This window comes from Vitis riparia, chromosome 1 (genome assembly GCF_004353265.1).
Source record: "Vitis riparia cultivar Riparia Gloire de Montpellier isolate 1030 chromosome 1, EGFV_Vit.rip_1.0, whole genome shotgun sequence".
Lineage (NCBI taxonomy): Eukaryota > Viridiplantae > Streptophyta > Magnoliopsida > Vitales > Vitaceae > Vitis > Vitis riparia.
In genome coordinates, this window is record NC_048431.1 from 20,946,053 (window position 1) to 21,089,800 (window position 143,748).

The 143,748-nt window shown below is 34.4% G+C and overlaps 10 protein-coding genes across 18 annotated transcripts in view; 4 read left to right on the forward strand and 6 right to left on the reverse strand.

The window, feature by feature from the left end:
* The first annotated feature begins 22,988 nt into the window (after positions 1–22,988).
* Positions 22,989–68,019, forward strand: LOC117933288 (protein ACCUMULATION AND REPLICATION OF CHLOROPLASTS 3). Of its 4 annotated transcripts, XR_004654289.1 has the most exons (18): positions 22,990–23,136; positions 23,317–23,720; positions 37,095–37,153; positions 38,715–38,779; positions 42,638–42,772; positions 47,281–47,329; positions 55,579–55,691; positions 55,783–55,854; positions 56,134–56,244; positions 56,554–56,735; positions 62,324–62,608; positions 62,712–62,800; positions 62,951–63,351; positions 65,130–65,234; positions 65,348–65,485; positions 66,195–66,361; positions 66,942–67,092; positions 67,590–68,019. XR_004654289.1 is itself a non-coding variant. In XM_034854824.1 (17 exons), exons 2-17 carry the CDS (start codon positions 23,380–23,382, stop codon positions 66,974–66,976), a joined length of 2,355 nt encoding a protein of 784 aa, XP_034710715.1. In that variant the 5' UTR covers positions 22,989–23,136; positions 23,317–23,379; the 3' UTR covers positions 66,977–67,319. The 4 variants fall into 4 exon arrangements, 3 of the variants coding, with proteins under 3 accessions (XP_034710715.1, XP_034710578.1, XP_034710630.1); XM_034854824.1 differs by lacking the exon at positions 67,590–68,019 and having other exon boundaries at positions 22,989–23,136; positions 62,951–63,359; positions 66,942–67,319; XM_034854687.1 differs by lacking the exon at positions 67,590–68,019 and having other exon boundaries at positions 66,942–67,298.
* Positions 67,962–78,464, reverse strand: LOC117933511 (uncharacterized protein At4g15970-like). The gene is made up of 4 exons (XM_034854934.1): positions 78,049–78,464; positions 74,759–75,124; positions 68,413–68,894; positions 67,962–68,289 (listed from the first exon to the last, which is right to left on the reverse strand). The coding sequence occupies exons 1-4, from the start codon at positions 78,382–78,384 to the stop codon at positions 68,223–68,225; spliced, it is 1,251 nt and encodes a 416-aa protein (XP_034710825.1). The 5' UTR covers positions 78,385–78,464; the 3' UTR covers positions 67,962–68,222.
* Positions 78,465–79,006: 542 nt separating this feature from the next.
* On the reverse strand, positions 79,007–86,147 carry LOC117915911 (regulator of G-protein signaling 1). 2 transcript variants are annotated; one of them, XM_034831690.1, is made up of 11 exons: positions 85,905–86,147; positions 84,912–85,032; positions 84,719–84,782; positions 84,510–84,594; positions 83,928–84,001; positions 82,482–82,673; positions 80,946–81,034; positions 80,564–80,802; positions 80,112–80,236; positions 79,493–79,614; positions 79,007–79,391 (listed from the first exon to the last, which is right to left on the reverse strand). In XM_034831690.1, the coding sequence occupies exons 1-11, from the start codon at positions 85,979–85,981 to the stop codon at positions 79,179–79,181; spliced, it is 1,401 nt and encodes a 466-aa protein (XP_034687581.1). In that variant the 5' UTR covers positions 85,982–86,147; the 3' UTR covers positions 79,007–79,178. The 2 variants fall into 2 exon arrangements, with proteins under 2 accessions (XP_034687581.1, XP_034687655.1); XM_034831764.1 differs by lacking the exon at positions 85,905–86,147 and having other exon boundaries at positions 84,719–84,804; positions 84,912–85,001.
* Positions 86,148–89,107: 2,960 nt separating this feature from the next.
* LOC117929625 lies at positions 89,108–94,691 on the reverse strand. Its single transcript, XM_034850012.1, is given in 9 exon segments — positions 89,108–89,494; positions 89,497–89,543; positions 90,055–90,179; positions 90,283–90,345; positions 90,634–90,758; positions 91,887–91,947; positions 92,951–93,250; positions 93,530–93,588; positions 94,578–94,691. Coding segments are annotated over 9 exon segments (942 nt in total). The 5' UTR covers positions 94,654–94,691; the 3' UTR covers positions 89,108–89,408.
* Positions 94,692–95,952: 1,261 nt separating this feature from the next.
* LOC117912561 (nucleoprotein TPR) lies at positions 95,953–104,601 on the reverse strand. Its single transcript, XM_034827203.1, has 9 exons — positions 104,493–104,601; positions 104,144–104,342; positions 103,721–103,987; positions 100,308–103,646; positions 98,931–99,786; positions 98,206–98,837; positions 96,901–97,045; positions 96,741–96,822; positions 95,953–96,408 (listed from the first exon to the last, which is right to left on the reverse strand). The coding sequence occupies exons 2-9, from the start codon at positions 104,312–104,314 to the stop codon at positions 96,306–96,308; spliced, it is 5,595 nt and encodes a 1,864-aa protein (XP_034683094.1). The 5' UTR covers positions 104,315–104,342; positions 104,493–104,601; the 3' UTR covers positions 95,953–96,305.
* A 5,932-nt stretch (positions 104,602–110,533) lies between these two features.
* On the forward strand, positions 110,534–112,454 carry LOC117917276 (GDSL esterase/lipase At3g48460-like). Its single transcript, XM_034833500.1, has 2 exons — positions 110,534–111,502; positions 111,860–112,454. The coding sequence occupies exons 1-2, from the start codon at positions 110,771–110,773 to the stop codon at positions 112,370–112,372; spliced, it is 1,245 nt and encodes a 414-aa protein (XP_034689391.1). The 5' UTR covers positions 110,534–110,770; the 3' UTR covers positions 112,373–112,454.
* A 1,426-nt stretch (positions 112,455–113,880) lies between these two features.
* Positions 113,881–116,474, reverse strand: LOC117917284 (E3 ubiquitin-protein ligase AIRP2). 3 transcript variants are annotated; one of them, XM_034833507.1, is made up of 6 exons: positions 116,247–116,329; positions 115,597–115,693; positions 114,982–115,144; positions 114,745–114,811; positions 114,414–114,648; positions 113,881–114,289 (listed from the first exon to the last, which is right to left on the reverse strand). In XM_034833507.1, the coding sequence occupies exons 1-6, from the start codon at positions 116,266–116,268 to the stop codon at positions 114,079–114,081; spliced, it is 795 nt and encodes a 264-aa protein (XP_034689398.1). In that variant the 5' UTR covers positions 116,269–116,329; the 3' UTR covers positions 113,881–114,078. The 3 variants fall into 3 exon arrangements, with proteins under 3 accessions (XP_034689398.1, XP_034689406.1, XP_034689414.1); XM_034833515.1 differs by having other exon boundaries at positions 115,597–115,690; positions 116,247–116,274; XM_034833523.1 differs by lacking the exon at positions 115,597–115,693 and having other exon boundaries at positions 116,247–116,474.
* Positions 116,475–117,658: 1,184 nt separating this feature from the next.
* LOC117917265 (probable LRR receptor-like serine/threonine-protein kinase At1g67720) lies at positions 117,659–123,138 on the reverse strand. The gene is made up of 15 exons (XM_034833491.1): positions 122,799–123,138; positions 122,037–122,571; positions 121,423–121,934; positions 121,169–121,301; positions 120,942–121,013; positions 120,782–120,850; positions 120,626–120,697; positions 120,367–120,435; positions 119,836–120,005; positions 119,491–119,744; positions 119,087–119,213; positions 118,913–118,978; positions 118,639–118,825; positions 118,411–118,543; positions 117,659–118,174 (listed from the first exon to the last, which is right to left on the reverse strand). Exons 1-15 carry the CDS (start codon positions 122,866–122,868, stop codon positions 117,851–117,853), a joined length of 2,793 nt encoding a protein of 930 aa, XP_034689382.1. The 5' UTR covers positions 122,869–123,138; the 3' UTR covers positions 117,659–117,850.
* Positions 123,139–129,588: 6,450 nt separating this feature from the next.
* Positions 129,589–131,983, forward strand: LOC117907586 (E3 ubiquitin-protein ligase AIRP2-like). Its single transcript, XM_034821215.1, has 5 exons — positions 129,589–129,886; positions 130,412–130,583; positions 130,733–130,799; positions 130,913–131,147; positions 131,252–131,983. Exons 1-5 carry the CDS (start codon positions 129,801–129,803, stop codon positions 131,457–131,459), a joined length of 768 nt encoding a protein of 255 aa, XP_034677106.1. The 5' UTR covers positions 129,589–129,800; the 3' UTR covers positions 131,460–131,983.
* A 5,668-nt stretch (positions 131,984–137,651) lies between these two features.
* The window catches only part of LOC117917206 (two-component response regulator ORR26-like), an 8,323-nt gene continuing 2,226 nt past the window's right edge, over positions 137,652–143,748 (forward strand). The window contains exons 1-3 of one of the 3 annotated variants that reach the window (XM_034833419.1): positions 137,652–137,897; positions 143,328–143,480; positions 143,604–143,748. The exon at positions 143,604–143,748 is cut by the window's right edge and continues 239 nt beyond it. In XM_034833419.1, coding sequence (XP_034689310.1) covers positions 137,771–137,897; positions 143,328–143,480; positions 143,604–143,748 — 425 coding nt within the window. In that variant the 5' untranslated portion in view covers positions 137,652–137,770. The other 2 variants (XM_034833421.1, XM_034833429.1) reach the window with 2 other exon arrangements.

A 143,748-nucleotide genomic window follows, 5' to 3' on the forward strand; every position in this document is an offset into this window, starting at 1 on the left:
GTTAATTTTTAAGTTTTGTAAATTATTTGATTGTAATTTTGGTCTTAAATTATGTTAATTGTAACTAACTTTTTGAATGATTAAAATCAGGAGGAATTACAAGAAAATTGAAAGAAGCTACTCCCAGCTCATCAGAGCCATCGCAGGCCCCTCTTTTTGTTAATCAGCCTTTGCCTCATCCGGAGCCTCCTACAGAAGAGACAACTGAGCCATCATTTCCACAGCATCACTTCATGTCTCTAAGGAGGTACCACTTCCTCCCTATTTTTCAATCGCTTTTGTCACATTAAGGACAATGTTCAGCTTGGTTGGGGAGAGAGTTGAGGAAGGAAGTTTTTGTTATTAATGCTAAGTTATTTTGGTAATTTAGTTGCTTTTTGCTTAATTTTAAATTTTTTTTAAGTTTTTATTCTGCTCTCCATGGTTATTAAGGAAAAATTTTCAAAAATTGAAATGGGAGAAATTGAATTTTTGTTTTTCACTTGAATTAGAGTTTGTATTATGCTTACTAAAGTTGATGAATTGTTGAAACTTCTATTGAATTCAACCTTAGTTCTTCCACTTTAAGCTATTCACACACTGTGCACAATAGGTTCCGATTATAAGATGAAAAACTATTTCCCTCTTGACTTAGGAAAATTTTAGACTTGGTACCTTTGACCTCATTTAATAGTGTTGGGACACCTTATAAAAGGCCAATGAGCCTTTGAAAAAAGAAAAAAAAATGTTTGCTTTCCTTGAAACCCGAGCAAGGTCCGAGGGGTATATGGTGAAAATCTTTAAAACCTAGTGCCCTAAGCCTTCATGGGTTGGGAGTCACCGACCTCAAGGCTCGTTACAAGGGTGAATAGGTGGAGTTTAACATGTTGTAGATGCTTGGGTATTAAAATATATTCTCAAAAGTTCAGGGTAAAATTCGAGGAGTTAGTGGTTGAAAGATCCTTAAAACTTGATGCCCTAAACCTTAATTGGTTGGGAGTCATCGATGGACCCCCATTACATGGACAATTTAGAAAATAATACCTTTAGCCTTGTACTCCTACAATGAAAAAAATTGTGAAACAAGAGGTGCGTTCTTAGCCTATTGGAGGTTGATCAGCTTGCTAAGCTTTGAAAAAGAACTAGGTTGGGAGGAGAGATTAGTTCAACATACTATATTCGGAAGCTAATAAATAACACTTAGATTTTTGTGGAAGAGTAAGGTTTGACCCTTTGGGAGTGGAAACTCTTTTAAAGCTTAAATTTGCATAATGCCTTCTCTTTAAGAATTGTGATTAGACAAGTTATTTGATAACTCTTGTTGAAGTTTGAGTTTTATTTCTTTAATGTTCCATGTGAGAGTTAAATCATCATGTCACTTGAAAATTGGTTTTTTGATCAGCATGATGTTGTAAATTATAGTACTGTTTATTTTTATTTTTCTCTCCTTCATTGCTAAGGGACTAGCAATATGTCGGTTGGGGGGAGTGATTACTACTCAAAAAGTACTATTTCATAGCTTGTAATTAACTCTTATAAACACTTTTGAGTAGTAGTTATCACATTTTAACCCAATTGACATATTAAGGACCCTTGCAATCAATTCTAATCAAATTGTGTTAAGTTTTGGTGTTTTGATAGCTTTTTTATCACCAAAGCAATATGAGATTAAGGAGAGTTCTTTAGGAATCCATGGCAAAAGATGTCCGGACAGGGCGTCCGGACACACCATCGGAGGGCGGCGGAACGTGGGTTGTAGTAAGGCTCGCTCACTCACTTTAGTCAATGTTTTCCATCCGGACAACATATCCAGATAGTATATGCTATCATCCGAATGGAGCTGCGCTGGATAGCATTGCCCCGTCTTTTCCTCTTAGGGAGTCCGGATAGCATTGCGGCGCATGTCCTCTTGGGAAATCCAGATGGAGTTGATCCGGATAGCCTTGCACGCTCCGTGTCATCCGAGAGAGAGGTCCCTACACCTTGCACACGCAGACGATCCCCCTTTGCGTAGCATAGCTCAGTCCACCTGGGGAAGAATTCCATGCATCGACATTTTCACATCCGGAATTCCGTGCGTCGACATTTTACATCCGGATATCTCACAGCCGGATGGGAGAGGAGGACGTTTCAACTTCTCCGGTCAGACTTATCCGGATCCTCTGATAGCGCTTACCAGGAGAGTTTTTCTCTCAGTATACAGTGCAGCGGTGTTCTCCTGAAGCTTCCTGATATTTCCGACCGACATGTTGAGATATTTTGGGATATTTTGCTTTAAATATTTGTTGTCTAAATCCCCAAACTCTCCTTGTAATCCACCTATCATAGGATTCCTTAGTCTTTAAGCAAGGAAAATGGTGAATAACCTCATATATATAGTTTGTAATTTTCTTTACAAAGATATCAATTATGTAATCGGTGGAAAAAAGAAATATATTTCACAGAGCACTTGCTCTGTTTTTCCTTGATATATTTGTTTTCTCGTTAGTTTTCCTACTAGCCAAACAAGCTCTGAGGAAGTTTCCTTAGAGAATGAGTGGCTAGACTTCTAGTTCCTTGGAGTTAAGGTTGCCGGGAAAGGTTCCAAGTGCATGAATTAGTAGCTTTGTGGTTTCAATCATTAATGAAGATAAAGTATGATCCTTTACTGATTTCTATGTTTTTAGTTAACTTAAAACACCTTCAAGTCACTTGAGCCAACACTTGGTAAGGCACGTGATCTCCGTCCATGGAGATGCACTTGTTTATCTCTTGGGAGCTTTTGGGAAGTGACTTGGAGGTAGGATTTTCTAGAATTGCCAACACTTGGTAAGCTTTTGGACTCCAAGGAGACATTCATTAGTTATCTCTTGCGAGCTTGAGAAAGGAAGTCCAAAGTTAAAGATCACCTTGAATGGAAAATGCTAGGTGAGAGGCACGAGCCATTGCAAGTTGCATCAGTGAGAGAGAATTAGAGTTGAAATCCATTTAAAGGATACATCTGTACAACACCGGTTAGAGAATTGACTATATGTTAATTCTCTAATGCGAGGAAACGAACCAAATGACCGGAACTCTGTTTTTGCATAAGGAACCTCCCCTGTGAACCTAAACCTCCAAGGAATGTTTTTCTTCATAAGTAATTTCCATTACTTTCTTTTTAGTTAGTTTTAAACAAAACCTCATTTAAACAAAGTTTGTGTTTTATTTCTTAAGCTAACCTTGAAATGAAAAAGCACCAATTTACTTTGAATTGGTATCAGTTGAGAGTTGAAAACCCTTCCTAGTGAACGATCCTAGAGCCACTATGCTATATTAGCTAAGCTATCCTAAGGCATGGTGATATAAGTTATAAATTTTGTTGATTACTCTCTCAATCAAAGAGCACCAGCTAGACATGAATCAGCTGGGACACCAATTGGGAACGAATTAATAACTTCATTATTAAATAAGAATCATTCTAGTTACATAAGCAACATTTCAAAATTCTCATCATAAATATCATTTCATCCAATCAAATACCCAACCATATTTCAAATACATAATAGAAGATCTATAAGTGTTGTTGGTTAAGGTCATCTTATGTCTTTCTATTCCCACATCGTCCTTATAACCATGGTTTAGTTTCTATCCTCTTTTCTATGTTGATGTAAAAACAAATAAATTGTTGATTGTTATTTATTAAAGATGCTTAGACAAGTTCTTCAAATGTATATAAGATATCAGTGACTACCTATGATAGATATAGATGTAAATTATCTTAACAATCTTGAGATGAAAACATCTATCCTACTAGTTGAATAAATAACGAATGTAGACCCTTCATTTTTTCCTTGTAAGGCATCTCTTTGATCATATTTGTCACCCCTTGCTCTGTGTTTTTGTGCAGTATGCACATAGAATCTCCTTCTTCTTAGCCATTCATCATGCTCCTTGGTGGTTCACCTGTTACTTAACTTTAGCACTGACTCTTAGATCACTTTTAGAGATGTTTTGGAAGGATTTTTTAGATTTGTTGCATGACTTTAGTGGCACCCTAGGCTTTTCCAAAGTTTTGGTGTGATTGGAACCCATTCAAGACCCTTTTGCGTAACTTAATATCCTTTTGGTGTCAAATTGGTCAAGGTGAGCTAGTTTAATTGGTTGAAGGAATTAGTTCAACTGATTAAGACAACCAATTCAACCAATTTGATCGGTTGAGGCAACTAGTTCAACCGGTTAAGGCAACCAATTAACTAGTTGAGGTAACCAATTGACCGATTAAGGCAAACGATTGACCAATTAAGGCAACCAATTGACTAGTTGAGGTAACCAATTGATTGATTGCAACTGGCTCAACTGGTTCCTTCAACTAATTGATCAAGTTTTATGTTTTTTCCCCCCGTTTTGAGCCATTTTCGAGTTTTTTTTTTTTTTTTTTTTTTAGTATTTGTGAGTTCCCAAGGGTGTTTTAAGCTAGCTTTTGTGAGCTTTTGGGAGGTCATTTGGGTTTAATTTTTATTTTTAGGAGATTTGAGCTTTGAAGGAGATGAGGGCAAGCATTCAAATCTCCACCATCCTTTACCTTATAAAAAGGGGTCTTAAGAGTTCAATTTGGGGATTCTCTAAGTTTTTTGGAAGGGAAGACTACCAATTTTAAGAGAATGAGAAAAAAAAAAAAAAAGCTTGATTGAAGGCTTTGCTTAGACGAAAATTTGTAAAGCTAGAAGGCAAGTGTTCACTTATGTGGAGAATTCTTGGTAAGTTCATTTGGATTTTGTTTTCTCTGTCTTATTCTTAGTTTATTTTCATTTTTTATTGATTCTTGAGGTAAATTGTATGTTGGGTGTGGATATTTGAAGTTACATGTTTGATTGTTGATTATATTGTTCTTGATCCATGGATTTCTTTTTTTATTATTATTATTCAGTTTGATCATCTTGATCATCCAAGAAATTGTTTAAGATGTTGCATAGTGGTTATTAGAGCTTTGATTTTGATTTGTTTTGAGGATTTTACTTTTTTTCAAGCTCATTGATCAATTCATAAAATGAGGCTTTGATTGGATTTAAAATCCTTGTTTTTCCTTTGATTTTTCTTTTGGGGATTTCATTTTTTTCTCTCTTCATTTTAATGATTTTTAAAGCTTTTTTTGATTGATTTTGAAATAAATTTAGAGATCCATTAGTGTTTGTTTATTTGCTAAAACGATTCAATAGAAAATATCTTTTGATGCATTTTTTTTTCGCTCTTTTTGATTTCTTTTCAAATCTGGTCCTAAACCCATTTGCAAATGCTCTTTAATATATTTTTCAAGCATCATTTAATGGTCTTTTTCATGGCCAAGGATCAAATCTCTCATCATAGGCTTTGATCTTACCTTTATGCTTGATAAAATTGATAATTGCTCTCATGGTTTTTGTAATTTTTGGAAAGTTTTTCAAATTGATTTTTAATGGACCTTTTTCATCCATTTTGAATCTCTGTTCATAGTCAATTGGGGATTGAAATTATGGTCATTTTGTGGTCATAAATGGTTGTCATGTTCATTGGTACACAATGCATAATTTCATACTAGAACATTCTCATCTATGGGTATTTCTTTATGCATTCTAGTTCTTTTTTCATGTTTGAGTATTAATTTGGTCATTCATGCCTCTTACAAGCTTAAATCCGTACTTATTTGAGGGTTGAGAATGAGTGTTAGCTTTGTGGTCAATCCATGGCTCATTCATTTGGCCTACATCACTCATTTTTTCAAACTTATATATGATTTTCATATATTCTTGATTTTAGAAACATGGATAAATCTCGCAAATCTAAATTTAATTGGATTATTTCCAACCCTTTTGAGCTTCTTTCCATGATCATTAGAAGGCTGGGATGTGAGTCAATTCATGGAAATTAATTTGGCTTTATGGCAAAGTTGACATTCTTTGATTTTCAAAATTCACTTAGATTCTACCATGTTTTTTACCTCTGAAACGTTTTTGCAAATTAGTCCTTACTCATGGGTTTTTAATTATTTTTATATTTTTTTTCTGCATTATAGACTTCTTAAATGAGGTTTTGGGCTTTGATTTTATTCAAAAGTCATTTTCCAACCTTGAGAATTGATTTCATCTTTCCTTGATTATTGTTAACCTAAATTTGGAGGAATGAAATGTTCTTTGAAATCTAGAATAGTTAGTACATGTCTAAGCTTCATACAATTTTTTATATGTTCTAAACACCTTAAATATATTTTTGTAATTTTTGTTTTGATTTTATTTCACTCCTATGCTTGCAAAATAATTTAATCTTTGCATGACTTTCTATGTTACCATTTTTTTAGAAATAAAATGTTTAGTTAAATATGGGGTAATTGGTATATGATTAGTCATTTTGGGCTTTAGGATTATATTCTAGAAACTTTGAGTATGTTGTAGAATTTTTGTTTATGTTTTATATCATTTGTAACTATTTAATTTGGATTTATTTTGTGAGTGTCTACTTGTTGTCCAACTTGTATATATCTTATATAAACTTGCTAATTCAATCTCTTTTTGAATGTTTTTGACTTTTTTTTACTTTTGATTTGTATTATAGACATCTTTCATAGATTACAAATAAACCTTATTTTGTATCATGTCTCTTTTTATCTATTTTATTTTGATTTATTTTGTGATTACATGTTTGCTAGTTTATTCTGATCTCTTAGCATGTTTAGTATATATTAGTTCACTTTAATGCTAATTTAGTTATTCTTTTACTCTTAATTTTGATTGTGTACTTGTTGTATATATTGGGTGGCTCATCCTTTGATATTATATCTCATATTTTGCTTGTGAACTAACCATATTTTTCTTCTATAAGCCCCACCCTATTTTGGGCATTATTGAGGTACACTTTCTTCCCTTCTTGGTTTATTTGTATGACATGCATATTATACTATATGTGTTATCTTTTGCTCTTCATCACCATTACCTTATCGTATATTATTTTTTTTGTATCTTGGTATTCATTAATTAATTAGTCAATTGTCTTAGCCCTCCACTCATTTAATAAAGTCCTTTTTAGGGCTTAAAGTAGTGTTACCCTATAGTACCTTTCCTAATAAGTAACTTGACCCTCAAATCTAGACTCAATTTTTTGCAAACATGTTTTTCCTTTAAAAAATAATCACTTAGGGTTTTATTTCTTATTTTGTTTTCTCTTTTAAAAATAAATAAAAATAAATGGTAACTCCAACTTTTTCAAAAATCAGTTTTTCAATAAATAAATAAAAATGCGTATTGTCGTTGAGTAAGGACGCACATAAAAAATGCAAGTCCACAACAAGGCTCCTCCTACACATTTAAGGTAGGTAATGAGAGATTTGAACCCCTTAAAATGCAAGTAATGTGTAAGGTACTATCACTAAACCAAACATTGTTACTAGATTATAAATAAATTAATCTAAAATTGTTAAATTATTGGGCTCGAAATTAGGCTGAAGTTAGAAATTAAATTTCCAACCCAAAGGATTGCATGAGTCAAACCAAGAGTGACTTAATCCTAACAAGAACTTCCAAAAGGACCCCAACCTTGCTTGATCCATTCACTAGTCTACCTATAACCTACCTATTGTTATCATGTCACTCCATAAGGTTGTCAAGTGTAAATGCTCTTTATCTTCTTTTTATGGAAAGCTGATATTATTTTTCTTTTTCTATTTTTCCTAAAAAAAAATGTTATTTTATATGGCTCAATAGGGATTCACTGGTAATCTCAGGTATATATTCACCCTAGGTGGTAGGCATTGAGAACTTGTGCAAGCTACTTACCCCTTAAGCATCATCCCATCTCAAAGTGGAACTATTAGGATGGAGCTCTTAAAAAAAATGACATGATATAAAAATAAAAAGTTTCATTAATATTTATATTGTAATTTTGGTTTTCATTTACTAATCACTAGAACAAATATGATGTCTAACCACAAATATTTTTCGTGGTAAAAACATATTTTCCACAAAAAAATTTTGTGGTGTAGTAGTCGCAACAGGTCCGATATTAATTCATTTTAATCACAAATAAAAAAATCACTAAAAGATATTTGTGACAAAAATAAACTATCATAGCAAAAAAAAAAAAAATACACACCTTATGTTTTTTGTGACAAAAAGTTAGGTTTTTGTGGCAAAAATATATTTCTCAAAAAAATTTTGTGGTCCAATTATCGCAACAAGTCCATGACTAATTAATTTTACCTATAAATAAAAAAAAAAATTGTCGCTAAAACTTACTTTTAAAAATGAATAATATTTGTGGCAAAAATAAACTATCATAGCAAAAAATACTTATGTCTTAAGACAAGTTTCAAAACAAGTCTGTGACTAATTGATTTTACTTACAAATAAAAAAATTTGTCACTAAAAGTTATTTTTAAGAAGGAATAATATTGGTGACAAAAATAAACTATCATAACAAAAACTATTTTTATCTTAAAATAAATGTTGTGTTTTATAATATTTATATATTATCTAGAATTTCTATATTAAATTGTAATTCTCGTGACTCAAACCTATGACCCCTCTTCACTTTATCACCACTTTTTAAAGAGATTTTTAGTTAAGTCCAATATTATTTTTATCTTTATAATAATCTCAAACTACAATTGTTTTCCATATTTTTGTCAATGAACAAGTCAAACTTGAAAAGAAAAAAAAAATCTAAAGATTTCAAAATAAAGCTTATAAAATTTTCAACACTTATTTGCATAATTCTTCTTTGGAAAATATTCCAAGATAGAAAAAATTTTAAAGCTTAAAAGAAAAAAAAATAAAAAATAAAAAATAAAAACTTTAGAAAAATAGAACAATTATTTGAATTGAAATATATGGGAAGCCAAAAATTTTAGTAAAGGAATCTTTGAAAAAAAATATAATAATTATGTAAGTTAGAAGAAAAAAAATTAAAGTAAAAAAATCATTTATGTCAATAATAAGAAGCAATTTTTTAATTAGTTTTCTTTATATCGATATATATATATATATATATATCTATATATAATTTTTTGTTACATATTAATTTTTATAAATTTCATTTATATTTTCAAAATTAGAATTAAATAGCTATTTTTTCTTTTTCATTTTTTATCAATATCAAACTTTTTTATACCTTAACAAAAAAACTATTTTATAATTAATGACTATTTTGTATAATTTTTTTATAAATTATCAAATATGTAAGTATTATTTATTTAATAGTTTTATTTATTTTATTTTATTTTATTATAGAAAAAGTAGTGCATATATAATTAAAATAAAAATTAATTTTCTACCGCAAATAAGATTATGAAAAAAAATTGAACACAAATTGAAATTTATGTTTTTTTATCATAAATAATTTTATACTAAAAAATAAATTTTGTAGTAAAATTTTACATATTATGTAAGAATAATTTCTACCATAGTTTTAAGGACAAAGAGTAAATTCATTGATAAAAGTAATATTTGGCCACGAATAACTTTGTGGCAAAAAGTGGAGGTCATGGTAGAATGTCATATATTGCATCATAATTATTCATGTTATATTATTTGCTACAAGAAGTATATTCTTGGCTAAAGAGAACATTTTTTAACAAATAATTTTGTAGTCAAAAGTGAAGCTCATAGCACATTGTCCTATATTGCAAAAAAAAAAAAAAAAAAAAAAAAATCGGTTAAAATTTTTAGCAACAAAAAGTAACTTCAGAGTAAAAGGTAATATTTTACTATGACTAATTTTGTGGCAAAAAATGGAGTTCATGGTAAAATATCATATATTGCGCAAGAATTATTTTCATCATATTTTTATTAATGAAATGTAACTTCAAGGTGGATGTAACATTTTACTACAAATAATTTTGTAGCGAAAAGTGAAGTTCATGGCAGAATGTTATATATACTATGAGAATTGTTTAAGCTATACGTTATCATGAAATTTAGTTTATTGCAAAAAAAAAAAAACATGGTAAAAAACCGATATTTATGGTAGTAACTATCTTATTTATGCATTATATTTATTTTGAGCATTCAAGTCTATATCAATTGCACTGTATATGACTTGGATGTATTAGAATTTGCATAGAAGATCCAAGTTATAGGTTTCTTACAAGTTGATGAATTGTTCACAACTAGTCCATAGACTTGGGCAATCCATTTGAGGTTGTAGTGCACTATCTCCTAATTTAAGGAATAACTTATCTTGGTCATTGGGATGAGTTTCCCATAGTGAGTGCACTAGTGTATATGATCATACATTAAATAAGAATTATGGTAAATCATTGCATAAGTTATTGGGTAGTTATGACTTCATTAAGTTATTATGTTGCATAAACTCTCAATCTTGAGATAATATTAAGTTACTATTCATGTCATCAATAACTTTGATCTACAGGTGAGACCCTAAAGTTGTCATATATTCTTATAGATTAAGTCACTATTGATTAAGGCATATAGCAACAAACATTCTTAAGACAAATATTATTATATCTCATGGGTTTGAGATAGTGTGTCATCTTGAGTGATTCTCGAACTCGTGATCTTGAAATTTATGCCTGGAATAATTCCTCTAATGGAATTTGACACATTTTCTTGGTGAGTTAGAGTGTGCTAGTTGATCCCATAATAAGAGGATTTGAGAATCAAGGATGATAGAGGATTTGAGAATCAATGGTCATGGACTTGAGAAATTGATTAAATTGGATTTAATCAATTTATTTCTCAATATGATTTTGATAGGATACTAGAGTATTATAGTTGACTCTCTATAATGAGATGTTGAGTCTACTTTAAAATTGAATTATGAGGAAGGTAGTTGTGGACCCGCATTTTTCACGTGCGTCCTACTCAATGGCGAGACTCATTTTTATTGGTGAAAAATTAGTTTTGGAAAAGTTGGAGTCACCACTTTTTTTATTTTTTATTTTAAATGGAAAATAAAACAAGAAAGAAAACTCTAAAGAAGTGACTCCATAGTTTTGGAAAAACATGTCTTCGAAACACCCGAGTCTAGGTCCAAGGATTAGGTTACCTATTGGGAAGGTACCTATAAAAGGTAACACCCCTCTAAGCCCTATAAAGGTCTCTACTAACTAAGTTGAGGGAAATGTGGCAATTAATTCGGTTTATTATTGATACGCAAGTAAGACTAAGGTGATTTAAAAAAAATAGCATGTTAAACAAGAAAACCAATCACAAATCATAAAGAAGATTTAGAGTGTGTACTTGGACTGCTTCTTAAGTGCTATCACAAGACATCAATGATTAGTTTGGAAAATAAAACACAACATGTATTTTACCCTGGTCTCTTAATCAAACATGGCAAGCTAAACAAACAATCAAAAAGATATGTTGAACAAGTTGACAATCGCATACGAAGCAATACATAACGATCATGTATAAAGCAATACATAATTTATAGAATTAAGATACGAAGGTAAGAAGCATACTTGGATAGCATAGGTAGCTTGTAACGTGTTTCCACAAGACATGAGGGGTTAGATAATAAATAATAAAATAAATAAATCCTAGCATGCTTGTTATCTAATTAGCATAGAAAAAATGATCAAAGTATACGAAATAATCAATTATCACATACATCTTGTATATAATTCCTAATAAAATAGATGGATATGATTACGACAAGTAGCAAAGATAAGTTTTAAAAAAATGATTTTATGTAAGGGTTTCACCAATTCCCCAATTGATATACACAAATCTAGCCAAGAATTATCCCATTTGTTTGGGACCACTAGCTTGGATTCATGTCTTACTCAAAACCATAATTTTTATTGAAAACTGAGAAAGATGCTAACCGATCAAGTCATGATTGCATATTATTTAAGAAAATGAGATTTTGATTCTAAGGACTCTAAATGAGTTTTTGAAATGCACTTTAAAGAGGAACATTTTTTAGAAAAGGTTTCTTTTTAAAAGGAAAGACATTATTCGCAAACTACAATACGCAAAGATCAAACATAGGCAATCCAAAAGAAAACAACATCACAAAGTAAAATTTTTTAGTAATCAACAAAAACTAATAAAGGTGAGGGTAGAAGCCAATCTTCATGATTTTCCAATGGCCTCTGAAAATTAAATTACACAAAGAACTATCAAAGTAATAAACTAAATGACTTTAGATCAAATAAAATTAGAAGATATTGATCAAGAATTAAAAACGGTGAGTCAAACACATAAGTTGAGAAGAATAATCAAGAACTAACATAAGATCAACCAAACACATAAACACATCTAGACTAAAAAAGCTGAACTATATCAGAATTAAAAAACATGAACTTTATCTAACCTAATTAACTAAACTACTGGATTAAAGTAACTAACACACTTGAACTAAAAGATAAATTAAAACTGAACTAATTCGAAATTAAAAAACATGAACTTTATCCAACATAATTATTTTAAACTAATGAATTAAAATTACTGACACACTTGAACTAAAAAATGGGTTAAAACTAAACTAATTCAGAATTAAAAAAACATAAACTTTTTCTTATAGGATCAATTAAACTAATTACCTAAAACTCCGAAAAACACACGAATTGAAATTGGACCAAATTAAATTAGGGCAAACTAAAAACATGAATTCTCAAACATAGAATCAATTTTATTAATGATCTAAAACTACAAAAGTATTCAAACTAAATAGATGAATTAAATTTAATCAAAGTAGACTAAAAACATGATTTATTCACATAAAATTGATTAAACCGAAAAAAATGGAAACTCACAAACACATCATGAAGAAAAATCAACATTAAACTAAATCGGAATGAAAAATAAGAACTTTATCATGTAGAATTAATTAAACTAATTATGAAAAAAAAACATCTAAACTAACGAAATAAATTAAAATTAAACTAAAATAAAATTTTAAAAAAGAAATTACCTTCAAGAATGCATGTTGTTGTGTCTTGTTGGAGAATGGTGCGACCTATGTGCTTTCCTTGATAAATCATTCAGATGGTCGCCCTTCTCTTCAAAGTGTGTGCTTTTCCTTCCACTAATGGAGTGACCTGGTGTTTTTTTTTTTTTTTTTTATCCCCTTGCTAAATGGAAGCCCCTCTTAAAATTTTGGTAGTGGTACCCTTGAAGGCAAAAGCCCATGGAAATCTATTGAGCGTGTGATCTCATGCACATAGAAAGTGGACGGTGTGTTCCTTTAATAGAATAGTGGGCTACTGCTAGTATCCCTCTAAAGTGGCACCTTGTGGAGAATATTAGAAGAGTAGGAAACAAATTAAGAAATCCAAATCCAAGAATTCCACATCCGGTCAGCTTTGTGTTGCTCTCCCACTCTTCTTCAAACTCTTAGTGGTGGACTTCCACAATTTGCTCATTTAATCACCCTCTCATTGACCAATGAAGATATAAAGGAAGATCCCAATGGTATAAATTTATATAAGGCTCAATACCTAAACATCCGTTAGCAGTTTGCACTCTACTAGAAAATTTAATTTATGACCAAAATTAGGGCAATGATCATAAAGATACCAATCATCAAGAATAACATCTTCATATGGTAATCTGCTTATTGCCCTTGAGTTGGTGGATGTTGAGGGAATCCATGAGCATATCCACCATGAAATGAATTAGAAAATCCATATGGGAAACCAGCAACTGGCCCATATATGGTAGCATCAGGGAATCCATGCACTTGAAGGTTAGAAAGCCATGTGAAAAACCCACCAAAAGTCGCAGACAACGTGAAGTTCCCAGATCTTTCAGTTTTCATTGGTGCAAATCCCCCTAATCTTCCCATGAACCCAAACCCATGTTGTAGAAAAAGATTTGCATCTGGTGGAAGAGCCGTTTTAGGTCGTTGTCCTATTGGACAATTTGGAATGTTAATACTTGGAATGGACTTTGATCTTGGATCTATTGATGCAATTACTCATAAAGACATCAATAAGCCTATGACGACCTCCAATTGGAACAACTGGTTTCGCTCTTCTACTGGTAAGAGGAAATAATCGAGTCTCAACACCTCCACCCAATATGATTGCAGCCACGCTATTTGGGTCAACATGTTGTTTCTCAAAAACTGGTCCTTCAAATATCAAATTCCCTTGGTCAACATCTGGTGTAAGAACATCGTGATTAATCGTTTTGGCCTTTCATTTCTTTCTCAAACTCTTCCATTGTCGATTGCTAAAACTACTGCTCTAGAAACTGGCCCCAATCCTCTGCCTGAAACTTCTTCAAGTGCCTATAGAGATGAGAATCCTTGCACTTAATAATCTTGGACACGATGCTCAATTGTCTTTGAATCCTCACTTCATCAAGCCGGAAGTTATACCGAGCTTCCTTGTTTAGTCGTGATCTCCTCTCCTTAATGGCTCCCAGTCCCATGCAAAATTCCAAAATAAATTTGAAATAAGAAATCATGTAATTGGAAATCAAGATCAAAATGGAATAGAATAAAAGATTAAAAAAATGTCAAATCATATAGCCACAAAATCCAAGATATCAATTCATGGAATTAAGGAATGAATAAATAAGTAAATAGACCAATAAATTGATAAAGGTATAAAAATAAATATTAGACGCATGCAATTAGAAAAAAAATCAAGAAATTAAATTAGTGCAACGGATTATAATAATTTAAACGTCAAACTCAAACCATAAAAAAAAAAAAAAAATCATTTCATGCAATAAAAAGTCAAGCCAATACTCATCTTATCTCGAAAAAAATAAGTAACCAAAATCAAGAACATGCCTAAGTGAACTATGCCAAAAGAAGTGTCCAAGTGACCTATTCTGAAAAAGTGCCTAAGTAACCTAGGGTGAATGTGTGCAAGTTGGAAGGTGTCTAGGTGAATCTAAGCGGGTCAAGGTGAACCTAAGTGGACCTAAGGTGGTGCCTAATGGGCCAAGCGCACCTAAATGGGTCTAGGGTGCCTAAGTGGTCCTAAGGTACCTAAGTGGGCCTAAGTCTAAATTAGGGCTGCCAAGAGTCACAATGGGGTTAGATAAATCCCTCAACCAAAGTCCCCAAGATGGCTCAGAAAAGATAGGCTACACGAGTAGTAATAGGCCACCAGGGAATTGTTGTAAAGTACCGAACAAATATCTAATAGGACATGTGCTAGGAGGACAAAATGGAGGGTTTACAATAGTATTTTCTTATGGATCCTAATGGTCCCTACTCAAGCTCTCACTCCTTAATGGCATGTTATTTCTAAGGATTTATAGGCTTTTATTTATATATGTGCATAAATTTTTTTTTTTATTATTTTTGTAAAAACACAAAACTACATAGGAGCTAGCTTATGAATGGTTTTTTTTTATATTGGGACAATTAATTAATAGGAACTCAATAGAGTCAATTAATCAATAAGGACCTAGTGGGCTAGATTAAGTAACCCTAGCCCAAGATGGGTTTAAGTCACTTAAACCCACAAGGAAATCTATATAAACCCCTTAAGCGTTTAAAATTTGACACATAAGTTCATTATTGTCTTCCAAAAAGAGAGTCCTAGCCTTCATCTCTGATTCGTCCCCATTACAATTGTGTCATTTGATTCTGGCCCAGACGGGTGTTATCAACAAAATTTATAAAACCTAAATCACCTTACACTAGGGTAGCATAGCTAACATAGTATAGTGGCTCTAGGATCGTCCACAGGGATGGGTTTTCATTGTACAGTTGACATTAGTGAAAAAAATAAAAAGATGTTTTCCTTATGAAAATTAGCTTTTAAAGAAAATGGAATTGTGGTTGCAAAGATTGATTTTAAGTTAAGCAAAAATAATAAGTGAAGTTAACTATAAATAAAAGGTCTCTTAGAGCTTTAGGTCACTAGGATCAGGTTTCTTAGCAAAGAGGGAGATTTCAGATCTTCTCCTCGTGTTGGGGACAATAACATAAAGGATGGTTATCTCCCGAACCGGTTTTATTCTAAGCAATTAAGATTTTATCCAAATGGTTCATGGAAAATGATAGTTGCTTCCCATTAATGGCTTCAAACACTAAATACTCTCACCCTGAACCACCTTCCAATGGCTCGTAAATGATAACTAATAGGTATCCATGGATCTAGCAATAAGCATCCATAGAATCCGAAAAGCTTACCAAGTATTTGAACCACCTTCCAATGGCTCGTAAATGATTACTAATAGACATCCATGGATCTAGCAATAAGCATCCATAGAATCCGAAAAGATTACCAAGTATTGGTCATTCAAGGTGATTCTAAGGGATTTAAAGCTAAACTTGAAATAAAGACCATTAATGGTTAACAATTACTTTCATTTAAAGCAAGGACAACTCTTACCTCTGCATTCAGTTCCTTCACCTAACTTCCATTACTCCAAGAAGCATAAAACCTAGCCACTCTTCCCCTGAGAAATCATCCTCAGAGGTTTTTTGGTTGAAAAGAAAAGTGAAAACAAAATGAGAAGGAAAAGCAGAGCAAAAGCTCTATATATTTCTTACTACGGGAATTTACAAGTGTTTAATGAAAAAACATTCATAATATTCTCATTCTATCTCTCCTGTTTATATATCAGCTACATAAAAGATATATAAAAAGATATAAAAGAAAATATCTATATTGGTTACAAGGAGAAACTAGGAAATTACACAAAATATCTTAAGATAAAAATCTAACGGAGTCGGTGCACAGGAAAATTTTGTATACCATGCGAAATTTGGCATGGTGTGTGAAATCCTTTAGCCGCCTCAAGTGATTTCGCATGGTGTGCGAAATTTCGCACAACCATGTGAAAATGCTTGTTGTTGGATTTCTTCCTCTAGTTTTCTTCCTTGCATCTCTAATTGGCTTGGCAAAGGGCTATGACATGCTCCAAAGTTTGGATTATTCATGTATTTGAGCTTTAACTTGCATTGCCATTGATTTCACAAGATTCTCTCTCTTCTTGGCTTGTTTCAATGATAAAAAAGCTACCAAAAACACCAAAACTTGCCAAAAACTGATTAGTAACCCTTACTAGGTTCCTTAATGTGCCAATTGAGTTAAAAGGTATTAACTACTACTCAAAAGTGTTTAAAATAGTTAGTTTCAAGCTATAAAAGAGTACTTTTTAAGTAGTAATCAATCTCTATAAGAAGAGAAGTTCACCCTTCTCAAGTGCCAAGTTTTAGGAAAGAGCTATCGAGCATAAGATCTTTGGTTTTCGAGATTCTCTTCACCAATTGGAATTGATTTGGGAATATTTAGATAAAAAGTAATATTTTTAAACCCCCTAGATCTAAGGTTGTTCATATAAATGCTTTAGAAAATCATACACATGCACCTTTGTGATCCAAGGCTTGGATTGAGTTTATCCAAGGTATTCCTACAAGAATAAGGTCGAATTTCTTAAGTATGAATTTCCAAAAAAAAAAAAAAAATTCACAAACCTAAATTTATCTTGTGTAGTGAATTTCTTAAGTTCCAATTGGTTTTGCGAATTACAGTTTGCAGACGCAAGGTCATTACCTTTTGGATAATTGCTCAAACTTCTATCAATCATGTATCCTTAATTCTCAAAGTTTCTTTTTTTTTTTTTGGGATTATTTCCCTTATAAGTGTTTCATCCTTGTTTCACTTAAGAAAAATCCTTTTCAACTAAGAAAATCTATCTCAACTTGGTTACCATATGGGTATACTATGCTTTGTGTGTGCTTTGAATCTTAAGCAACAAATAACCAACAAAAGAAAAATCTAAATACTAAGTTATCAACCTAACTATATATCTTTATGATCCTAGGTATAAAAAGACAAAGTAAATGTACTACTACTCTTAACTATCTAAGTTTTATCTCAAATTATAAAGAAAAACATCAAACTTAAAAGGATTTTATGTAAAAAAAATTATGAGTCACTATAGAAAAATAGGAATCTCATTAACTTACCAAAAGCATATTATAAACTCTCCATCTTGTCCCTATAGTACATAATTTTGATCATATTTGGTGTTCCTCGCTTCATTCCCTTGCATAGTACGCGCATAGGATCCTCTTTGACTTTTCTATTCTTCTCACTCCTTGGTGGTATGCTTGTTACTCGACTTTGACATTGATTCTTGAGTCACTTTTGGAGACCTTTTAGAGGGGTTTTTTTTTTTTTTTTTTTTTTTTTTTTTTTTTTATCTATTACGTAACTTTAAAGGTACCCAAGGTTCCCATAAAGTTTTAGCACAATCGAAGCTTATTTTGACACTTTTTGATTATCGAAACCTTTTTTTGGTGTGTTGTCAAGTCCACCGGTAGACTTTTAGAGGTCAACTGGTTGCAATCAGGTCAACCAATAGACTTTTAAAGCTCAATTGGTTGAGTCTAATTTTTTTTATTTTTGGCCATTTTTGGAGCCCCATTTTTTTTTCCATTTTTTAGGGGTTCCTAAGGGTGTTTAATAGAGTTTTTAAGACTTTTAACTCTGGGATAGTGTATCTTTGGGTTTAGGTTTAATTTAAAAAGGTTCTAGATGTTTTCTTAATCTTTAGGTAGATGATGATAGCATTCAAATCTCCACCCTTCTTTGCCTTATAAGAAAAGGCCTTGGAAGCTCAATTTTAGGGAGGATTTTATAAGCTTTAGAGATGAGACACTCTGCCAAAATTGTAAGAGGAGGAAGAAGAAGAGCTCTCTTAGAAGGATTCTTGGCATTGAAGCTTGCTTGAAAAATAGGTTTGGTTACTTGTGATGAGAAAACTTTGTAAGCATGATTTAATTTCATTTTTATCTTTCATTTATAATTCATTCTTCTTCTCTTTTGATTCTTTAAGGATATATACTTGTTGGATGTGGATATTAGAGGTCACACATTGGATTGTTGGTTATTTATGATCTATGATTGTTTTTCTTCTCTTTTTCTTTTAATTCTCCTTGATTGCTTGAGGGATAACTTTGATTTATCTTATTGTACAGTGGTTTTGAAGTTTGATTTAATTTGATTTTGGTCTCTTTTGGGTATTTTACCTATTTTCAACCTCATTAATGATTCATGAAATGATGATTTGCTTGATATTGAAATTTTTGTTTTTCTTTTGTTTTTCTCTTTAGAGATTTTGGTTTATCCATCATTTTTAACGATTTTTGAAAATCATTTTTTTTATTGATTTTGAAATAAATTTGAGAGTCATATAAGTGTTTGTTTATTTGTCAAAATGAATTTTTTATATAACAAAAGTACTTTTTGAACCCTATTTTGTTCCTTTGCTTATTTTCTTTTCAAATTTGGTTGTAAAAGTTCTTTTTCAACTCTCTTTAGTTGAGTTTTTAGACATTTTTTTGTGGTTATTTTGTGGTCAAGGATCAAGTCTCTCACCATAGGTTTTGATCTAACCTTTATGCTTGAGAAAAATCAATGGTTGCTTTTTTGGTTTTTATAGGTTTTTTAAAAGGTTTGTCGAACTGATTTTTAATGAACCACTCTCAACTCTTTTGATCCCCTTTCATGGCCATTTATGGATTGAGATTACAATTGTTTTTATGGTCATTAATGGTTGTCATGATTTATGGTACATTTTTCATTCATATGAGAATATTCTTACTTATGGGTATTTCTTTTTTCATTTCAACCTTTTTTTTTTTTAATTGTGAGTGTCCATTGGCCCTCCATGACTCTTTTGATTTTAATTCCATACTCATTTGAGGGTTAAAAGGATTGAATGCCATGTGGATTGATTCATGACTCTTTCCTTCGACCTACATCATTCATTTTTAAAACTTACACTTTTCAAAATTTCTTAATTTTGAAAACCTGGATAAATTTCACAAAACTCAATCTAATGGGATTATCTTTAACCCTCATGAACTTCCTTTCATAATCATTAAATGGTTGAGGATGTGGATTAGTCCATGAAAATTAATTTGGTCATTGGTAAAGCCCACATTCTTTAATTTTTCAAGACTCGCTCACTTATTGAATAAAAATACCCTCAAAACGTGTGCCACCCCATAGGAAAAATAATGACTCCCTCATAATCCAATTCTGAAGTTGACTCAACACTATACTAAAGAAAGTTAAGTGCACTCCGGTATCTTATAAAATTACAATAAAACAAAGTTTAAGTGAATGACTTACCATCTATTGTATGTAGATTTCCTATGAACTAATGTTTGTAATCTAACAAGAAAGTATTATCAACCCATCAAGATGACCTCTTCAATCCTTGAGTTATAGATCCTTCTATTATATGGTCAATTGTCATACTCTACCTCTAACGACCATATGTCAAATTCCATTAAAGGAATTATTGCGATCATAAATTTCATGATCACATGCCCTTTGGATCATCTAAGGGGGCACATTGTCTCAATCCTATAAGATGTCATGATGCCCTTATAAAGAATACTTATTACCACCAAACTCCATCAATAATGACCCAATTCGTAGAGGTATATGACCACATTAGGGTCTCACCTATAGGTAAAAGTCTCATATTGATTTCAGTATAAACTTCGTATCCTCTCAAGATTGAAAGTTCATGCAATATAATAGCTTAGTAAATCGTGACAACCCGATAGTCTTACATTATGATTCACTATAAATTTTGTCTAATATATAACCATACATACTAATGTGCTCACCATAGGAAACCTATCCTGATAACTAAGATAAGCTATCCATCCGATTATGATATAGTGCATTACAGTTTCTATTGAATTGCTCAAATTTATGAACTAATTGTGAACAACTTATCATTTTGCAAAGAACTTATAACTTGTATCTTATGTGCAACTCCTAATATACCTAAGTCGTGTACAATGCAAGTGATATGAGTCTGAATACTTAAATCAATATCAATATATACAAAGAATAGTGAGTGGAAACTCAAGTCTAACTTTATCACATCACATCTTGTTTTTAAGGGTTCTGTGCCAACAATGAAGTCTATGAAACAATATTTATAGATATTGGTTTTTTGACATCTACCACAATTGGAGCAAAGAGGGATTTACAACATACTCAAAGATTTAAATCCTAGATGCAATATTATATAAGGTTTGGGATTTTGACCCTAATAAGTCAAATTATCTTAGAGCCTATTTGAGAATTATTTTACAAAATAATATTTTATTCTTAAAAATAAATATTTTTTTCTAGATTAAAAGACCTATTTGGTTACTTTTTGATTAAAATAGTTTTTTGAAAACTTGTTCTAAAAATAGAGTGTTTTCTAATAATACATTTTAATTGTGTATGGTTGTTTACACTTATTTTCTATTTTAAAATATAATTGTTCAAATATGAAGAATGATTAAGACTAAAGTATTATATATATAATTTTTTTTAAGAGATATTTGAAAACATAAAAAACAGGTTAAGAATATTCTAAGTTTCTAAACAAATTTATATTCTAACATTAAACAACTAGTTTTAAAAATTGTTCTCAAAATCTGTTTTTTGAAAATGTTCCAAATTAAGCCCTTGGATTTTCTAATATATGTTTTATGCTATCAAAATGAGCAAGTTTCTCATAATTGGTAAATCCAATATAAACCTTAAACCTAAAAGATACAACAAATTAATTTGTTTAAGTATTGGTTGAATTTTTGGAGACCAATTCAAGATACATTGCCACAATGATTAAAAGAATTTCTAGATAAATTTAAATCTACCAAAAAGTGGGTGGCTAATAATCCATTATTCCTTTGGCTCTTTGCCTTATATAAGGTATCATGGATTCTAAAATTACTCTGGATGATGAGGGGGTTAGAGACTTATGTCCCTTACCTTGAGTGACATACCTAATTAGTATTCAATTTCTCAGTATTGTGTTCATATCCTTCCTTCTACCTCAATAGGCTTGCCAGTGGACAATCAAACAAATGTACCATCCTTATCAATCCAAATTAAGCAAATTTGTGCTTAGCAACAATCCTTCTCTAAGAAGAATTGGAAAGAAAATTTTGATGGTCAAGGATTTAAATTATTGTTAAAACATAGAAAAGTGCTAGGATAGTTATTCGATACCCATCCAACTTGTAATTTTAAATATTGAAAATGTATGATAAAATCTACGTCATTGGTTAATGATTTTAATATATGGGATCACAATATTAATAAATGAGACTAAATAATACATGTGACACATTGTGATTGTTCCTATTTTTTTTTAATAGATATTGATTCGACGCAATAATGAGATCTTAAAAATTAAATTAATTAATGGAACGATTTCAAATTTGATATAATGTTTTTTTTTATAATAAAATTAGATTTATTTTATTTTATTAATAATGTATTTTTTATTTCAATAAGAAAAAAAAGAAGAAAATAAGTCCTTGTTTATTCTTTAAAATATAAAAATAATAAAAAATGATTTTGTTTTTTTAAAAATAGAAACACATGATGTTATCATATAACATCTATATGTTATTTTAAATAGTTTTTACTTGTCTTTTTAATAGTTGTTTTTAAAAAATGATCATGTAAATCTAGAAAATGATTAAAAATAATGTACTATTTTAAAATATATTTCAAAAATATAAAAAACAAGTTAAAAGTATTTTAAGTTTTTAAATAAATTTTTGTTTTATAACATATTAAAATTAAAATTGCTTTTAATAATTTTTTCAAAATACTTTCTAAACAAATTGTAGGATCTATTTAAAAACTATTTTTTAGAATAATTTTCTATCATCCAAAATAAAAAAATATAAGAAACACGTTTAGTAAATCAAACTATTTTTCGTTTTTTTTGTTTTTAAAAACAAAAAATAAGTTGTTTTCATAAAAACAAGTTTTAATTATTTTATGGTGTCTTTAATTGTTTTATATAAGTTGTTTTAAAAAATAATTATACAAATATATAAATAATTAAAAATAAAATACTAAATATAAAATTATTTTTAAAAATATTAAAAACATTTTAGATTTCTAAACAAGATTTTGTTTTATAAAAAGTTAGAAATAATTTTTAAAAATAGTTTTTAAAAATTATTTTTCAGAATTATTTCGAAGATAATTTACAATAACCTATTAAACCTTTTTAACGTCATTGATATCAAACTATGATCGACGAAGGAAAAACTGTCTTATGTTCAACGAGCGAAAACACAACAACAACATTGTTTGATGTTCGACCGGACCTGAACCGACCCGAACCCATTATCAATATCAACGAGCAAGCCAAGCCCCACTACGCCAGCCACGAATCCTCCACGACAATTGGCCTCTCTCAGTCCGCTCATATATTTTTCTGGTTTCGGCTATCTCAACGACTGGTAAGATACTTTCACACCTCAGTTTGAAAATAAGCACAAAACAAAAAAGAGAAAGGTGTTAATTTTTTTTTAATGTGTATATTTTTTGAATCATAACTTTATTCAAATTCAAAATAACTGCAGACCCAGAAGGCATTTCACATATTCACAAATGGGTCTGGTTTTGATTCCTCTTTACAGGTCTCTGCTATTGAAAATTTAGGGTTCAGAAGCTGGGGATATGGCTGTTAATTGAAAATAGCCATGAAGTCCATTTCCCTGGATCTTCCTCTTTTTACGAGGTTTTGCAGTTCGTCTAGTGGCTCAAGGTCGAAATGGGTCTTTTATGGTGGCTTCTCTGGCTGCCCAATGTTCTGTAGAAGATGGAATTGTTATCCGAAGCCTCCCAGACTTTTTTCGAGTTGGGAGAAGGATTGTTCGCTGAACTTGAATAGGTGTAGTGCTATGGGAACTCTAGAGGAGGATTGTGGGAGTGTGTGGGGGGACTCTGAGTTTGTGGAAGTGATTGGCATTGGCAGCAGGAAGGATGCGGTCATCGATTTCTGTTTGAATTCGCCTTTGCAGTCCTCATCTGTGAGGTTCTGGTATGATCTCAAACACCCTCTTAATTTGGTGCATATACTTCTCTCTCTCTCTCTGTATATATACTTGTGTATGCGCATGCCTATTCATATATATTTGTGCGAGTATGTGTTTATGTGTGCGTTGTCCGCATAAGTATATGTGTGTGTGTGTCCGTGCAAGTGTGTCTTTTTATGTGTGTCTATATGTTTGTGTATTATACACATGTTGAACTTGCTTAGCACCCACTTCAATCCAATTTGTTGCTAACTCGTAGCAAAGAAATCTGCAAGTTGACCTTGGTTTTTGCAAATGAAATGCTATCCAGCTTCTCTGTATTTTTCTTAACCAAATTGCCAATGCACCTCATTACGCTTAGTTTTTTCATGACAAACCGAAGTATATATATTGGTCATTTAGCCTCTAAATTGAGTTCTTTAAGAAAAACCCGCAATTGTACTTCATAAGTATCATAGGCTATCATGTTAAATTCAATCTCTACTCTTTGGCTTGATATTTGATTTTTCCAACTTTATCAAATTATAAAGTTATCATCTAACAAGTAACAATGTTGTGAGATACATCTTCCCTTGATGATAGAACCAGCCCAATCTTCACTTATAGGGGCCTCAACTCTCACATTCTTCTGTTGTTTGCATAAAATCCCCCTACTTGGGTATGTTTTCAACTACTTGAGTATCATACAACTCTATGTGGGCTTGAGATGTTCATTAGTGAGGAAATGCACTTATTGACTGATAACACTCATTACATAAGTAACATGATACACAACCAATCTATCAAAGGAGTTTCACCTGCATTACCTAGTCTACAATTTTGTCAACTTAAGAGTATTTCTTTGTTTTCACATGAGATGATTTTAAAAAAATCATGTAATCTTGAACAAAAGATAATATTTCCTCTTGGAAATCCCAATTTTATCTAGAGTTCTCGTACATAATTGTTGATGAGTTATACCATGACCAAATAAAAAAATTGAACAAGCTTTGATTCATGTATTTTTTTTTTTTTGATAGATAAACACAGAAAATTTTATTAAAAGAAGGGAGCAAGAAGGCAACCCGAAGCATACAGGAAGTATACACGAGAAGCCCCACAATAAAAAACACAAGGAAGCATACACTCACCAACCCTCAATTAGAACCCAACCAATCCACAAAGTTAATTAAGGAGTGGGGTTCTCCATCTAAACAAGACTTAGACCAAGAGAAAAGATTACAAACGAAGGAGATTTTCAATCTTTGGATCGACAAAGCCTCATTATCAAAAACTATCCTATTTCTTTCTTTTCAAATCGTCCAAAATAAACAAAGGGGAGCTGCCCGCCAAGACTTCCCACGCTTCCTGTCCACAAAGGAAGCGGACCAACCAAGGAGAGTGTCTCTAACCGTAAGCGGAAGGACCCAATTAACCCTAAACAACGAAAACACAAGATTCCACAACACCCTCGCCTTGGGGCAATGAATAAGGATGTGGTTTATTGTCTCCTCGTCATCACAACATAAGAAGCACCTATTTGCTAAAATCCAGCCCCTCCTTTTGAGTTGATCTTGGGTTAGCACCTTCCCCCAAGAAGCTTCCCAAGCAAAAAAACCCACCTTAGTAGGCACGCAAGGGCTCCATATGATTCTCCACGGAAACGGGACTGCACCACCAGAATCAAGAGTATTGTAAAGGGATTTTAAAGAGAAAATCTCATTCTTAGAAGCATTCCACAACACTCTATCCTCCATCCCAACATTAAGCCTCTTTCCTTGAAGGAACGAAAGGAGACTCGCCACCGCCTCCAACTCCTAGTCATTAAATGGTCTAGAGAAACAAGGATACCATCCCCCCGCATCCCCAATAGAATCCCAACAATCCGCTACCCACGCATCTTGAGATACCGCAAAGGCAAACAAAGAGAAAAAGCCTCACAAAGGGGAATGTTTCCACACCAAATGTCCTTCCAAAATTTCACCCTTCTACCATCCCCTACAGTGAAGGAAATGTTTTTAAACATTAGAATGCCTTCCTTTCTAATTTCCTTCCACAACCCCACCCCATAGCCTTCCCTAACCTCACGAGAGATCCACCCTCCTCCTTCTTCCCCATACTTCGTGCTAATAATAAGCTTCCAAAAAGACTCTCTTTTAGCCGCAAAGCGCCAGCTCCATTTACACAACAGGGCCCTATTGAGGATAGAAAAATTTCTAATCCCCAAGCCACCCTTCATTTTATGAGAGCGAACCACATCCCACTTTACAAGATGAGGCCTCTTCTCCAACGCACCCCCACCCCAAAGGAAATCCCTTTGGATTTTCTCAAGCCTCAATCTTACAACTCTTGGAATACGCATCAAAGACATAAGATAGATCGGCATGCTAGCCAAAGTGCTTCGAATGAGAGTGATTCTCCCCCCCTTAGAAATGAACTGCCTCTTCCACAAAGCGAGTCTTTTCCTCATCCTTTCTTCCACACCATCCCACACAACCACCGATTTGTGAGGAGCACCTAGAGGCAGCCCCAAATAAGTGGAGGGAAGGGAACCCACTTTGCAACCCAATTCAGAAGCCAAGACCTCAGCATTCTCAACTCTTCCCACCGGCAGAATTTCGCTCTTGTTCAAATTGATGTTCAGACCAGAAATGGCTTCAAACCACATTAAAAGCCAGCTTAGAACAACCATTTGGTCTTGGGAATCCTCACAAAAGACCAACGTATCATCCGCAAACAATAGGTGAGATACTTGAATCCCATTTCCACCCCTACCCCTTAACCTGCAGCCAGTTAGGAAGCCCCCCCTAACCGCTTTGTTAATGAGGCAGCTTAAGGCCTCCATTCCTAAGACAAACAAGTAGGGGGAAATGGGATCCCCTTGCCTTAACCCTCGAGTGCTCTGGAAGAAACCCGCAGGCGAACTGTTAATCAGAACTGAGAAGGAAGCAGTGGAGATGCACCACCTAATCCAACCAGCCCACTTCTCCCCAAAACCCGTTTTTTGCATCACTGACATCAGAAAATCCCAGTTAATATGGCGTAAGCCTTTTCTAGGTCCAGTTTGCATAACACACCAGCTTCATCCCCTTTCAGCAGCGAGTCTATGGCCTCGTTAGCAATTAATGTTGCGTCAAGGATTTGCCTTCCTTCAACAAAGGCATTTTGGGTAGGAGACACCACCTTACTCACTACTTTCTTCAGCCTATTGGCTAGGACCTTGGCGAGAATCTTGTACAGACCACCCAGCAAGCTGATGGGTCTATAGTCACGTAAATCCTTAGCCCCGCCTTTCTTAGGGACTAAAACCAGGAACGTGGAGTCAAGACTTCTAACGAATTTTCCCCTCTCAAAAAAATCCTTAAAGAAGCCCATTATTTCGTCTTTGACAAAATCCCAACAAAACTGTTAGAAAGCAATGGGAAATCCATCCGGTCCAGGAGCCTTGTCCCCATTTAGCTTCGATAAGGCCAAATACACCTCTTCCAAGGAAAACATCTCCTCCAGCCTGGCAGCCTCCTCTCTCCCAATTCTATCAAACTCCATGCTGCTCATACTCGGGTGCCAGCCACTAGGATCCGATAACAGGTCCTGATAGGCCCTCACCACTCCCCTTTGAATTTCTTGATCTTCTGAAAGCCAGTTACCATTGACTTTAATCTTTTTCAAACAATTCCTTCTACTGTTGGAGTTTGCCATCTTATGAAAGAAACTCGTGTTCTTATCTCCTTCCTTCAACCATGTTTGTCTTGATTTTTGCCTCCACGAGATTTCCTCCATAATCGCCCACTTTTTAAACTCCTCCTTGGCCTCTTTTCTAGCCTCTAACTCTTGCTCGTTTAACACTCTCTGCCTCTCCTGATCATCCCAAAAAGAAACTTTGCCCAAAGTCATCCTCAAGTTCACCCCCACTTTACCAAAGACTTCCTTATTCCAATTCTTCAGCTTAACTTTTAAGGCCTTTAGTTTTTCTGAGAGGACAAAGCTATAAGATCCACTGTAATTAAAGCCTTGCCACCAGCCCTTCAGAAGCTCCTTAAATCCCTCCTCCTTCAACCATATATTCTCAAAACGAAAAGGAATAGGACCTCTCCTAACTCCACCCCTATCTAACAGGATTGGGGAATGGTCAGACACAGGCCTTGGGAGTATGCACTGAGACACTCCACTAAAATGGTTTTCCCAGTCCTTCGAAATCAGGAAATGATCCAGTCTTGACCTGGATTGGCCATTCAGCCCCCCACTCCACGTATAAGGACCCCCCTAAAGAGGCAAATCTCTTAAAGCCAGCTCATCTAGCACCTCCGAGAACCTTCTCATAGCACCAGACAATCTTCCTTCTCTACTACGTTCACTGGGAAATCTAATAACATTGAAGTCCCCACCGATGCACCAGGGATCAGACTACAGACCTCGAATTGCACCTAACTCTTCCCAAAAAGGTTCTCTATACCTTTTCAAAGTAGGGTTGTAGACCCCCGTAAAGAACCACATAAACCCATCCTCGCAGTTCTTGAATCGACACGAGATTGAGAAGATTCCCACTTCCAGGCCTACTAACTCCAACACTCTCTTATCCCAGAAAACCACCACCCCTCCAGCTGCCCCTCTTGCAGTCACAACTCCCCAACCTAAGAATCTTCCCACGCCAAGACTGTGAATAACCCCTTTGGACATTTCTTGAATTTTGGTCTCCTGCAAGCACACCACATCCACTTTTTGCGATCTGATTAGGGCCTTGATTACCTTCCTTTTATTTCTGTCATTAGCCCCTCTGACATTCCAAGATAGAATCTTTAGCTTCATCTAACTGTTAAGATTCTAACCCCACCTTCTCTGACTACAGCATTCTCCTTTCTCGCCCCATTATAATTGATAGACCACTCAAGTTTTTTCAACTCCCGATCAAACTTAGTGGTCCCTAACGTGCCCTTCTTCAAATTTTGCTCTCTTCTTCTCTTAGTCCTCAGGAGCAAATTCAGGATTTCGCCTTCAAAACCTTCCGTGGAGAAGCCCAAGAATTTGCTAAACCTCGCCAGGCAACTGTCGTCCCACCAGCACCCATCCAGATCCTGAAGCAACCCCTCAAACTCCCCACCCGGACCTTCTCCAGCCACTGGCTTCTCTCTCTTAGAGGCTAGCACCCCATTGCTACCGTCAACTAGAATGATACTCAACGGAGTCTGCTCCTTTTCGTTGACCTCAGAAACCGAAACACTGAAGGACCCCTCATTCAACGTCGCCTGTCCAAAAGAAGAAGGAGAAGAGAGATCCCGACCCCCCAAAGGAATAAAACAGAGATCGACATACCTAGAAGCCTCTTCGCAAAGTGCTTCGTCAGTCAAGAGCCCCCGATCCATCATCTATGAGGAGAATCGCATCATCGAGTCTTGCGGCAACCCGACGAGGGGATCGGCTTCTCCTCTTGCGTCTTGACTTGCGCCCTTGGATTTGGAAGGCGACTGCAAAATCCGAGCCCTAGGAAGCGAGATTTGGGTCTCGTTTCCATAAAAGCCCCCATCTTCTATTGCAACAGCTTGAACAGACCCACAGGCCTCACCCGACACCCCCTCTCTTAAGGAGCTCTTTAGGGGACTGAGCCTTGGATCCCGCCCAAAACCACCCGGCTTACAAGACTAAAGTCTTGGGCCTCCCCACAGCTTAAAGCTGAAGGACCACAGCTAGGCCCACTGCATGGGCCTGCCAGCCCACTACCACAATTGACCAGATTGATGGGAGAGGAGGACTCCCTACCCCCTCCCACTAGGTCGACTGGACCACCAGCCCATCTCCTCTCAACAGTCCCTTCTGCAAAGGCCTCATCAGAAGGTATGGGTGGTTTTCCTCCATTACGCGCAACGTCTTGTACCTCCGCCTGCAACCACAACTGCTCCACCCCCTTCCTTTGACTCCCACAGCAAGCCACCCGATGAGACCCAACAACTTCTTCGCCTACCCTTAGCCAGCCCTTCTCGGAAAAGCTTCCCGCCGGTACCACCTGCGAGAACCAAGGTGCAGATTCCCACCACAGATGGAGGGAAAAGCACCCCATCCCCAGAACTATATGAGCAGAGTTAGGGACCTCCCAATCCGCACGCTTCACCAAAATCCTCACCCATTGCATCTCAGACATGGATTTGGTTCCTTCATCCACTGCTATAAATCCTCCGCACCCATCTCCAATTCTTTTAAACACCTCAAGACTCCAGAAATGGAGTGGGAGCCCGACCACCCTTACCCATGTCTCTACGGCAATGGAGTTCTTGCAGGAACACCCCACCTCTGGGTTCCATTTGTCCAATATAAGACAATTTTCCTTAATGCTTCTTTTGCCTTTGGCCAAAACACGCTCAGCCTCTTGAGCCAGCTTGAAATTGAACATCATAATACCCCTGCCTAACACGACAATCGACAACTTCCCCTTAACCTCCCAATTTTGACGGGTCCAGAACCTAACGTAATCCAAATCAGGTAATGGAGCTGAGATAGAACCCCACCTCCCTATTAGACAATGTTTTAGTTGCTCTAATCTTCCACACACCTCTTTTTCCCCTACCTCTAACCACATTGACTCACCCGCCCTTCTTGGGGTCGATTTAACAGCTTCTGCAAAAGACTTCATTTCCACCCCCTTTTCCTTCCACTGAACCTTCAGGACTCCCTTCGGCTTCAACGGAGCCTCTGGCACATTGGTGAACTTTAATCCTTCTGACGGTGTCACTCCAAGACCTCTCAACCTCACGGCCAAAGAGTTCCATCCACTAGCCTGACCCTTCCCTTCAGGGAAGATAATGCTATATCTTTTTGCTTCCATATCTCGAACAGAGCATAAGATGAACCTCCCTGCCTTGTTCATCCGTCGCTCCATTCTAAACTTTCTGTTTCCCTCCAACCATTCAATAACCCATCTTTGATCATCCACCTCTCTACAACAGGTTTCAACGCCTTCCAAAAGACAACGAAGGCTAGCCTCCCCAAATCTAATCCAAGAAGCAAAACCCCTACTTCTCTCCCATATACATCCTTTCAACTTTCCACCCGAATCCTCAACCACAATCTCAAACAATTTGGACTCCACCACAAATCAACTTCTTCCTCCCCTAAGGCTCATCTCTTATTATGATTACAAGATACACACTCTTATGACAGAGAGAATTAGCATAAAGGAAATTTAGATACAAAGGGAGACCTAACACCCTCACCTAGACTTCCTTAGCAAACAGCAAACACTTTTGATTCATGTATTCACTCCCATGATTGGGCTAGACAATCTTAATTTTGTCATAAATTTTGAGTTGCTACCATGTTATGAAAAATTTTATTTTTTGAAGGCCTAAGATAGGTAACCCAAGCCTAGTCATCCAAAAATCAGGCCAACTAATGATATTTAGTTAGTAGTGGAGGAGGTATCCAAAAATTAGGATGAAGAAGATAGGTTGGACTAAGGCTTCAAGGGGTTTGAGATATGGTGATCCACTTTCTCAATTTGTTTACTATTATGGCAGATTTTTTGAGTAAACCGACGTTGAGAGTGAAGGAGTGTGATATTTTTTAGGGCTCCTTGGCCGTAGAGTTGGATGAGGGTGACTCACTTACAATTTGCGGATGATACCATATTCTTCTCAAGTTCCAGTTCAAATGACTTACAAAGTCTTAAACTGATCTTCTTAGTGTTTGGCCACTTTTGGGGGTTGAAGATAAATCTAGATAAGAGTACCTTATTGGGGTATCAATGTTAATCTAGACCTAGTCCTTGAATTAGCGAACTCTTCAGAATGTAAGGTTTCCAAGTGACCCTTATTGTATTTAGGTCTTCCTTTGAGGGCAACCTTAGAGCCATATCTTTTTGGGATCCAGGTTTGGATAAGATTTCCTGACGATTAAATGGTCGAAAAGGAGGCTTACTTCAAAAGTAACTCCTCAACTTGCCTTTTAAGCCTACATTGCTCTAATAGATTCATTCAGAATGATAGTAGGTTAGGTAATTGAGAACCTGATAGCAAGCAATGGCATATTGAATACTTTGCATTAGTGGTAATTCATTAGGTAAATTATCTGGTGCGACATAAAAAAAAAAAATTGGATGGTAATGCAAACACTTTTCAAGGTACTTTTTTGAGGTGATGTAGGAGTTAAATAATTATTTTCTTTGGCTAGGACAACATACACAATGCCATCTTTCATCTTCTCTCCTTTGAACTCCTTGGTAAGAATAAATGAAGGCTTATTTTCAGCATTAGCAACATTCTTTGGCTTCTCTTCTCGAAATTTCTTCATTTGCTTCATACACATAGGCTTCATAGTAATGTTTTCTTTGTGGAATATGAAGGACTAACTGTTGGCTCTTCCATTGTGATAACATCTTGATCATGTAACTAAGGTTGACCAAGTAAAATATGCATAATGGTCATAGTGATAATATACACCATATGGACTCATTATAACATAACAAATATAAATCATACATCTTTTTGTTACAAAATTAGAAGTTCTATTGATTTATACAACCTTGTATGGTTGAGGATGTAGCTCCCTTAGCATCTTCAATCTTGCAATGGTTGCTTCAGACACCATATTCATGTTACTTCAGAAATCGATAATCTAACTTACGAGCTTTATTTCCACATTGTACAGTGATTTGAAATATAGAAGTATGCCTCCAACCTTCACTTTCTTGCTTTGGCAAAGCAAGAATATGTCTCACAAGGAACAAAAAAGAAAAATTGTTTCTTGCTTCTTAAGAACATTTAAAAATCCTTCACTGAAACAATTGCATCATTACATTGTTGATCTGCTAATTCCTTTTTAAAACTGTGACTTCTGGTTGTTGTCATAGCGTTGTTCGTATGCTTTGATACCAAATCTGATTTCGGACCAAAAAAATTTAGTACTATAGAAGTTTTCCTTGTTGTATAATGAGATAAGAGATCAAGGAAGACAAAAGAAAAGGGGAGAAGAGAAAAAAAAGAAAGAAAAAGAAAGATAATCCTTGGTAATCTTATCAAGGGTTTAGGCAATGACACCTAAGGTTTCTTAAAAATTCGTACTTAGAAAGAAAACAATCACACCCTAAAGGAAGCAATGATAGATATTAAAAACTTTTTAAGTAAAATGTTGATTCTCTATTTTGAAAGGCTACATATCAATTCTCATGTTACTCTTCTCTAATAGGACAACTTTAACAATTCTTAATCTTTCCTTGCAAGAATAAGTATAAGAAATGAATATTATTCATTATTCAAAGATTAGAAGAAAAAAAACTTCCTAAATATAATATGTAAACTAAAAGAGAAAAAAACCTCAACAAAATGTAAACCTTCAAACCAATTAACATAGAAAATCAACAAACTAAAATAGAAACTCGATAGAAGATTCAACTTAACATAAACTATGGTAAGTTCCTAGATTAGTTGCTGGTAAATCTAAGATTATTGAATCTTAGGAAATCTGTGTATGACTATAAATTCAAACTAGAGTAGTTTCCCATTCAAAATAGAATAATCTCTGATTTATAGGGATTAATAGAATAGTCAAAGTTTCCTAAGTTAGCCCATTTATTCTGTATATAAAGGTTGTACCAATTATTCTCTTTGCATATAAGAATTATCATACAACTTTCATTCCTGAAATTCCTTAGAAAAATTATATGGGCATCATAGCTAACCTTCTTTGCCTTATATCGTTCAAATATCTCCAAGACCTCCAAAGTTAATTTCCTTATTCCAACCACTAAAACTTAGCAGAACAAATCAATGGGAGAACTCTAAAATCTTCAAGCCATGTATCGATTAAATGTAGCACCATGAATAGTGCATAGCAGAGCAGTGCCTGACAACTCATAGGTAGTGGCTTGGTTAAGGGAACCCACTAGAAACATAGCGAAAGCAAGCCTAACTGACTTGCTTTCTTCCTTCCCTTCCCTTACCCCAATATGTTATTACATGGATTGATATTATAAATTATCTAGTGACTGACATGTCGTGAATCCTCTTTCAGTTGGAACTGCCTGTAATGGTCACCATTAGTGAAGATGTTTCTAAAAGGAAAGGGGAAGTTGAATCATTTGATTGGGATTGGACCAAATCTAGATGACCCGAAGTTTAGCATATGGGATGAGGAAGATTCAATGGTCATGTCCTAACTTTGGAATTCTATGTAGCCTGAAATTAGTGGAACCTGCATGTTTCTTACAACTACAGAGGAGATTTGGGAGACAATTCACGAAACCTACTCCAAGGTGCAAGACGTAGCCCAAGTTTAAGAAATTTAGACTAAAATATCAGCCACCAAACAAGGTAACAAGGTACACTCAATTATTGACGATTACAACATTATGAAAGGATCATGACTTACATTGAACTATTATCAAATTTAAAATAAAGTGTAGTGAGGATGATCAAAGTGTTCTCTAAATTTTTCCCTGATTTCAATGTTTTTTGCAAACTTCCTCCTAAGATCTTTGGATGTGTATCATTTGTACATATTTGCACCCATAATCGAAATAAACTTTATCCAAGGGCTTTAAAGTGTCACTTTGTGGCTTATTTGCATCCATGGATGTAACATTTGCTGAAAAACAATCTTTCTTTCAAAATCTTTATCTTCAAGGGAAGCCATCATCATCTATGGAAGATAGGGATCTGTTCCTACTTGACTTTCCAGCAGGTTCTTTTACACCCAAGTTTGAAGCCACTACCATTATTCCAGCAGCTGTTCCAGAAATTCCAGCAACTGTCCATTAATTCCAGCTGTTGTTCTAATTGAATCTTGAGTCTGAAACTGTCATTCCTGCAGCTGCCAAGTCTGGTCCCATTGCTGCCCAGCCACTTGAAGTTTACTCTAGGAGAAAAGTGCCTGATCCTTAACATATGTAGGTTCAAGAATCCAAGCCAACACTAAGTAATGAACTTAACTTTTGTTGTTAATGACCTAGACCTACCCATTGCCAGTAGCAAAGGAACTAGGAAGTGCACTAAATATCCTATATCTCATTTCATATCCTTGGAAAAATTATCCCCAACACACAACTTTTCTCACTCAGTTGAACTCCCTTGATATTCCCGAAACACTACATGAGGCACTTAGAGATAAGAATTGGAAAAAGAACATGAGTGAGGAGATGGAGGCACTAAATGATACCCAACCATAGGAAGTTGTTGATCTTCTAAGAGAAAAAAGATTAGTAGGGTGTCAATGGGTGTTTAAAATTAAATATAAAGTTGATGGGTCCTTGGAGAGATATAAAGCAAGGTTGGTAGCTAATGGCTATACTCAAACCTATGAGATGGATTATCAAGAATTTTTTCGCCCTGTGGCAAAAATGAATACTGTGTGTGTTTTGTTGCCTTTGGCAGTTAACCTTGATTAGTGTTTGTAGCAATTTAATGTTTAGAACCATTTTTGCACTGTGACTTAGAAGGAGAGGTATATATGGAGGCTCCAAAGGCATTATATGGGCCAAAACAATCTCTTAGAGCATAGTTCGGAAGATTTACTAAGGTCATGTTGGAGATGAGGTATAAGCAAAGTCAGGGTAACCATGCCTTGTACATAGAGCACTTAGCCTCAAGGGAAGTTACAGTCTTAATTGTGTGTCATGACATAATTGTGAAAGCAATGATCCAGAAGAAAGAGACTTGCTTTGAAAACAACTAGCTAAGGAATTTGAGATGGAGCTTAGGAATCAAAGTCACACATTTGAAAGAGGGAATTTTTGCATAGCAACAAAAGCATGTGGTTGATCTTCTCAAAGAGATAGGAATGTTTAGATGCTAATCAGTTGATACACTTGTTGAGTTGAACAATAAGTTGAGTGAAGCACATAAGAATGCATCAGTAGACTAAGGAAGGAACTAGTGGTTAGTTGGCAAATTGGTTTATGTATCACATATGTGGTTGGATATAGCCCATGCTGTAAGTATAGTAAGTTTATGCATAATCTGAAAGAAACACATTTTCAAGCAGTTTACAAAATCCTATACTGTCTTAAATCTACCATAGGGAAAGGAATATTGTTCAAAAAGACTGTAGAGCTAAGTATAGAAGCTTATACAAATGTATATTGGGCATGATTTGTTGTGAACAAAAGATTGAACCCAGTTTACTGCACTTTGCTAGGAGTAAACTTAGTGACTTGGAAGAGTAAGAAGCAAACAGTTATGGCAAGATCAAGTGCCAACACTGAACTCCGAGCCATGACACATGGAATTTGTGAATTGCTATGGCTAAAAATCCTTCTCGAAGAGATTAGAATCAAGTGGCAAGGGCCAATGAAACTCCATTGTGATAACAAGTTTGCTTTCAACATTGCTCATAAACTAGATAGTGGACTGATATGCACACCATATGTTTCAACAAACAGACAACTTGTAGACATCTGAACTAAGATACAAAAGTTATGGAGAACTATCTGCCATTCAAATATCTTCTATACCACCACCTTTTGGTTGTAAAAATTGACAGTATACTGGCATACCAGGACTGGGAAATCTCAGTTATGGAACCCAATACGTCAGTAGTCTGTGCAAAACCTCAGTTATTGATCATTCCCCACTTGTAACCAAATATAAATTCATGAAATCATCTGCCAGACTGTTTCTGACATAATACCCTGTCAAAACTCCATCCGAAATTGGATCTAGTAGTAGTTCAATTGCTCTCAAACATTAAACTTTATAGACCATCCTTTTGGTTGTTGTAGATCTCTGCATCTTTTGTAATAGCATAACGGAACAGAAAATTAATTAGGGCCCATCAACATGCCATGAAATTTATGAAAAACATCACTTGATGGGAGATCCTCTAATAGGAACCAGGTCTAATTCTTGAATCATCTGCTAGACTGTAACTGACATAATTATTCTAAAACACCAGCTGCAAGCAGGTAAAGCCTCTTAGGCATCCCTATAAATGGTGGTCTCGTTATTGGGCAGAGCTAAACTTCATAAATGTTGAAAATTCAAACAAAAATCTCTGACTTAAATTCCCAATAAGTGTGTCATTTTAATGGATTTTGAGCAAGGGCGCAAGTTCTTCATTTCTTTTTGTGAAGTAAATAATGTCTGCTGGACTTCTTGGTAGTCATGTCAAGGAATACCCACAACCATGGACCATTGAGTGCATGTTAGATTATTCTCAGTTTTCTGAAGCTCATACCTAAATCATCATTAATCAATTTATTTTACAGTTTTGGATGCAAAGCTTGTACTCAGGCTGCAATATGTATTTCATCCTTTCAAGATATTCTTATAATAAGATATATATATATATATATATAATGAGATACCCATCTATTATGCATTGGACGTTTGTTTTCTCTCATCTATGATGAAAATTGATACCTGTTATACATTTTATATTTCTGTTTTCCCTTATCTATGTGGAAACCAACTGAAATGCAGGAATATTTTCAGGAGAGATTCATTGAAGGTGCATTTACAACAAAGATCCATTGGAAGAGGTTTTTTTTTTTTTTTGGTCCTTGGTACTTTAGTTGATAAGTGGTTGTTATTCCCAATTCTCAAGATTCTATTTACCTTATTCTTTTGGAAATAATTTCTTTGAATTGGTTAACTTCTGAAAATTTGTCTCCATTTTCATGTGAACAAATTTTAAAAAAAAACTGGACTTTATCATCATCACAACTTCATGAGATATGAAGGAATTTTCCATTTCTGTTGGCCACAAACTCTAAAAGTACAAAGGAAAACTGAAAACACTTCTCATGTCTTGTTCTATGAACTTCTTCAAATTTTCATGTCTTGTTCCATGAACTTCTTCCATTTTTCAAAAGCCTTCCCAGCCATGAAATCCTAGGGTTGCCTTTTCTCTTCCATTGATATTCATCCAATTACTGCCATCCCATCCATGACCTTTGGTGGGAAGACTTGAGCACCAAGAACTTGTCTGTTTAGTCGTTTGGAAGTTGTGGGGAAAGTAGTGAAAACTGAAAAGTCGTCAAGTAGCAAAAGTTTGAGAGCAGAAACTCCAAATGGCACCTCTATATGGCATTCCTAAGCTCTCACTGCATTTCATAGACAATAGTAGGTTGTGCATATAAGGAATAACTAAGTCTCCCATCAGTTTATGATATAAAAAAGAATACAACAGAGGGAAAGAACTTTCCATACAAGTGAATGAAACATGAGGGAGACCAAGACTGCAGAGAATTGAAGGAAATCAACAGCAGTCCTCATGATAAACCTTGGAATTGATTTCACTGCCATTGCTACAGATTCCTGGTTCTGTAAGATCCTTCAAATACTTATACATCAATTAGAGCATGTCACATTTGCCTATGTCTTTGTTCTGTTAGTGACCATTCTTTATAGACAAAGTCTGAAACTAAACAACTACTTGGAAGCAATATTTTGCAGTATGGTAGATTCTTCCTGATGACACTTGGAAGATCCTGAAGAAAGTTAAAGATTTTGTTTCTACAATGATATTATGATTTGTGGGCATGGACTGTGTGTTACACTGATCTATATTTTTAGACACTGCAATACTGCAAGATGAAGGTGCATGATTATGACTATGTATGGCCATGTATATAAGCTCATTAATGTTAAGTTCGTGCATGTAGGTGAAGAATCACAGAACAGAACAAGATGAAACTAGTAACTTCATATTTTCTTTACAATGTAGACATATTCTTGAGGATAGGCTCTTTTGTGCATCAAAACAGTTGTCAGACAGGGCTAGGCACATTGTTGTGTCTAGAAGTGTCAGACATGCCAATTATCAGCAACAAGAACTGTCCTATATACCGTAAGGGTCAAATTTGTTAACTTAACTGAAATGAATCCTTCTGAGTATTATTTATAGGATGCTGGTGACTGAAAGATTGCGAATCCTTTTTCTAGCTGTTCCTTCAAAGGAATGAAGCATTAACTACCTGTTTCAAGTCAAAAAATAACTTGATGAGTTCTGTATTTGGCTATATGCAGAAAGTTTTCCCTTTTCATGGAACTTTTCTTAGTGCATAACAGTGAGGTTTGTTCCTTTGTATTCCTTTGCAGATATTACTCCAGTCCTTGTGGAAACCTTTCTATCTGAGCAGCAACATTTGAAGACTATTGTCCTTGTTTGTACATTCCTTGCCTCATATTCTTATATTTTCTTCTAATTTTTTCAGTAGATAATGATTATAATTTATTAAGTACATGAAAATCCTGTAAGATTGTTTGTAAGAATGCTGTAAATATGTCCTTGAACTAGAAAATGAGACCAAAACATTCCCATATCCCCTCATCTGAAAATTTTGATTAAGAAAACAACAAACTAGATGGGCACTGGTACTTATAGGAATGATGGAAGCAGCAGTGAGTTGATCATCAATATCACTATATTTTAGTCATTCTGCATCCTGAAGTTGTGAAAATTAACTGTAGAATGGAGAAAATACCTTTTTGCTATGTCCTGTTTGTAATTTTGCTGGTACTTCCATTGCTTTGGATCCTTAACTTGTAAATCCTTTGTTGATGTTGGTTTGAAGGATAGCTCATCCTTTGTGATTTGTTTCTTTTATTTTTTGTTTTGATAAGAATTGTGAAATACATTATCATACAGAAATAAAGACATAATAGATGATAGATTCTTCCAGCAAAAGGTATGAAAATCAACATGTGAATGGGCTAATGAATAGATCTCCAATCTTGTAAAAGAATGCTAAAAGGAACGCCTGAGAAGTGAGAACTCCTTGATAACACATATCCAGAAAAGGTCAAGAGGAAACAGTCTTTTTCAATGAAATTCTATAATTCCTCTCAAGTCAGATAACACACAACATAGCAAGGATGGCTCCCCTTAACAAATCCAAGGAGATAACCATCATATTCTATGATGCCTCTAGGAACAATCCATGTGAAATTGGCTTGAGAGAAATAACATCCACCATAACTCTAATGCTAAGGGGCAATGAAGGAAGATGTGATCGGCCAGCCATCTACTCATCAAACAAAGAAAGCAACTAGTGGAGCTGATGATTTTATAAGGCCTACCATGTTGAAGCAAATCATTAGTATTGACCTTTTTTTTTTGTTAGGCTACCAATTTGACCAAAAAGTTTAAACTATTAGATAATAGAACACAATGTATATCAAGCTGATTTGGATGAAAGCCTTAACATCCCATCTCACAAGCAGCTTTCTTTTGGCTTGCAAGTGAGCTCAATAAATGGAGGAGATAACATCATTAAGGTTTGAATTCATGACCTGCTGTAAACCAAGGTTTTGATACCATCTATAACTACCAGTTTGACCCAAAAATTTAAGCTATTAGGTACTGGACTGACAATACATATGAAACTGACTTGGGCTAAAGCCCTAACATTTCTATTTGCCAAAACAACTATGCAAAGGCCCTTGGTTAGGGGAAGTATTAACTCCTAGATGAACTTGGCTTGAAGGAACCAAATTGGTGGTTCAGATTTAGAATGAATGTAGAAGAAAAACTTTTTTCCTCACAAAACACCCCTATGTCTAGTTCTCTTTAAGATTTTGGCCTAGAAACCTAACTCTACTTTATTGAACAACCTTTTCTATGTCCAATGGTCTTGACCTTAAAAGTCCCTTAGGATATACTCTAATCTCAATGCTACTCTATATGAATGGTGTTGGTCCCCATTTAATGATTCTTGTAGGCTATGAGAAAAGCTTACTTCCCATTCAGTGGAAATAAGAAAAAAAACCTATCCAAGCTTACTTCCCCAAAGAATTTTTGCTCCCTACTTTCAAGTGGGCCCTAGTTTTTTTTTTTTTTTCAACTTCTGGCTAAATTTACAGCCCTCTCACTCAATGTTAAATAAAGGATGGCTGGTAACAACTGTATAGCCCTTCCACATACCGTGTAGTCAGTGGTACATGCCTTTGAGACCATTGCAGCATTCAAAATTCTGTTCACTTCAAAGTGTGACTCCAATATTCTTCGACTAAATTGAATGCTTGGTTTACACTTTAATCTCTTTTTCTGTTTCATTGCATCAAATGGGAGCTCAATGTTATTCTTCTACAACTTGCACTAATTTGCATTAGCATTTGTGGTTGAGGGGTTATTATTTTAAAGATCATTAATGTTGACTATTAAATTGAAGCTTCTCTTTCCATTTATTGCTACTGAGATATCTCTTGTTATATCAACCTTTTCCCCCAAGTTTTAGGTCATCAAAAGGGAGACTATTATAGAAATTTGCAATCGTGCAGTCATTGGGATCTTTTAGGAAGAGGGGAACAGAAGACATTTTAACAATTAATCCTCTTTCACAAAGCAGATTTAGCGATTGCTCCTCTCTTTCACAAAGTAGATCATTGACAGGATCAGATTTACAGCCCTTTATGTATTTTTGTTTCCCCAGCATTAATTTCCTTAAATATGTGTTTGGTCAATATGCAATTTAAGTCCTGCCTTCGTCAGCATCTAATATTTCCATCCCATGGAAGCTATGTGCTTCCCTTTATTTAAGCTTGATGTCAGTGGTTTCCTTTTGGGTCATCCAGATCTAACAACAATAGGAGGTTTACGCAAAAAAAAGACCAACCGCATTTTGGTTTCCTGTTCCAGGCCAGCTGCATTTGGCCTTTCCTGTCTTACTGAGTTTTTGGCTCTTATATGGGGTGTGAATTAGATGCTGAGAGGGGATTGTAAACCTTCTGTATGGAGACTGACCTATTTGCAGCAGTGCAATTGATTAACCACAAACTTTATAGGTCTATGGACGTGTAAATTGACTAGGAGATTTATGCCTCACTAAAAATTGGGGAAGCATCATTGCTATTTCTGTTTCCTAGATTTCTCAAGTTGATGAATTTTAAGCCTGATTGCTCCCCCAAAATTGAAAGTGAGGAATGCTATAGAAGATATTTTATGCTTGAATAGATTTTTGTGTTAGTTGTTTGTCCTCAATTTTCTTTTTGTGTTCTTATGTTCTGTGTTTAACCTAGGTTAGCTCCCTCTCCCTACCTCTCTCTTCTCCCTTTCAGAAAAAGCTTTATTTTAAAGCTTAAGAAGTACAGGAAAAAGAGCATAAGATCCTTAAAAGAGAAAGAGAAAGCATGATGAACAACAAGAAAATTTGTACCGTACTCAATCCATAAGCCCCTCAAGGCGGATAATAATGCCCCATAAACAGTCCCACAGGTCGAGCCCCCCTTCTTGATCAACTCATAGGCCTCCTGATTAGCCAATCAGGGATTCTAGACAAAGGAGCTAAAACCATATTTCTAGAGAGGTCAAGACTCATTTTCACCAAATGATCACGTATATAAGGACCTTGAGATCCAAGGAAGCCCAACATATTATAACTGAAAGATCCATTTTCACAACAAGACTGCCAAACCCCATAATAAACACCTCTTCTTGAAAAATCCAAAAATAAAAGAAATGGTGAAATAAGGGAAGAAACCATAATAATCTCATGCCAGCACCTCTTATTTCCAATTGGAGTTGTTACTTGCATATTGTAGTTGTGAAAAGAAGCTTGCTATTTAGGGGCAGTAATGGTAGTTCATTTGAATTCATGTATTGTCATCTTAAAGCATCATGACATGATACTGAGAAATATCTAGCTGGTTTTCTTTTCCATGTTTGACTAGAAAAGTATAGTTTTGTACTGTATAATGTGTTAAGTACCGTAAACTTCAATGTCTGTTTCTTTTGCATGGCCCTTTCACGTCTGGCCTTTTAAAACCCTAATACTGCAGAGAAAATTTTACGGGAACATAATTCATGACATGGAATTTTGATAGGTGTAGTTAGAAGGATACAAAAGATTTTTCATTGCATTCATGCACTAAATTTAAATCTTAAAAAAATGCCTACCTATTCAAAAAAGAAGTTATGTTGGATTGTACAAGGAATCTTCAAAATATTGTGACCATAAAATTATATTTGTCCTCTGTGTGAACTTCTGGTGATAAACTCTTCTTTCTTTCATTGTCTTCTCTAGGTGGCCAGTGCAGGATATGGCTCAGATCACATTACAGCAATTGATATTCTTAGAACAACAAGATCTGCAAATGGATTAGCTATTGGTGTTATTTTGAAGCCTTTTAGCTTTGAAGGAAAAAGGCGCCAAAATGAGGTAGGGTCTGCTTGTGAGCTGACTTTACATGCTCTTTTTCTATGAAGAGAATTAGAAATAGAAAAATATGATGCGGCCATTTATGGAAGAAATGCAGTACTGTTTTATATTTGTCATTTGTGCATGATATCAAATTCAGTGGTAGCACAAATTTGGTAGTTGTTTGCAAATGGATCCCCATACTCAAGAATGTTAGTTTATAAAGTTGAAACATTCCATTAATTCTCTTTACTTGACAAAAGATTATTGTAACATTCTCAATGGTTGCACTAGACTTATGTCAAAGGCCTCATGAGGGTGAGCAAAAGGTTCAATTCTATAGTCTGAGTTTTTAGGCTACAATTTGGAGTGAATCTCATAAATGTTTATGAATCTGCTACATGAAGGGTATTTTTGCAATAACAGCAACCATTTGGAGATTGCTGCACTAATCCTTGTGCACAATTCAACACCCTATATAGGGTGGGTTTACGTCTTTGGTCTCTATCTTGACTGAAATTCTTTTGGGTATCCCTTTCATCTTTTTAGCACCTTCTAAAAGAACTTTTTCCTACTAATTGGTCTATTCTTGGTTCTTTGTTGCAAATGTCTGAACAATCTTAAATGATTCTTTCCAACTTGTCCTTGATTAAAAGGGGGCCCTATCTGATTTGAAGCACCTTGTCTAGCTTGCTCATTTATTTTATGTCTTTGCTATGCATCCCAAGGTTAGTTTAGATTGAGGTTTGAGTAGATTTAGAGGGACTTTCTATTGGGTGGTGGGGCTCTCATGTGAAAACCACATCTAGTAAGGTGGGAGATTGTTTGTTTAGACAAAAGGAATGAGGGATTCAGTGTGAAGTGTCTTTCAATGCTCAATAAGCTCTACTTTGCAAATGGAATTGGCATTTGCGAACAAAAAGGGGCCCCCATGGAATCAAGTTATCGATGGGAAATATGGGGAAGGAGGGGGGTGGTGTTCACGAGAGGTGGAGGGGTATGGTGTTGGATTTTGGAAAGCCATAAGAAAGGACTAGGATCTCATGAGTAGTAGGATCTCTTTCTTGGTGGCCAATGGGTGGAGGGTGAAGTTTTGGAAGAACAAGTGGTGTGGGGCAGCACCTTTGTGTAGCTCCTTCCCTTCCTTATTTGCCTAAGCAGTTTCTAAGGAGGCATGGGTTGAGGATGATTGAAATTCTTCTGTTCAAGAGGTAAGGGGAGGGGTGGTGGTGGAGCCCTTATTTCTCTAGACCTTTCAATGATTAGTAGGTGGGTTGTAAGGAGAGGTTTCTATCAAGTTTGCATGAGTTAGGTAGGTGGGCTCTATCAGGTTTGCATGAGGTTTCTATCAGATTTCAATGATTAGTAGGTGGGTTCAAGAGGAAGACAGGGTGCTTTGGGCAAAGACAAAGAGCAACAAGTTTACAGTTTAGTCTCTCTATACCACTTTGGAGTCAAGGACATAAATTTTTTTTCCATTGAGTTTCATATGGAAGGCGTGGGTGCAACCTAAAGTTAGTTTCTTTGCTTGGGAGGCGCCCTAAGGGAAAGTTTTAACCTTAGATCAAGTTCAAAGAAGAGAGAGGTCTTTAGCAAATAGATGTTTTCTATGTCATATTGAGGAAGAATCCACAGACCATCTCCTTATCCACAATGTAAGGGCAAGGGTCTTATGAAAGTTGCTTTTAACCCTTTTTGAGGTGTCTTGGATGCTTCCCTCGCCGGTTAGAGAGACCCTTCTAGGTTAACATGGTTCTTTTGTAGGCCAAAAACGGAAGAAGGTTTGGAGAGCGGACTCCTTATGCATCTTTTGGACAGTTTTGAAGGCAAGCAATAAAATTGGCTTTGTTGGTGATGACCTTTCACTCCAAAAGCTAAAAGATTCTTTTGTTTATCTTCTTTGGTAGACTAAGATGTTTATAGATGATGCTCCTTCAACTCTCGTTATAGCTTCTTGGATTAATTGGGGTCTTGCTAAGGGTGGCGTTGTTTTAGTCATTCCTATTTTGTAGTTATGGCTTTTGGTGTTGCTGCTTAATGGTTGGTGTAAACATTTTGTATACCTTAGGTCGCTCTTTTGGCAGCCCTTTTTAATATATTTACCTTTTTATCTATCAAAAAAAAAAAAAAGGAAACTTGTTCTTGATCAATGTTGCCTCTAGCCAATGGGTGCACTTGTTTCTTACTATATCTTTTTCTTGTTTTTATGCCATCCATCTTGGCATCCTCATTTTTGCTAGTCACATTTTAAACATGTTTCTTGATCATTGAACTTTCTAACTCAATAAAGAAAAGTGTCTCATAGTTCTGGTTATTGCTCGGATTTTAGTTCAAATTAACTTGATAAACGTTATTGGTTTAATATCTAACAATTTAATCTTTCAAGTCAAATTAGTAGCTTAATATAGAATTGAAGTCTTGGCTTACCGGAGGTTATGAGTTTGAAACTTACAAATATTTATTTCCCCCATTTTTGAGCCAATTTACAAGTAATGTTTTCAAAAGCACACTTCAGGCATGCTCCATAGCAAGGAGCTCCTAAGACGCATCAAAGCGGAATAAATTAATCAATAACCCTCAAGGTAAGGCACATGCTTCCTTGGAGGCTGATGTGGATGATAGTGATGAAGAGGACTTAAGTTGATGTGCTTTTGAGTTATATGTGTTTGATTTATTATGTTTGTTACTTTGTGACTTTTAAGACTTAAGTGAAAATATGAAACTATTAGTATGGTCATTTATTTTTTTTATGTATATTTTAAACTACTTTTAATATTTATTAATTATAAAAATTAGAGTCTCAAAATATTTGCACCTCTTTGCCTCAAGACTTAGCCTCACCTCACAAGCACTAAAACACCTCATCTTCTAGTTTCACCTTTAAAAACTGTGTACAAGCGCAAAGGTTGCCTGCTAGATAGGATGTTAAGGTTTAGCCCAAGTTGGCTTGATATACATTGTTAATCCATTACCTAATAGCTTAAGATTTGGGTCAAATTGGTAGCTTAGTAGTTATCTTGTAAAATTTTCCCACCAATTTGATGGACATTCAAGATAACACAACACTTTGCAGGCATGGCTTCAACCATCCTCCAATCTTATGTGCAATGGCTTTTTCAATCTTCCATTATGATGAATACTAACATTGGGCGGGTAAAAGTTAAAAGATGTCACATTAAATATCTCCTTTAACACCATTGTTAATTTTTCCCTTATATTTTTGCTAATATTGTAGACGCTCCATCAAGGTCCTATGTATCCGAAAACCTTTAAATTCTACATCTCTCTGTAATTACTTGATTGGAAACCATAGATTTATTGATATCCATCAAAGAGAGAAGTACAAGGATGAAAAACTCTTCATAATGGTTAGAATGTAAAGTTTTAGTAATTACTGCTTTGAGTCTTTAGGTGGAAGGTTACAAAGTTGCGCTGAAATTTTAGCTTATCAAAGCAAAATTGAAAATATAGAATAAGGAAGGTTTTGGAGATATTAGGGCTAGGGAAGCAACTGTTCTCCAAGACATTCAGTTGGTAGATTCTCTTGAAGGGATAGATAACTTGTTAAATGATTTGCTGACCCTTAGGGTTCGGTATTTAGCAGAAATGAAATTGTGGAATTGGAATCCCAAGTAGCTCATACCAGCATTTGGTTGCTTATTGTAACCATGAAAATGAAATTTTCATTCTTATTCATACTAGCTCCTTGATTTTCATTTCTCCACACCCCCTAGTTATTCTTACCCCCACTCAAGACCCAACAGCCTCCTCTTAAGAAGAATGGATCGTGTGTAACAGCCATGCTGGTAGTATAGTAGTGTTCAACATGGTTTGTGACTTGAATAAACTTGCATGTTATTTCATATATTTATTCATCTTCCAAAGTGATCAAAGTCAATCTGAACTCAAACTTTTACTAGATTTATGATCCAAACTGGACGCATATTAGGGAAAGGAACATCTCAATCAACTCATGGATGGATTAACTTGTAGAGAGAGTAGAACCCAAAGGAATTGTGTTCAATTTTCATGTTGAAATGATTCAAAGACTGGGAAAATGCATGCTCCAGCCCTTTTAGCTTCCACCTTCATTCATTGATATTTCTTATTACAAGAACTATCAAACGATATTTCTTAAGGTCATCTGAAAATGCTCCAACTAATGCTATTTTTTTCCCTACTTTTTTTCCCTTGGCTGTATTTTTTCCTACTAATTTGCCTCTATGCTTAGTTTGCAATTATAACCAAAATTTACATGAGTCACAGTAAACGTAAGATTGCAGACCACCTCCAAAGAGATAATGACTAATGACTCCTTTGTCATGATTAGAATTACTAAATGTTGATATAGATTGTTGAATTTGTTTTATTTTCCCAAACCCCTATTTTTACTTGAAATTAATTTTTTATTATACTTTTTTCAACCTGAGCTTTTTAAGACTACCCTCTTCATTTGTAAATACACTTCTGTGATCTTCTTTAAAGCTTGTATATTACATTCATGTTCTTATTGTTAACCCAATTTGCAGGTCAAGAATTTGGTAGAGAGACTTCAGGAGCATACAAATTTTTGCATCGGTGTGTTATTTGTTATATTTTTTGCTTCTTGAACATTTTATCTACATTTTGTTTTTTGGATGTTGAGTAAGAAGATAATATTGTTAAATTTCATTTTGATTTTTGCAGTCAAGATACTCTTTTAACAAGACAAATTCCTGTTAATTTATTCACAAATTTAGATCTTTATTGCCAACTTTCTATATGGAAAGCAAGGCATGTGTATCTGTTAGTATTTCTTTTACCCTTAAGCCATGTTTAGGAGAGCTTCTCAAACACTATAAGCAACATTTGAAGGTTAAATGTAACTTTTAAGGGTGTTTAGGGTGTTTGGATAAAATTCTTAATCATGGGCCTTATATTTCCCAACATGATTTATCCACATTTTGAAGTAGAGAGACCCATGCTTTTCCTCAAACACGATGTCGGAAGCAAATTTTTGTTTAATTAATTTTTTTTTTTTTTAAATACCATAGTTATGCTTATCATTAATAAAAGCATTTTTAAAATATAGTTACCAAACATAAAACTCAATCGCTTGGTGATAGTGGTTGCTCCTTTTACTTTTTCTGTTGTTAAACAAAATAGTTAAATGCTATCCCACGTCAGGTTTTAATCCTATTGCAAGGATGTGATGTTTGGAATTGTCCCCTACTTCTTTTCACCTTTTTTTGGGATTTCTTGCATCATATTTTAGGGCTAGCCAACTTATTCAAGGAAATGGAATGTGTTTACAAAATACTAATACGAGGCATGTAACTATTTATTTTTCCTTTCTTTAGGGCCTTAGTTATTCCATGCCTAGCCAATACTGAAATTTTCTTTCTTTTCTTTTTCCCAATTTTTATTAGGATGATGAGGATATATGTGCATGTATGATAGGAGATGGCCATCTTTGGTTGTTTTTTTATTTTGGAAATTCAACTTTAGGATAGATGGTGTCCTTTAATATAAAAACATAGAATACCAAAATTCTGAAAAACCTAAGCAGGCCAAGTAGGAACTATAAGAGCTCAATACCAAAAGATACTGTGGAGAAACATGTTTTTTTAGTGGTGCTGACTTGGTATTTTTTGTAAATATGTTCAACGCTAGGAGATAATGTAATCCCTGATTTATAGGGATTTGGTTTGGGGTAGTTTCCATTTTCTATAACATGCCTATAGCTTATCCTTTTGTATATAATTGGATGTGTATTCTTCTTAAGACCTAGTAGTTTCAATTTTTTCCACATGGTATTAGTGCTTTAGGCTCTTAGAATTCACATTTTTTCTATACTCCATCAACCCGGTTTTCTTCTTAAGATCTAGTAGTCTGGTTTTTTCTGCATTGTTTGTTTGTCCTCCATTCCCTTAGTCAAGTTTCTGGTTCTTGCCCCTTATTTAATCTGAGTTTCTAGTTCTTTGCTCCTTATGCAATCCAAAAAAAAATCCACCTTGTTTGAGACATCCAAAGCCACCAACATTTGTGCGGTACAAATGATTGAAGCTCTGCCAAATCAATCTAATGAGGAGCTTCAAAACATTCACACCACTTATCGATTGAATGGGAAGAATTATTGTAGTGGTCATAAGTTGTGAAGACACTCTTGAAGGAGAAAGGAAAACTCGGTCACTTGCTGGGTACCAGCCTGGAGAAAGGAAAACTTGGTCACTTGTTGAATGGGAAGAATTATTGTAGTGGTCATAAGTTGTGAAGACACTCTTGAAGGAGAAAGGAAAACTCGGTCACTTGTTGGGTACCAGCCTGGAGTAGGGTGATCCCAAATTCCAGGTTTAGGATGAGGAATATTTCCATGATTATGTCATGACTTTGGAATTCGATGCTACCTGAGATTAGTATCACTTTCATGTTTTTGTCCATGGCTAAAGAAATCTAGGAGGCAATGAAACAGACTTACTCGAAGGTACGTGATGCAGCACAAATATTTGAGATAAAGATGAAGATTTTGGCCATCAAACAAGGTGAGCGGTCCATGACTGAATATACCAATCTTCTGAAAAATTTGTGGCAAGAGATAGATCATTATCAATGCATTCAAAAGAAGGATGGTGAGGATGCTACCATTTGAAAAGATTTGTTGAGAAAGAAAGAATTCTTGCATTCCTTACTGGTCTAAATCTGGAGGAAGAAGAGGTGTGATGATGAATGGAATACCTGTGGAAGAGAGCTCAGCTATGTTGTCAAATGCTGGAAATATGAAGAATGTTGGTGCAGAAAATCAGCCCAATGCTGCAAACAGACAACCAGATTCGTCCAAGTGGTGCGATTATTGTAAGAAACCAGGGCAGACTAAGGATATGTTCTGGAAGTTGCACAGGAGATCACCAAACTTCAAAAACAATAATACGGGATGGAGACCTAATGGCGGACAGTAGCAAAAAGGTCAAGGATAGGCAAATCTCATTGGCAATAATCCCCCAAACAATGAGAATCAGACCCTGGCACGTGGAGAGTTCAAGGAGGATATTGAGAGGCTGAAAAGTTTGTTGAGATCATTAGAAAAACCTTTTGGTGCTTGCTTATTAGCAGTCTCAAGTAAGTACTCTGTTTCTCATGCATTTTATGTCTTAGTTTCTCCTTTTTCAGATTCCTGGGTCATTGATTCAAGAGCCATGGACCATATGACCAACTCTACTTTGATATTTGATTCCTACACACCTTGCCCAAGTAATAAGAAAATTTCCATAGCAAATGGCTCTTTGACAATAGTAGCTAGTCAAGGAAAAAATCATACAAATACATCTCTTGCCTCAGAGAATGTCCTTCATATTCCAAAGTTTTCAACTAATCTTGTGTCCATACATCATACCACCAAAGATATGAATTTTTGTGTAGTCTTTTACACTTCTTATTGTGTTTTTTAGGACCATGCTTTAGGGAAGATGATTGGACTTGCTAAGGAAAAAACAGGCTCTACCATCTTGATGTACTAGGTGATCAAAATAGGATTAAGAATGAATTTTCTTTGTCATGCCTCACCAAAAGCTCCATCTCAAATAAGGACAAGATTTGGCTTCATCATCTTCGTTTGGGACACCCTTCATTTAATATACTCAAAAGTTATATTTCCTTCATTGTTCAAAGAATTGGATGTAGATAGTTTCATTGTTTGTGAACTTGCAAAACATCGTCGTGCTTCATTTTCAATTAGCAATAAAAAAACCTTTGTTCCTTTTTCTCTTATTTATAGTGGTGATAAGGGACTGATGAGGATGAATCTTCAAGATATATATCAAGAAAGGGAATTTGTATTAGTTGTAATTAAAGTAGGATTATTATTACTTGGAATTAAATTATGACTAATATTTGTTGGAGTCTAATTAGGATTAGCTAGTTGAGTTATAATATAATTAGAATTTGAGTCATGATAGGTTATTAGAGTCCTAGTAGAATAGGTTATTAGAGTCCTAGTAGACTTTGGATTTCTTAGAGAAGCCTATAAATAGGCTAATCAATGTAAATCAAAGGAATGAATTTTTGATGAATAATATTATACTTTCTTTCATTGCAAGGTTGCAACCCTCAATGGTGAGACTCCATTGATTTTCTTCTAGGTGAGACTCCTAGAAGGCCTTAGTGAGACTCTAAGGTTTTCCATCTTTTCTTCATTGTTTCTTCTTTCTCTCTATTTCTTATCTTATAATTTTCTCTACCATAAAGTTTATTCCTTGTTCCTCTCCTTACACCCTAAAAATAAAACCCTAGCCCACCTACCCTTGAGTGTAGGCAACCATCCTAGGGTTGTCCTACATCAATTTTGGTATCAGAGCGAAAATTCTTGGCATGAAGGCATATGTAATTGAGGAGTGGAGCAACGTATGCAAACATGGTTGAAGGCTACAACTTTTTTATGCAGCCATTGGTGAACATACCAAGGCTAAATGAAGAGGAGGATTGGCGACGTACTAGCATCTTCCAAACTCGTGTTGCTTGTCAAGGGAGACTATGTACTTTGATTATTGATGGAGGTAGTTGTTCCAATCTAGCTTCAGAGGAGCTTGTTGAAAAGCTTAATCTAAAGACAGAAGATCATCCAAATCCCTATCAAATAGCATGGGTAAATGACACATCTATTTTGGTGAGTTCTCGTTGTCTAGTGACGTTTAATTTCAGTAATAATTTTGAGTTATCAGCATGGTGTGATGTTTTGCCGATGAAAGTTGCCCATATTATGCTTGGAAGACCATGGCTTTTTGATGAAAGGGTCCAACACGATGGCTATGAAAACACTTACACACTTGTGCGCAATGGGCGAAAGAAGATCCTTCGTCCAATGAAGGAAATTCCACCACATAAGCAACCAGAGGAAAAAGTAGCACCCTTGAAACTAGAAGAGCCATCAAATATTCTTATTAAAAAGCAAGTCGAAGTTACTAGAAAGGAGGAAGAAATCATCAATGATGAATCTAGAAAGCAAGAGGTGATGAAACTAATCTTAGATCAACCAATAGAAGAGCTCAAAGAAGTTGAAGAAGTTTCAGAAGAATCGATGTTTGACTTCCCAAGGCCAAACATTATCGTGAGTGGTGGCAAACATGAAGAATCTGCTGAAATTTCTTTTGAATATAGGGAATTCAAGAATCTTATTCTTCCACAAAACAATTTACAAGAAGAGTGTGGGAAACAACTTCCCACAAGTTTGTTGAAGACACATAAGTATTTCGAGAATTATCAACTTGTTGTACAACATCAAAAAGTTTTTCGAAGTCCAATATTTGTCTTGCATGAAATTGAACAAGTTCAAGAGATCGTGAGATCTTGTCTTACCATGGGAAAGAGACGACGAAGAAAGAAAGGGTGGAAGGCATTGCTCGGAATTTCAATTGATCGTGGAAAATCACTAAAACTCGAGGTCGAGTTTTTTTCAAGTCAGGGGAATTGATGAGGATGAATCTTCAAGATATATATCAAGAAAGGGAATTTGTATTAGTTGTAATTAAAGTAGGATTATTATTACTTGGAATTAAATTATGACTAATATTTGTTGGAGTCTAATTAGGATTAGCTAGTTGAGTTATAATATAATTAGAATTTGAGTCATGATAGGTTATTAGAGTCCTAGTAGAATAGGTTATTAGAGTCCTAGTAGACTTTGGATTTCTTAGAGAAGCCTATAAATAGGCTAATCAATGTAAATCAAAGGAATGAATTTTTGATGAATAATATTATACTTTCTTTCATTGCAAGGTTGCAACCCTCAATGGTGAGACTCCATTGATTTTCTTCTAGGTGAGACTCCTAGAAGGCCTTAGTGAGACTCTAAGGTTTTCCATCTTTTCTTCATTGTTTCTTCTTTCTCTCTATTTCTTATCTTATAATTTTCTCTACCATAAAGTTTATTCCTTGTTCCTCTCCTTACACCCTAAAAATAAAACCCTAGCCCACCTACCCTTGAGTGTAGGCAACCATCCTAGGGTTGTCCTACATCAGGGACTCTCTAAGGTTCCTAATATTTCGGGGCTAGATGGAAATGAGGCCATAGTTAGTCCCAATCTCATTCTAGTTTGCCTATTGCCAAACCATCCTCTTCTAGTCCCATGTCATTGACTAAGGAAAGTCCAATTCGCAATCCTACTCAACCACTACAGGTATACTTACGGAAAAAAAGAGTCCATTGTTAAACCTATGAAAATTCAAGAGTTGGAACTGATCTTTGGAAATGAAGTCAATGCTTTACTTGAATCTTCTTTTGATAATTTTTGTGCTGCCATTGATAATAATGATCTTGATCTTGCCACTGCTCTTAGGAAAGGTACAAGAGAGTGTACCAAACAACTTTTATGCCCACTAGCTTAATTCATGTCCTATAATAGATTGTCACTTTCCTACCAAGCCTTCCTTACCCAAGTAAACATTGTTACTTTTCCTAAAACCTTATCTGAGGCATTAAATAGTGAAAAGTGGTGACAAGCCATGATTGTTGACATGGAAGCATTAGAATAAAATAGAACATGGGAGATATTGAAGTTTCCAAAAGAAAAGAGTCTTGTGCTTTGTAAGTGGGTTTTTCCTGTAAAAGACAAGACAAAATGTATTAATTGAGAGGTATAAAGTAAATCTTGTTGCCAAGGGATATACCCAGACTTATGGAGTAGATTATTTAGAGACCTTCACACCCGTAGCTAAGATGAATACAATTCAAGCGTTTGGGAGATTCTAGAAGGTAGAAGAGTGTGTAAGCTTAAGAAGGCAATCTCCTCATGCTTGGTTTTGGGAGATTTGCTAAGGTGATGATTACCAATGGATACAAGCAAAGTCAAGGTGATAACACTTTATTCATCAAACACTCAGCTTCAAAGGGAGTTACTACCTTATTAGTTTATGTGAATGACATAATTGTGATTGGAAATGATGAAAAGGAAAATGATAGTTTGAGAAAGTGTTTGATAAAAGAGTTCGAGGTTAAAGAACTGGGTCAGTTGAAGTACGTCTAAAGTATTGACGTGGAACGGTCACAATTAGGAATTTTTGTATCCTAATAGAAGTATGTGCTAGATTTGTTGAAAGAAATTGGGAAGTTAGCTTGTAAACCAACAAACACACCTATTGAACCTAATCACAAGATTGGTGATAATAATAGCAATGCTAGTGTGGATCGAGGAAACTATCAAAGATTGGTGGGTTGATTGATCTACTTGTCACACATGAGACTCAATATTGCATATGCTATCAGTGTGGTCAGTCAATTTATGCATAATCCTAAGGAAGCACATCGCCAAGTAATTCACCAAATATTGCACTATCTCAAAGGAGCACCAAGGAAAGGGATTCTATTTAAGAAAGGAACGAGTTTGACACTTGAAGCATATATAGATATTGATTATGTAGGATCAATGGTAAATAGATGCTTAACATCATGTTATTGTACATTCTTGGTGAAAACCAAGTAACATGGAGGAGTAAAAAGCATAATATAGTAGCAAGATCAAGCGCCTAGGCAGAACTCAGAGCAATGGCACTTGGGATTTGTGAATTACTATGGCTGACAATAATCCTACAAGATCTTAAAATTAACTGGGAAGCGCCTATAAGACTCTACCACAACAACAAAAATCAGCGATCAATATTGCATATAATCCTATGCAGTATGACTGAACCAAACATGTGAAGGTAAACAGACACTTTATCAAAGAAAAATTGAATTGTGGCCTCATCTACACATTGTAGGTATCCTCAAGCAATCAACTCCTAGATGTGCTGATCAAGGGTCTGAACAATACTATTTGTCAAGCAATAATTGGCAAGCTAGCAATGCATAATATTCACTCACCAGCTTGAGGGGGAGTGTGGAGAAACGCGTTTTTAGAGGTGTTGACTTTGTATTTTCTGTAAACTAGGTTTAAAGCTAGGAGATATTGTAATCCCTGATTTATAGGAATTTAGTTTACTAATTTATAGGGATTTGGTTAAGGGTAGTTTTTGTTTTCTATAACATGCCTATGGCTTATTCTTTTGTATATAATAGGATATGTATTCTATTCTAAATGAATGAATTTCTTCTCAAATTTTTCCACAGATACATCATGGAACGACTAAAGCTCATATCATATGAGTGGATGGTAGACCAAGTCTGTCTATTGCATCAGCATCTTTAAAAATCCAAGATAATTTTAAGAACTACCATGATTGCAAGACAATCTTGCCCCAAAAAAATATGTTACACTAGTGGATCATAATGAAGGATTCACCCTTCCCAAAACATATAATGAAGCTTCCATGGATTAGGGCAACTTGATTCAACAGAGACATCATGACCCATTTATCACATGGTAATGAGAAGTTAGTAAAGCCATACTACTTGCAAAATCTAGGGCCCATGAGAATCTGTGACCCCATAGGAAAAGATCCAAGAATGATGCATGGACAAACCATTTCCATTCCTAATCCCTAACCCATCTGTTCCACCTCCTGCTTTCCCCAAACTTCAATTATCTGTGTTCAGGTTGTATAACCAAATTTATTGTTTAATCCACCAATAGAACAAGATAGCATTCATACCCATCTCCTTAATGCTAATGATGAGGCCTTGAGGTGATGGTTTGTCCAAAAAGACCACAAAGATCTTTGCCACTTTAGACGCCACGACACTCTCTCTCTCTCTCTCTATCCACCTACTGATCTTTCTATTCTGAACTCAGTGGTTACTCATAGCAGCATCACAGTTCTTTCTTATTTCTCAGAATGAAAGTTCAATATTTCTTATTAATTGTCACTTGTACAATGCCTCCTGATCTTCATTTGGCACATAATGTTCTTCTGCTTGGCAGTGATTGACACTGACACACTACTCAAAAAGGATTTAGTAACCCTAGATGAGGCTCTGAAGACTGCAGATAATGGAGTTCTATTGGCCATAAATGCTATTTCTGTTCTCATATCTGTAAGTTTATCTTCTTTGATTTCTGTCGGGCCCTCATCACCTCATGTTTGTATTATCCTTAGAGCCTCTATTATTTCTATGACATTTACAGGGGATGCACAAAAAGCTTATTGATGCACCACATGATAATATGAAAGAACTCAAGGGTCCGGAAATTATAAAAGTGAGCTCATTCCATCTCCTGTTGCATGAATATCATGTTTGTTGAATTTTTAAATTTCCATACATTGTTTTCCATTATCTGCATTCAAGATTTCTGTTTTATTTCTTCATCTAAATTTCCAGTTTCAGCTAATATTTATACTTATTTGATTGAGCTTACTGGAAGGAACTGAGTCTTTTATGTCTTTCTGTTCCTTTTTAAGGTTATTTGTTACATTCCTTGTCCCTTTTGTTTCTTGCTCTTTTCTGTCTATTCTGAAGCTTATTTAACCATATACAGATTTTAGAAAGCCACAAAGAAGCAAAAATCGGATTTGGGGCTGGCTACAACATTGAAACTTCAATTTTACAAGCTATATATGACTGCCCTTTCCTTAGTGTGTGTTTAAAGGTATGATCAAAGTGAATTTGAGAGCATGGTTATGACTTTTCATCTTTTGGCTAAATTTATTCCTTTATTTAACTTGTTACCACTTTACCTTTGTGTCCTATAAACAATTTGTTTTCATTTTGAGTTCTCTTGGCCATTAAAATTTAACTAATTGTGCTATTCTTTTCTTTGCTTTAAAATATTTTATCTTGCTCTTGTCAAGTTCTACTGCCTTAAACATTTCATTGCAAGAAAACTTCTATTTTGGCTTGTAACAGTGTTCTAAAGTTTTGCTTACTTTTTGTTCTCTCTCTCTCTCTTGGTGCACAGGATTTAAATGGCACAGTTATATGCATTCTTGCAAGTTCAGTCATCATCAACAACAGTGATGTGCTTTCCTTTTTGCATGCTTTCCGGAAAATTACAGAATGCACGAGAGAGATCATAATATCTATAATTCATGAGCCCAATCTTGAGCCCAACCTGATAGTGACAACAGTTATTATTTTAGGGTAAGAATCCATGTCTTCAAGAGAAGAATCTAGCTAATAAGATCCAATTTTTTCCAGGGCCATTGATTTGTTTTTCCTTAACTTGTCAATTGTTGATAATATGAATTAGTTGCATGATGATTAAATTGTTCTCAACTATTTTAATCTATAAAAATTGCAATTCACTAACTTGAGTTTGAAAATGTACTTCACCAGCCATTTCCTCCCTTTTCCTTTTCTCCTACTAGAGCCATTTCTCCTATAATTGTAAAGTAGTTCCTTTCCATTGTAAATAATGCTTAAAATTTCTTCTTGTTTGTCTTCATAATTATTTCATGCTCTTCGTCTTGCTATGAACTTTCTTTTAACGAGTGGCATACAAAGAATATAAACTATAATCTCAACTTTTCAGTCTCACCTTTTATTTGATGATATAAACTCAAGCAAGCTGATTAGAAGTGGCCAAGGTTGGTGGTGATGGTTGAACCTCATTGCATGGTTTTTTTTTTTTTTTTTTTTGATAAATAAGCACAAATTATATTAAGGGGAAAAAAGCCACAAAGCATACAGGTATACATAGCAGCCTAAACCAAAAAACACAAAAAACAAACAACCTCACCAGCCCTTAAGTAGCCACTAGCCACTCCAAAAAGCCTAAGAGCGAAGAGGACTCCTCTCCCATATACACCCTAGCCCAACTCCACAAATTACAAACAAAAGAATTTTTGAGTTTCTGTATAGCTAAAGAACCCCCTAAAAGCTAATCTATTTCTTTCCTTCCATACCGTCCAAAAAATACACAACGGAATGGAATTCCAAATCTTTTTCCTCTTTTTCCCCACAAAAAGGACCCTCCAACTAAGTAACACCTCTTTAACTGTCTCTGGGAACACCCACTGAACCCCAAACAAGGCAAGGACGATCTCCCAGAGGACCCTGACCACTATACAGTGTAAAAGAATGTGATTTACATTTTCCTCTTCACAACCACACAAAAAACAGCGATTAGGGAGCTGCCACCCCCGTTTTTGAAGCCTATCCAAGGTGAGAATCTTCCCCCACGTGCCCTCCCAAGCAAAAAAAGCAGCTTTGGTTGGGACCTTATCCACCCAAATGCACTTTTTCGGGAAGGCGAGGGCGTTGGAAGCAACCAGCAAGTATAAGCATCCCTAACCCCAAAAGTGCCATGACCCCCTCCTTTCCATAACACTGAGTCATCTTCTGAAGAAATCTTGAAGTCCCTCAGCATATTAAGCAAATCTCCAATCAAATCCAGCTCCCAATCATTAAAATCTCTTGAAAATCTGAGATTCCAACCTCCTTGACCAAAGCTTGAGTCCCACACTTCATTGACCGTTGCATTCCTATGGACCGCCAAGGCACATAACTGGGGAAAATTTTGGGACAACGCCGCATGACCACACCAATGATCAGTCCAGAACTTGACTTTAGTCCCCTTACCCACCTTGAACTCTATGTTATCCGGACACCAGTTTGCCTCCTTCAGAATCTCCTTCCAAACCCCCACTCCAAACGTCCCGCGAGCTTCATTAGTCCGCCACCCAAAGCCCTATTGGCCATACTTCACCCCGATCACCTTCTTCCAAAGATTGTCCTTTTCAAAGGCAAATCTCCAGATCCATTTACCCAGCAAGGCCTTGTTCAAGAGATCAATCTTCCGTATGCCTAGACCACCCTTCTCCTTTTGAGTACACACCACCTCCCAATTGATTTAATGGACTTTCCTTTCCAAGCTTCCCCCTCCCCAAAGAAAGTCTCTTTGTACTTTTTCAAGCCTTTTTGCTACAATCTTGGGCATTCGAAAGAGGGACAATTGGTAAATAGGTATGCTGGCCAGTGTGCTCTTAATGAGGGTGATTCTCCCACTCTTAGAAATATATTGTCTTTTCCAAAGGGCTAATCTTCTCCTCATTCTTTCTTCCACCCCATCCCACATAGAAATAGCCTTGTGTTGGGCTCCAAGGGGCAGCCCCAAATAAATAATAGGCAAAGACCCCACTCTACACCCTAGCTCCACTGCCATTTCCTCAATCTCTTCAACCTCCCCAACAGGAATTAATTCGCTTTTAGCTAGGTTTATTCTTAGGCCCAAAGCCGCCTCAAACCAAGCCAAAATCCAACTTAAAGAGGTTAGATGCTCCTTCCTTAGTTCACAGAAAATGATTGTATTGTCAGCAAAAAGCAAGTGGGAGACATTCATCTCCATCCTCCCTCTCCCCCAAAGTCTGCAGCTTGAAATGAAGCCCCCATTAGCAGCCCTTCTTATAAGTGCACTTAGCACTTCCATACCTAAGACAAAAAGATGATGTTTGTGGTTTGTTTGTCTATGGGCCTACGTATCTCTCCACTTGTAAGTATGGAACCGCACATGAGGGAGAGCGTTGGAGAGCATGATATATATATTATGGATCCAAACCTTCAAAGCATAAACTTTTAGGAAAATTGGTAGACTTACAATCTTTATTTACAAGTCTAAAGTCCTTCCTAAAGTAACAACCTTTATTTGGCTTGTTAGTAAGAAGCTATGTTACATGGGTTCGGATACAATTGTTGGGTGTGGGTATGTTTCTAGGCATCAAATCTTTTGCATCACAAAATCTTAGAACATGGGAATTCGACTGAAGAGATCTCAATTATGGGTGTCAGTACTTGAATGCGACATTAATTATCATATTTTTTATTTTAATTGAAGGTTTAAGTGTAATTGAAAATTTTCTATTTATCTCTAGATTTTTAATATATTAAATGTGATATTATTTTTTATCTTTTATTTTATTAATTATTATATTTGTCTTTGATTTTTATATTTATTAATTATCATTATTGAAAATTTTCTTTACTTGTACATGTGAAATATATTTAGGTTTATTTTATTAGGATGTGGAGAGAAGTTTTAGGAAATAAATGGGAACATATTTATTGTTATATATAGTTGATTTTGAGTGAAACTCTATTAGTTGAAAACTTGCAAAATTTATATTTTTAATTATTTGAATTGGATCTAATTTATTTTTAAATTTTATACTAATTAAGTTTTATTATTTTAACATTGATATAGTTCAACTTAACTATAATTTCTATGTAATATATTTTTTAAAACCTCATTATTATTAGTTTAATTTTAATATTTTTTTTAAAAATAAAATAGATAATTGTTATTATCTATTATAATTTTGAAAAATTAAGAAAAAAAGAGATAAGAATCAAATAACTTAATTGGCACTATTAAAAAAAAAGGTTAAGAAATTTAAAAGAAGAAGAAAAAGAAGGTAAAGTCATATCAATTGTAATTCAAGCTGTCAAATACAGATCTCACACCTACACTTGTGTCATATCAAATCAACACAAGTATTTTTGGTTGAAATTGAAGTATCCATGTATCACAGTTAAGAAGATTAATACTAATGATATGCTTCAAAAAGGTGGCCTTTCAGAGTCCACAATGTAGAATAGTGTGTCATGTGCAAGGAGTGGAGAATCAACTAATCATTTGTTCCTTCGTTACTTGATAGCTTTGGTGTCATGGCATAGGTTACTTTGCCCTACTAGGATTATTGAGTTCCACCCAAAAGGGTGATAGAGATGTTAATAATTTCTTTTAGGGTTTTGAGGAACTTTCTAAAGGCAGGGTTCTATGGAGTATTGCTAGTCTTATCCTTATTTGGACTATATGGTGGGAAAGAAATGCAAGGACCTTTTAAAAGTGTGTGAAGGACATCAAAATGCAGTTTGGAACTTGTTCCCTTTAGGCTTTTGTTAGTGAAGCCTTTACAAGGATTCTTTGGGCTTTGTATTATTAATTTGGAACCGTATATGCAGGTCTAAGAGATTAGTTGAGAATATCTTCTCAATATGGTCACCACCTCTAGAGGGTTATGTCAAGTAAATTTCAATTGTTATTCTTTAGGTACCCTAGGACAGTTGTGAATGGAGGAGTGCTTAAAAATCATTCTAGTAGAGTGATAAGAGCATATTTTGAACCTACAAGAAAGAGTTACACTGTTGAGTTTGAAATCCTAGCTTTTCTAGGACTTGTGCAACCCAAAGCTTTTGTCTTTACAATCTCTAGTTGAAGGAGATTCTGTTGTTGTCATTTCTTGGGTAAATAAAAAGAAAAGGCACTAATCAAGGTTTGATGGGTGGCTTTGTCAAGTTTTTAATAGCACTACAAAGTTGGGGGTGTTCTTTTTGTTGGTTCCTCATTTAGTCAATCCAGAGGCAGATTTTTTTAGCTAGAGGAGCAAAATTTTTGGTGTCTTTTTTGGGTGATTTTTTGCCTCCTGAATTGTAATTGGTAAACTTCCGTTTTATCTTAGATTGCTTTTGTTCTTTTCTTAAGCATGCAGCTCATATTGCTTCTCCTTGTAGAGCTTTTCTTGTCTTTTTATCAGGTTTTGTGTACTATGGACAAATATCTCATCCTGCTTGATCATTTTATATGGTAGAAATTAATCAGTTTTTTTTTATTACAAAAATAATATTCCTAGAAATCTTTGTGGAGTTTGTTAAGTAACATGTGCATTATCAATGAGAACCCCTTCTAAGGTTTGCGTCACTTTGATAAATGCATTCTGGGATTGGGCATTAAATCATCGGAAGCTTACTAACTTCAATAAATGATATTAGAAGGACATATAATCATGGTTTAAGATCTCCTCAAGGAGATCAAGATATCTCTTTTACACAAGCCTCTGGATCTCTTCTTCATTTTGGATGTGTCTTCTAATCCCTCTGCAGGATTATGTTTTTGAACCCCTCTAGGAACTTTATGTGGTACTGGTTCGGTTATATTGCCATCTCAAATGTGTAACTATATTTAGAGATCTAAATTATATGGTATTACAGTGACCTGTTTTTGTAATTATGCTCAGAATGATGCTATACTTTATTTTTTTGATAGAAAACGACACAGAGATATATTGATAGATAAAAAGAAGTACAAAAAGAAGGATGAGGAATCCTCCCACCAAAGAAAGCTAAACTACAGTAAATTACACTGAAAAACAAGCGAACACTCTAAAAAGGACCATTCCTTATGGAGCACACACTGCTAACCAATCGAGTTGTAGCACATTAAGGGGAGTCCCCTTAAAAACCTTGGAACAGAAAGCCCAAAGAGAAGCAAGGAAAACAATAGAGTCCCAAAGATACTCTGAATTCCTTACTTTTTCCTCAAAAATCCTTGCGTTTCTTTCCCACCACACAACCCAAATAAGAGCGATGCTTGCAGCTTGCCACAAAACTACCCCCCTCTTAGAAGAACCAAAACCATTAAATTTGATGAACATCATGTCAAAGATGCTCCTCGGGGGTACCCAATCCATCTTAGCTAACTGAAATAACCTGTGCCACAACCCAATCGTCAAGGAACAATGAAGAAAAATATGATCTGCTGATTCCCCATGTTTCATGCATAGAATACAAATATCAGGATGATGCTATACTTTATTAGGATAGTGGTTCCTATTCATGCCTCAAATCTAATTACTAGTATGTGCTAATCCCTCAAGTTCTCTTTTATGTATCAAATTTTGATTAACTTATATCTTAGGTTTTTAAATTCTGATGTTTAAATTTGTAATCACCAGTTCTACTGGGCAACCGGCAACTCAAAAAAGCAGCATATTGTCCCAACTGGCCCAGCATTTCCCTTTTATTTTTAATCTTTTGGGAGGACACCATCTGCAACCAAATGGCACACAAGAAAGCCCTTCTATTGAAGGCCCGGGTCTTCCTAAGTTGATAAATGCAGACGACTCTAGTGAAATGCAAACTGGAATTCCTATGGATGGCATTGCTGATGATATGGATATGTACTCTGAAGAACTCCAGATGTTGTTGGGCAGAAATGACCATGAAATCAATGCTTCAAGGTTCTTATTATTTTTTGTCTTGCTTTATTTCACCTTAAAAAGTCTCGTCTTTTACTGAAATTGTGCATAGCTATAAACATTCTGATTGATATGGTAATTTTAGGGATAGTAATGGAAGATATGAACAAAGTGAGCTTGGATGCTCAGAGGCCACTATCGATTCCCTCAACTTTTATGATCAAAATACTGAAGGTAGCAATAGGGAAGTTTCCTTAGTATATTTATGACTTGCATAAACTGACTTCACGTTGACAAATTATGTTCAGTTATACTATCCTTAAACATTTGGATCACTGCTTGCTGGAATAGTTAACCAATGCATTTGACTACTGCATTATCTAGGGATATCTGCTTTCCAAAGAGAGCCGCTTATTGGCTGGAATTTGGGACCAGGAGATCAGATTGCACAGGAGTGGGCTAAAGAAAGGGCAGCTGATTCTGGAGCTACTACAACGCTTGACAACCTAAGCATCTTCCACCTTCCAGTGGGTGTGAGACCTTTAGAAGAGTTGAATGACAGTCCAAATATCTCAAATACCACACAACACCCAGAGACAAAAATAGGGGATGAGATTAAGGCACAACCACTGGTTACTTCAAGGATGCCTTGGGATGAATTAACTGGTGCAGGTTTTGAAGCAGTAATGGATCTTTACAATTCTGCATCTACAGTACTAAAGGGAAAATATGCAGATATTCCCAAAAAGCAAGGCATGCTTTCTGTTCGTGCTGCATCTATGCTGGTAAAACTGTATTTTCTTAAAATGTATATTAGACAAGAATGTTTGGATACAAAGCATGCTAGTTTCTTAAAAAGCTCTTTTTTTGAATTTTGCACCGTCTGCTGTATAATGCTTTAGTTGTCAAACTTCATGCTTACTTGCAGAAAGTAAAGTTAATACTTTTCATTGATTTTTAGAAAGCATGTCTTTGCTTCCAATTTCTTTGTAATTGATATTTCTTTTATTATTGTCATATCCTAGTACTCATGCCTATTTTCTGGATCCTTTTTAGCCGAGTTCCCATATCCTAAAATTTGAGTTGTGAAGGATTAGACACCTAGACACGTAGCACATCCAACACCCATACCCAAACCCATGCAACATAAGAGTTTAGAATATTGCTATATATATATATATGTTTTAGGTATTTAAGAACACAAATAAGATGAAGCAGAGCTAAAAAGTTTACAGAGATGCGAGGAGACGAAAACTTCCCAGTAGAGCATGAAAACATTAGTTTGTTCCAAGACTTGAATAGAGCATGGAAAATAGGTTTATTTCATAGCCCATGTGAAGCATGAAAATATAGGTTTTTCTAATGCTTGGATTCTCTATTAATATTTTCTATTCTCTATAAAAAAAAAATTTATGTAGTTTTTAGTGGAATCTTTATTTCATTTGTGGAGGCATGCATTATTTTCCCAAACTATGTGAATATCTTGTTCCTTGTATTGAAATAATGCCACTCACACCTCCTCTTCATGAAAAGAACCTCTAAATCTACTCTATCCTCCTCATCCAGCCATTTGAAAAGCACTGCTTCATTGCCAGGAGACCTGGTCCTAAAAGTAATTGCTGAAGATAACCACTTATCCTTATTTTCAACTCTTCCTTTTCCAATAGCCAAGTCCCATCTACCCTCAACCTGTTGATGAAATTTCTCCTCATTTGAGCATTAGACATCCTACAGAAGACCTTGATATTTCTATTCCCGCCTTTAGTTTTCAGAATCTTGGAATTCTGTCGCAAAGTTTCTTTCTTCTCTACCAAGAGCCTATAATCTTAAACGGTGGAATTCCTATCTGCCAACTCATTTGCCAACAACCAACTCATCTTTGTTTAAAATTACACCAACTCATCTGAATAGCAACATTACAAAACACAATTTTTTCCAACCTTTTTAAATGCTCTTTAAGTGACTATTTGCTAGCTAACATGAAGCTTGGTAATCCCAGAAGAGCGTCACTCCACTAACTTGAGATTAAGCTCCCAGTCCTCCTTAAGCCACATTTTTTTGGAGCTGAAAGGAGATTTCTCACTCAGCCTTCTATTATTAAGTAAAATAGCGTAATGATCTGGAGTACTATAAGACATAAGATCCCACTCCATTGACAATCCCTTGGGAAGAGTGCTGCAAGACACATTAGAAAAATGATTTTCCCAATCCATTGACCATCGCAGCCTCCACACTAAGTAAACTCTCTCTCTCTCAAAATAAAATACCCGTCCAGCCTAGACACAATTGACCATTCTGGCTCCACACTAGTCCCTTCCTCCCTCTCCATGCCCTCCCCCAATGCCTCTCCTTCCCATTAGTTAATGGTTTTATCTTTTAAACCTCCATTCAGCTGATAAAGACATTGCCAGGGATAAGCTCCAAGATTGTTGTCTTTATATTTTTCAAGGGATACAGCCTCATCTTATGTTTAAAACTTTTATTCACATATATATATAGTTTTGGGTCTTACATGTTACTTTCAATAAGATAAATTAAGTCTAATTGTTTAGTTTCCCTACAGGAATCTGAACGAGATTCACAAAAAAAATGGAGCCCCATTGTGCAAATGCAGTACAGAGGAGGAATCTACCAGGGGCGTTGCCAAGGGGGTCTTCCTGAAGGAAAGGTACTTGGCTCTAGCATTAGAACACTAAGCAAAAAAAAGAAATTCAGGGGTTGTATCCTGTATAAGGAATTTATTTCCAGTTTATTAATAAATCTAAAACTTTAATTATGCAGGGTCGTCTTTCACTTAGGGATGGAAGCATATATGATGGCATGTGGCGCTATGGTAAGAGATCAGGTCCAGGAACATTCTACTTCTGTAACGGGGATGTGTTCCAAGGATCATGGAGGGACGACGTTATGCATGGAAAGGTATTCCTTTGAGCATAAAGCTTGCATCTATTTCTCACTTGAGGAACTGCCTCCAAGTAAATATAAGATTACAAAAGCTTCTTACTTTAAGTAAATTCAACTCTTCATATATTTCAAACTGTGTTTCAGTTTCTCAACGCTATGCTTGGTTCCAAGAAAGAACTAAGAAAAGAGAAAAAAAAAATATGAAAGAAAGTGATTCTCTCATATTTGGTTTTATTATGGAAAATATGAAAGAAAATCAATTATGATTAAATTAATAGAAACTTATACAAATTTAAATCATTTAATCTTTATATAGAAGAGTAAGAATAAGGGAAATAAGTTTGAAATAGTATATAAAAATAATTTATTGACTTCAAATATTTTTATTTTCCTTTACTTATTCTTTTCTTCTATTTTTTTCTCTTGCATTTTCCCTCAATTCTTTTGGGAATCAAACATAGCCTAAAGGGAATCAAGTCTAAAGTATTTATGTAGGGTGCATTTTGTATTTCTGCTTCTACATTTAGAGCTAATGTATAAATGTTGAACCATGTCTTGTGTTTCTTTCCAGTGAAGATAAAAGAATGTTTTGTTTCCTTGTCCAGATACCTGAAACTAGGGCTTTGAAATAAACAAAAGACTGAATTGTTGTTACCTGAAGATCGAGCCTTAAGTAAACATCGATGTGAATCTGAGTATGGTTAAAATTTCTGTCATTTGGTAGGGTTGGTTTTATTTTCAGAGTGGAGATAGGTGGTTTGCAAACTTTTGGAAGGGAAAGGCAAATGGTGAAGGGCGCTTCTATTCAAAGTTTGGTGATGTCTTCTTCGGCCATTTTAAAGATGGATGGAGACATGGCCACTTCCTGTGTATCAATGTTAATGGAGAAAGGTATGTGCACTGCCTGCTGCCATAAGGCCCTTAACCCCTTTTTTTTTTCACAAATTGTTTATAATATATTTTATCCATTAGGAGTTGCTACCCGCTTCCTTATGCTGCTACTAAGATCTCTCTCTCTCTCTCTCTCTCTCTCTGTGTATATATTAACTTTCTTCCTTGTCCTAATGCAAATATTTAGGTCTAGTACACACTTGTTCCATGGCACTAGGTTGGATCATCCCCCTTTTTTGGGCATTTAATAGCACTGGATCATTTGTTTATTTGTAGCAGCTGCTGCTGATCACAATTTTGAATAAATGCATACACTTAATACAAGAACCTAAAAGCTTGTTATAAATGTATCAAGATGGGTGATTGCCCTTGTCTCAAAGCAGGAAAATATGAAAGCTTTAGTATTTTCATTGTGATATGAGCTTAGAATTGCTAAACCTTGGGTTGGTCCCAAACTAGCATGAAGCCCTCATCAATATACATCCAATCCAGGCATAAATCACCATAGGAACAGCATATCTGCATTTTGTCTTGAATTTGAATTCTCCTTCTTACTGTTGTCCGTTTCCCATATTTGAAGGTGCGTTGAGGTTTGGGATGAAGGTGTCCTTGTAAGTCGCGAACAGCTGGACTCGGATACTGGCACTGGATGAAGATGCTGCCCATCAGACAGCGCCCTAGCATTTTTATCTTATTCTCGGTCTTCTTCACCGACTCCCTACAGTATCCCTGTAAATGAAATCTAGTGCTTCCATATTGAGTAAAATTATAATTTCTTATGTAACCTCCATTGGTAGGATTTTGAATCTAACCCGTCCTCTCTACCTTAACTATGGTTTGTTTTAAGGATAAATTTAAAACCATAGTAATCAACTATGTTTTTTATGTTTAAAAAAATTCAAAACTGTAATTATTAACTACAATTTTGTGATGTGAATTTGAGAATTATTTTTAGAAATGATTAATTTATTCATAAATAATATCATTTTGCATTTACTCTAAATTTTAAATTTCAATAAATCAGATATTGTGGTGATTTAAATCAATTTCATTATTTGTGTAAATATTTAGTATTTTTTGTAGATTGTGAAAATTAGAAAATGATAAGATAAATATCTTCGCTTTTAGAATATGTTACACCGTAACCCCTTGGTGCAAACATCTCTATGTAGTTTAAGGATAAATTGCACTCTGCTCAGTTGATCAATCATTTGGTAACATTTTTCAGGTCCAGCGCCAGTGAGCCACAAATCAAATCGGCAGTAGCAGTAAACAAGTAGACTGGAAAAGGAGAGGAAGCGAGACTCCAACTCAAGACCCCCAGGAATATGGGGTGTGGTTATTTAGTGGAAGAGAGACAACAGCTACTCCCAGACGAAGCCAAAGCTTATATAGCTTGGCTCCAAACTAAATTCAAATTTAAAAGAATGACTGCCACTACACTTTGCATAGGCATCTTTACTACAACATGATATGGCACCGGTGATGGTGGGGTGGGGTGGGGAGGTTGGGGGCTGTGTTGCAAGCCCCAAGTGGATCCACCGTTTTACTGCCTGGAATTCACAGGCATAAAATGAATCCATGCCCAGCTCATAAAGCATTCTCTAAAACTTCAGCATCAATCAAAATTCATTATCAATGGTGCCACATTAGATTTACAGACTGACAAAATTCAAAAGGAGACCTTTATTCAGAGGCATCAGGTATTCTACCTGTGTGTGATATCAGTTTGTTTTGAACTTCTCACGGGTTTGGTAACTCTCTTTATCCCAGTGCATGGCCTTAAACATCCCCACAGAACATGAAACGGTTCCAGGGAGAGAGATCTGACTGCATATGCTCAATTCTAATTTCAATCCTTCTATCCTGTTTGAAGGTACTTGTTGTCCTTTGAATCGTACAGCTGAATTGATTGAAGAGCATCAAGACTGGGAATGAAGTAGCACAAAATAATAGGAGTATTTGTCAGCAGGAAACATAAGAAAAAGTAAACTATATTGGAAACACAATATTTATACAGAAGCATAAATCATGGTGTTGTTGGATCTTACCTGCAGTTTTGAGGAACCCTCCAGGTGGCTTCTGATGACCTCTTTAAGCTTGGTGGCAAAGACATATATTCTTTCCAATCCTGAAGCATAATTCTAAGATCATGAAGCTTGCTTTCCAAACCAAAACAACAATTTGCATGCATGGTCGATACTAGATTCAAGTCTTTGCTTGGTTCACAGAGCCCCCCAAAGTGTGCAGTATCCAAGAATCTCATCTCCAATCCAATATTCATGATAAAAGGATCAAATTTTATGATATTAAGCACATCCTGGTCATGCAGTCCAGGATAGGTTTCTCTTGAAGAATACCAGAACTTATAAAACTCTATGGACCGGTTGTTTGACTTTACATAATTAAAGCCTCCATTAGGTCTGTTATTTACATTGTAAGGGTCGCCTAAGAAATTATCACATGCAATCTGGAAATCAGCATTTGGCAAAAAGTGTGGAAATGGGTCCCTGAACCACATGATATCAGCATCCTGAACAAAGGAAAATCAACAATAAGAAAGATAATGGAAAACAGGGGAACAAAAGGTACATAAACATTAAAAGAAAAAGCGATGTTCTTGGCATTCTAGAAGAATCCCCTCATTCATTTGGTAGAATGATAACTCCTATTCATGCTATCTTTGATTATATCCACATCGATTTTTTTCTCCATTAGCCTCTAAGCAAACAGATACAGTAGTGTCCTTGCTTGAAAAGTATCATAATGTATAGAAGAACAAGTGAATATTGACATCATGATACAAACCCTAATTTAAAGTTTCCCCTTTTGTAACTATATCTTACCATAAAAATAAAAAATAAAAAAATAAAAAAAAGGTTCTTCCAGATACACATAATACTCGAACAGAATAAAAATAAATGTTTATTACTTAGAATCCCCAGAAATGTGCATACTAGCTGCCTCCCCATGTCTAGATTTTGGGGAATTTCTATCTCTAATACATCTCATCCATACTGGAACACAACACTAATGCCCATTTCCACAATGCAGAAGATAACCAAGAAATATTCAGAATTGGAAAATAACACCTGAAGCACAACTTCTTCCAATTCATCAAGTAAAAGTGAGGATGAAGATAAGTGAATCAAGAGGTTGGAATCATAAGTTGTGTGAACTATGAAGGATGAATCCGTGTCAAATTACCGACTTTAATCATCATTTTATGAGTGGTAAATGAAAATTTTACAGCTAATACCTAATGGTGAGGAGTGAAAATAGACAGGGCAATAGATAACAAATTAGAATCAATTAATGGTCAATGCGATGAAGCAACCAAAATAAAAGTACTAATTATTGGTTCACATGATTAAACAAACCGACATTTTTTTCTATAGGCAAAAGAGTAAGTGTGTGTGTGTGTATGTGTAAATATGAGGATAAAGGCCTTGATCAAAAGAGCGAACATGGTACACTGTAATTATACATGTGCAAAAGCAAAAAGAAGCAACGTACAACAATAACCCTAAACAAGAACTAAGTACACAACCCCTCTAAAAAATCTATCAAGGATAATGGACTAATTTGACAATCAACTAAGAGATGCCCACAAGACCACATGTACCAATTAGAAATGACAGAGTCCTTAAGAGCCTAGTTAATGTGTTGCACCCCTTCAAAGGTCTTCAGTTACATTCCTTTCATATTGTCCAAAAAAGGAAAAGAGAAGTTATTCTCCAAGCCTTTCTTCTCTTCTTACCCACAAAGCACCCATTAATTAAGTTCATCACTGAATATAGAAGAGCCAACAACATGTCGAATAAATAGCATAGCAAGTGTCATAGCTCTCTAGTTATCCCACAGTGGACGAAAAGATGGTCTACTGATTCATCTACATTTTTTGCACATACAACAAAAACCTGCCAAAAAGCACCCTCTCCTTTTCAGTTGGTCCGTAGTTCGAATCCTTCCCAAACAACTTCTCATGCCCTCAAAAGATCCTAGCATTTCTCTCTCACCACACCATCCAAATCAAAGTGAAACAAACAATCTTTCGATGTGTCTTACCTCTAGTAGAGTTCCCAAAACTCATAGGAAATAGATGTCATATCACTGAAACTCATAGGCTAAACACACATAAAGCTTGTGCTAGAACCCCAAAGTGAACGGACAATGTAAAAATAAGTGGTCGCTTGTCTCTCCACTCCCCCTACATGGTATACACCACTCCAGCCTAAGGGCTTTGGAAGGTTTTCTCAACTAAAGCAAATAATCGGTATTCACTTTCTTGTGTGCCACTAACCAAGCAAAGGCCTTGACCTTAGATGAGACTTTTGATTTCCAAATAAAATTGGCAGGATGAAAAGGAACTGATAATTTGGACAAAGCAAGGAAGAAAGATTTTACTAAGAATAAGCTTGAAGAGTCCAATGTCCCTGCTCGCACATCTGGGATAGATGTGGATAAGTGTACACGAGTAAGAGAAGTCATTAATTCTTCGAGATCCTCAATCTCCAAACCTGTTAAATTGCGGAGAAAAATTAGATTCCAAGCGAGAGAAGAGGCATTACCATAGATAGCCAAAATGGAGAGGTCTCTAACTGTGACAACAGTATAAAGTCTTGGAAAACTGTGAACACAACAGTTGATCCCCCTACCACAAGTCTTCCCAAAAACGAATTCCGATCTCATCTCCCACCACAAAGTGAGTGTGTACATAAAAAAGTTAGAATATATGTGCAATGACCTTCTAAGGGCCTCGATGTGGCCATCTAACTAAAATATTGGCATCTCATCCATTAAGATGTGTCCCATAGATACTCAAAATAACTTGATGCCAAAGGGTGTGCCTTTTCTTAGAGAACCTCCAGCCACTTCTCTAATAAAGTACGATTCTTCATAGAAAACTTTCCTAAACCTGAACCACCAATCTCCTTAGGCCTACACACTTGATCCCAAACTTATTAGATGGTCCTTTTTTACCTCTCCATACCCTTATTCCCTTTTGCATTTTTTCAATCCTGGAAGCTAAAGACGTAAGAATCTTGAAAAGAGATAAGAAATAACTCGGAATGTGAGACAAACAAGAAAGGATTAGAGTTATTCTACCCCCTAATGACAAAAAAGCCTTTTTCCAACCATCCAATCTCCTAGAGACTCTATCAATCAATGGATCCCAAAACGATATTGATTTCAGATTCCCCCTAAAGGAAGACCTAGGTACGTTAAAGGCCAATCAGAGACTGTACATCCTAGCATCAAAGCTAGATTGGAGATTTGATCATGACTTGTGTTAATGCCAAAGTGAGTGCTCTTGTTTAGATTAATCCTAAGCCCTGAAAAAACCCCAAAAACCAATAGAATGAGCTTCAGATTTTGCAAATCTTCCATAGAAGCCCTAGAGAAGAAAATAGTGTCATTAGAAAACTGTAAATGGGACACTCTAATCCTGTTTCTACCCACTAGAAACCCCTCAAATAAGCCCCTCTCCTCCGCTCTAAGCAACATCCTAGTTAAAATATCAGCAACAATGATAAAAAGAAAAAGGGAAAGAGGATCTCATTACCTTAATCCTCTACATGCCTCAATCCAACCTTTGGCTGCACCATTCACTAACACCACAAAACTTGTCGAGGACAAGCAGCCCTCATCCAAGCCCTCCATTTCGAGCTGAGAACAATTCACTATCAAAGCAGCCCACAAGATCACTGTTGAGGCATTGCTTGCAATCAGAGATTACTAAATCCTCACATTGTGGTTTCATTCAAAATCTCAGCAATGCCTTAATCTCCATCCCAATAGTCCAATCATAACCACATGGTTTTAAATGACCAATGCATCATCCTCTAATTCTTAATAATGCTCCTGAGCACCTATTGGCCCAGATCAACCCAGATCTTCTAAACATCAACCATCAAAGTTAAGCTTTTGTGCATCTTACTTATCCAATTCAATACAAGTTTCACTTCATTTCAAAAAGAAAGAAGGGTGGAAGAAGAAGAACAATCTTTACTCTTCCCTCGTGTGAAGGACATCCACACTGGGAGAACCCTCTCCTGCTACTATCTGCAGACTGAGAAAGCAGCCCAATCTGCCTTTGGAACAGTAAAAGAAATCGCCATAGATTCTCTGTGGTGGAAGCATATAAAGACCATCAAGGAAGTTGACATATCCCACACCTCGTCTCAAGGATTATTCCTTTCATTGCACATTCTAGTGTTTCTCTCCTTCCAAATCACCAAAGTAGCTAAGAGAGTGAAGCTTCACAACTTTTGGATCCTTCTCCTTCAAAAGTCTCAGAAGGCTATAACTAAGGTCCTGATAACATTCTTTTCATACTTGCCAATGATACAAGGAATAAGTGCTAGGGTACTGTATGAACAAGTGACCCACCATCTCCCCACTAATCCTTCCTATCAGACAAATATCTGGAGAGACTCAGCATGGATTCTTCATTTTTAGTCAAGGCCTATCAAATAGGCTTATTTTAATGCAAGCCTATCAAGCCTTTCATTAGCAAGGGCAAGTGAGAATTAGAAGTCACCAGTCACATATCAATTATCACCAATCCAATAACATAATTTCTCTATAACTGGATCTAGTCATTCTATATATACTCTATTATATTGTACTTAAGACTATTAGTTATAATATGCATTGAATGGCAATCATTTGAGGAAAAGAGTACAAATAGCTAATTATCAATTACTTCGAACAAATTCAAGATTACATTCACATATGCCTGATAAATGAGCAAGGAAACTAGGTTTTATATCTACACTAACTCCATTTTCTTTTTTTTTTGTAACTTTGTCTCTGTTACTTTTCTACCTTCACCAACAAATTTTGCTTCCACAGTGTTCCATATCATTATGATGCAAAGCGTGTAAACAGGAAAGGGAAAAAGTGTCTGTTTGGGATGATCATTTTGCATTGAAAAACTTAAAATCTATATGAGAGAGGAGGTAAACTAAGGTACTTTAGATAGTATATAGAGTGAGGGGTAAGCATTAGTAATTATTTAACAACATTTAGCTCATATTGCTGTGTCATAGTAGTGTGGCAACCAGCAAGTTTCTATTCAAATCTGTAGCAGGGGACCATCAGCATTATTGTGGCAATGATGTAAGTCTTCTTTTTTTCCTTTCTTTTTCGGATCCTACTTAAAGCTTAATTTATGCATCTTTTCTTGGGTTGTTAACCACTTCCGTGGCTGCTCTTAGAAACTTTTTCTTTTTTTCAAGAAATTGAAGTCCTACTTTGTTATCTACCACCTAGCCTTGTTCTAAAAGCACTTGTACTTGTCTCACAAACTTTCTGAAGTCCATTCTATCAACAAAGTTTCTTTGCATGAGTTACTTGTCTTGGAAATCCTTGGGATTTTCCAGCTAGTCTCTCATCTCCTGCTCTCTAATATTCCCTCATTCTTTGCTGCTTCTCTCTTGTTGTCTCTCAGCAACCTCCCTCTTATCGTCTTTCTAAACCTCCTCTCATTTCTAAACAAATCCCACCACCTTCTTTTGTAATACAAACCATGGCCTCAAGGTCACAAAGGCCATCCTGCATCACCTTACCTTATTCACGCTAAAATGATGTGTTTCTATACAACTGTGACATCCTTCTTATAATAATAAAGGTAAGTTAAATTACAGTTTCACCTTACAGTGCATGCAGTGCTTCAATACCTATTATCCTTAAAAAATTGTGTGGATGAAATGGAAGAAAACTTAATTCCATATCAAAATCCAAGTGCAGCAGCATAAGGTTCTTTTTAAATCAATAATTGACATAATATAAGCCTGATGAGGTAGTCTCCAGCCCTGGAAGGATTAAACCTCCTATGTACACAACATAACCATAATCAAACTACATGTTATGCTTCTTCGAGCAATGGTTACGGCTGACCAATAGAGAAAAGGATTGACAATGTAGATTAATAGATGGACAAAGTAGAGAAAGAACCCACTACAAACTAGATAAGGCTGTGTTAAAATTCAGCTTTAGTTATCCCTACATCTCAATGATTCCAGATGAAACTGCTACTCAAAACATCTGACATCTAAGTTTGGTTTCTCTGGATGCTCCTAAACAGTTTTTCTGGTGACGGTAATGTGGGTAAGGTTTGAGAAGCAACATTGTTAATCAAAAAAACAAACTAACAGTCACCAAACATTGCAAAAATTTCAGCCATGAGAAGAAATCAAATAATAGCAAGACACCGGACTTTTGGATCAAAGAAAATACATGTCTACACATTCATGTGTGGGTATGTGTATGCACACACAGGCGCATGAGCGTATACATGCACATGTACGTTTGTACTCACAGGTGTGCATGTTCACTGGCACATGTGTGTGTGAGAGAGCGAGAAGAAAGGGGGAGAGAAAAAGAGAGTACCGAGAAAATGAAGTTGTACCCCATCTCAAGAACAGACCGCAGGAAATCAATCCGTCTCCACATCATCTTCAAGTAGTCAGAAGTCATAAAGTATGCCTCCCCAGAGAAATCAACTCCTTCAGTGACAAGGGTAAAGCAATGGGTGTGTAAAATCAAACAACGAGCAAATGCCTTTTGATCCAATGCAATAATTACTAAATGGTTCAGATATCTACGGGTGTGATCTCCAATCCTAAAGCTCTCAAGGAAAAGATCAATAACTGAATCTGGGGCTGCCCACGCTTCATTTAGAGTTGTTAAAATAACAGTGTGATCTTCCATGGCAGCGTCCTTCAAAACTCTTTCAAGCCTAAGTTCCTCATTTTCCTATAATAGCAACAAGAATTAAATACAAAACATATAGTTTAAGATGATAAATCTTGAAGTTGATTCAACAGTATATGAAAGATACTGAAAAGAATTCATTATATAAAAAGATAACAGATGAAGAAGCAGCATAACAGCATCATGACAGATAACAGAAGTGGCATAATCTATGATGATTTTTTTTTTTTAATATATAGCTACCTTAGACAACATGGGTGCATGTGGTATTATTGGTTTTTTTTTTCTTATGTAAAAGCCCTGTTCCAGTTCTCAACAGGATACTCCTTGAGACAGTTGCACTGGTGCAGGCCATAAAAAGGTGACCAAAGGAGTCTTTTGTGTAGTATGGATCATAAATAGTGGAATGGGGGGATGAATTGCTCTCTTAATGAACCAGAATCCCTGATCTTCAACCACCCTGTACCTAAACTCTGAGAGCAGGAACCTCTATTGTCATCCCAGATTCCAAAATGAAACCGGTCACCCTAATTCTATTTATCTCCTCAACAATAGAGCCACTCCTAATTTCCCGTTGATGGAGCCACTACCATTCCTCTTGCTTGGAATTTATTAGTAGAGTGAACCCCAAGTCCATTTAGAGCACACAAGGCTAAGATGCTAAAAAGTAATGTAAGGCAAATGAACACCGGAAAAAAAATTAAAACACAAAATAAATGTGATGTGTGAAGCCCACTTTGAGAAACAACCAGTCAGAAAATATATAACTGTACTGAACATCTCTGACTGGGGCACCTGATGAAAAGGCTTCACCCAGGCAACCTTGGACGGTCACAACTCACATTAATTTAAAATAAGAACTAAAGAAAAAAAAATATGAGCTCCATTATTCACTCATCAGTATCAAACAAAGGAGGAGAATTAAGAATTCCACTAACTAGGATAAATCATAACTGTGTATGTGTAGGGTTTCCAGACTCTGCATGCTCTGCAATACAGAATGTTATATGAAATATTCCAAATATATATGAACTAATCTAACAATTCCCATAAGGATCACCATCATGAGTGCATCAAGAATGATAAAACATATCTATTGTACATATTCAATTGTTTACATTTGAAATTCTTCCATTGCAATTATTATTTTTTAACGCTTCATTTAACTGGAACAGTGTCTACTTTAACAAATGACAGTACAAATTTTTAAAAAATAAAATTAAAAAGTTGTTTCTTTCTGAAATCCAAAGAAGTAAAATTTAAAAAATAAAAACATTATTTGTGTAGAATGACATGGAAAACTGGGAGACTTGCCCCTGTTTTCTTTCTGATGCCAATTTACTCAGTTACTAAAAATATGAAAAATGAATACAAAACAAAAATGTGAGCTCCCAAACTATGAAAACAGAAACTCTCTAGTTTTTCCCTCAATTTTCTTTTTTTCCATTTTTCTTTTTTTTCTTTTTTCTCCAATAGGTAAAGAAAGAATCATGTAAGAAGCACCTAAGAAAAGAAGGTGGAGCACAAGCATTCCAAGTACATGCAGAACAAAGGGGTGACAATAGAGGAGCTCTTTCCCTAGATATCTTACATACCTTTAGACTCTTAAACATCCCAATATTATCAAAAATAAATAAATAAATAAATTCCTTTAAAAAAAAAAAGTGCTAAGCCCATTTTCTATTTCAAACATAGAAAAGATTAAATGATGATTATAAAAAATTTATAAAAAAATTGAAAAAAAAAAAAAAAAAAAAAAGCAAAGAGTTTCCAAATGTGCTTCAAGAAAAGTCAAATTGCGGCTTTTCGAATCTCCAAAAATCCAGGCACCGTAATAACTAAGACCGACCAAGAAAATACAAATTTCAAAATATCAGTTTCGTTTCCACAACCAAGCACAAGTTAACCACCAAGCTGAATATACTCATATTTTTTGTCCCTTAATGATCCCATGCTTCTCGTTCATACTCAACATTTGCAAAGGGAAAACAAAGAAAAAAAAAACAGTTAGCCATTAAATTTTTCCAAAACCACCCACCCCCTCCTTGAAATCAACTAATAAATGAGGTTTTTTTTTTTTTTTTTTTGATGGGTAAAAAGAAATATATTAAAATCAACTAATAAATGAGTTAAATGAACCTTAATGGTCTATTTCCTTATAATGTTGCAAATTCCAGGGCAAGCATAAAAAGTAGCAAATTGAACCAAAGAAAGCTTGAGGATGTGATAGAGAATATTAAAGCATTATCATATCACATTGAATAGTATATAAAGCAGATATGGAAACCAGAGAGATGCATTATAAAATAACTTCAATTAGTGTAGTAAAAAAATGTTGAATAAGCTACAACTATTCCTAATCACAACAAACTAAAAATTTAATATATGAGAAACCCATTGACTATATGATAATAAAACTAACTCTTACATAATATATTCACAGGCGGTCAGGTCCTTTATCAATTAGGAACAAAAACAAAACAAGAACACCATCAGCATCAAGCAATGAGTATTTTACAAAACAGTATATTACAGAGAAAAAAAAAAACTCACTAAGAGACACGATATCTAAAGAGCATTTGCTATCGTGCGCCAACGACTATGCAAAAATGCGCCCGGCACTTGCAGGTTGCAGCTAGCGCGAAATTTATCTAAAAACCCTAACTCGCTGAACAAAGAAAACAAAGAAACTCAGAATCGGTGGAATGAGGCAATCGGACGATGCAAAAAGGAAAATTGTTCCACAGAGAAAGACGCATGGTAGCATGTACCGATTTTGCTAAAATGCGCCGCAGTTGAACACAGAAATGTCCGTAAACCTCACAACGTGGTGATTAAAGAATAAAAATAAAAAACCAGGAAATGCTGAATATCTCACACACATGACGAAACCCCCACTCCCCTCACTGCAGAGACAACAGGAAACAGCGTAAGGAACCCTACCGACAAGCGAAAACCGAACTCACCGGAGGAGAATTGCCGACCTCGGAGGGGTCCGAGGGGAGAATGAGGCCGAAGGTGGCGGGCCAGTTGTTGTTGTTGAAGGAGGAGGGGGCGGCGCGGGGAAAGGGGAGCGGGAGGGGGAAGGGGAGGTAGAGGGAATAGTGGGCGGAACGGAAGAGCACGAACCAGAAGAAGACGCCGGCAGAGATGAAGAAGAGGAATGCGAGGGCGCGGAAGACGAAGGCGCCGGAGTCCGGCAGCATATTTCCGGCACAGAGCTTAAGGACAGCGGAGCGAGTCAAGGCAGCCGTGGATCGCCTCCTCTGGAACGTCACCGGTCGCGAGATTGATTTTTTCATCGACGGTTGAGAAGCTTTTCATGTCCATGAGAGAGAAAAAGCTAAAGAGAGAGAATGCCAGTGAAGTAGTTACGATTCGATTTTCTATTTTGGACTGATTATTTGAAACCATACTTCTCACTCATACTTGGTTTTCACTTTTCATCACTGGTTTACTGCACACTGAATTAACGACCTGCATCGCTCTACTTTTTTGCCACCTGGCCAATTTTGTGCCACATCAGCAACTAAGAAGAAGTCACTTACAAACTTCACCTGGGCTTTCAAGTCATTTTTAGAAATTTTAGGGCTTTACATTTATTCAAACTTAATCATAAACTTGGTTTAATTAAATTGTATACGAAAAATAAATATTTTATTTTCATTTTTATTCACTCTTGATGGGAATGAATTTGATAATTTCAATTCCTATAGTTAAATGCATGAACGATATATTAAGTAAAAATGGGAATGAAAACATATGATTTAAAATATTTTTATTTTTTATTTGGCAAAAAAATCCTTGAGAGTGTTTTTTGGTTAAATAATAAAAAGTTTTTAAAAATTTATACCATTATTTAGTTGATGTTTTTAGAAACAATTTTTAAAAATAAAGTAAAATATTTTTTTATTTTAGAAACAATTAATCAAAGAAACGTCCATATATGGCTGGTTAGCTATAAATTCTGATTGGGTCTAACAATAAACTCTCAACCACCATCTCTTACAAGAGCTGTGTGTTTTTTATAAGAATTTAATTAACATATGATGAATTTTCCACCAAAACTGGGAAATTCAATTGTTGATACTTCAGCTCATTGCTGCTCTACATCCTGGGTATTAGTATCATGGGCAGAGCTTTTTGAAGGATGTTCTTCGTGGAAAGGATCATCTTCACCATGTACACAGCTCAATCTAGGAGAGTAATTCCAGCCCGTCACCACTTCCAGCTCATGCCCATTCGATCCTGAGCCATCTTCTCTCAACTTTTTGAAGAACATGGACGACCAGTAATCCTTTGCCAGGTTCTTCTCCCATGGAAAATAAGAAAGAAATGAATGCATTAGAATATGATAGTATGATAGTATGATACTACTCCTAAGGCAGCGAGAAATCATTCAGAACCCACCATTTTCATCAACTGCAGCAATTCATTCAGGGCATTGTTGAAAAGATCTGGGTGTGCCAGATCAGGAGTTGTCAAGATTTCTTGCCGGTTCCGGTGAGATATGTTTACCTCCATTGTTGCACCTGCACAAATGCAAAAATGTGCATGATGCAAGATTAGAATATGTTCCCACATACTTGGATGCAGTGACTATGAACTTGGTTTAGTGCAGCCAGCCCAGCTCTGAAAAATTTCCCCATAAAAAATATGATTTTTCTCTGAGATGAATGCCAACAATGCATGCCATGTTCAGTTCTCATATATTTACTCACTAGTTTGTCAAGTACCAAGTATTCAAAGAGAGAGAGAGAGAGAGAGAGAGAGAGATTGGGATAATCCCACTTCAAATGGCAATCAAGAAGGAAAAAGACCTGGGCTTTTGTTTTTGCATTTTCAGAAAAGGCCTGCGCATGCTAAAAAATTAAAATAAGGTCCAAGGTACGTTGCCTTTCTCCCACCTAAAACTGTAGAGGGATTGGATGAACTTCTGTCTAGTATGAGAAATAGGTGGCAAATCCTATCCTTCAGAATGATGAACTTTAACTTTTATGGAAAATTTTCATATATAGAACATTCATACCTGCAATTACATACTTCTCAATAATGTGCCGTGCCATGTAGATTCTTCTCACTGGGTCATTGACAGGTATTTTAGCAAGTTCATGCGCTTCATCATAAAAATGCACACTCTCCCCAGCCAAACAACTACAACGATGGAGAATCAAATAAGGCAACTTTGGTATCAGATTACATTGTGTGAGTTTAAATCTTAATTTCTTGTCTTCTTTTTTCTCTTCATAAAATAGTTCCTGGAAGGCTTTCCCGGAAAAAATAAAAATTCCATTTAAGGATCCATTTATCTTAATGCATATTTTACAAAAGATTCATGGGGAAATTCATCGTGTTTCTTCAATTAACTTCAGGAAACTACCCTATTCACAGTTCAAAGATGAAATTTATTATCCTTTTGCACCAGAAAATTTTATTCAGAGATATATCCTCTCGAAATAAAGTTAAGGATGGGAGAGGCACCTGTCAGCAAAGGCCATGAAGGACTGACGGAATCCTTTGTTCAGAAGAAGCTTATCCAGAGGTTCGTTAGGGTCTATGTCTGGTGCTGGTTCCCGTTGTAATAATAGTCCACTATCGGGTATGCCCAGGGCACGGCCCATTGTCTCAAATTCTGTGGCTTCCCTTTTCCTCAAGCTCATTTTTGAGAGCAAAGGTTGTGAACTTGACATGGAAAAGAAAGCCAGTACAAGAATACTTGCCTGTGAGACATAATAACCTGAGTAATATGAGCAAATACATCCAGCATAAGCTTAAGGTTTAAATAACTCTTGTTCCCGATCAATTAACAATGACAGGGATGCACAAAGCTAACAAATAAATAAAGCAATGATTATTATCATACCATAATTAAGAGCAGAAATCTAGAGGTAACTTGAAGCCATTCGATATCATCATGGATTTCATTCAAAATGTAAGCAGCAACCCATAGTCCTGAAGAAAGAAAAACTATGAGTAAAATGTGACGGGAGATAAGTATTTGGGAAGCAGCTTGATAGGGAAACTGAAAAGTTTGATCCTAAGCCCTAACAACTGAAACACCCGGCTTTGTGTTTATCCCTGCTAGAAAGCAAGTTTTTGTATTTTCAAATATCAACCAATAAACATCAGTGATATGCTCAAGATTGGTCTAAAACATGCAAAAGAATTTGCACACTGAAAAATGGAAAACTTAGCAAAATTTTTGAAATAGAAATTATCTTTGACACATTTGAAAATAACTATCGAAATATTTACCAAATATTCAAGGAATATTAACATAGACATCATCATAGGGTTTGCATTAAACATGATGTTACACTGAATCTGATTGACTGTGTAAAACAACACATACTGTTCTAATATAGGAAAATTTTACTGTCTAACATGAATAATCATTGATTAATTGCCCTTTCAATAAATTTTATAAGGAAAAGACAATCTCTACTAGGAGTACTGTACATTCATATGTTGAACACAAGTTGCACCTGAAGCCATAAGACCGAGGGCACGTCTGTCTGGTCATAAAGTAACAAAGAAGTCTATAAAAAGGTAAATTCATAGTGCTAATCCTTTTTTTGATAATAACTATTATTCAAGCTACTTAGTTTATGAAGAAGTCAACTGCCTGACTTAGAGGACTGTGGAAGCAGTCAAAACAGCTTAGATATTGGTGCTTTCATTTTTCAAAAATTCTGAATTCACATAATTTCAAAATGATCAAATGACTGAAGGTTCCATAATCATATCATACACATAAGTTCATAACAATTTTATATATAAGATTACTGAGTAACATACTTTAGGTTCTGTAATAAAGTCATATTGAGGCTAGAGTAATCATTGCCTTCTATATTTATATTGGATTCTTCCTCTGGATTTCAACAACGACTTGTAGAGAAAATAATGTATAACTACATTCAATAATATTCTACACTCTAAAAAATGTCACACAATGAAATGCAAACCTTTTTAGTAAAATCTGGAAAATGGTAATACACCTCCCTATGAAATATTTATGCCACTGCCTAGAAGCATTCAGCCAAAGTGCTATGAAACTACAGAAAACAGAAATCGTGTAAAAAGATACCATGAAGGCCTCTATTTCAGATTGAATCCCACCAAGAGATGTCGGGTTAATTTAGAGCTTGTTTAACAGTGATTCAAAGAAGTGTTTCTAGCATTTTTAGTACTTGAAAACAACCTTTTTGATAAAAAATTTCAAGTGTTAGAAAGGTTAGAAGTGCTTCCTAAAATCACTACCAACCAGATTCTTAGGGTAACCAATGAAGGGCTATAAACTAAACAATCCTTCTCCATTATTAAAAATATAATCCTACAAACATAAATTAAATAAAAAACAAATTACAGAACTTTGTATAGAATCTAGATAAAAGTGTACCAACAGAAGAAGTGGAGACAAGTATTCCCCGCCACAGGTCTTTGAGTTCGTGAAACCTGAACTCTATATGTCGGATGGCCACCGTGAAACCAACCAAAGCAGCAACATATGTTGTGTGGAGGAACACAACTGGAATGATCCATCGAGTCCCCAAGTGACATCGTTCATTTAGAGGCTTCTTCTTATGAAGCACTACAGTACAGACAAACTCTGTTGTTAATTTTTTTGACAAGCAAGCAATAAAGATATATTAGCAATGCCTATCAAGAAGAGTACACCAGAGTACACAGGCCATATACAAGGGCACCAAAAGGCAAGTTCACGAACTCTGTTTATTTTTTATTTTTTATTTTATCAGAGACAAACTCTATTGTTAATGACAACCAATTTTTGCAAAAACAACATATGAAGCAGAAGCAAACTTCAAATTCAATAATCGGTCATAAAGATGACCAGGTTGGCAACAACAAAATGCAGTGAACTGAAAGCCAATCATACAAACAATAGATTTCAACCTAATCTGCATGACTGTTATGGAATGATACTAAAGGGAGCATGCAAATCAGAATAACATGTTAAACCACACAAAATATGAACATGATGAAATGAACGAAAATTAAACAACTTTTTTCCATGACAGGAAAGGATTTCACTTCTCACATGTTATGGACCCATAGTTCATGACAACCCACTAACCAATACTGAGGAAGGAGGATTAACAGGGAAACTTGTTGATTTCTAAGCCAATACAGAGCAAAAGCAGATCAACTAATTAAAAAACAGGCTGAAGGCCCAAGAAAATAACAAAAATGGGTTTCTTGAGCTTCATTATATGATAATATCCTATAAAAAAAAAAACATTAAACTTGATGGTTTTTAAGATCCTTGATTCTGAAACACCATTACCAAATTCAGTTGGGCGGTAACTAAAGCTGGGTGATGATAGGGCTTGATATATGTAATATGAGAGTGTAAACCCTTGATTTTTTTCATGGACTTTTCTGGCCTTACTCTGAAGTTTATTCTATGCTGAGTTCTTCACCAACTCTCATCCTTTATGCCATGATGGAAGGAACTTATCCTTTGAATGTGGAAGTAGCCCCAATTAACATAATGCTAGACACACATTCTTAGATGTAAGTGCATGCTATAAGATATCCACCAGAGTATAGATGAGGAGGCCTGCAGTCTAACCTGTCTAGCCCTTCTGTCACAGAGGGATATTCAATCTGTTTTATACAAACATGAAACTGATTCTAAAGATATTAAAAGAAAAAAAAAACAAAAAAACAAAAAGCATGGGCTTAGAAAATTAAAAAGTCTATTTGGACACACACAGACACCCAGAAGGATGCTCCAACTGCAGCATATTTTTCATCACAACGAATCTACCTAGTCCATCTGGATTTCTAAATCGGAAAAGTGATTTAACTCAGTGATTCTTACATGCAGCCCCAGCAATCCATGGCAAGACAATTGTTGGGAGAAAAACATATGATCTGATAGGTGGTAAACGTCTCCTGAAATATCAATTCACAAATGAGTGAAGCAAAAATTAGTAAGATATTGCACAAACTGGTGAGACCATATCATGTAGTATGATGCAGTAGAATACCAAAAGAGCAAGGCAAAAAACCAACAATTATGTGATGTACCAACTGTGCATTATTGTAAAAGAACCCTGGGCCTCTTACCCTCTGATCAAACTTTTTCAAGCTTTAGGCAACTACCTACAGGAGCATTATGTAATAATTAAACTGACTGCTCATCCGAAAGAATGCGTCTGCTTAATATGTCTTACAATTAAAATTAATGTTCTCCCATCAGTTTATCATTTTCCTCATCCAATTTCAGGCCCTTTGGCCCTCCTCCCTCCTATTTTGTGTTATTTTGGGAGGGTTATGAATGTTTAAGGGGTAACCCACCAGCCAATTGTTGGATCAATGTTTGACGGCTGAGTTGCCACCTGATGGCAAGGTGGATCAAGGTTTAACATTGATGTTCTGAGTTTGAAATATGTCAACTTACTTGACAAATATGTAATATAGTTGAAATGCCTGCACTATACGACAGCTCAGCAGCAAACCGAACCCAAGTGGGCCTTCAACCCAGACTGAAAGAAAACCATACTCAGAAAATATATCCACGATGCACATGAAAATATTACCAATTATGCATTGTGACAAACTAAAGAAATAACTTAAAAGGTTGTATTGATAATATAAGGAGTGAATAACCTGCCCAGAGGTAACAAGACTGCCACCAATGCTTCTTCTTGAATTTCAGGAAATTGATGGACATCTGCATAAATTGCAGGATAACACTGTTGCAATGATCATTGCTAAGAATCTCATAACAAAAACCTTGGTGGATGACTTAATTGAAAACATGCTAAGCTAGACCATGTTATGAAAAACCCTGCAGCCTTACCACAATCGACAACAGAAGGTTGAGGCTGGCAAAAACTTGAATCACTGGAATCCAAAAGCCACTGCCTTTAGGACGAGGAACTTTGTGAACCAGAAAGGGTAATGTAGCTTTTATTAGTAACCTGAAAGAAGTAGCAATAAAAAGGGACATAAGATGTACTATAAAAAAAATAGTCACATTACTTTGGATTTAATGCCAATTGGGGTTCATCAGTAACCAGGGAAGATCAGAGACAACTGATCCTATATCTCAGAGTCGAACATTGTTTAGATCCAATGGAAAGGTTTAAGGGGTTTGCCCAGATTTTGTTTAAGGCTATGGCCTTATGAGATTTAAATTCTTTATATTCCTTTCTTCTTACTAAAATTTTTATCCCAAAAAAAATGAAAAAGTATATTCTCTGAAGAAACACCCTTTCAACAAGAAGTATAAAAGAAAAACAACTTCACTTCGGCGTACATCAAGAACGTAAGAGGTAACCATGGTTCAAAATCTTTTCCTTTCTTCAACCAATTTATTATTGAAAATGATAGGCAAAGAAGAGGAAAAGGAAAAAGCCAATCCATGGATCAATCAGAAAGCCAAGGAATCACAATCAGCATCAATTCTTGCTTTGGCCTTTCGGCAAAAACCCCAAGCCAAAACCCTCAACCCCGTGGCTCTTACTCTCTATAATCACAGAGAAAGTAGCATCAAACACAGACATGAAAATTCTGCACACACAGCTGAATTCAAACAAACCCCATCAATGATTTCATAAGGAACAGAATGAAACAGAGACACCCGCAAGGAAAATCCCCACATACAACTCAAATTAATACAAAACCCATCGATGATCTCATATACAACAGCATCAGACAGACACACCCACATGAAAAGAAACTCCAAACAGACCCCAATTTAGACAAGCCCATCAATAATTTCAGACAAAATCATTTAAACCACAAACCCATATAATAAAATTAAACAATCCACCATATCTTAAATTCTTACAGGATGAAGCAGAGGAGGGATATGGCAACGGCTATGTAATCAGATGGACAACCTCCATCCTTGCCACAGCTGCCCATTGCATGTGGCACCTCTGTACAATCAACCTACAGCTTGTATAATCAATTTATCATCCACCTGTGAACTATGGAAATTTTTTTTATCATTCACAGTTACGATGAGCCTCATTTGTTTGACCAAATGCGTGTGAAATTTGGTGAAGTAGTCCTAGAACACTGCTTTGGTCATGAGGTTAGACCCAGAAATCTATGCTTTGGACCATCTTACTTTTAATTAGGAGCATTTAAAATACTTTTTTGCCCATTGAATTAGGTATAAGTTGTTGGAACCCGAAGGGTAGAATCGACTTTTATGATCATTTTGATTTTTTTAATGGAAGGCCAATATGAATTTGGGATTTGTCAAAGACCCACATTTTTTAAAGTAGTTATTAAAAAATAGATTTTGAAATTAATTGTTTTCATGAACACGTTTTTATTTGTAACTCAAATATTGTTGATTAATTGTTTTCATGAACACATTTTTATTTTCAATACATCAAAGTTATTATATATATATATACATAATGTAATTTTTTTTAAATACTCTCCATATTTTAACCAAGCGTTTTTATCCTAAAAAGTTTTTTTTTTTTAAATTTAGGTGTTTGAAAAACTTTAAGAAACACTTTTTAAAATCTTGAAATTCCTTTAGACTGTGTTTGGTACACAAAAATAAGGAATGAAAATGAATATTTTGATTTCATTTATATTTTGTTACGAATGAAAATGAATTTGATAATTCTATTATTAATGTTTGAATGAACTTAGGAATTAAAGATTAGAATTATTATTTATTTTCATTTTAATGTTTGATAATAATAGGAATGAGAATGAAAAAGAAATAAATTAATAATAATGCCTTTAAATATAGTTTAAAATGATTTTTTTTTTATTTTCATTTAAAAAAATTTGAGATTTTTTTGTTACTAAATAATAAGACTAAAAAAATAGTCATATTAGTGGACGAAGAAGCATTAGGGATTGATGAATGAAATTAAAGGGTAAAATAGTAATTTTAAATTATTTTATATCATCTATTTGTAATGAATTGAAATCTCACTTATATATGGAATTTGATTTATGTCAAAATAAATTTTTATTTTATTCCTACTTTCATAAAATTTATCTAAAAATGGAAATGAGGAAGGGAATGAATGACATGTCTATTCTTAATTATCATTCTCATGTGATGTACCAAACACCCCTTATAGTTTTGGAAAATCACTTTTGTTTTTTTGGAGAATCAATGATAGTCCGTTTAGTAATGATTTTAGAAAACACTTTTAACATTTTTAACACTGCAAAAAATTTATCATTCAAGTATTAAAAGGACTAAAAATGTTGTCATATCACTACCAAGCACTCTTTAGGGTCTGAACACTTGAAAATTTTTATCATTCAAGCGTTAAAAATGTTATAAACGCTTTTTAAAATCATTATCAAATATACTTTTAACTTGCGTTTAGTAGTGATTTTAAAAAGTGTTTTTAGTATTTTTAATACTTAAAAAAAAATATTTCAAGTAGTAGAAAGACTAAAATCACTTATTAAAATCACTATCAAACGCACTCAAAAATGCCTTTAGCATTGATTCTTAGAAGTATTTTTAATTTTTCTAATATTTGAAAGATAAAAATTTTCAAATGTCAAAAAATATAGAAACATTTTCTAAATTTACTGTTAAACGCACTCCTAATAGGTGAATTTTTGAAAAAATATTTTCACTAAATGCACTTCAAGTAAGAATACTTCAAAACGCAACTCTTAACATCGGTTAAAAAATGGGTGGATGTGTTTACAATCACCCTACAAATTTTTCTCTTTTTACATCTACCACTTTTTCCCCTTTTTCTTTTTTTCAACTAAGACAAATATAAAGAATAAAAGATGAATATTGAGTTTATTTTAATTTATTACACATCAAATTTTCAAAAGTTGGGTTGTTTGGAAATAACAAAGGAGGCGTGTAACATTCTTGATAGCATGCTTATCAAAAACCTTTGTACCAAGAGTTTGACTCTTAGAACAAAAAGTAATTTTTAAAAGAAATCAATATCAAGTGCTAATATATATATATATATTTCAATAATTATTTTTTTTTTTTTTAAAAAATATAAAACTTTATCGAATAGCACAAATTTAATTCATTTCACGGCTCAATGTCACAAGATGCTTCAAATGACCCTCCCCATGGGCTTATAGGAGGTGGGAAGCTTCTAGAGACCCTTGGAGACACCTACACTTAGCTACAAAGTGGAAGAGTATGGAAGCTTTTAGAGAGAGCTAGAGATGTCTACACATCTCTACACTTGGCTAAGAGAGCATGGGAATAGTGTGGGGTGTTCTAGAATCTTCCAAAAGTCATCTTGTACATACCCTTGTACATAGACTAGTGTAGAGCTTCTAGATTATTATTGATTTGCAAGGAACGCTTCAAGGTTCTAAAGACTTCCTAAAGTGCCTATAAATAGGGTAAGGTCTCATTTGGTCAAAGCACCACCCAATAACCTAACCAATCAAGTAAGTGAGCTTCCAAGCACTTGTAAAGCTTCTTTTGAGTAATAAAAGTTTTCTATTCTTTAAATGTTGCCTACGATTCTCTTAGCTTCCAAATCGTGTACATCTTAGCCTAGCAAACTAAACATCAAGGGGAAGGCTGACTTAGCAACTTTCGAGCGGGTGAGTTGTTTAAGTGCCGCTCGTGAACTTAGGAAAGGCAAGTCCGTGAAATCAAGCTAATCTATCTGCATGCATATGGCATAAAAATCTGAAAAAATACATGTACTAGAAATTCATAAAAAATTAGAAAACTAGGATAAAAGCTGGGCTTCCCTAGAAGGCTATATTGAAGAATGAGAACTTCAAAAACCTCTTTCGATCAGCATAGTTGTTGTTACCATAGTGCTAATGGTTTTCCAGGAGGCTCCAACAACTTCCCAGTTGGCTCTATCAGCAGCACTGTGTTAGAATGTTACCTGGTAGTCCCACTCTGAGCAAGCTATGGCAGAGGGATCACAGGGAGATAGTGTCAATTGCCTTCCTTGCTGATGATTCAGCCAGTGTAAATTTTTGTGACTTCCAGAAACTCATGGAGTTAAGACTTTGTTTTCCATCTCCTAAAAGAGAAGCATGCATATACAACTATACAAGAAAACATCCAATATCGTTAGTGTAGCAATAAGCAAAACTATGGCGACAAGCCATGAACAGTGTTGACACTGATGGATGGTACTAGAAATTGCTCATCAAGCATGTTCCGAATCTATAGTTGCATATCAGATTTTGGGCAGAAAAATGGTTATACATGTATTAAGTGTAATTGGAGACAAGAATAATGTACATTGTGTATATGGTCCAGGCTAAGCTTTTGTCACCCGTTGTTTTCGAAGGTCAAAGTGGTACAAACTTGGAAGTAGATGAGTAGATTGAAACCATCTGACATCTTCTATTCCAATGATTTTGATGTGTACCGCCATGATATCCCTCCTATCAGATTGTTGATGGCATGAGAAGCCATTGGCACAATGAGGTTGAGGATGCAATTGTTGCATAGCCATACAAAACCCCGACAAATGTTGCCCTGAAAACAAGTCCATTGTTAGATCATGGCTGTGCACCCTTCTAGTAAAACAAATATCAACTGCACCCAGAGGCAGTTCTTGAATAATCTGGAAAGATAGTTTGATTTCTCCTATAGACAATTGATTCAACAGCACACACTTCCTTAAGTTTCTAGTTTATAATGATCCTTCATTACTTGCAATGTGGAATAGATTCAAATGGGACTTTTCAAAAGTTGAAGTCCTTGGTTGGAAACACTGGCTGTAGAAGGATGTGAATGAGAAGGATGTGAATATGCCTAACAATAACCTAAATTAAACATCCAAGCTGACATATCTTCTTCGGTGCTTAGAGAAACAAAACAAAATAATGAAAAACAAAAATGGTTGATATGGTAAATGGGGAAGACAAACCATAATATAGACTCGAACCAAAGTCAACTGTAAAAGTATCTAAATCAACCAAACAATTCATGGGATTCACTTCTATTTTTATTCCCACAAAGATTTCCTGATCAAGAAGATGGCTACCAGATTGCAAAAGAATATTTTCTGCCACCGCCCAAGTGAAGAACACCAAAAATGGCAGCAACCACAAATACGCTCTTCCAATTAACTCCAAAAAGTGGTAGCAATGCACCACGGAAAAGGAGCTCCTGGGCAACCCACACAAAATAAGAATGTAACATGATATCATTCTGAAAAACCAAAAAAACAAAAAGAGAATGAAAATGAAGTAAAAGATTTTGCAATGTATACCTCACTAATCCCTGGAAGAAATGCTACAACCATGTAATCCAAAGGTTGTAGTGAAGAAAGGACCTGCACCAGAAATGGAAATGTAGATCAGGAGTTCAATAAAGCAGCAAAGAACCATAACAGACTTGCAGCTGCAAGGATGGGCAACATGCAACCAGGGGCATATCTTTTATAGCTCTGACTTATTAGGACAAGCAGAAAATGGTCATTTTAATTTGAACCTATAAACATCCCATAGACGCTTTACTGAATATGCATCTACAAGTGAAAAGATAGTTGACAGACACAAAAAAGGAAAGCTTGAACAAGTTGAATTTAAAGATCCACGCCAAAAGAAGTGAGTACAGCTACCTGCTGATTAGCTGCTTCACTAGACTCAGCAAAATCTGGCCATGTTTTCAGTAGTAAGAATCGGCATGATGATACCATTATAACCAATCCTGCTATTAACTCAAGATGCCACATCTCAAAGCCAACTGTAGACAAAACAAAAATACATAAAAAAAAAAAAAAGTGACTTTGTTGAGGTAATGAAACAGCTGATTATAGTCAGCACCATGAGAAGTAAAAAAAAAGAAGAAAAAACGGAGAAAACAGAGAGCCGATTTTACATGAAGATGAAATTATCCAGAATTTTCCATGCAGCATTTGAGATAAATATGTCTCTTCAATATAAACTAGAGAATTCTCCAAAATTTCAAGAAATGAGGCAATTTTGATAATTTAACGAACAGGTTTCTTAAAAAAACCCTTTTTTGTTTATCAAAGAGCAATTCTTTTTTCCCTTTTTTTACCTTAGATTTTAAAATCAGAGATCCACTTTCAATATCTGTAGAACACATAGAAATGTCCAGATCCTTCAACTCAAAATTGAATGCTTTTGTTTCCTCCCAACGAGTCAATGAAGATAATACACGAGTAAAGAACAACACTAATGTTGAGCCAAAAGGCTGCCTCTTAAGTGAAGTTCATCTCCACTCAATTAGGGGTTATCTCAACTATTTGGGACCAGCCATACATCAGTTTTCACCATTAAACAGTGTCTAGGGCAAAATGCATCATGATGATTTATAGGTAGCACCACAACTGAGATCAACATGAGAAAGTGAGATGAGCTGGCTTGGACATATGCAATGTACACCAAGGATTGGATTGATGGCAACATATGTATGAACAATGTTAAAGCTAGGCAAAGAGCTGCCTTCCTAGTCCATGTCATTAAGTAGCAGATATACAATGAGATGGTACCCACTATTCAATATTGTAGTAATGTGGACATTGAGGCCCAGTATCATACTGCTTGAATGGCACTTGGCATCCTATTCATGATATTCTAATGCTTCATCAACTACATTCGGATACCAACATAGGTCATAGGACAACTTTGCACGCCAAATGGCTAGATTTATCATGTCACCTATCTGTTCAGTTTTTCCAACATTTTATATATATATATAATCCTTGACTAATGTGGAAAGTTTCAATCACAGGGTGTCACTACATACATGAAATTGCAGGAAGAATCTTAATTATCATCAAAAAGAGAGAAAAATAGTAATAAAACTTCGATGCAGGAAAAGGTAAATCAGCATGGAGATTCATACATGATACTTCCATAGAGCAATCAAGAATTGGCAATCCTTCAATTGATGCAGTATGAGACACCTGTAAATTATAATTAGGAAAGAGAATTTAAATTCAAATAGTTTACCATGTAAAGAAAAATGCTTTTGATTTTCCTAATATGCCTTGTGGGTTCACATCCTAACAGCTCATGCTTTTAGGAAAGTTGGTAGTTTAACATAATATCATACCTATGATTAATTAGAGGTATCTAGGAAAATTAGTAGTTTAGACCCTATTTGGTAACTATTTTAAAAAATAGTTTTGAAAAACAGTTTTTAAAAATTGTTCTATAATGATTTGTAGAAAAAATATATGTTTGTGAACTTGAAATGTTATTAATTTATTTTCAATGTTTTTAAAAACAAATTTAATATGCAATATTTTAATCACTTTCCATATTTGTATAATTATTTTTAAAACAACCCTCATAAAACAAGTGAAAATAACTTAAACAACTAAAAGATGTTCTCTAAAAACACTTTATTTTCTATTTTTTGTTGTCAAACATGTTTTTCTAATTTTTTTTTGTTCTAGACAACATAAAACTACTTCGAAAACATTTACCAAACAAACCCTTAATTTCTCACCTTTTTTTTTTTTGTCTCATTTAAAATGAATTTGAGAAAATCTTCTCGTTCAATACCAAATCACAAGAAGAAATTAGAACCGCTATACAGGTCAAAGTGTATTTTCACGCTTCAGTTTCATGAGTAAGTCTGGTGGAACAGGAATGATCAACAAATTGAAAAGAGTAACAGACTAAAATAAATGCTGACATATCTGAAAGTAAATACTAGAAACATGGATATATAAAGTGCTTCAAATATAAGTGGAGAAGACATCACGTTCAAAACCAAATGTTCGATCATTCGGCTAAGTGGTAAAGCACAAGGATGTAAATATATTTCATTAACATATTAATTATAAGCACTAGTTAGAACCTAAGGGATGAATTTAACAGTGACTAGTTGGCTTATGGTTCTCCAGTATGACTAAGAAATACAGAACACCAGACCTAGAAATGAACGAAAGGGAATCCTACCTGTCGAATGATTATACCCAAAGCAGCTATCAACCCAGAAGTGACAGTGCAAGCCTGAAGCACAGCACCCCTGGAAGGGATGGTGATTGAGCCTTGTGCAGCCAAATTATCAATAGGGGACACCTTCTTGTTATCTGGAACACTATCATCTTCTGATGGAAACCTATCTTCCAGCCCATTATCTTCATTGGGTGCAATCTTATTAGTTTGTAAAGTTAAATTTTTACGTGCTTGTCTGTCTTTTCTCAATTTCTTCACAGAGTTGCGACTTGCAAAAGCCTTTATTTTACCTCCAAGGCCCTGCAGAACAAAGATAAAAAGACAGGCTCTAAAAGAGGTGAAAGAAAGGCACTGTGCTTTGGTTTTGTAAACTTGTTTTTGGAATTCTAACTCTGTGGAATTAAAAAATCCTGCTTATATTATGGATTTGTTCATATGGATTTCCAGTCAAATTGAATTTAATTCAATTATGCAACCACTAGCCTAGAAAAGCAATTACATAGTGGAAGCGGCTCCCTATTCCAGTTCCAAGGAAAATATTTCTGGAATTTGGAAAAGTGATGAAATTGGGAATCTTACACAGAAAAATGTGGTAGGTAAAATCTTCTGCTTGTCATGGAGGCCAATTAACTTCCTACCTAATCAAATGTGACCAGTTTTCACAATTAGAGCGAGAAGCAAGGTATTAAGTATCTAAATAATTCATATCTAGCAATATCTCCAATATAAATGAATGATCAACAAGAATAACCCCAGATATATATCTCATCAAAATCCTGAAAAACAATTAAGAATATGTCAAAACTTACACATATATTAATCAATATATCCATATCATTTTTTGAACCTCATTATTATTGCCCATATAGTTAGTGCATCCTTGGCAAGAAGCAAGCTACTAAAAAAACCATGTGTAATTGTAGAGAAAAATAAAGTACTGCACAAGTAACAAGAGAGTATTGGATATAGGAAACAAGGACAATTTTAACTCTTGCAGAAACCATATCCAATCTAACATGGACACACAAACCAAAAAGAAAAAGAAAAAGAAAAAAGTATATATATATATATATATATATATATATATATATATATATATATACTGCCATTTCTTGAATTTGGTTACTGGGAGACCAAAAAGAAAGAATGAACAAAAGAAATAATTAGTTAAGAGGACGAAACGATAGAAACTGAGATCAACCCAGAAAGGCTATTAAGAACACAGAGAGCATTGATGGGACTAACATATGAAAATAGAGATTACCCAACGTGGGTGAATTCCAGTTACACTTTTACATAGTTAAGTTTGATGCAGCAACTGTTTGTAGTGAGAAAACCATATCCAGTCTTGCTTAAACACACCCCCAAATCAAGAAACAAGGGTTTATACATTTGTTTAAGCTCAACATCCAAGCAATAACATCTTTTTTTCTGAATTGGTTAATAGGGAATTACTGAAAGGAACCAAAAGAAAATGAAAATAATTGGGGTTAGAGGGTGAAGCAATGGAAACTAAGAGAAACCCACAAAAGATGATAAGAAAGCAGAGAGCATTGAGAGAACTAACTCATGAAAGTAGAAACCCACAAAAGATTATAAGAACGTAGATAGCATCGAGAGGACTAACCCATGAAAGCAGACATTGGCCATGGTGAGTGAGTTCCAATTCCATTTACATGACAGTTTGCAGGGAGCAAACCCATAACTAGAGGACTTTTGGCAAGAACCCAAACGAAATGAATACATGAATGTTTTTTTAAATTAAAATAAAAAAGAAAGAAAAAAGAGCCACATGTTTCTAGGGTATTTTGGGCAATTCTTCTTCCTCCTTCATTTTTATCTGCTTCATTTTAGGCCCCCCCCTTCATGTTTATGATAGTAGCCAATGGGTTGTTTTCTCCATTTTATTGCTTTTCTAAATTATGAAAAACAAAATATTTGGCACCTAAATTGGTTTGTCTTTCTCCTTTTTCTTGCTTTTCTAAATTGGACATCTAATTTGGCGTTTTTAGAACTATTTTCGAAAACAATTTTATATTATTTATAATAAAAATAGAGGAAAATTTGACAACAAAAAACTATTTTTTATTTTTTATTTTTAAAAACAAAAATATGATGTTTTCAAATAACATTTTTTTAGTTGTTATTTATTACTTTTACTTGTTTTTTAAGGATTGTTTTAAAAAATAATTATACAAACATGTAAAATGATTAAAAATAAAATACTAAATATAAAAATTATTTAAAAAATATAATAAAAATTATTAAAAACATTTTAAGTTTTCAAAAAGACTTTTATTTTACAAAATATCGTAAAACAGTTTTTAAAAATTGTTTTCAAAAAGAGTTACTAAACAAGCTCTTTGAAAACTCTTCCTTTTGAATCCACTCGCTTTTTTTATTTATAAAATGAAAAAACAATAATAACTTTTATAGAATTGTATTAAAAAATTATTTAAAATAATTGAGATATTTAAAAGTGATTTTTAAAACTATAAAATAATTTTTTTAATAAAAAAAGTTTATCTATATATATGAAAAAAAAAAAAAATTGTGTTTCCACGCCCTCTTATAAAAATATTTACAAAACATAAGTTTTTTCATTGATCAAAGGTAATAAATAGAATAATCACATGTAGTAATTAAGATAGTCAAATATAATATTTATATCATTAAAAGGTAATACTTAAAGTACTTAAAGGTGGTAACTTTATCCAAAAAATGTATGAAATGTTAAATATATTTAAATAAGTGCATGTAAATTATATTTTCTAAATTTGAGTTCCTATTTTATAATTTTTTTCATTAGAGTGTATGGATGGCTTTTTATCACCTAAAAATCAGTTTGCAACTGTTAAAAGGGCCTTACAAATTTGGAACTGAAATTACTGAATGCTGCAAGGAAGCATGAAGCCTCACATGATAACAACTCCATTATAATCTCTGTAGTCTGCATCATCATATTTGCTTGCCTCCCAACATGTCATCTCTCATACATGGCATTTCTACCAATCTCAATATACCTTCATTTCGAAAATCAAAGAAGACAACAGATCCAGAATACAAAGAAATGAAGGAATAGTATCATTTCAAAGCTGGATTCAGTGTTCAACTATCTTGTATTAATCTATAGTTAAATATTCCAATTGGGAACAAAAAGATGGAAAATATGGAACATTATGGAGGACTGGATTCTCTGAAACCCTAAAACGTTCAGAGAACAAGGGTAACAAATTTATGAATATGGACGGTATTGGACAGAACTATGTAAGCTGGGACAAATGGAGAAAACATGTATCTATGGTACAAGATAAATCGTGTGGGTGTTTTCCAGAGGGAAGATGGTCAGGCTTGGTTACAAAATGGTGCCCAGAAGCCATATGTGCAAGAAGAGCCAATAGGCAATGAGGCCTAGCCTTGCTCTTGGACGACTCATCAGAACTCGGCCACCAGATACCCTGCATAGATTGGAAAATGACTTAGACCTTGACAAGTGCCCATCTGGTGAAATGCAGTCTACGCCCACTTATTTACCCAATAACATTCTTCATTTTTTTTTTCAGATAATTGCCTTAATATGAAACTAAAGCTTATGATCTGAGTCTTACAAGAACAATGGTGAGCATTAGTGGCAAGTGGTAACAATTAAAACCTTGTTCAATCTTCCACCATCTGGTTTTGCTCTCATTAAGTATAATTTTCTGAGTCTATGTTCTTAAAGATGCGATCTGCAGGTTGTTTAACAGAAAAGGAAATGTAGCAGAACTTAAGCAGACAGTTTAGTGGTTACCAAATTCCATCAATTCGATCTGCAATCATCTTTCCTTGTTTCGGGATGAACCCTGATGTGTTAAGAGACTTGAATACATGACCTGCAAAATCAAAGCTTAATGTAAGTCACCTAAGCACTGGTACTGCTTAGGAAATGTGGAAGCTCTTAAACAGCAAACCTTTATCTTCATCTGTTTCTTCCTTGATTAAATGATCAGATTCTGAATCAATATTTAGTGCAAGGTGGTCAGTTGATCCCTTCCGCAGAGTTCTCACGTGAGCAGCTGATGGGACAGGTGATACTGTATTCGTCCCAAGTGGTCCCTGCATAGCATTAGAAGGCTATAGCTTTAAGAATGCAGCTAGAGAACATTAAAATTCACGTGAGAGCAGAATTTGGAAGGGCAAGCATAAGGAACATGTACATAAGCACATGCTTATAAGCAAATCTATCATGTATGGATCACCTCACCTACTTGAGAATCATCTTAACTTTACATGTTGGCATGTATTAATATCAAGGAAAAGCCCCAATCAGCCATCAGACCAGACCATAAATAAACAGTAGAAAGAGTTGTAATATGACAATTGAAAAAGCAATTACCCAGCATATGTCCCATCAAGTGAGGTCTGGGAAGGGTGACATGAAGCATCTGTGGATTTATATTTGTTAAATGAAAGGAACTAGATCTAAGAGCACAGAGGTAAATACATGAGCCACAAGGTTCCCACAATGGGCTTAGCATGAAAATTGGACTCTGTATGGAACAGAAGTGTGTTGCTCTTATCAGGGCAACCTAAAGATAGAGGATTGCATGGCACATGATCAAATCAGACAATCATCCAACATGGTTAATGGAAGTCCATGAGCTGTCAAGCATGGTTGTGAGTTGACAAACGAAATGAAAGACTGATCCAGTCAAGATCCAAACTATCAAAGGAGCTTTAGTAATTTAAGTCATTAATGAAAAATCAATTGCTTGAATAAGAAAGCATCCTGCAACTAATATGATATGCCTAATTTTTGTCTAAAAGACAACCAAGAAAAAGTTCCATTAACTATGAAGGAATACAAAGGTATCACTAGCGTCTACATACCAAGAATATAACATGGATTAAAAAGAGGAAAAGGTCCAAAATCATCGCAACAGTGAAAGAAACAAAATATGGGGAGATAAAGATAAAATGAAATTTGAATAGGCATTCTCAAAATTGGATGCCGATACTCCTTGGAATTCAGCGAAAATTATATATATATATATATACATACATACATACATACATACACACATGCACACAGTAAATGATGCATAAGACAACCGGATCAAATCAACTTTTTACAGGTGCATAACAAAAGAAAGGTGAAAATAAGAGAAAAAAGGTGAGCCAATGAATATGCATCAGATTTCAGAGCAAAAGAATTTGGTGATAAACATCATGTACAAGAAGAAATTATAACAGGGAACATGTAAAACAATATTTACCACATCTTCAATTTCAGATATTTCTGATCCAGACGGCACTGAGGGTGCTTCAAAGATGCCCCTTTCCTGGACTGCCTCTGGTGGAGATGCCCTAGCATGAATTGAATCTTCAAGTAATTTGACCTTGGTTGATAATTCATCCACAACCTTTTGACCCCCAAGCAACTTGGCACCAAGTTCCTGGGCTTTGGATTTTGAATTTTCAGATTCCAGGATTATATCCATAGCCAGCTTTTCTAATACCGTCAATAGTTCCATCACTCCAGCAGATTTCTTGTCTCCAACTAAATCATTACCCCCCAACTTCTGGATGATTTTCTCCAGACTTAATTCCAGTTCATACAAATCATTTTTCAACTTTTCTGAGTCCTGCTTATCATTCCTCAGATGTTCAATTTCAAAAACCTGTGTCGCAAGTGTTGACTGCAGCTCTTCTTTTTCATGAGACAATAAATTCATCTGATGCTGCAACTCAGTAACACAGTCAATTACATGAAACAGCTTCTTTACATGAACTGCATTTGGGGGCTCCAATTCTTCTGCTTCTGACTCTGCAAAAGGGATTTTAATCTCATCTATCTTGTCAAAGAGAGCCTTCACTTGGGATGCTGACAGGAGAGAACCTTCTACCTCTGGAACAACATACATAGACAGAGTATTAAGACTAAAGCGATTAATGAAAAAAACAAAGTAATAGGCTTAACAAGACTAAATGATTGATGTACCTTGTTCTTTCATCAAAACCTGATTGGAGAATGATGAAAATTCTGCTTCTCTTGCCTTCAATTTCTCCTCTATTTCCTGATAATCTTCTAGTCTAAGCTTCATGTCGTTGCATTGGTTTTGTAATGCTTCTGCATCAGCCTCCAACTTGGAAACTCTTTTTTGGTTTATATCCCTCTCTTCTATGGCTTTTTCAGAAGTTGTTCTCATTTCATCCAATTCATTTTGCAAATCTTTAATGGTGGTGGCTGACACATTCCTTGCATTCTCAAACATTTGAATCAGAGTTTGAACTTTTCTAGTAGCAACTGACAACTGTTCTGCTGTCTTTGCATATTTACTGCTATCAATCCTTTGTTGATGCTCTGCTGCATCTCTTTCTCCCATAAATGTGAGCTGGCTCCAATTAGAACTTTCCAACTCAGGGACAGAGCTCAGTTTTGGTAGATTGTTCTCAAATTCAAGCTGTAATTCTTGATTAGCATCAGTACAAGCAGAGAGTAAAATCCCAATATCATTTTCTAACATGGTCACTGTATTCTCTTGGGCCTGTTTTTGCATTTCCATATTCTTCATTTTCTGTTTCAGTGATTCCACGTGGTCAAGCACAACTATTACTTCATCCCTCGTTGCCTGTAACTTCTGCAAAAGAACTGCAATAAATCCATCCATAGAAGTGGAGAAGCCTTCAATCTTATCTGCAAGAATTGTGTTTCTAGAATGGAATGCATCCACTGTCTTTCTAAAATATGAAGAGATATCATTGCCATCCGCAGGATTTGCCTCATCATTAGCCATTCCAACATTCACAATACCATCAAGGCCATCTGAGAAACGCTTTGAAGCAGAGGAATCTTCCTGGCATTTTTAGAGGAAAAAAGGAGCTGGTCAGAGAAAAGTTGCATGAAGATTAGCCCAGAGCTAAATAAGTTGCAATTTTGAAATTTTTTATTATAAGACACATAACCACACATAGGAACAGAGGAGACAGAAATAGAGAGATGCACATAACACAGAGTGAACAGAACCAAAAACTTAACACCAGAAACTAACAGAACCAAAACGTGAAAGTATCAGCTGTTTTCAGGAGAAAAAAAAAAAAACACCATGATCGTTCATGCCCATGTATTCAAAATTTTGTGTCATCAATAATTATGAGTGAAATGATTTTTATCCTTACCAACAAATCTGATTGTTTAATTAGTCATTTAATCACTTTAATACATTCAAAAACAGAACTAAAAAAATTACTGAGAAGAAGAGGTAAAATTTCAGAAGAGCACAAGACAGAATGTAAATGCACACAAATACAGCTCAAACATACAGGCACACACAAACATACAAATATTCAATACTAAACAAGAAAATTTTGATATTACCTCCACAAAAGGATTATTTCCCAATTGTTCAGAAACCTTCTCAATAAGAAGTTCCCTTATGTTCTTGAGAACAGAGTCCATGTCTTTCAGGCTCTCAAATTTTTTCTCAAAGGTTCGTTTCAGTGAGGATAATAGAGTTTCATCCTTCAAAAGCATCTGAAGATCATTAAGGTGACCAAAGAGCTCCACAGACCTGCTTTCTAAGCTGCCATGTGTTCCAGCCAACTCTTCCATACATGCATTTAACCTGGAATTAAGCACTAAATTCTCCTGTTCAACCACCTTTTTCCCATCAACAAGTTCAGCAATACTATTCTCTGCCTTCGATAAGGTGCCTTCCAATGACTTTACAGTGGTATACACATCTGCCAGCTCTATAGCCTGGGAAGCAGCTTCCTCTTTGACCTTTCTTAGCTCATCAACCAAATTGGCTCTATCAACTTGTGCAACATTCATTTCTTCTGCTAGCAAAGCAACATTGGCTTCAGCATGGGCAAGTGCACCTTCAATTGATTTTATAGTTGCATAGGCCTCTTCCACTCTGTTGGACTGAAAAGCAACTTCCTGTTTCACTTTCTCTAGTTCTGTCTCAGCAGCAGCTCTAGTAGCTTGAGCATCCTCTTTCTCATTCATTACAGCAGAAAGATTCTTTTCTGCAATTGCTAACGCATCTTCAAGGGAGGTATGGGCGGAACAAACCTCAGCAAACTTGCTAGCCTGCAAAGCAGCTTCCTCTACTGCTTTCTGTAACTCTTGTTCAACATTCGTCTTACCAACTTCAATTTCCTTCTTGTCTTCAGCAAGCCTAGAAATGTTTTCTTCTGCAACTAACAAAGCATCTTCCTGTGATTTTATAGTTGTGTAGGCTTCAGCTAACTTGCTGGAAAGAGTACTGGTTTCCTCTCTCACTTTATCCAGCTCTTGCTCTGCATGTGTCTTAGCAACTTCACATTCATTAAAGTAAGCTGCAAGCCATTTCACCTTCGCTACAGGTTCTTCAAAAACTAAACCACCAGGCACAACAATACCATCGATAGACTCGATTACTCTCTGTAATATGTTATTGCTCTCCACTAAGAACTGCTCCAATTGATCCCTCTGATCTTTTATAGCCACAACATCAGCCTCCAATCCTGGGATGCGTTCCAGATCAGTGGACAATCTATCAACTTGATCCCTGTGGTCACCAAATGCAGATTCCAGCTGCTGCAAATCAAGCTTTAACTTTTCAATTTCATTATTCTTTTCATCCAAAAGAAATTTCAAGCTTTCCTGCTCTTGTTCCCTTCGGTCTTTTAAAGCAAAAAGATCAGCCTCCAACTTTGGAATGCGTTCCACATCAGCAGATAATTTATCAATCTGACCCCTGTAGTCACCAAATGCAGACTCTTGCTGCTGCAACTCCAGCTTTAACTTCTCAATTTCCTTATTCTTTTCATCCAGAAGTTGTTTCAAGTTTTCCCGTTCTTGAACCAGTCCCTTGCCTTTCTTAACTGCCAAGGATAACTTTTCCCTCAGTAGAGCTAATTTCTCCTCAGATCGATCCAGATCTTTCTGCAAAGAACTCTTTTTAGCTTTGAGTGCTACAAGTTCTTGGGATACCACTCTTAACTTATCCGTCAAATTACTCACTTCCAACCTCATCGGCATCTCTTCTTCTAATATTTCCTTACAAAGCGTCAACTCCTGATCTCTTACATATAAGAGACTTCGAATTCTTTCAAACATTTCTTCATCAGCACGAGCAGATTCAACGGAGGTCTCACTTTGTTCTTTTATCTTCCCCAAGCATCTGTCTATGAGCATGGTCACATCAGAAGAAGGCTCATGGATCCCTTCTTCATTGTCCATTGTAATTCCAGAAGCATCCAGCAATGCCCTCACCATGTGATGTTTCTCTGATGAAATTTGCTGCTCTCGTTCAGTAATTTTTTCATGACTGAATGTTAGATCTTCCAATTCCTTTTGAAGATAATCTTTTTCCTGTATCTCTGCCAAAAGAGATGTGGTCAACCGGTCAACCTCATTTTGTGCTGCTTCCCTAGTCCTAGAAATTTCGTCTTGTAATTTATTTATTTCATCTCTGGCCTGGTAAAACGATTCCCCAAGCCAACGGACTTGAGATTCCAAGTCTGAAGATGAAATAGTTTCTGGTAGATCAATCAAAGATAAGGCATCCCTCAATTTGTGGAATTCCAAGGAAACAGTCTTCAGTACATTTCTCTCATCCATGAGCCATCCAAGTTTCTCTAAGATATCCGTTGATTGAAGCTCCTCATTTCTACTGGTCCCAGACAGGACTTCTTCAAACTTCTCCACAATTGCATTCTTCCATGAAAGTTCTTGCTGAAGAGAAGATGCCAGACTTTCACTTTTGGCCAACTCCTCCTTGCTCAGTTCAGCAGCCTCTAAGGCACTTGACTTATTTTGCAAATCAACTAAACATTTCTCAAGCTCACTAGTTTTATCAGCAAGAGACTGTCTCAGTGCATCACGTTGCTGAACCAATGCCTTCCCTTTTGTCACAGCCAAGCTAAGCTTCTCTTTGGCATTAGCACATTTATTCTTTTCCTGCTCAAGCTCCATTTTTGTTTTTCCAAGTTCTGCACTCAGCATCTCTGCTGTCACTTTGTCATTCTCAAGCTGTCCAACCAGTTTTCTATTTTCCCCCTCTAAGTGGTTTAGTTTCTCAACAAAGTCTGCTTCCTTTCTTTTGAGCTCTAGCAACTCAGCCCGGACAGCAAAAAAAATTGTCCCAGAACCCTCTTGCACCCTGATATCAGAGCCAGTCTCAGTCAAAAGCTGCCTAAGTAGATCAATTTCAGAAAGGAACTGGCTATATTTCTCAATTAGTTGGGTGGTACTTTTCTCAACATGAGTTATTTTTCCACTAACTGAATCATCCCACAATTCTTCTTGATCAACAACTGAGCCAAGAGACGCAAACATCCTGTTTGTGGCACCCTCAATGTGCTGGTTCTTTTCAAGTTCAACCTGAGAAGCAACATCATGTGATACAGAAAGTTCATTGACCTTTCTGTTGAGATCCTCAATCTCTTGATCCTTCATAACTAGAATTGCATGGAGTTCTCTAATTGTGCCTTCTGTCTGTAACCGTTCTTCCAAAGCACCTCTAACAAACATAGAGCACTCATTTATCATCTCACTTAAGGGGGTATCAAACACTGGTTTATTATCCTCACTTCCTCCCCTTTCTGATGTATGAAGAAAATCAACCAACCCACCATCATTTCCACCCGGCAATTGCAGCTGAACTGTCAGAGCCTTGAGCTGGTGGTGAAGACTAGCAAGTTCTTTCCCCAACATCTCTCTTTCTTCCTGCATAACATTTACAATCAACACCAATCCTGAACTTATTCATTAAAACAAACAAAGTTCCATAGATATTTAACCTCATATTCTCGTGGAACACTTCCTGTCTCATCCACAGTTTTCCCCAAATTGCCCAGTTCAAGAAGCCGACCATCCTGTGCAATGTGCTCTTCATCGGAATACTCTTGGACTGATCTCCCTCCATCAACATTCCTCCCATCATAAGCGGTTAACTCCTCAGGAGCATCAACAAACATATCCTCCTTTCCCGCATCATCTAATTTCACCAACACCCCGTCATCATCATCTTGGTCAACGTAATCCACCCGCACCGGAGATTCGGATCCCTGCATTCAGTGTTACTTAGCACATACACATACACAACAACATACAAATACAAATGAAAAATATGCATATACATGCACACGACAATCAATATACTTCAATACCTCATGCAACCAAAAAAAAAAACTTCACAAAAAGCTAAATTTGATTGTGGGTACCTCATTAGCTGAATCACCCATGTCAGCGGGGACTTGGGCCGCCGAATCATGCTGTGATTCAGAATATTGTACGGACATCCCATCTAAATCAACACCCACCGCGTCTGAGCTTCCAATATCCACTGAATCCAACGCTACAGTCGGTTGCTCTGAATCATATTCTCCAGACATCTCAATTGATCATAACCCACATCCAGATCTGCAAAAACAACAACATATGCACTTCAGAATAGTGAATTCGTTCAATTCAACACCAAAACAGTATTCAATCAAATGTATTGAAAAATGAAAAACCCCAAGAAATTGAGCGGAGAAGTGTGAGGGAAACGAGTGGAATTGAAGGACTAACCCCTTGGAGGAAATGGAGGAATCGATGGTGTTTGGATCTGGTGTTGGTTAGGGTTGTTGAATTGCGTGCGATGAAGACGACAATGGTGATGCGTTCTGTGTCCGATGGGAGTGCGCAACACAGTAAAATTGCCTCTTCGTTTCGTTCAAGGGTACAATAAAACGACGTCGGTTTACCCTCCCAATAGACAATGACGTCATTTTCTTAATTTATTTATTTATTACAAATATGTAGTTTGTTGTTATTACATTTTTAGAAAAAACATTTATCATGATTAATTTTGGAATAAAAATAAACGGATAATTTGAAATTCTTTGTTGTTTTGTAAAAATTTATAAAGTTATAAAAGCTTATTTTAAAAAATCAAACATTTGGAATGTGTATGAATTTTGTAATTTTTGGAAAATGAGTTCATTGTGATTGTATTATAAGTTAATAGGGAATGGTTTGGTGACATTTAGTATGCTAATTACCATACGAAATATTCACATTGATACCATGTATTCCACTGCTTTGCATCTATATACAAATTTTGGGTCAAAAATATTCTATTTGACCAAAAAAATATGCGTGCTCCTTTTAAAACTTATATTTAATGTAGTTTCTTTCGCATCACGTGAATGTTACATCATCTTTTCATAAAAAAGAAGCCTCAATTGACAATTAAAATTTCATTTTTTTAATTGAAAGCTTAATTTGTGATTAAGACTTCAACTTAGATTACAATTTTATTTTGTTTTTTTAATGATATAACTACTATGGGGCAATAAAAAAAACATTTTGAATATAAGTTTGGCAAAATATTAAATTAATTTTTTTTTCCCATAGAAGGGTTATTTTGACCCAAAACTCCATATACACACACTAAGCAATCACTATATATAACCACTATCGTAAAGGGTATGAACTTTAGTCCTAATTTGTATGCAAATCGTGATTTTCTAAGACCTTAAAATGATCGCTTTGTGAAAAACATATAATTTATTTTACTTAAGCCTGTGTTTTGTTAGTACCTATTTAGTGGTTACTACAAATATTTTAAGGTTGCATGCATCAAAATGAAAAATGAAACTCTAGAACGGTGTTTGTTTTTTTAACTTTTTGTTGAAAGCAATTTACTTTTAGACTTTAGGTAATTTGTTTTTCTATTTTTTTATAATTTATTATAAAATTTTTATTGAATAGAAAAAGTCAAAATATTTGACTTTTTCTAAATGAAAAAAATAATATGTTGATTTTTCTTTATTTTTTAATGTTTAATAAAAATAATATATTACAAAAAATAAACAACATAATACTTAATACTATTAAGCATTAAAATTATGTTTAGAGTTAAAGTAAAAAAAACAAACACCTCCTATATTTTGGTTCAAGTTGGAAAGTTGGAAAGCGAGCAAGGGAACATATGAAATGGCAAAGGAAGGAAAGCTGAAGAGGGAAATTTGACCATGGTTCAAAAATTCAAAGCATAGTTTGATGTCAAAATCGATAGCACCTGGTAGCATACTTTAACAAAGTTGAGCAAATTGATACAAGGAAGTTAATGTCGAATTCAACTTGATACCTTACTTTTTTGGGTAAGAATAAGAGATTATTTTTTTCGAGTATCGAAAAAAGGCATTATCAATCAAATAGTATTATGTATATATTTTTAAGTCATATCTTAATTTCATTTGTTTGTACTCTTATATCTTACTCTCATTTGTTTGTATTTTCATTCAATAGCCTAAATATAGTCATACATCCAAATTTGGGCTTTTATAAGTACCATTACGGTACCTTAATATTTTCCTTTTCCTTCCGTAATAGTTGTAAACAAATTTAAGCTTTTTTTTATATAATTGTTTTTAAAAATAGTTTTATATTCTCCAAAAAAAAAAAAACCATAATGCTTTTTAAAACATACTTTTAAGTTGTTTTTACTTATAAAAAAAAAAACAAATATGGAAAATGATTAAAATAAAAAAAAAATATTTAAAAACATAAAAAAAATAGGTTAGAAAATATTTTCAAGTTATCACATGTGACTACATTTTTAAAACCCCATATTAAAATATTTTTTAAAAAATATTAAAATATTATTCTTTTGCATTTTAGAGATACAATCCTCTCAATTATTCAAAATATTAATACAACATATTTATTGTGTTGTCCCTACAATGTTTTGGGGTGATTGAATATATTGAGCAAACAACAAACATCCCAAAATAAGTAAATAATTTTATTAAATCACCATTATATTTTAAGCACGTGTTACCTCCATATGCTCCCTCTCCTACTGATCATCTCCATAGAACTATGCCTTGAAGGTCATTGTTGATTTTCCAGCCATGGTTGATAGTACACTGTCACAATGTGGAGCCAGATAATTTGGTGAGGGGTAAAATAGAAAATTCATAAATTATAACAAAAGTATTATTCCGTATAATAAATAATTATTAATATTAACTATAAAAAAAATGAAGAATTTATAATATAATAAATTAAATAACAAAAAATTATTTCATTTTACTTTCTTTTTTTTACTTTCTAAAATTCCTAGATAAAGGCTAATTTTGTGATTGAGGAAAAAATTAGTAAAATAAAAAATTAGATAACTGTGAATACTTATTTTAATTTTATTTTATATTTATAAAATTAAATTTATTTTAATCCTAATATATATAAAATAAATTATAATAAAATATTTTTTTTTTATAATTTTTTATTTGATATCTTTCTAAATAATTATTTTTGTTGTGGGTCATGTTTTATTTGATTTTGAGATTTTTAAAATGTTTGAACTTTTAGGTTTAATCACATAGTTGTTGATGTATGAATAACTGTATAATTGTTTAAATATATGTTATTTAATTAATGGTAAAATTTAATCTTTTTTTAAATATTTGATATTTTATACAAATATTTTTTTATTGGTAGGTTATTTTTAATATGATTTGAAGATTTTTGTAAATGTCTAGATTTTTAAGTTTAATAAGGCATTTATTCATTTAGAATTGACTACCTAAGTTTTAATTATGAGATTATACTTATATTATAGATATTTTTTAAATATAAATTTTATTATGATAAAGTGATTTATATTTAACTATTTCAAAAAAAAAAAGTTAAAAAAAAATCATTAGTGAAATTATTAAAGTTTTCTAAAAGTTCTCAAGCAAAATATTTTTAAAAATGTTTTAGTTGGATTTCTTATTATCCTTTTAAAAAAAAATAGTAAATGTTATTTGATTTTTTTGATAAACTTTTAATAAAATCTTAAACTCTCTTGTCAATATTTTGAATATTTTTATTATTTAATTTATTATATTATAAATTTTTCATTTTTTTAAAAGCTAATATTAATAATTGCTTATCTTATTGAATGATATTGTTTCTAAATTCATATTTATATAATTCACGTTTTTCTATTTTGTCCCTCTCACCAAAATTTCTGGCTACACCACATATGGAGAATTTTTATATTCTTCATTTACGGTTCAACCTATTAGGGTTTTGTTTATATGTAAATACATAAGAAGATTCTAATTTTACACATCGCCCATCCTAGAATTTATTATCATCATTTTTAGGTAGTATTTGTTTTTTAGTTGAATAGAAAAAGTCAAAATATTTAGCTTTTTCTATTTTGTTAAAAGTAACTTGTTTATATCAACCAAAATAATCAAAATAAATTTGTTATCAACAAGTTCGGTTTAGTTATGTTTATCAACAAGTTGAAAAAACTAAATATTTTAACTTTTTTCCATAAAGTTAAATATTTTGATTTTTTTATTTAGTTATAAAATAAACATCATCTTAATGCATCCATGCAATAAGATTTTTCATCAATTTTTCGATATCCATATGTCTGTCTTCCTCCTTGTACAAAAGTTCTATCGGACGGGTGAAATTGGCAACATGTGTGAGAGCATAAGCACTTGTGTGGGTTTGCTCAAACTATATAATAAAAAAGGAAGCATATCAAACAAATTCTTTTGTATTAAGCTTTTTATATCTGTACCAAGAATTTGTTTGGTATTGATTTTAGAAAACATTTTTAATTTTTCTATCACTTAAAACTTTTTTATTAAAAAGATTATTTTCAAATGCTATAAAAATTAAAAACGTTTTTTAAAATTACTATCAAACAAACTCTTGAAAATTAAGGTTTAGTGGGTGACTTGCCCTTTTTAGATTGTTTGAAGACAACGGACAACCTTGCTTTGGAATTAGATAAACTTGAGCTTGTGTTTCTCATTTTGGATTGGAAACAAACACTTATTCCTTGCTTTTTCCTTTTAATTTGAATTCTTTGAATGAAAATCTTGTGTTAGTCCTGCATTTTCAGGGTAATCCTGGATATTTTTGGACCGTTTTGCATGGCAGATGCCAAAAAGTGGGACTATCCTCTCCATTTTAGTGTAAATACACTAAAGTTATGTTTGTTTGCAAGAAAATTTGAATGAAAATTTGAATGAAAGAAAATAGAGAAGAAAAAGTGTAAAAAAGGAAAGGACGAAGGAAAATGAAAAATAAGTTATTTTTATATGTCTTTTTAAACTCATTTTACTTATTTTCTAATTAAATAATTTAAATATATATAAAATTTTAACTAATTTTAATTATATTTGTTTTTCTTTTCTTATTTTTCATAGTGAAACTAAATATAAAAAAACCAAATATTTTGTATTTTTTTTCTCATGAGAAAATATTTGGGAAAATAATTTTTTTTATATTTAGTTGTAATATAAAAATATCAATTAAATATAATTAAAATTAGTTATAAATTTTTTTATATTTTTAAATTATTTAATCTTTATATTAAAAAGTTCAAATAAATCAAATGAGTTTAAAGTAAAATATAAAAATAATTTATTGATTTTAAATATATTTTTTCTTTCTTTCTATTTTCCCTCTTTTACTTTCTTTCCCTTACATTTCCCTCAAATTTTCAAGAAATCAAACATACCCTAAAATGATAATTGGTTTCAAATTTTGTCGGTTAGCATTCTAATAGACATATTTTATATATAAAATTTACTTTTTTTGAGAATAATTTTTTTTAGCAAATTGTTTAGCCAAGAACAAAATAAGCGTCATCTCCCTACTAAAATAATTTTCAAACTAGTGCATCTCAACCAACTACGTATTCATGCGACCTAAAAATTTCTTTATTTCATTTTTTCTGTCATAAAATTGGAGTTGATAGTATAATTTTTAATTTTTTAAATGTAAATTGTAGTTAATGACTACGATTTTATGCATATGGTTTTAAACTTAAATTTATGACCACTTAAAAAAATTCAAAATCATAATTACCGACTACGGTTTTATGACATGGATATGACGTGAATGAAAATCACGAGTTTAGAAATTATCTTGAGAGAGAATTTAATTCATAAAATTTTCTTTTAAACTAGATTATTTTTACTCAAAACTTATTGACTTGAAGTATTGAGTGGGTGCAGTCCCCCTCAACCAGGTTAGGTATGAAAAAGATGTCAAAGACTCATGCGTCAACAATGATAACATCTCTCAACTACTATCACACAATCTTTCTTTCTTTTGTCATTATTAACCATTTTCCAACCTTCAATCCATTTGTTATGATATTCATCATGTTTGGGGGAAATTAAAAATAATGGTATGCTCCTCAAACTGAAACATTTGTTGTGCCCAAGATCAAGGTTGGGCAAGCTTGTGAAGTTGCTGATGAGTTTCAAGCAACTCAAGGCAGTGAAAACATTGCTTTGATAATCCTTCTCCAAATAGTTTGTTCACAGGAATGAAACATCCTTCCAATGGATAGGGATTTAAAACCTGCAATATCAGTGGCCCCTTAACATACTGGAAAGGTGAACATACTATCTGATGGTGCCAACCTCTCTGCAGAATCATGGTTGATAGTTACCATTTGTTTGTTTTTTTCATTCTATAATCTTTATCTGGTTTTAATTCTATAGCATTGGGAGAGATTGGCGTCAGTCCCCTTATTAAAGTGGGGTGTGTGGGGAGAAAAATAAGAGGGAGAAATTGGTCTTGAGCCTCCTAGGAAAAAGGAGTGTTGCTCAAATGTTGTGGCACTCATTGCCTATCCATGGTCAATGTAATATCAAATCCTGAGCTTTAGGAGTTCAACTAAAGGAAAAAACAATGGCCGTCTATACTAGTCCCTGATATTAAGGGCCTTTTTTTAGATCCATTGGCACCAAAATCTTCTCTCTGGACAAGTATATAAATGCTTCTTTTGACTCCTCAAAGAACAAAAGATCATTCCCCATTTGAGGATTTGCACGATGATGCATTCAAATCAAATCCTTCTCCCTTTTGCAGTCTTCATCTTCATCTTCATCTTATGCTTCTCTCCTTCCTCTGCACACAACAAGACCCACACTCCTTCAACCCCTACTCCCAATCCCCCTCCTACTTCCAATCCCACACCTGATCCTTCTTCATCTGTAAGCTACAAAGGTGCCTTCTCCAAGGTTTATGCTTTTGGAGACTCCTACACCGACACTGGGAATGCCCGCTTGTTGGGTGGTCTCACCTCCTTCATTGGTGCTCTAATGAGAAACTCCCCCTACTGCTCCTCCAGCTCCAGCAGTGGGCTCCAGAATCGATTATCTGATGGCAAGCTGGTCATTGACTACCTCTGTGAAGCTCTATCCCTTCCTTACTTGCCACCCTACAAAGACACTTCTTTAGACTTCTCCCATGGTGTCAATTTTGCAGTAGCTGGCTCTACAGCTCTTTCAACTGACTATTATATAAACAACAGAGTTGGTCAGACCCTTGTTTGGAAAGACATACCTCAGACTGTGCAGACTCAAGTAAACTGGTTTAACAAGTTTCTCCTAAATATAGAATGTAATGGAATGAATCACCAAGCATGTAAGGGTCAGCTGGAGAATTCGCTCTTCTGGGTTGGTGAGCTGGGCATGTATGACTATTCTCGTACTTATGGATCTTCTGTTTCCATCAAGTGGCTCATAGATTTATCAGTTAGTAGTACCTGCAGGCTTGTGAAGGTATGCATTACATAAAAAAACATGCTTTATCATATCATTGCTTGGAAAAAGGAACTTGACTTCTTCTTAGTTAGCTAAATACAAATCTATCAATAGCCCAACTTGGATTAAGGAATTATACTTGATATAAGACACTCTGGAAGGGCTGATCATCTTTTTCCCTTCAAAGACTCTTCTAAATTAAGCCATAAACTTCTTGCCACATAAGAAGATGGTTCAAACAAGCTTTTGTCAGGAAAACTCAAAATCCGAATTCACTCATGACATAAGAACTTTGGCATATATCAAACTTGAATTTGAGTACTAGGAGGTTTGGATAGGAAGAGTGGGACTAACCTAGCCTGTGTTATGTGACAGACATTGTTGGACAGGGGTGCAAAGTACATTGTGGTTCAAAGCCTTCCACCGACTGGGTGCCTCCCCTTTGACATTTCATTATCCCCAGTAAGTGATCACGATAATCTTGGGTGTGCTGATACTGCAAACACGGTCACACAAACCCACAATGAACTCCTTCAGGCCAAGTTGGCAGAACAACAGAAGCAGTACCCTGACAGCATTATTGCATATGCTGATATTTGGAATGCATACTACACAGTACTGAAAAATCCCATTCAGTTCGGATTTTCAGAGCCTTTCAAGGCATGCTGTGGATGTGGGAAAGGAGAGCTCAACTTTGACTTGCGTTCGTTGTGTGGTGCACGCAACACAAGAGTCTGCAGTGACCCCAGCAAGCACATCACCTGGGATGGGGTTCACCTCACAGAAGCCATGCATCATGTTTTAGCTGATCTCTTGTTAAATAAAGGTTACTGTAAACCATCATTCGATCAGCTAGTTAAGAAGAAAAGAAGTTGCACAGCTAACTAGCTTTAAGTTAGAATTTGCCAGGCTCATTTTAATAGAGTGTACGCCGCATTCAGACAGCTAACATATATGTTTTGTTTCAGGATGATTTGCATTTCATTTGACTTTTCGTGCGATATGTATTTGTTAATAAAATGATCAATTTCCTCAAGGAAAAGGAAAATCCAGAAAACACACTGTTTATGCAGGTTGATTGATTGATTGTTATGCATGTCTCCATTGTATTGTTCTAGGCTTTAAGTTTTGTAGCCATTGAACCATCACATTGTTTTGAATGGTAAAAAGAAAATGCATTCAGAGATGCTTTTGTTTCTGCTGGAAGCCATGTTCTGCAGAAGATGCCTCTCAAAGAAAGCTAATCTTCAGCTTACCTAGGTAGTGAAGACTCTTCATAATCAGCTGTAAGTCCTACTTTCTGTTTTTTTTTTTTTTTTTTGTCTCACAGATGATGCCTAACATTGCATTTCTGATATGGATATGTTAGAAACAGGGTTATCGAGAGGTACCTCAAGGCAATTGTTTCAAGTTTGTCAAGAGAAGAAGCCTCCCAATCCTCTGAATCAGGTCACAGCTACACTGGGTTTCACCTGCTCTTCGCATGGAGATGCATTCCATGTATTTCCTGTCCTCATTTTAGTAAAATGTAGTACAAAGAAAGACTATATTGACACTTGAAACCTAAGGAGACTATAGTTTTTTAACCGGTCATTGCATCATTTAGATCATGCTCATGATAGTATCCAGCTGCCACAATCCCTGGAGAAGACAGCCTGGAGGGTTATGTTGTACTAAAACCTATTGAAACGATCAAAAGATAATAAATAAATAAAAACATTGCATCAGAGAGCAGCTCAATGGTTCTTATTTAGCAAACTAGTCACTTAAGGTAGTATCAGCTGTGAATTCATGCCTTTTGAGAAAAATTTCCCATTGAAGCAAATGGATAAGAATCAGCTTCATTCATGCATGGAAAAACAAAGTGAATATGCTTTGGTTTTTGTGTTGATTATGATAATATCATTTCCAAAGAGGCTTGATACTGTTACTTAAATTACAGTTTGACATGCATACCAGCAGGAGCAGCAGTACAAACCCCGATAGCTTAACCAAAAGTTCTCTCACCATCCTAAGACTTGTGATCAATTACTGGTGACCCTTCCAGACACCAAATCCTCATATGCTTCATGGGTGGGGTTTCAAGAGTTACCTCTAAGAAGAGTCAGCATATACACAGAAAGTTGACACTAAAGGGAAACAAGTGCATACAGGCATTTCACACCATAAACTAGGCAGCTCATGTATACAAGGCAGGGATGATAAATTTTGGTAAGATCAGAATCAGAATCATTTAGGAGCCGCTTAATAGAGAAGATAAAAATGTAGCCGAACTACAACAAACTTGAACTTTAGAATTTTCTGTTCAGTATTTAACCTTCTTAATGTTTTGGTTTATGTATAAAAGTTATACAAGTAGCGTTTGGTCAATGAATTCTCAAGCAAGTAGACCAATGTAAACAGGAACGAAACGAAAATTTTTAATTTTATTACAATGTTGTCATATATTAAAGTTTATGAACTTCTGTGTAGGTACAAATGGGAATGGTAATGGTTGAATAACAATCTGAGAAGATTTCCTTTACCAGACTCTATTTACATTTAGGTCGGCTTTTCTTTTTTCTCTTTACACCACTCTTCTCATTTACTTCTAATCATATTAAGTATTCATAATACACTAAGAAAAGAGCATCCGGGTAGTGTTTTGGGAGCTGGTGGATATAGAGGTAGAAGCGCAATAAATCTTCCCTGCAAACTGTTTCTGTGTTGACCACATCGTCACCACAAGTGAGAACCCATAAGTCTTCTGAATTAACTCTCTTTATGCTGCCACGACAAAAGGGGCAGGACTCTGATCTTGTGTTCCTGTAATTTGGATAAAGAAGAGGAAGAGTGTAAAGAAAAATAGCAGCCTAGAATCTCATGTATGCAGTTGGAAAGTGTTAGAGACAGAATAAAGAAAATACAATCCTTGTAGTTACCAACTTACCAGTCACGGTAGCAGTTGATGCACATTGCATGACAGCAATTAGGCAAGACCATTTTGGTGCAAGGCTCCAAACAAATTCCACATTCATCTTCCCTTTTCAAATCCATATTGGAAAGCCTGCCATCTTCTTCTGTTCTTTTCTTGCCGTACGTCTCTATTTCAGGATGGCCATCTTCATCATTATCCAGCTCCATTATGTTACCATGGATACGTTGAAGAGAAGGTAATATGACAGCTGCAATTTGATTTTCATTGAAGTGAAAACACATATCAACAAATGCATACACCAGATACAAAGAAGACAATACTCATAGGTAGACAGTTTACGGACCATAGAAGTCCCTAATAGTTGCCTTCCTTCCATGTGCAGATATATTCGGCCTCCCATCTGTGTATACCTGTAGAATATAAGAACGAAACCAACAGAAAACATTCATGAGCCACCTTGTCGGAGGTCTGGTTTCATTACACAAGAAAAATGAAAGTGGCAATCTGCTAAGCCATTACTTCTGATTTCTCTGACCTTCATGTCAGAAGCAAATATCAACACCAATAAACAGGAACCAACCTTGTAAATGAGTATGTGGAAGAGATCGAGATACTTGGGGAGTAGGCACATGCATGAACAATCCATCCACTGGAGCAAAAACAAAAAGACTGGCGCCAAGGGATTGTATGCTAATTTCATTTGAAGTCGAGCACCACCCTTCCCTCTTGGAATTGCAGCAGCCCTGAAAACCGAAATCGCAAATTCGAAGAAAAATCAGTTCCAACACTTCAACTCACCAATAACAACAGTATCTCTGCCTTGCATTGATCAATTCCATCCAACATAAGCTGTAAAAAAATTAAATAAATAAAATAGGCATTTTATTTCATCTTATTTTTAACTTATTTCAGTTTACTTTTCTAATTTTACGACATTATTACAGTCAAACACCCTGCACTATAATGGAAGAGGTAACCATAGAAAATTGAATTTGTCTAGTTTTGCCGGTTTGAAATGGATCTTATTACATGCTAGCACAAGGATTTATCCACAAATTCCAATTCTGTTATCACCAGCTAGGCTACCGCAACTATACAAACCATAATATCCTCAATAGAGCCAACCAAGCATAACCCTCAAGCACACTCACAAAAAAAAAAAAAGAAAAGAGAAAGAGATTGGAATGTGTCCTACATTTGAGAAATCATTCCAAAGTACGGAAACCCAAATGGGGCTACATGTTTCCCCTCAATTTGCACAGCAGTAAAATTATGATCCACCACTGCAGCTGCTGTTGATGATGATCAAAGACCTCATAATATAAATAGGAAACCAAAGAGGACAAATCAACTGCACTACATGCTGGAATCCCAAATGGGCATTTATTATAATTCCTTGAAAACCTGAATCTGACATTACACAGCCGGTCCCAAAGAAAAAAAGCATACAAAGACAGAAACCCCAGTTAGGAAAAAACACACAAGTAGGCAGAGAATTGGGAACTCAGAAGAAAGAAAACCCAGTTGAGGGCAACGATAACAATCAGACAGAGAGAAGAGAATAGAGAAGAAGAAAGTTCATTCAGAGGACAAAAAACACAAAATCCGAGTTGAGGAAAGGAACAACTGAAACAGGCAGAGAATTGAGAATTCAGAGTAGGAAAAGTCATTTAAGAGGATAGAAAGAGAAAACCCAGTTGAGGATAACAGGCCGAGGATTGAGAATTAAGAAGAAAAAATTCACCAAGAGCACAAAAACTAGAGAGAGAGAACCCAATAGAGGAAACCAACAAAAAACAGGCAGAGAACAGAGAATTCAGAGCAAGAAACCCAAAGAAAACTCACAAAGCATTGGCATGCTGTACATCAGCCTCCAGAACCTTAATAGAATCTTGGTAAGAACACCTAGCAAGCTGATAATGCACCACCTCCATCCCTATCCTTCCTCCACAGCAGCCCTGGTTTTAAAGAACCCAATCCAAAACCAACTTTCTTGTAATCTTTTTTAGATTATGCTTTTGTGAAGGCGAGTCTTTTGGTTTTTTCCCTTGCTTCAGTTTTTGGTCAGACTAGGAATAATAAAAGAAAAAATATACAAGACAAGAGGCTTGGCTTCTTCTGAATTGAGATGCCCTGTCACATTAAATTCAAATTATTAGCTTTTGCTTTTGTGGTTGGCTTTCTTCTACCAGGCTACCAGCAGCCCCATATTTTGGGTCTTTTTTGTTATTATATTCTAGTGTATTAATCGGATAATGACCTGTACCCATATGGATACTATATAAGTCTCTGAATTATGTTATCTTTTAAGCTGGACTTTATTGTATAGATGAGTCATTTTGTTATCCTGATATGGTCCAGCTAGGCTTTTTTTTCAAGGTCCCATTTGGGGTCAGTCAGATTTGGGGGGCTAATTGCTCATTAATTGAGCCTCCCACAAGGAATAGGCTATTGGGTATTTAATACCTTTGACTAAATTTGGGTGTTTCCATTAAAATTTGCTTGGATGACAATACAAAATGAACATTCATTCGTATTAAACTTAGATTCTATGAATGCATAAATGTTGTCATGGGAGTTTCTTAACTTTTCAAAATTATACCAAAAGTATTATCTAACAAAAAGTGATCAGATATATGAAAATAGTCTTTGAACAAGTTTGATATGATCATGAATGAGGGTAAATGTTGGAAATCTGTTGATATTAACAGTACATAGAGCAATCCAATAATACATCCCCTCATCTTTTTTTTTCTTTTCTTAATATGACCTAATTTTAGTGCCATAAAAAACTTGGAGTCATAGAATGAAAAATTAGGTGTACCATTCTTTTTTGAGGAGATGATAATTAATGCTTGTATGATTAGTAATAAGAGTGAGTAGGTGATGCACTGCATTGTTTGTTGTAACAAACCCATTCACTCGAACAAAGTCATCATTGGTTTTGAAAGCTATTTTCTTTCAATTTTCACCCTTTTCTTGGTTGTTGTTGGTAGCCCAACTGAACCCTTTGAATGAGTGAAAAAGGTAAAATCTAGGCCCCTTGAATTTTCAAGAGTGGGAAGGGCCTTAAAGGCCCGTGCCTCCATCCCTTAAACAAAAGTCAATTGAGGAAGGCACTTGGTACAACAAATGGGCCATGGCTGATAGACATGAAACTCCTTTCAATGGCGGCTTAGCCTACCAAAATAAATTTTCTGGCCCTCCATGGTGGGCTAAAGAGCAAAGCTTTTTCATCAGGATGTGTTCAATGAATCTTCAACCAAAGCAAGATGGTGTGCTTTTCCTTTGTTATTTAATGTGACCACTGAAAAAAAGGAAAGAGGGCTTAGTTTATACTTACTACTCTCTGCTGTTGGCATATTAGCTACAAGCAAAACATCTATCACAAAGAGAAGTTAACAGTATTTTTCTACTTATACAAAGTAATAGATGGTGTGGGATCATGTTTATCTTGCAGAAGGGACTAAGCAATCATTTGATAAGTCAGGGCTTTCGATGTCAAGGAAGTTTGTTAGTAATGTTTTGCGCGAAGATTGTCCTTTTGAACTACCAGAACATGCTTTGTGATCACCTTCATTCCCCCTTTCAATCTTGATGGCATCTTGAATAGCTAAAATTATTTCCTGCATTTTAGGCCTGGAAGTTCCATGTTGTTCTACACATAGTATTGCAATCTCAGCAATCCTCCAAATGGACTCAATTTTGACATTTCCTAGTAGAAATGGATCCACTATACTGATCACATCTCCTTTACGAATTAATGACCTTGCCTGCAAAACCACCAAGGGGATGAAATAGTTTCATAATCTGAGAGAGGAGTTCATATTGGGTTGTCTTAGCTTATGGGTGTATTAGTATAGTAATTGTCTTTATTATCTTGGCATTGTCTTGCCCAATGATCTTGTTTGAGATTGTATGTTTACCTTATTGTTCTTTAAATTAGAGAGTGGTTCTAAGAAAAAAAGCCTTCTACAAGTTGTGAATGAGAATTGTGAAGGGTGCATACCCAATGAACAATGTTCCATTCAGCACCATAATCTTCTGGTGAAACTGGCTTTCTTCCAGAGATCAGTTCGAGCAGGACGATTCCAAAACTGTAAACATCACTCTTTTCTGTCAGCTGTTGATTTGCATAGTACCTATTGGAAATAAAAAAAAAAAAAAAAAATTGTTAGTCTTAGAACTAGATGCAGGAAACCACCATAACTTGGCACAGAACTTAAAACTGACTTACTCAGGATCAAGGTAGCCTACAGTCCCTCGTGCGACACTTGATACATGAGTTAAATCTTCTTCAGCTTGCCTTGAAAGTCCAAAATCTGATACTTTTGCCCTCATATTAATGTCTAATAGAATATTGCTTGTCTTTACATCTCTGTGAATGATACTGGGGTTGCATCCAGTGTGTAAGTATTCAAGACCTGCAGATAACTCAATTTTTGTGATTACAATATGGACGCGAACTCTAGTTTATGCATTATCAAGTAAAAAGAAGTTTCACATCAAACCTTTAGCTGCATCTTCTGCAACATAAAGACGACCAAGCCAGTCTAAACACTTCTGGTTTGTAGAATCTGCAAGCAGGTTGTGTCATATGATTTGTTAATCAGTTGTTTCCATTGCAGCTGATAAGAGAAAATGATAGAAAACAAGATTGTTAAAGTATCTGCAGAAGATCAGACCATGTATGTGATTGCGCAGGGTTCCATTGTGCATGTACTCATAAACCAGAAGATGTTGGTGTTCGTCCTCACAGTATCCAATGAGAGGAACCAAGTTCCTATGATGAATTCTTGACAAGAGGGCAACCTGCAAGTATACTACTCTGGTTACTGAATTGGAAATCATGATAATGGTCTTCCTTTATTCATATGTGCTATCATTTGAAGGTCTAATGATAGCTTTTTTGTAGTACAATGAGGATTCTTCCTGGGAAAAGCCTTCTTTCAAATGCTTTATTCAGTCAGCATAGAAGTTTGATTCACATGACAAGTAAGTTATTGAGTAGCATTTTCTACTAAATCTGAGGATCGGAAGCAGTAGAATGTTGGATTTTGCTAATTAATAACAGGGTATACGAATCTACCTCAGTTACAAACTGCTGGGTTCCATGGCTGGATGAATCAGCCATGATCTTAACTGCAATCTCTTTTCCATCTGGCATCTTCCCATAGTAGACAGGTCCAAAGCTTCCTCTGCCAATTTGCTTTGCAAAATTTTTAGTAGCTTCCTCTAGGTCAGAGAGTGAAATGTAGCAAGCTACTCCTTCATCCATTAGATTTCCACCTCTTGCAATTGAGTAAGAAGTAGAAGCCTTCGTGCTCGTACGCAAAGAACTTCCTGATGGGCACAAGAAAAATATGGAGGATACATAAAATGTCCTTGCAGAGAACATGAAAAATAACAGAAAGGGTTGGTTGCCCTACACTACCTTTGTCATTACTCTTGCTTTGCGATTCCTTTCTTCGAGTATTGCACAACAGGAATAAACTTCCTATGCAAAGAACTAAGAGAAGTGCAAGCAGTCCAACTGAAGCTCCAAGTATCAACTTAAAGTGTGTCTTGTGTGCCTCTTTGTGTAGTTTGCTATTACCTTCATAGCTGCAAGAGAATACAAGTACATCTGTCAGAAAATTCTCTGCACTACAGGATTTGGAATGCCTCTCTTTTCATCATTCTCATCAATTTATTGTTTTGTCCCAGGATTATTATGCCTGAGTAGTGCTTACTGACTAAAACTTTTCTCCTTTTAATGAAAACTCTCTCTGGAAATTCTGCAGTTTGCTTTATGTCTTATTAAGTGTACAAGGCATTGATTTCTCTCAGCCAATTTTTGCACAACTCTATTCACTTTTCCAAGTTCACATTGTAATTGCAGTCTTGGGGTTTGGATTGAGCTAGGATGAAAATTTGGAGATTTTAGCTTCATTTTCATATATGCATTGATTACAAGCATACTCACTTGAAAATTACTTTGCCGGTTAACAATGCTGGGGGTATTTCTCCACTAAGAAGGTTGTTCTGCACATGCCTGCCATGTATGGATGTCACAGTTACTGCATACTCAAAAGGTGTATCAGGAAAAGAAAACATCTCTAGTTTGGATTAGATCAGATCAAGGCAACTTCCCAAAAATTTGAAACTTGAATTTTACCAAAAAGGAAGCCTCTAACCCAATCCAATTGTCAAGCAAAAGTTAAGAAATCCAGGTTACTGCATACAGTTCTTGTAAGCTTGGCAAACTACCAAGGTAAGAAGGCAATGGACCAGTCAGTCTGTTGTTCTCTAGATGCCTGCACATTCACAAAAGATAAGCATATATCATCACTGAAGATATGGAACTTTCTTAGTGTGAACTTATGAAGTGGAGAGCTTACACAATTTTCAGACTGATAAGATTACTCATGTCTGGGATTGGCCCTGTGAGGTAATTTCCATCCAGCCACCTAAGAAAATGAAAAACTGGTACTCTAACTATGACAGACAGGAATAATTAGTATAGAAAAATAAGTCCTTGTTGAGATTAATAGCGCTTACAATTCTGTCAATCCCTCCATGTTCTTAAGCTCAGATGGAATTACACCATTCAGATTCTTTCCAGATAAAGTACTGTTCCACCAATGAAGAATCCATTTTCAGCTTAGCTCTTACAGAGATGCAGAATGATAAAATGTTGGGTGCTTTCCCAATGGAATTGTGAATAGTACTGCACTAAATTCTGAAATAAACCAGAAGAGTCACTAGTAAAGCATGGAAGGACATACATTTTTGTAATTCTCGGTGTGGTTGTTGGGCTGCAAGCCACCCATGACCAGCGAGCTGGAACACATGGATCACCTCCTTCATTCGACCAAGCACTTTCAGTAGAAATGGCGCAAAGGGCATTCAGAACAGTCACTTCCAAATGATAAAATTATTAGCAAACAGCTCATACTGGTAAAGCACATGAATAGTATGTCAAATATAGAAGGCTCATTAGGCCTAGTTGAAACCAAGCATACTGTGATCATGGACTTACCATCTCCCTTGTCTGTCTTTGAGGCAATCTGCACATATTTACTTATCTCAATTGCACTTAAGAGTGGCCCTCGCGTAGAGTCTCGGGTCTTTACAAAAGAGAATGATAGAACAAAATCCATAGTAACATTCATGTAACTAGGCTCATAAAGAGAGTAGCTCCCATTGGCATTCTCAGCAATATTTACCACTGCATTGCTATAGTCAGGCAAATAAGGTCGCTCCATTCTGAATTTCCGTGTTTCATTGACTCCCAACTCTTCAATTTCAGCAAAAAATGCATAAGCCCGAGCGTTGGCTGGGAAATCTTCCAGGTTCAACCTGTAGCTGAGCCTTCCTCTTGTGCCAACAACTGCAGTTTGCATTACTTTAACAGGTGGGTACTCCCTTGTTCTTACGTCTATCTGCTTTGATGTATTGACTCTTTCTGTGCCTGGAGCCATCCCCACAAGATAATTTTGCCTTTTCACAAGATCAGATTCCCATATTCTGTCATATGGATCATCAGGGTACCTGAGAAAAACAGAGTTATTTTCGGTACTTTAGAAAAGGGCTCCTTACATGGGGCTTTTGGATCAAACTACTGTCAAATTTGAACACCTCAAGGAATCATACCTTATGGGGTCCTCACTTGGAGCACCAAAGTTCACTCTAGCTGAAACTTTCAAGAAGAAACCATCTTCAAAATCGGTGGCATACATTGAAAGGTTGAGTGGTCTCAACTCAAGAGTAGATATGAATGGAGAACCAGTAGTAGCACAGCAGAGACAAACGTCTATGGAGCTCGAGGGTGCCCTGATGATCATTTCCTTCACATATACTCTCGCTGATTCCAAAACTGTGACAGTTGCCCACTTGGTTGCATCCAAGTAGAGCTGAAATTTCGGGTATGTGCCTTCACTTTCCAAGCTTCCATACTGAAATGTGGCCCTGACTAGGTACCTTCTTCTCTCTTCTGTTTTCAGAGTGTAACAATACTTGCTTTCTGTTGGGAAGTCTCTGCGTTGCTGATACTGAAGCCAGCCCCCATATGGATTCTCAACTTGTACTGATTTTCCATAGCTAATGACCCCAGCGTCTGAAATCCACTGCAGCCCTGTCCTTGAATCAGTGTAATTACTTGTGCCTCCACAGTCTATACTGATGAACTCTGCATATCAAATTGCTTATTCGATTAACCCGAAAAATCAGAAAATTGATCCATATAGTTAGAAGTGACATATTAGTATCATTCACCATGCTATCTGGTATACATAATCTTGTTTTTCTCTTTAGAATCTGTACTTCTATGCATATATTTATATGCTCCTGATGGTGAAAACTCGGTATGGGTAAAATCTTGTAATTCTGTAACTAAAGATCGAAGAAGAAACATACCTGTAACTTGGCAGAGAGTAGTTGTTATTAAGCATAGAAAAGAGACCAAGAAATGGTAGAATAACCCCATTGAAGAACAGGGAGAGAAACCAGAGCTTTTGAACCTAGTTTTTGTTTAGCATCTTCAAGTATTGAGAGAAAATCAAAGGCAGTTCTCAACTGGCTTAAAGTTCAGCATCTCATCCCATCTTTCTTCCACTAGCTCTTCACTTTTGCTGATGGATTTGTGAGTTTGGGCAATGTTCAATCACATTCCTGAACTATTCTTTAGGTTTTGGAATCTTCTTTTTGGAGAAAAAGATTTCGGGTTCACTTTTTCTTGCTTTGGGAAAAGCATATTGTGACAAACACACAGATCAAGCTGGAAAAAGGAGGTGAGAAAATAAGAATTTGAGGTCAGTCACTTGAAGGAAAAATACAGAGATGAAAAAGGAAATAGTAATGGTAAGATGGTAACATGTGAATGACATGAGGAAACTTCCCACACTTGGCTGAGTCTGTCCAAAAAATCTGGGTAAGTGTAAGTACAACTAAGTTATGATTGGCAAAAAGGAAAATGAGTGGTTGGGAAAAAGGAAAATGTGTGATTTTATGGGTAAAATTTCTTTTTGGTTGTGTGTGCCTTGGACATGGTGATATTTTTGTCTTTGAAAACCTAAAAATCTAGTTTCTAAGATTTAAATCACATGTCTTACTTTGAAAAGTGTGATAAATTTAGTAGTATATTATGAAGTTACCCATAAAATTAAAATCCCATCAACTATTAAGAAAATGTAATATTCATATTTTTTTAAAAGCTATTAATTGATCCAAAAATTTAAGCAAAAATAAAGTTTTTAGGCAATACAAATAGGGTTTCAAGCAAAACTAATGTATTTGAAAAAAAAAATCACAAACTAAACCTCAAACCAAAATAATTTCCAAACTAACCATTTGAGCCACTTTAGACATCCACATGGCTTGAATTTTTTTTTCTTTCATCACAAAACTATAATCAGTAATTATGGTTTTGAAAATTTTTTAAACATAAAACCGTAATTGATGACTATAGCTTTAAATTTAAACTTAAAACTGTAATCACCAACTATCATTTTAAGCTTAAATTTAAAATTATAATCATCAACTATGGTTTTGATTATTTAAAAAAAATCAAAATTATAGTTACCGACATCGGTTTTATGACATGGGTACCCACATGAATAAAACATAATATTTTGGGAATTATTTTGAAGATGAAATTATTTTGTGAAAATATTGTTTTAAAGAAATCGTCTTTGTCCAAAACTCATACAAATAAATACATATTTAATCTATGACCTTTTTTTTTAATTTTACCAAAGCCTCTCTCCTATACTAAGGCATACAAGTGCATCTTAAAAGCAGGAAAAGGTATAAAGAAATTGAAAGGGGGAATTTTTATTGTTAACCCATCTTTACTTTAGTCTTGAAATGCTTTGCTTTTTAGGTAATGACAACAAAATCTAATTCATTGTCCCTTTGGGCGACTTGTTTTCGCCCTTTAGCTTTTCAAAGGAAGAAGAATGGGTCCACTTTGTGTACATGTTTCACACTCTTCACTCCACCAAAAGGTGAGGGAGATGTAAACCTACTCTCTTTATTGCCTTTCCACTACTATTACTAAGGGCCCATTTGTCACTTCTTGTCAAAGTGTTTTCTTTCGTAATACTTCTATAAAAAGATTTTAATAGTATTTTTAGAGTGATTTTAGAAAATATTTATTATATTTTTAATATTTGAATAATAAAAAATTTTAAGTATTAAAAATATTAAAAACGTTTTTTTAAAATCATTATTAAATAAGCTCTTAATAATATATCGATAAATAGAAAAATACTTTTAATAACAGTACATTACTAAAAAAAGACATTTATTATAATAAATCAAAAATTTTATTACAAAAAATGTATATAAATATTTAATTGTTAAAAAAAATCAAAATTTATTTTTATATAAGGGAAGTTAAAAGAGGAGGTGGAGGAGAATGAGAAGGAAGGAGATAGTGAAAGGGAAATAGAGGATAGTGGGGAAGGATATTTTAGGAATTTATGAAATTTTTTGAAGTGTTTTCTGTTTTTTTTTTTTTAAAAAGAAACACCTCCCAAATACTTTTCTAAAAAACACGTCAAAGTGTTTTTCTAAATTTTCAAAAATATTTTTTAAAATATTATCAAACACCTATTTCTTTTATCTTAAAAATGTTTTTAAGTGTTTTTAAGGTTAAAAACACTTTTAAAAAGCACTGCCAAAATAGGTTCCAATTTGTTTATTTTTTTTTATAAAAAAAACCCCTTCTGAAATAATTAAAATTTCATTCCCTCAAATTTGTTTAATATTGAAGATATTATTTTTGACTTAAAAATACATTAAATTATAATTAATTTTAATTGAATATATTAAGTTTGAATTTTTTAAATTTGAATTCTTGTTTTCCATTTTTTTTTTTAGAAAAAGTGTATACCAAAATACAATATTAAATGTACATAAACTTAATTACTTAATATAACTTAATTTAAGTCATTTAAGTTTTATTGGAAAGAAGGAATATATGTATAATACGTTGGGGATCTGTACCGTGTGGGTCCAAGATGCATATTGTTGTTCGTGTCTGAAAGAGCTGGCCCACATTGATGGAATCTGTAACCAATTTTGAAAAAGGCTCTAACAGGTGGGTCCATCAGTCGTCTATGGGCTGGGCTTAATTTAGGCCCATATTTAGTTTAGGCTCTTGATTTGTAAAGACTCTTCCGCTCCAAACCCATTCCAATTATCCAATTGGAAATCGATCCTGAGGTGGGACTTCAACCGGGTCATGTTCTCTAAAATCCTCAAAATATATTAAAAATTGATAAATTATTTTTTTTTTACTTTAAATTCATTTTATTTATTTTAATTCATCAATATAAAGATTAAATAATTTAAAAATACATAAAATTTTAATTAATTTTAATTATATTTGATTTTTCTTTATATTTTTTATAATATAATTAAACATGAAAAAAATCATTTTTCTTTATATTTTTTTTCTTTTTTTAGTATTTTTCAGGAACTAAACATAATCGGGTTTTTCGGTTTTTTAAAATGAGAGGAAGACAAGAAAGGTTAGGGTTTGGGTTTGAAGAGGGAGATTAATTTCTCCTTCGGTTCAATGTCTGTGCTTTACTTGCCAACCAAACCAAGCTGAGAGTGCATGAATCCCAAAACCGGCCTAAAGCGTACTTTTCTTATATTATAATGTATGGAAAATAGAAAACATAATTAATTAATTATGAAAAAATAAATGGTCATAAATGGTATCACATGACAATATGACATAGCATCCAGAGCATTAAAATTTAGAAAAAAAGTCCATGGAATTCTAATGCAATTAATATGGGGTAGGAAATTTGGACCTATTGAAGTGGGTCCTGTTTTTAAAAATGTTGACTTAAAAAATATTGAGAATTAAAAAATGGAAAATAATTTTTTCTTGTTAAAAAGAATATTTTTTTTAATAACATCTTTTAATTTTATTTTAATGTTTTTTAGGATTTTTTTTAAATAATTATTTAGAATGATTAAAGATAAATATAATAGAGAAAAGTGGGTTTTGACTCACCAAGTTTAAAAAATATGGAAAAAATAATCTCAAAAATTTTAAATAAGTATTATTTTATCTATTTAAAAATAATTTAAAATACATGTATTTTTTTTTATAAATCAATAATTACTTTTTAAAATAACCTTTTTATTTGTCATATCAACAACACCAATTTACAAGTAGAATTTTCCTTACTTCTTTTCCTTCTAGATATGTTGTTATTATTATTATTAAAGTTGGGACTTTCTATTTTTTCTACATAAACAAATATTAATTAACAAGTAAGCTCTAACTTTCCTTCCTTTTAAATCCGTTACTTCCTTTTAGATATGTTCTTTATTATTATTATTAATATTAAAATAATAATAAAAAAAAAAAAGAGATCTAAAAAGAAGGAAAACATTGAAGGAGTCTACTTATTAATTGGTTTTTATTGATATGACATGTAAAAAGGTTATTTTAGGGAATAATTATCTCACTCGTAATAAAATGTATGTATTTTAAATTATTTTTAAATTGATGGAAATAATATTCATTTAAAAATTTTAGGTTTTTTTTTATATATTTTTTAATTAATGAGTCAATACCCACTTTTTCTAATATAGTAAATAAAAAATATTTTTATTTATTTCTTAAATATAGAAAATATGTTATGTATATTTTAAGTTTCAAACATACTTTTATTTTACAAAACATCATAAAACAACTTTCAAAAAACAATTCTCAAAAACTATTTTTAAATTTTTTTTATAAAAAGTAGTTCTTAAGTAAAGCCTAAATTTTCCTTTTTAATATGAATTCAATATAAAAAAATAAAAATCATTTACATTAAGTCTTTTTGAAGGATGAATTCAATGTAATAATACTTGAAAAGATGAATTTAATGAAAATTACTAAATTTATAAGTTCAAAAAATAAATTCAATATAAAAAAAATACTAAACTCACATATTTCTGTAAATATATAAATTTCTCTTAATTATATAAATGTATTTTAAAATTATGAGGATTTTTCGAACTTTCATTAATCAATATAATTGGAAATAAATCATTACAAATAGTATTAGAGCTAAGTTTATCAATTTTGGTGTATGAATTTCCTTGACCCTCGAAATATTGTGAAACATAGTACCCATATATGAAGAGTTTGTATTTGTATAAAGGAATTATATAAATACATTTTAAAATCATAAAATCGTAAGATTTAAAATGACCAATATTCATATTATTATTTAATAATTTTAATAGATTCCTTCAATATTAATTTATTTTTTGAAAAGAGGAGTTAAATGTTAAAATCATTTTTCTTTTAGATTGGAAAATGAATTTTATATTGGTAATAGAATCTTTCTTTGAAAAAATGAATTTGAGGCTATAGTTTTACCATGAAATTCTTAATAGTTTATAAAATAATTATAGTTTTTAATAATATTTTTAAAAAATTCCCTAGAAGTGGAGGGTACAAAATTTGGACACGTGGAGGACCTAGTGTACACATATGGGGTAGGTGTAATCCATAATAAGGCTATTATTACACACGTGTGCCCATTAATAACACACTCACACATCTCTCATTGTCAACCTCTATCCATATTAACCATACCAACGGTTGCCAACACATGTGTATCATAAATGGAGGGTCCTGATCATTCTACACTTATGTGTTTGGGAAGATGGAAAATTGTTTCCTAACTAACTTGAGGGTTGGTACAACCTGTTTATTATTGCTTTTATTTTGATAATGGTTGTGCCATCAATCATTAAACAACTAATTTTTTTTAATGATTAGATCATAATTCATAAGTATCAACCCTCATACCCCATTAATCTAATTTAGGTCTGGCTTCAATTCCATGAGAAAAAAAGAAAGGTGTTTTTCATCAAATTATTTTTAGAAAAATCAAGATTTAGTGTATGGTTAATTTGACTTTTATACAATTTTATTTTTAATTTGAAAATTTAAAAATAGAAAAAATAAAAATAACTATTTCATTTTAAAAATTATTTTGTTAAAAAATAAGCATAAATTCCCACAATTTTGAAGTTTTAGAGTTTACGTGATAGTAATTGTAGGAAGCGTTTTTAACTATTCTAACATTTGAAAGATAAAAAATTTTAAGAGAGGTTAAAAACACTTCCCATAATCATTACTAAAGACACTCTTAATCGAATTTTGTAATTATAAAAATAGGAATAAATCAATTTGGAAAATGTAAGATTTATGTTTTTGAGTTTTATTCAAATATTTAAAATTATTTTATGACATTTAAATATAATTTTTAATATTTAGAGTGCGTTTGATAGTATTTTTGTTCCAAATGTTTTTTGTAAAACTATTTTTTAGGAGAATTATTTATCAAATGTTTTCTTACAAAAAAAAAAAAAAAAAACACTACAAGTGATTTCAAACACTGCTTATCTGACATTACTCAAAGGTGTTTCTTAAATTTTGTCAAATACTTAATTTTTTTTTTCAAAAACATTTTTTAAGTTAAATTTTTTTCCTAAAATATAATAAATTTCTTGTTATAATGATAAAGCAAAATCAAATATATAATAAATCTTTTTCCTTATTTATAATCATAATTTTTTCAAACAGCATAGTAAAAATAAATTTTTATTTAAATAAAAATTTTAAGAACATCAAAATTATTTTTATTTTTAATAATATGTAAATTAATGACAAATAGTAAATTTAATGATTCATTGCATTTTATATAAATATTATCCACTCTAATACAATTAGACTCTCTTAATTTTTGAAAAGATAAAGTTTTATAACTATTTCAAGATCGAGTTTGATATTGTTCATTTTAAGTTTAATGACTTATTGTAATTTTAAAACACATCTACATATTTAAGGAAAATTGATTAGATATATTAGCAGAATTAGAATAAATGATTACTTGGACTTTTTTTTATTGTTTTGGTGTAAAATGTTTGAATACCCAATTCTATATGTGATATGAAGCATTATTTTTCTAGAATATACATCCCATATATTAACTAAAGTTAGAAAATAAATGTGAAGGAGAACATTAAGAAGAGGAAAATAGGGATTTTCCCAAATTATGGAAGCCAAAAGGTATGAAGATGGAAGGGGAATTAACAGGTGAGAGAAAATAAAAGGCAAGGTGAGAAGGACACATAAGAAAGAGAAGGCATCCTTTTCTTTTCTTGGAGGTGCCAAATTATTTCAATACCAAGCAACCCCCGTCTCTCTCTCTCCCTTTCCTTTTAAAACTCTCCCTTATGCCCCTCTCTCAACTCCTCCAAGTCCTGGCGTCTCCTCCAAATTTCTTCCTCCACTAAAGTAAACCCCACCAAAAAAGCCCACACTTTTTCATCATCCTTTGCTCTAACTTTTGTCTTTCTCCTCAGAACCCCCAACAAAAGGGTTGAAAAATGTGGCAAAAGCAACACCCACATATGTCTTCTTTCAGGGAATCTGTGAAAACTCTTGAAGCTGATATACAACATGCCAATAACCTGTGAGTTCTTGCAATTTCTCTTTCTTTCCTGTTTTTGAATTTATTTTTTATTTTTGGTTTTGTGTTGATGAATCCATTGTTGAAGAACTGGTCAATTCTCTTCCTTCCTGGTTTTCTTTCTTTTCCCCCCCCCCCCCTTTTTCTGAGGTTCTTGTTGGATAGTTGGTTCAATTCAATGTGGTGGTTAGGTGGGTGTTTGTCATAAAGAAGGTAAAGAAGTTGTTTTTTCACATATCAATTTGGGATTGAGGAAATGCGACCTTATGTTCCCAATTTCAACTCCTCCTGAAATTCCATCCCTCTGAAAATCCAAAAACAGAAAACCCATTTGGACTTCACCACCTACATTTTAGGATTTTGTTTCTCAATTCCTTTGGTGCTTTGTAGTTTGATAAATTGGCCCTATATGTAGAACTGGTTCTGTAATTTAATGGTCTTGGTCTTCACCTAGATGAAATTCTTTTTATGCACTTGTTTGGTCAGCCAGAAGATTTTACCAATTTGCTTTTTGATTGGGGTTTGCAGGGCAGCTGCTCTTCCAAGAGATTATGGTGGGGAGTCTGGGGACCGTGTCCAGATGAGATTGTCCTACAGCCCCTTTGCTCCCTTCTTCCTGTTTCTTATAGAATGGCTGGATTATAAATGCATGGATACCCTGCCAAGTTATTTAGGCCTTCTCCACATACTTGTGTATAAGGTGGGCTGTCATTTGTTTTAGCAAACTGTTTGAAATTAGTAGGATTAGTCACACGGGCTGCTTCTGTTTCTGTAACTTTGTCCTCATCTCTCTTCACTACTCTCTCTACTTCAATGGAAAATCCCAAATCAAGCTCCCTAATTGTACAGGTCTATGTTGATGGAATGCCAACAATGTCCTCACAAGAAAGGAAAGCCACCCTGAGGGAATTCTATGGTGTGTTCTTTTCTCCTGGGTTCACCCTCAATGATCATCCAGCTTTAATGGTTGTCATAGTTTTGGATAAATGCATACATTCTGTCCTAACTTCAGTTGGGAACATTTTGCAGCTGTGATATATCCTTCACTCAGGCAACTTGGAGGCCAGTTTATCGAATTGGAAGATACCAATAAGAGAAGTCGATGCACAGAAGTTTTGAGCAGAAAGAGAGTGGAAGACAGGAGGAAGGTTTCTGATAAAGAGATCGATAGGGATGATGAATGTGGGATCTGCATGGAAACTTGCACCAAGATGGTGTTACCTAACTGTGGCCACTCTATGTGCATCTGCTGTTTTCATGACTGGTAGGCATCCATGAATTGCTTTCGGTTTTCTCCATTCCATGACATTTTACATTATGAACAAAACTGTTTATGTTAAATGTACTCAATGTTGAATTGAATCACAGGAATGTGCGTTCTCAGTCCTGCCCTTTTTGTCGAGGCAGCCTAAAGAGAGTTAGCTCTAGAGACTTATGGGTTCTCACTGGCAACATTGATGTAGTCGATACAGTTACTCTCGCGAAGGAGGATTTGAGGTGTTTCTACCTTTATATCGACAACCTTCCTCCCCTAATGCCTGATACTCATTCGCTTTTATATGATTACATGATCTGAATCGGTGTAGAAGAATGAAGTAGTAAAGTATAAAGAATGCCAACCACCCATTGTGCATAGAGTCTGGTGTGGAGAAGTTTGATCTCATCTGCCATATGGAAGATCGGAATACTCTTCCAGTGCAGCTGTATATAATTAACTGCAACTACCCGGATACCCTTTTCCGGATGAACTTGGAACTTGTTGATGATGATCAAGCAGATGGCCTTGAAGATTCGTGAAATCCATCAATCAGCAGCCATGCCAACCTGCAAGTATGATGATATAACTAATGTAAAATAAAGAAAAGGTATGCTTGACATTCAACTCAGCTTTTTGGAACCTGAGTGTTGGAATGGAAATAGAAATGGCAAGCTACCATATTTGCTAAATTGGTATGTGACTTTCTTGTTATTGTATTGTGTATGATAATCATGGATCAAATGTATATGTTATTAGAAACTTTCTTTTGGATTTTGTTGGGATGTAATAATGTTACTCTTAAGCTCGGGAATTAGTCACCCAAATGATGACTCTTAGAACAAGCCTATGAGGTCGACACCAATTGGTTTTCGGATGAAATGGTTAAGGTCCGATCCAACAAGTGGTATAAGACTAAAGGGTCATGGGTTTGAGTCATGAGAGCATCATGTTCGGTGGATGCAATAATGTCGTTTTCAAGTTTAGAGATGGGTTACCCAAATGATGACTCTTAGGACAAGCCCATGAGATGGGTTACCTAAGTGATGACTATTAGAATAAGCCTATGAGATGTGATATTGAATGTCATATCACCATAATAATGGCTCTTAGAGGCTTTTAAGTCATGTTTAGTTGGTTGAATATAATATGAAATAAGATAAAGAAAGAGAATAACAAGATAAGATAAGTTGATTTGTCGCTATCATTTTCTATGTTCAACTAAAAATGGATAAGATAAGTGGTGTAAGATATAGGATATACATATCCCATGTGTTATAAATTTATTTTTTTTATTATCAATCTTTTATTTTTTATTTTTTTATATTACTTGTTTTGTAAAATAAAAAATTTTGATTAAAAAATTAAACTTGTGGTTAAAAAATGAATTAAAAAAATATTTATACAATATATTAGTATAATAATACTAATATATGTATTATTTAACATATAAAAATTATTTCTATATGTTGAAGAATATAATAAAAAATTTTTATTTACAAATTCTAATATTTTAATCATGCATATTATTAAATTAATTAATAAATAATTAATTATTTACTAAATTTTAAAGTATTGAAATTTTTTTCTATATAACACTACACATAAGACCAATTCATATATATTTTTTTAATAGAAAATATTTAAATGCAATATAATTTTTATTTTAATCAAATATTAAACATTAAAAAAAAATAAACATTTCTTTTTAAATTTTTATTTATTTTACAAACTACATATAAATATAATATAATATATCTCATTAAATATACCATATATATAGAGATGAAGTCAATTGTATAAGATTTCTTAGTAGGGTAAGATTGTGTTTGAGTATGAATCCAATTTTCTTCCTCATGAAGATTTCTTGCACCAACTTGAAGGCAACCCCAGGTGACTTGATTTTTGATATACCAATCTTCATTAGCTTATAAGGATTTTGTTTGATTAGGTGAGTATGAGAATCTAGGCTTTGTACCTTAATGTAATGTATTAAGAATACAATCCCCCTTGCAGCAAGCAACTGCTCATAAGTTAATCCCCAATCATCATTGTTTTACTTCTTTTGGGTATCCCAATCTTTTAAGAAACCTCCAGGGTCAATGGGGCCTCTCCCTTTTTTTTTTAGGGTTTGGACCATCTTTCTGTTAAAAATGTTATCCAAATGTTTAGGGTTTCTAAACTTGAAATATTATTTTTATGGGGTCTTGACTCCCACATGCAATGAGGAGAGGTCTTGAATTTGAGTCAGGGTGGCCACCTCTTGGGGTGGATTTTTTGTTGTATGAAAAAAATGTTTTGGATCCAATGAAGATAAATCTTAATCCTAGTCATTGAATCTATCTAATATCATTGGATTTATAATAATTATTTGACAAATATTTATATCTAAGTGCAAGTTACCTCTCATATGTGTTCCAATTATATTTTTGATAGGATGAAGATTCTTACCTTTCAAATTTGTTCCAATTATATTTTGATATGATGGAGATTCTTGAAGTCCTATTTGGAATATTGGAATATAAAATGGGAATGGATAAATGCGTAGGATGGAGATTCTTAAAACCTTGTTTGGAATATCGGAATAGGGAATGAGAACGTGACATCAATTTTATTCTTATTCATTAGAGTAAAAAATTCATTGTTATGGAAATTAAAGGTCTGTTTGGAAATCGTTTTCGAGAATAATTTTTTATTCTCTAAAACAAAAAGAGAAGAAAACATATTTGGTAACTAAAAATTGTTTTATGTTTTATATTTTTAAGAATAGAAAACATGATGTTTAAAAAAAATATCTTTTAGTTATTTTTACTTGTTTTATGAGAGTTGTTTAGAAAATAATTATACAAGCATGTAAAATGATTAAAAATAAAATATTAGATATACAAATTATTTTTAAAACATATTTAAAAATATTAAAAATATGTTAAAAACATTTTAGGTTCCCAAATAAACTTTTGTTATACAAAACATTAGAAAATAATTTTTAAAAACTATTCTTAAAAATTGTTTTCAAAACTGGTTTTAAAATAGTTATCAAACAAAGCCTAAATCTCACTCATATTATTATAATTTCGATTCGTTTCTTTTTTGTGGTATTTTCATTCCTATTCTTATATATCAAATACGTAAAATTAAAACCTCTTCAACTATATTTCTAAACTCTATTAAGCTAAGATATTTGCATAATTGATAACATTTAAGGTTTTTTTTTTTTTTTTTTTTATGGTATTGATAAGTCATTGTTTAATATCACACAAAAAATTGGTATATACCGAAAATTGGTAATATGATATCTTATTTCTTTGTATTTTAATATCGATCTCACATTTTTTTTTGTATTTAAATGTTATTTCTTTATATTTTGATCATATTTATTTGTACAGAAGAGTCCGTTTAAGAGTGATTCTAATTAAAACATTTTTATTTATAACACACGTTTCCATTGGGAACTTTTTTATAGACATTTGCTTGGTATTTTTGAAAATTTATCAAATATCTAAATCATGTAAATGAGAAACATTAAAAAACGCTTTTAGTTCATTTTAAAATCACTCTCAAACGGGTTCTAAGTCCTTTCTTTTAAAAACTTAATTTAAACGTTTAAGTTTATCTACACAGATCAAAAGTTCGATATGGTACGATATGGTACCAATAGGTAACTTAGAATTTTCCTAATAATTAAATGCCTAGTTTCATTCTTGTCCTAAAAATCTATTAAAAAAGGAAATTAAAAAATCCACCACCAAACATGGTCTTTAAGTAATGCCAAACTGAAGCTTTAGAATATTCCCAAAAACACATCACCCAATTCATAATTGAGAAATGAATGAGCAAATAAATGGAAGATTAAAAAGAATAAAACAAGGAGTAAAGAGGGAAGAACACCTGAAGCATCAAAAGTAAGATAAATTCTTTAGCTTTAAATTAAATTAATGAAAAGCAATACTCCACTTAAGAGAAGTTCCCATGGAGTTTGTTTAGTCACAAATCATGCTTCTCCTTCCTTTACCTAAAATAATTCTCTTCACCTTCAAAGCACAAATTAGTGGGCATTTCCTTTTACAACCATTCACTTTCTTTTAAACTTCTTTCCCTACCCCACTCTCTCATAAAATAACCTCCATGGATATCTTTAATTAATTCAATAACCCTAATATTAAAACATATCTTTTTTTTTCTTTAAAAAAAATAAAAAAATAAAAAATATACGCTTGTGTTAATCTAATGATAAAAGAAAATGGGTTAAATCTATAAGACCTCAAACATTATCAATACTCTTAAATGCTTTTAGGAGAGTTGATAGCATATGAGGTTCTACAAGTAGTATCGGAGCCGATGTTATGGGTTCAAACCTTAAGGATGTCCTTAGAAGGGAGATTGACAGATTAAAAGTTGACTATATCCATCAATTGTCCTTGCATTTGAATACCGTGGGCGTTTGGATGAATGCACTATAAAGTTAGGGTATGCGTCTGAGATCTTATAAGATCCACTAATGAAATTCAATATATAATTGTGTGATTATGACTTATTTTTGCTAAAACCTTAATATTATTATTTTTTTTTACATGTGCGGTTATATTATTAACATGCGTATCCAATGTTCAGATGCTCATATTAGTTATATTAGAGTACTAAAAATGCACATTAAAATTAATGTAATTTTTGTACTACTAATATTAGGGATTTGATTGATGATTTAAGGTAGAAATCAAGATATTCGAAACTAGGCTTTATTAGAAATTCCCTTCGAACTAATTTATTGTTAATCAAACGAGTAAAAAATACGTTCAAATAGCATGGAGATAACTCACATTATGAGTACCCTAATTTGGTTCGATGGGAATGTGTTGTGTTGTTGGCCTAGGATTGGATGGTTGGGGAGGAGCCTTTTGCAGGCGCTGAAAAGGAAAATGCTTTGTGTTGAGCCTTTGAGCCATAAGGCTAGGCATGGGGGGTCACATTGTGTGGAACATTACATTAAAATATTGAACCCAAGCTTAGTCTCCAAAGTACAAAAGATGCTTTAAATTACATAAAGAAATCAAGTATATGAATGATTGGGCATCTAACAAAGGGGATGGATTTTTTTTTTCTCCTCTTTCTTCCATACCCCCACTTCCACTATTTTAGGGTTTTTTTCAAAGCACACCTTTTAGGTAAATGATTATTCAAAACTAGGGTTCAAGTCAAGCCTAGGTCCATCGGAGCAAGTTGCATTCACTACATCCATGGCATGATTTGGTAATTATTTTCATCAACCCCTTTACCAAAATGATTAGATTATCCGTATTCATCTCTTTTATACTTGAAAGAATTAAAAATGAAAGTAAATCACGATATTGTATCATCAAGGACAAAAATCAAAATTTGATAAAAATGTACTTTAATTTTCTCGATTATAAGAGTTTGTTTGGTAACTGTTTTCGAAAATAATTCTGAAAAATATTTTTTGAGAATTGTTATCTAATTTTTGTAAAATGAAAAGTCTGTTAAAAAACCTAAAATATTTTTAACATGTTTTAATTTTTTTTAAAATAATTTTTATATCTAGTATTTTATTTTTAATTATTCTATATATTTGTATAATTATTTCTTGAAACAACTCTTAAAAAACAAGTGAAAACAATAGAAAACAACTAAAAAATATTTTTTATTTTTTAAGAACAAAAAATAGAAAACAGTTTTTGATTGTCAATTCTGTGTTTTCTATTTTAAAACAGAAACCCGATATAAAAAATAGTTCTCAAATAGGTCCTAAATATTTGACTCATTATCTCATTTCAAATAAGTAATTTAGTTGTAAAAATAAATGAAAATGATAGTGATTTTTCATTCCCATTTATTATTTTAATATTCCAAATATGTCCTAAAAAAATAATTTTATTACACAGAGTTTGGTAAGAAAATGTTTTTTGTAAAGTGAATTATAAAAGTTCACCACTTAAAAATAAAAACAACCTTAGTAAAATTTACATAGTATATTAGAAGTATGGGGAGAGTCCACCCACAAACCTCTTTGATAAAGCAAATGGGGAATCGTCCATTCAAACATTCTCCCACAGTTTCACCCACTCAAGGTTCCTCTGCTTTTGCTCTGGATTCTACCTCTCTTCAATTCCCTCGTGCCTGTGTGCCTGTTTATTTTTTTATTTTTTATTTTTTAGTAATTATATTTATATATATTTTTAATTTTTTTAGTAAACAAAAAATAATGATAATAATAAATAAATAAAATTGTACCATAAACACCACCTTCCATTTGTTTTCTAAAATCCCTTTCTCATTTAATAAGGCATATAAAACAAGGAAAAAAAAATCTTAAATAATAATAATAATAAAAAAAATAAAAAAAGAAAAAATAAAAAAAGCCCAGGAAAATGCTAACGTGCGCCATAGGGACCGTTAGCCAGCCGGCGCCAATATTCGTTGTTCGCTTCTCTGGTGGCCATAAAACCCCATTAACTCATTTTTAAACTCCGCACTGTCTCTCTCTTTCTCTCTCTCTTTTTTTTTTTTTTTTTTTTTTTTTGGGTCTAATTTTCCCTATTTATGCCCTAAAACCCAACACGTAATCTTGATCAAATCTTCATCAGAAAGAGTCTCAGAAGTAGGGTCTTGATCCCACCATGGACAGTGCCTTTTGCCCGCCTCGGACCGACGCCTTTCCGGCTGGTCTTCGAGTTCTCGTGGTCGATGACGACCCCACTTGGTTGAAAATCCTTGAAAAGATGCTCAAGAAGTGCTTGTATGAAGGTTTAAATTTTGCTTAATTTTTTGTCTGGGTTTTTTTATTTATTGTTTTGATGTTACTGTGTGTTAGGGTGTGTTTGAGTAGTCTGAAGAATGGAAAATGAAGGAAAAATTTTTATCTTTTGCTTTTGGTTTGTGAAATTTTTGTGGTATCGGGTTATTATTTGTGTTTTCACATTCATAACTGGAACAGAAGTCGTTGCATGAAGGAAAAATCTTAGGAGAGACCATGAAAGAAAATTTTTGAATCTATGTATGGTCTTTTGTTGTTGTTTTGGAATTTTGAAAATTGAAGCCAAATACTAGTGCTAGGCTAAGTTAAACGGAGTTTAGTATTTTCTCAGGCCATTCAAAGTGAAGGGAAATGTGGGAATTGGGATTGAATGATTATAGTTTCTTTTCTTTTCCTCCGTTTTTTTAAGCAACCAAACAGTGCATTAAAATTGGTATTGGTTTGAGGTTTTCAGATTTTGAAGAGTATGTTTTGTTGTTTACTTTTAAGGCTTGTTTGGTGCCGTTAAATTGTTGGAGAAGGAAAAAAGTTGGAATTCTGAATTGTTATTTTTTGTATCCTGGATAGGGAAAACAAAGCCTTCAATCAACTTCTGCATCGATTACAACTATTTTGTCATGTTGATATTTTGTCTATTTTTTATGCTTTGATTTTGATTCTATGTGGCAATTATCATCTGTTTATGTTAGGGTGTGTTTGGTTTGTGACATAATTTGAAGTCTTTAATCTATCATTTTTGGTTTGTGAAAATTTTATGGTATTAGGGTGATTATTTTGCATTTGGTTGGTTTTCTGTGTTTTATGTGGCAATGGTTTTGCTTTGACTTTAGTAAACCAACAAAAGTTTTTGAATGAGAGAAAAATCTGAGGTATAGAAAATGAAAGAAATATTTTCAAATCTATTTCTTCATTCTTTATTTTTTTGGGTTATGAAGATGAAAGTATAATAATAATAATATTAGTGCAAGTTAAATGGATGCTATTGTCTTCTCAGTTCATTCAAAATAGTGGAACTGTGGGATTGAAAATGTTTAGGTCCTGTTTGGAAACTACTTGAAAGCAGTTTTTTTGTTCTTTAGCATGGTAAACAGTTTTTTTATGTTGGAAAACATATTCAGCAAATTTCTCACAAAAACAGTTTTTTGAGAATTTGCTCTCAAAACAAACTGTTTTTTAGAACAAAGTTTAGGTGTTTTTAGTTGTTTTTTGCATAATGTTTTGAGGAACAATTGAAAATATGGAGAATATTTTAGAAACTTTTGTATTGTACATAAGTGCATAGTATTTTGTTGGAGAATGAGCAAAAAAAAAAAAAAGAACTATTTGTCATATTTGAATTCGCAAACATAATTTTGTTCCTGAAAATAATCAAGAACTATTTTTACAAACTGTTATCAAAAAATGTTTTTTGAAAATGTTTCCAAATAGGCTCTTAGTTTCTTGTCTTGTTGTCCATTTTCTAAGCATCCAAACAGAGGATTATGGTGTGGTTTGAGGTTTCTGGAATTTGATGAAGTATGCTTCATCTTTCATTTTAAGGTTTGTCTTATTGCAGATAAATTGTTGGGAAAGGAAGAGTTAAGATTCTGAATTTGGTATTTCCCTTTTTGTTTTCCTGTTATTCTGGGACTCAGAAACAAAAGCTTTGAATCAACTCCTTCATCTAATTCAACTATTGATGCAAATATGTCTGCTTTTTTTTTGGGTATCAAGTTTATGTGGCCATGATTTGATGCTGCCATGTTTTAGAGTGTATTTGGCGGGTAAGAAAATCTGAGGAGGAGAAAATGAAAGAAAACTTTTGAACTCTCTGATTTTTCCCTCTTTGATTTTTTAAAACTTAAAGCCAAATAGTAGTGTTAGGGGAAAGTTAATTGGTGGTTGTTATTTCATGATTTCATTCAAAATAATGGGAAATGTGGGATTCAAAAACATTAGTTGCATTTCTTCTCCTTTTTTGAAGCAACAAACTGGAGCATTGATGTAATGATTGGTATTGGTTTTGGTCTTTTGACCATGATTTGATGTTGAAATTTGATAAGTATGTTTGGTTCCCAATGAATTGTTTTGGGAGAGAGAAAAAATCAGAATTCTGAATCTCGTATTTTTTTGTTATTTGGGACTGAGAAGACAACTTTCAATCAATTCTAGCATCTGATACAGCTATTTTTGGGAATTGATGTGAGTTTATCATTTTTTTTTGGGAAAACAAAGCAGCAAAAATGTAAGATTGAAAATTTCTTCTCTTTTCTTTTTCTCGGTTTTCTCGGAACCAAATGGAGCATTATTATTTTATGATTAGTATTTTAAAGAAGGCTCCAGTTTCATGAGATAAAGGATTATGGAGCCTTGTTCATGTTTATACCATCCACTTTAAGGTAATATGCAATCAGTGGATGCTATTACTGCGGAAGTAGGATAAAGTGGAGGAAATCTTGTTTAGTTGGGTCCTAATAATTTTTGTTTTTTTTTTCTTGCATTTCTCCTGTTACTGAAGCATCTACTTGGGAAGGCTTCTTTAGGTGCTGGGGGTTCATGAATGCAAGATATTAGTGAGTTCTCTTGATCATTGCATGCTGATGTGGAATCATTTATCATCGAGAATGCTATATAAATATGAGAAGATGCGATTGGTTGATTCCTTTTTGTTGTGTTACCTCTCCCTCATGAGAATTCTTTAGTTATATTAATGTCTAGCCCATCCTGTCAGAGAGCGCTTGCAAGCTGGCATGCCAAGTTCATTAGGTGAAATAGATAAATGAATGGAGGATATCCCCTTTATGTCTGGTGGCTTCAAGGAGCTGAATTGTAGAATTTGAGGGATTGCAACTTCTGAAAGCAGGCTTAAAGGATTTGTGCTGATATCTTTTTTTTACTTGGACAGAGGAAGTTTTCTTAGTTAAGAGATTTTCTTTCATAGATTTCATTAGTAGTATGGGCTGCTTGAGGGGTTGGGCATCGTCTTATTTTCTTTCTTATATGTTTTCTATCCTGTCAAGTCTTTTCCCCTCTCTTGCCTTTTCATGACTTGTTGTGGGTGCTGTATGGTATACTTCCATCTTGTTGGTTCATTCTTCTGATTCTTTGCTGTGATTTTTATCTAATTGAAAGAGGAAAACATCAAGCTCTTGCTGTGGATTTTTTTTTTCTCTTGTTAATCTCCATGTAGGGTAACTATCTAAGTTTTGGTCTATAATCTTCTAGTCTATATGGCTTATTGACACCTTTTAATCATCAGCGGTTCATGGGTACATGTTCTAGACTTCAACCATTTCATGGGAATCAGCTTCTTAACTTTCAAAGGTTGAATCAGATTGATAAAAGATCAAGGGGCTCTCAACTTTAAATTTCCAGTTAAGTGAGCAACAGGAGGACTATTTGATGTAATAAGCTTCAAACTTACAAGTCAAGTTGCTGGGTTCTCAAGCAGTGAACCACCATATCCAGTCTTTCAGTTAGTGTATTACCTAGTCATTGCACTCTAGTGATGTTAGTTAAGATCTAGACCAGTCAATTTTACATATAATTGATATGGGATAAGTATCAATTTTTTTGGATCATGAAGTTCCCTATATGATCAATCAGAGCCAACTAATAAGCAGTTTGCACCTCTAGCACCACGTGCCTTTTGTAAAAGGTAGGTTATGATGATCATTTTGTGATCAGCTGACCCAGGGATGTACCTTCACCATAAGTCCAGCTAGATGCTTTTTTGTTGCTCTTTTACAGGCATTTTAGGATTATGCTTCTGCATATAACATATATTAGTAGTTTACCAATGATTTAAGTTATTAGGGATGATAATATGATTAGTATTTACTGTATTTTATTGGTGTAATTTGTAACTTCTTTTGCATCACTTTTCCACAAATATTTTCACATATGGATGAATAATGCTTTTTCTCATATCCTGTCATATTAAATATTTCATAGTGAAAGATTGCGAAGTTAGCAAATCCTTGTTTGTGTACAAAGGACTTCCATTGGTTGATATGCCTAAGCACTTCCATTCATCCTGCCTTGCACAACTGCACGAGTCACAATGGAATGAACATAATTTAATAGCAGTAAAAGTTTAGTCTCTTGAGCTGTTGGTATATGTGCATGATGGAATAAGGAATGGTTCCTTAATTTTTAACCTTTTCAAACAGCTACTCATACAATGCTCAAGCTCAATGCTTTAATGATAATCTCCCTGACCTGAGGACACCAAGCTCAATCTTAAAAATTGAGACTTGGTTGCTTGACAAACTTGAGTAGCTAGCCTTGATTACAAACTTAGATGTAGTGAGATGCTGTAATATACCCAGAAACTTATATTAAAGAAGATTTTAGCAAAGGGTTAACAAACGTTGCAAAATGCAAGAAATGGTGAAGAATTGACTAAGCATTTGGAGTGTCATTCACTAATTTGTGTTGGTAAAGGCTGGAATATTGAAGCAAAATATGTTAAAGATTAGGCTAATGAACTAGTGCACTTAGGCAAGCTCAGCCAAACCAACAAAAGACAAGGTGGGATGGCCCTAGTTGAGGTAATATAAAACTTGAGTTTGACCAAGTTCAACAAGGATGGGCTTGAACCAACCCACTTAGGTCATGTTTGGAACATTGGAATAGACTCTGGGATTGGGAAATCACTTCCATTTCCATTCATTAATATATTTGGATGGTTTTTTAGAATGAGAATGATAATAAAAAATTCATTAGCATGGAAATCAGATCCCATTCCCACTAGGATTTTGATTCCTCTCTTCTACATGGTATTGTGATTCACCTCCATTCCTCTTGTTTACTGGCTCCATAAACCTGGCTCTGATTGATACTCTATTTAGGGCTGTATCGTATATCATTGAAAAATACCTTAAATCCCTTGTATCATATTTTTCACAGATGCTGTCAAGGACCCTTACTTGCTCATTGCCAAAGTGCATGATAAACCTTCTATATTATTTGTCTTATTTCTTAATGGTGCACCTCAGCTTTTAAAATTGACTCCTGCCCTAGTCTTGCTACTTTTGGAAAACATCAAGGACATTGCGCTATCTTCTTTGCTATTTTGTGAAATCTCCAATCAAGGTGGCTGTTGGCTTGAGTCACTTGGCACATACATACAGTCATCTCCTACAGTTTATGGGAATATTTCTTTCACCAATGCTTGCTTTGCATGAAGGAATGAAGCTTGATCCTGAAAAAGGCCAATTGCATCATTTCTCTGAAAGGGTGCATTTTCTTGTTATCTCATCAATTTCCTGAAGTTTAACTCTGCATCATGTCTGAAATTTTTATTGTTTAATAAAAACTTGCATATTTAGCTTTACCATCCAACTTACCATGATGGTAGTACCTAATTTCTGCACTTTTCTGACATTCTAATGTTTTCTGTCTTTTTTATTATTATTATTATTTTTTTTGTGTTTCAGTGACCATTTGTGGTTTGGCAAGGGATGCTTTGAACTTGCTTCGGGAAAGAAAAGATGGATATGACATTGTAATCAGTGATGTTAACATGCCTGACATGGATGGTTTTAAACTTCTTGAGCTTGTTGGGCTTGAGATGGATCTTCCAGTAATTAGTAAGTTTTCTATCATGAGATTTTTTGGAATCTTTATCTTGACTGTCAGTTTGTCTTGTTTTTTACTAGAGCCTATCAAAACCTTTATTTTCCTGATGAGTTGTATCTAATGAAAAAATATAGTGATGTCTGTTGACGGCGAAACAAGCAGGGTCATGAAAGGTGTTCAGCATGGTGCATGTGATTATCTTCTTAAGCCTATAAGAATGAAGGAACTCCGAAACATATGGCAACATGTTTTCAGAAAGAAGATCAATGAAGTGAGAGA

Coding starts and splice junctions, on each gene's coding strand:
- LOC117915911 (XM_034831690.1), bottom strand. CDS start 85,981: ATGGGCAGCTGTGGCAAGGATGGAGGTTGTCCATCTGATTACATAGCC. Junction 84,595..84,718: donor GTCTTGTTACCTCTGGGCAG/GTTATTCACTCC, acceptor GTTTTCTTTCAG/TCTGGGTTGAAGGCCCACTT. Junction 79,615..80,111: donor TGAGAAGTATGTAATTGCAG/GTATGAATGTTC, acceptor GCATTTGTGCAG/GTGCAACAATGGAGGTAAAC.
- LOC117907586 (XM_034821215.1), top strand. CDS start 129,801: ATGTGGCAAAAGCAACACCCACATATGTCTTCTTTCAGGGAATCTGTG. Junction 130,584..130,732: donor TCCACATACTTGTGTATAAG/GTGGGCTGTCAT, acceptor CTAATTGTACAG/GTCTATGTTGATGGAATGCC. Junction 130,800..130,912: donor CACCCTGAGGGAATTCTATG/GTGTGTTCTTTT, acceptor AACATTTTGCAG/CTGTGATATATCCTTCACTC.
- LOC117917284 (XM_034833507.1), bottom strand. CDS start 116,268: ATGTACAGCATGCCAATGCTTT. Junction 115,694..116,246: donor GTACAGCATGCCAATGCTTT/GTGAGTTTTCTT, acceptor CATCATCAACAG/CAGCTGCAGTGGTGGATCAT. Junction 114,812..114,981: donor TCCACATACTCATTTACAAG/GTTGGTTCCTGT, acceptor TATATTCTACAG/GTATACACAGATGGGAGGCC.
- LOC117917276 (XM_034833500.1), top strand. CDS start 110,771: ATGATGCATTCAAATCAAATCCTTCTCCCTTTTGCAGTCTTCATCTTC. Junction 111,503..111,859: donor GTACCTGCAGGCTTGTGAAG/GTATGCATTACA, acceptor GTTATGTGACAG/ACATTGTTGGACAGGGGTGC.
- LOC117917265 (XM_034833491.1), bottom strand. CDS start 122,868: ATGGGGTTATTCTACCATTTCTTGGTCTCTTTTCTATGCTTAATAACA. Junction 120,851..120,941: donor ATGGAGGGATTGACAGAATT/GTAAGCGCTATT, acceptor TCATTTTCTTAG/GTGGCTGGATGGAAATTACC. Junction 118,544..118,638: donor GTAGGCTACCTTGATCCTGA/GTAAGTCAGTTT, acceptor TATTTCCAATAG/GTACTATGCAAATCAACAGC.
- LOC117933288 (XM_034854687.1), top strand. CDS start 23,380: ATGAAGTCCATTTCCCTGGATCTTCCTCTTTTTACGAGGTTTTGCAGT. Junction 37,154..38,714: donor ACAAAGATCCATTGGAAGAG/GTTTTTTTTTTT, acceptor ATTCCTTTGCAG/ATATTACTCCAGTCCTTGTG. Junction 56,736..62,323: donor ACAACAGTTATTATTTTAGG/GTAAGAATCCAT, acceptor TGTAATCACCAG/TTCTACTGGGCAACCGGCAA.
- LOC117912561 (XM_034827203.1), bottom strand. CDS start 104,314: ATGTCTGGAGAATATGATTCAGAGCAACCGACTGTAGCGTTGGATTCA. Junction 103,988..104,143: donor TGGGTGATTCAGCTAATGAG/GTACCCACAATC, acceptor CACTGAATGCAG/GGATCCGAATCTCCGGTGCG. Junction 96,823..96,900: donor AGAAACAGATGAAGATAAAG/GTTTGCTGTTTA, acceptor TTGATTTTGCAG/GTCATGTATTCAAGTCTCTT.
- LOC117933511 (XM_034854934.1), bottom strand. CDS start 78,384: ATGAAAAAATCAATCTCGCGACCGGTGACGTTCCAGAGGAGGCGATCC. Junction 75,125..78,048: donor AGGTCGGCAATTCTCCTCCG/GTGAGTTCGGTT, acceptor TTGCTATTATAG/GAAAATGAGGAACTTAGGCT. Junction 68,895..74,758: donor GGTACAACTTCATTTTCTCG/GTACTCTCTTTT, acceptor TCCTTTGTTCAG/GATGCTGATATCATGTGGTT.